The 144,179-nt window shown below is 43.9% G+C and overlaps 3 protein-coding genes across 9 annotated transcripts; all 3 read left to right on the top strand.

The window, feature by feature from the left end:
- The first annotated feature begins 7,454 nt into the window (after positions 1–7,454).
- On the top strand, positions 7,455–87,059 carry LOC115203527 (D-glucuronyl C5-epimerase B). Its single transcript, XM_029768290.1, has 6 exons — positions 7,455–7,648; positions 41,070–41,176; positions 55,119–55,648; positions 72,030–72,281; positions 81,747–82,039; positions 82,606–87,059. Exons 3-6 carry the CDS (start codon positions 55,132–55,134, stop codon positions 83,335–83,337), a joined length of 1,794 nt encoding a protein of 597 aa, XP_029624150.1. The 5' UTR covers positions 7,455–7,648; positions 41,070–41,176; positions 55,119–55,131; the 3' UTR covers positions 83,338–87,059.
- A 16,563-nt stretch (positions 87,060–103,622) lies between these two features.
- On the top strand, positions 103,623–114,532 carry LOC115203528 (membrane progestin receptor gamma-B-like). Of its 3 annotated transcripts, XM_029768291.1 has the most exons (8): positions 103,631–103,806; positions 104,171–104,298; positions 105,981–106,186; positions 107,492–107,618; positions 108,828–108,872; positions 111,473–111,569; positions 112,262–112,406; positions 112,739–114,532. In XM_029768291.1, exons 1-8 carry the CDS (start codon positions 103,753–103,755, stop codon positions 113,017–113,019), a joined length of 1,083 nt encoding a protein of 360 aa, XP_029624151.1. In that variant the 5' UTR covers positions 103,631–103,752; the 3' UTR covers positions 113,020–114,532. The 3 variants fall into 3 exon arrangements, with proteins under 3 accessions (XP_029624154.1, XP_029624151.1, XP_029624152.1); XM_029768294.1 differs by lacking the exon at positions 112,739–114,532 and having other exon boundaries at positions 103,623–103,806; positions 112,262–112,569; XM_029768292.1 differs by lacking the exon at positions 108,828–108,872.
- Positions 114,533–114,786: 254 nt separating this feature from the next.
- LOC115203529 (kinesin-like protein KIF23) lies at positions 114,787–133,296 on the top strand. 5 transcript variants are annotated; one of them, XM_029768295.1, is made up of 24 exons: positions 114,787–115,006; positions 118,535–118,601; positions 118,728–118,856; positions 119,378–119,483; positions 119,593–119,729; positions 120,022–120,140; positions 120,387–120,557; positions 120,780–120,821; positions 121,425–121,537; positions 121,623–121,744; positions 122,265–122,367; positions 123,199–123,278; positions 123,392–123,511; positions 123,729–123,891; positions 124,073–124,234; positions 124,649–124,815; positions 124,982–125,155; positions 125,479–125,694; positions 127,281–127,535; positions 130,501–130,737; positions 131,911–131,999; positions 132,322–132,400; positions 132,541–132,593; positions 132,714–133,296. In XM_029768295.1, exons 1-24 carry the CDS (start codon positions 114,993–114,995, stop codon positions 132,724–132,726), a joined length of 2,931 nt encoding a protein of 976 aa, XP_029624155.1. In that variant the 5' UTR covers positions 114,787–114,992; the 3' UTR covers positions 132,727–133,296. The 5 variants fall into 5 exon arrangements, with proteins under 5 accessions (XP_029624155.1, XP_029624156.1, XP_029624157.1 ...); XM_029768296.1 differs by lacking the exon at positions 120,780–120,821 and having other exon boundaries at positions 114,788–115,006; XM_029768297.1 differs by lacking the exon at positions 127,281–127,535 and having other exon boundaries at positions 114,789–115,006.
- Positions 133,297–144,179: the final 10,883 nt, after the last annotated feature.

Genomic DNA, 144,179 nt, shown 5'->3' on the forward strand with positions numbered 1-144,179 from the left:
CAAAGGTGTGAGTCAACCACATCCCAAAGCACAGGTACCTGTCTCATAGAATGAACATGCATAGGTTACTCCACTCCATTTTCCTATCCTCTTAACAACGCGAGAGCTCTTAAGCACTTGTTGACTGGTTCATTTACCAGTCCCACAATTACAAGTCCCTCTTAGATTACTCCTACTCTCACTTGGCCTTACATCATTTGAACCTGATTGGTGTGTTGAAACTTTTAAATTTTTTTAATTTTTAGTTTCACCTTTATTTAACCAGGTAGGCCAGTTGAGAACAAGTCCTCATTTACAACTGCGACATGGCCAAGATAAAGCAAAGCAGTGCGACAAAAACAACAACACAGAGTTACACATAAACAAAGGTACAGTCAATAACACAAAAGAAAAGAAAAATAGAAAAATATATGTACAGCGTGTGCAAATGTAGAAGAGTAGGGAGGTAGGCAATAAATAGGCCCTAGAGGTGAAAATAATTACAATTTAGCATTAATACTGGAGTGATAGATGTGCAGATGGTGATGTGCAAGTAGAGATACTGGGGTGCAAAAGAGCAAGAGGGTAAGTAATAATATGGGGATGAGGTAATCGGGTGTGTTATTTACAGATTGGCTGTGTACAGGTGCAGTGATCGGTAAACTGCTCAGACAGCTGATACTTAAAGTTAGAGAGGGAGATATAAGACTCCAGCTTCAGAGATTTTTGCAATTCGTTCCAGTCATTGGCAGCAGAGAACTGGAAGGAAAGCTATATATATAACCTATACTCTAACTTTCTGTCAGACAGGAAGACTACATGGTAGGTCCCCAATATGCAGTCAGTGACATATTATCAGTGACATATTATCAGTGACATATTATCAGTGACATATTATGCTGTGCTTACTTCTGGTTCGAATTGCAAATTATAGTGTTATCAGTAAGCCCATCCACACACAGAAAAGGAAAGCCCCTGCTCAGTTTAAGTAACTGAAATATAGTGTTAGCAGTAAGCCCATCCACACACAGAAAAGGAAAGCCCTAGCTCAGTTTAAGTAACTGAAATATAGTGTTAGCAGTAAGCCCATCCACACACAGAAAAGGAAAGCCCCTACTCAGTTTAAGTAACTGAAATATAGTGTTAGCAGTAAGCCCATCCACACACAGAAAAGGAAAGCCCTAGCTCAGTTTAAGTAACTGAAATATAGTGTTAGCAGTAAGCCCATCCACACACAGAAAAGGAAAGCCCCTGCTCAGTTTAAGTAACTGAAATATAGTGTTAGCAGTAAGCCCATCCACACACAGAAAAGGAAAGCCCTAGCTCAGTTTAAGTAACTGAAATATAGTGTTAGCAGTAAGCCCATCCACACACAGAAAAGGAAAGCCCCTACTCAGTTTAAGTAACTGAAATATAGTGTTAGCAGTAAGCCCATCCACACACAGAAAAGGAAAGCCCCTACTCAGTTTAAGTAACTGAAATATAGTGTTAGCAGTAAGCCCATCCACACACAGAAAAGGAAAGCCCCTGCTCAGTTTAAGTAACTGAAATATAGTGTTAGCAGTAAGCCCATCCACACACAGAAAAGGAAAGCCCTAGCTCAGTTTAAGTAACTGAAATATAGTGTTAGCAGTAAGCCCATCCACACACAGAAAAGGAAAGCCCTAGCTCAGTTTAAGTAACTGAAATATAGTGTTAGCAGTAAGCCCATCCACACACAGAAAAGGAAAGCCCTAGCTCAGTTTAAGTAACTGAAATATAGTGTTAGCAGTAAGCCCATCCACACACAGAAAAGGAAAGCCCTAGCTCAGTTTAAGTAACTGAAATATAGTGTTAGCAGTAAGCCCATCCACACACAGAAAAGGAAAGCCCTAGCTCAGTTTAAGTAACTGAAATATAGTGTTAGCAGTAAGCCCATCCACACACAGAAAAGGAAAGCCCCTGCTCAGTTTAAGTAACTGAAATATAGTGTTAGCAGTAAGCCCATCCACACACAGAAAAGGAAAGCCCTAGCTCAGTTTAAGTAACTGAAATATAGTGTTAGCAGTAAGCCCATCCACACACAGAAAAGGAAAGCCCTAGCTCAGTTTCAATAAAGTTCCACAGTTGAAAGAAAGGGTGCGGGGAAGTTGTCAGGTTGAATAAGAAGCCAAATAAAAGTTTATATTTCAGCAGAAGGCACAAAGGATGTGGTATATGGCCAATATACCATGGCGAAGGGCTGTTCTTAGGCAAGACGCAACGCGGAGTGTGTTATGAAGTGTGTTAGAGGTAGGTGAAGGAGTCAAGCACAGGAGAGCAGAGATGTCCATGTAGCGTCTTTAATAGGCAAGTCCACAACACACAAAAGGTCAGGTACAATACCAAAACAAGAAACCGCCCACGACACAAGAGAACACAGTACTCACGGAAGGAGGAAAACAACGCTCCTAAACTTATACACACTCAGTATAAACGTGAATAAACCTGAGGCACAACCTCAACGAGCAACATAACACGTATAATCCCACACAAACCTAAGCAGGCAACAGGGGAAATTATACACACAGAAATTAAACCAAATGAACCCAGGTGTGAAAGAACCAAAGACAAAACAAACGGAAAAGGAAAAATGGATCGGTGATGGCTAGTAGGCCGGCAACGCTGACCGCCGAGCACCGCCCGAACAGGAAGAGGAACCACCTTCGGTGGAAGTCGTGACAGAGTGCCTGGATACAGCCCTTAGCCGTGGTATATTGGCCATATATCACAAATCCCAGAGGTGCTTATTGCTATTATAACAGGTTACCAACATAATTAGAGCAGTAAAAAGAAATGTTTTGTCATACCCGTGGTATACGGTCTGATATACCATGGCTGTCAGCCAATCAGCATTCAGGGCTCAAAACACCCAGTTTATACAAGCCTACATGTCTCCATTCAAAGTGATGGCCTCCCTCGCTCCCCTTTTGCAGTGCTGTCAGTTTTTTGCGCCAAGGTTAATATCAGAGAGAGGGAGAGCAGCGTATGAAAGTGGCGCGTCTCATCCCCTTTTCCCAAAAGTGAAAATGAGAAACTACAGCTGAATATAAATGGCGGGAGATCAAATGAACTGTGGTGTTGAGCGCCTTATCTCGCCCAGTCAGCCTATTCAGGCCCCAGCAACAAAGACCTAGCTTCCCTCATGGTTGTGACACACACACACTCACTCACACACTCCACACTCACACTCACACTCACACACAACTATAGGGAGGTGAAAACACCAGCCCCACCCCAGAGAGAGTTGGTGTTGGACAATTATGCTTTCAATGACTAACACTGGAGCGGGGACACAAATGTTTTCATAATGAGACAGCTTTTACCAATTAGCTCAGTACATTTGTGTAAGCACGGCTGGGTTCAGACAACATGTCCAAGAACCATGTGGCTGGGTTGGAAGTGTGGGCAATATATTTTATTATTGAATCATGTACAAGCTTGTAAATCATATGTTCTCACTGTAAAGGGCTTGACTGCCATGGATTTAGTTCACTGTATGGATCAGTCCAGGTTATCCATTCTCACTGTGTCAACAGAACTTCAAACCTCTTGACTATAGGATTCTCAAGATGATCAAATCAAATTAAACTTTATGCACCGAATACAACAAGTGTAGACCTTACCGTTAAGTGCTCACTTACAAGCCCTTAACCAACAGTGCAGTTCAAAAAGAGTTAAGAAAATATTGTCAAGTAAAAAATAATAAAAAGTAACACAATAAAATAACAATAATGAGGCTATATACAGGGGGTGCAGGTACCGAGTCAATGTGTGGGGGTCCAGGTTAGTCGAGGTAATTTGTACATGTAGGTAGGAGTGAAGTGACTATGCATAGATAATAAACAGCAAGTAGCAGTAGTGTACAAAATAAATGGGCGGGGGGGTGTCAATGTAAATAGTCTGGTGGCCATTTGATTAATTGTTCTGCAGTCTTATGGCTTGGGGGTAGAAGCTGTTAAGGAGCCTTTTGGTCCTAGACTTGGCGCTCTGATACTGCTTGCCGTGTGGAAGCAGAGAAAACAGTCTATGCCTTGGGTGACTGGAGTCTCTGACAATTTTACTGGCTTTTCTCTGACACCACTTATTATATAGGTCCTGGATGGCAGGAAGCTTGGCCCCAGTGATGTACTGGGCTGTACGCACTACCCTCTGAAGTACCTTACGGTCAGATACCGAGCAGTTGCCATACCAGGCGGTGATGCAACCGGTCAGGATGCTCTCGATGGCGCAGCTGTATAACTTTTTGAGGATCTGGGGACCCATGCCAAATCTTTTCAGTCTCATGAGGGGGAAAAGGTTTTGTCGTGCCCTCTTCACGACTGTCTTGGTATGTTTGGACCATGATAGTTTGTTGGTGATGTGGACACAGAGGAACTTGAAACTCTTGACCCGCTCCACTACAGCCCCGTTGATGTTAATATGGGCCTGTTCGGCCCGCCTTTTCCTGTAGTCCACGATCAGCTCCTTTGCCTTGCTCACATTGAGGGAGAGGTTGTTGTCCTGGCACCACACTGCCAGTTTTCTGACCTCCTCCTTATAGGCTGTCTCATCGTTGTTGGTGATCAGGCCTACCACTGTTGTGTCGTCAGCAAACTTATTGATGGTGTTGGAGTTGTGTTTGGCCACGCAGTCGTGGGTGAACAGGGAGTACAGAAGGGGACTAAGTACACACCCCTGAGGGGCCCCAGTGTTGAGGATCCGCATGGCAGACGTGTTGTTGCCTACCCTTACCACCTGGGGGAGGCCCGTCAAGAAGTCCAGGATCCAGTTGCAGAGGGAGGTGTTTAGTCCTAGGGTCCTTAGCTTATTGATGAGCTTCATGGGCACTATGGTGTTGAACGCTGAGCTGAACGGAGTGCTGAATGACCAGTTGAAGAATGTTGTGGTTATGGTGACCCAGAGAACGACTGTGTATGTGCTGCACAGGTTTTGTGTTTTAAAATGGTCACAACCATATTGCACATTGTTTTGGGGACATGTGTCATTCAGTACAAACCGTCAAGAAATTAGCAAATGTTGAACCGAACTGAATGCACCCCTCCCTGGCATCTTGGGTCCAGATTTGCATCATCCCAATTTGAGCTTTTTTGTCAACAAGCTTCCAGGGCGCATTCAAACACACCTCCAAAATTTAGCACATGTACACATGGGAATTTACACACACACACACATCCCGAGAGACTGTTTACTTCTGAGAGACTGTTTACTTCTGAGAAACTGTTTACTTCTGAGAGACTGTTAACTTCTGAGATACTATTTACTCCTGAGAAACTATTTACTTTTGCGTACTGTTTACTTCTGAGAAACTGTTTACTTCTGAGAAACGTTTTACTTCTGAGAGACTGTTTACTTCTGTGAAACTGTTTACTTCTGTGAAACCGTCTACTTCTGAGAGACTGTTTACTTTTGAGAAACCATCTACTTCTGAGAGACTGTCTACTTCTGAGAGACTGTTTACTTCTGAAAGACTGTCTACTTCTGAGAGACTGTCTCTTACTCTATGTTGGAGATGGACAGGCACTCCTGTGGGATAGCACACAAACACACTCTCTCTGTCTCACTCTCTCTCTCACACACACACACACACACACACACACACACACACACACACACACAAAATTACATTACACACACACACACACACACACACACACACACACACACACACTGAAAATAACAAATACACAACACTACTATCTTTGACGCCCACTTGATTATTCGGCTGACCATTAAAAAGCAACTCTTGTAAATGGTGCATACTATTGGCATGTTATTCCTATAACACCCACAGCACCCTGTAGCCTGCAGCCTGTTTCCTTTCCTCACTTAGCAGAGTGGACCAGGACTCCGACCCCAGTGACACATCTAAAAAGCATGACCAGCCATACACATGGCCAAAGCTCATTACCCAGCATGCAAGGCTGAGTATGGAGTGAAGCTCTTCATCGCAGGTCAGGAACCCTTTCACCGGGGGGGGGGGCTGAAAAGACTCCAGCTCACAGGAACATAGTGAATAATGCATGGAGGTGAGTAGGGGAGCCTGATCAAAGGATACCGTATAAGCTGATGAATATGAGAAAGAGCTTGACAAAGGGTTGTTGTTTTTTGAATAAAATGAATAATTTTGGAATTACAAACGGCTGTGTGTTTTTAAGGGTGGTGGGTGGACGATGCAGCCTAACCCTGTCTATGATGTTTACTGTTTATAAACATTTTCCACACATGATTACAATTCTATTGATCGATCTATTAGGCAAAGCACGTAATGATACGCTAACAAAGCATTTGTAACCTGCATTTGCCATGACTGAGCACCACCACAGATCCAGAAATATTGTTGTTTTATAATGCAAGAAGTCATGCTCTTATGAGAACCTGCTTCATTAGCTTAATTATAGCCTGCAGTCTACACACACAGAGACACACACACACACGCACACACACAAAGTCCCCTAATCTGCAGTAAACAAAAATACATTTGTTTTTGATTTGCTTAATGCATATTACATTGTGAATGTTTCATCTGGAGTAAATATGTCTGAAAATACCAGAATTACCTTGCTGTTTCTCAGGTTAATGAGTACAGCTCATATCACAACATCAGAACTCATATCACACAACATGAGAACTCATATCACAACATCAGAACTCATATCACACAACATGAGAACTCATATCACAACATCAGAACTCATATCACACAACATGAGAACTCATTAGGGTGGCAGGTAGCCTAGTGGTTAGAGCGTTGGACTAGTAGCTGAAAGGTTGCAAGATTGAATCCCCGAGCTGACAAGGTAAAAATCTGTTGTTCTGCCCCTGAACAAGGCAGTTAACCCACTGTTCCTAGGCTGTCAATGAAAATAAGAATTTGTTCTTAACTGACTTGCCTAGTTAAATAAAGGTAAACTAAAAAAATAATATCACATCAGAACTCATATTACAATGCCACTTGAGAGGGTTCAACATAAGTTTAGTCTAATTCTGCAGAAATTCAATGTTAGTGACTGAATACAACAGACTAGATCTTGGTCTCTCGATAGCAGGTAGCCATCGCACCTCTGCTAATATTCATACAGAGTTGTAGCATCCATCCACATTCCACAATATACCTTGTAGCCTATAGCTGTAGTCATAATTAATCAAAACCTCCTTACCAGATCATTTTAAACTGAGGGCAATATATGATCACAATTTCTGTTTTCACAACTGTTTTTGCTTTGAAGCATATTGAATGAAACATACTTTTATCCCATTTAGTTAAAATAACAGACAGATCACTTAAAATGACTGTATATGTGCATAACCGCGACCCCTAACGTCAGATATCTGAATCTGCCAATGAAAAAAAACGATCATCTTCGATTTCATTGGCCATTGCCTTTCTCACCGGGGCCTCTCACTGGTTCGTCAAATCTCCACCCTCTCGTACTGTCTCGCGGTGTCAGAGTGCTAGCAGTGAGAAGCAGATGCGCGATTGTGTCCACATTAAATGTTGCGCGAAGGTAAGGCATACTGCCTCTTGTGAAAAGGAACATTCAGAGAGAAGCCAGCTATCTACCTAACCTGCACTGAAGTCATTGATTTCAGCATCCCTGGATATTCAGCACTATATCTGAACAGGACATTTATTGAGCTTTTGTCGGAGGTAAGTCACACGTCTTTCAGCATTCTCTGTTTATTATTGCCCATGTAATGCTAACGTCTGTTTGCAATAATTTTCCATTCTCCACATACACAGCCAGCTGCTAGTTAGGACAACCGTCATATGTAGTGCCTTGTTCAGACAGTATAGCAACGGAAATGGCTCTATTTGCCGTACTAGCTTGTTTGCTAGCTAAGTAGCTAGCTATCATTGTATTTGATAGGGTGCATTGAAGTTACATGTACAAGTTAGCCTGCCAGCTAGCTCGCTAGCTAACGTTACAGTAGTGGATTAGCCAGCAATGTTTTAAGACATCAGCTGGCAGCTACGTTAGCTTCTTCTGGTAGACACACTCGTACAACCACAGCGGGTAACGTTAGCTAGCTAGCTATATGTTTTGCAAGTTGCACAAAAACACTAACTAGGTATGTTGTTCAGTGTAAAGGGATGAAGGAAAGCCACATTTGGGTAACTTAGCAGTGTTCACCCTCTTGACATTCTAGCCAGCTCCTGCTACGTGGCCAGTCTCTCATGCGTTCAACTCTGAACTTCTGAGTTTAGGCGAGTAAACTAGCGAACTATTTCCAACTACCAGACAGTACAACATTAACACTTGAGTTATCCTGTCTGTATAACCACCCAACCACAATCAAAGTAGATTTTACCCTCCTCAGTCCAGTTTTAGAGTTTGGCTATGCCACCATAGTATAAAACTAGTCAAATTCATCTAAGGGTCTTTTCACATAGTCATCTTTTAAAGCGAACTCTGGGATTTAAAAAAAGAGCAAATAACTCAGTTCTTTGTGTTCACACTAACCTTGCATTTTAATGAGGACTCAACTATTTTGCCAGTTCACTTCACCTATTTTGTGATCCGAGTCACATTGCTATGTTTGGAAAGTACCCAAGATCTTTTTCCAATATTCATTCAATGCACTCTGGGTTTTTACAAATGGCAGGAAAGCCATTCAATCAGAATGTGTCATTGGACAGCAAGATATACCTACTTACTTTGTTGGAAGCTAATAGATTGCATTTCGTTAAAAGATGAGACATAATCATTTTAATCAGAAGATGCTATTAACATGTAAATATTATGGTAACAGAATAAATAGCAGAATAACTGCAGATTAAATAATGCTGTCATTAAAAATTGTAAACCCAATGTTGGGTACTGCCCCTTTTGAGAGCTAGAATAAATGTTGTACCCTAGTTTGTGATTCTCACCAAATACAGTATATTATCTCCTCACACTATTCAAACCCCACAATCGAATAAACAGTCTATGAAGCTCTCTTAGCCTATAGATCACATATTGTAAAACAATTATCTGAACTAAACTCCACACATTTTAAGGCATTTCTGTGCGTTCTTGACAATCGCTAATCAATATCCAAAACAGCACATTTTTTTTTCCACAAACCTGCACGCCATCTCTCTTTTGTGTCACTAATGTGAGGGTTTATGTCAGTGAAAATGGTGTTTCAGTAGTCCAGTGTGTGGTGCCGGAATAACGACATGTAATCCTGGGGAGATTTTTGTTCACATTACCCCAAAAAAGTGAAGCAAACCGAGCTCAGACCAGATCTGAAGATTGTTTTGGTTCGCTTCGAGAGCTCTTTTGAGGGGCCTTTGGAATGTCCACACTACAATTTTTTTTGCAAATGGCATTGAGTTCACCAAAATTGTCTGAAAGGGACCAAGTGTGAAAACAATGTTTGGCACCCCTGATCTTTAAAAAAAGACACCACTTTTCAAAAATAAACTGTCACACACCCCAGTCAATTCTATTCTATCCAGCCTCTTCACCAACTAAAGGAGGTTCATCCAGCTTTACTTTGTCCTGTCAAACTGTTTCTGCAGTCTTGGATACAGTGACTTTTTGGGGCTTTTGTGTGCACTGGCTGAGCCCACTTGGCTGTTCTGACTGCATCTCTCTGGTCTGAGAAGCAGTCTTTGCTCTGTGTGCTCTAGCTAGCCTAATGCCTTCACAAAGTCAACACAATTTTACTTTTTCAACTTTTTTTGTTACAGCCTGAATTTTAAATGGATTAAATTGAGATTGTGTCACTGGCCAACACACAATACCCCATAATGTCAAAGTGGAATTATTTTTGTGTGTATATATATATATATATATATATATATATATATATATATATATATATATATATATATATATATATATATATATCTCTATCTATATATCTCTATCTATATATATCTCTATCTATCTCACCAAAATAAAAAGCTGAAATGTCTTGAGTCAATTATTCAACCTCTTTCTTATGGCAAGCTTAAATAAGTTCAGGAGTAAAAATTTGATTAACAAGTCACATACATTTGCATGGACTCACTCTGTGTGTAATAATAGTGTTTAACATTTATTTTATAATGACTGCCTCAGCTCTGTACCCCACACATACAATTATCTGTAAGGTTCCTCTGTCGAGCAGTGAATTTCAAACACAGATTCAACCACAAAGACCAGGGAGGTTTTCCAATGCCACGCAAAGAAGTGCACCTATTGGTAGATGGGTAATGCAAAAAAAAAGCAGACATTGAATATCCTTTTGAGCATGGTGAAGTTAATAATTACGCTTTGGAGGGTGTATCAATACACCCAGTCACTACAAAGATCCAGACGCCCTTCCAAACTCAGTTGCCGGAGAGGAAGGAAACCATTCAGGGATTTCACCATGAGGCCAATTGTGACTTTAAAACGGTTAGAGTTTAATGCTGTGACAGGATAAAACTGAGGATAGATCAACAAGATTGTAGTTACTCCACAATACTAACCTAAATGACAGTGAAAAGAAGGAAGACTGTATAGAATATAAATATTCTAAAACATGCATCCGGGTTCCAATAATGCACTAAAGTAAAACTCTAAAATGTGGCAAAGAAATTAACGTTTTCCTCAATACAAGGCACAATGTTTGTAGCAAACCCAACACATCACTGAGTGCCACTTCATATTTTCAAGCATGGTAGTGGCTGCATCATGTTATGGGTATAATATTAATCGGCAAGGACTAGGGAGTTGTTTTAGGATAAATAGAAGCAGAATAGAGCTAAGCAGAGGCAAAATCCTAGAGTAAAACCGTGTTCAGTCTGCTTTCCAACAGACACTTGGAGACAAAATCACCGTGTGTGTGTGTGTGTGTGTGTGAATACATTTTTTAGACACTGTATATGCCAAACAATGGTTTGCAGAGCTAGCTGTTGCTGAAAGGAACGGTGCATCAGTTGCTATTCAGACTTCCAAAAGAGACTCATCAGTGGAAATGCCTTTTCATTCATAAGCACTTTTTAAAAGACCTGGGGACTACATATTCTCTGGAAATGTGATGAATAATGGGCACATTGGGTTCAGAGTTTAATTTGAGATTTCTGCTGCAGCCAATGTTCCCTCTAAGCTGTGCGCGCACACACAGTAGTCCCAAGACGCGCAGCTCCCTGGGACTGCAGTGCAGAAATATCAGCCCGCAGAGAGTCGCTTGAGATTAAACTTCACTCAACTTTCTAGAGCAGTGGTCACCAACCGGTCGATCGATTGGTCGACCGTCAAACATTTCTGTAAAAACCTAAACATGTATTTGTCTCCTGCTGTTGGCGGTAGGTGCACCCGGGTAGGGAACGGTTGCCATTTTGAACCATTTCATGTGTCTGAAGGTACAAACTCTCCCTTCCCGGCGGGCCCAGAGAGCAAATCAAGTGCATTAAAGACCTACCGCTGTCCAATCGGTTGGCTCAGATGATTGTGTCTGCACTAACGTCGCAGGCATTAAAGAAAGCTAAAGAAAAGTTGGTACTGTGAGATTTCAAAATGTTTAAAACCATGAGAGGCTCAATGAATACAGCAAAGAGCTGCTGTTTTTATGACTGAGTTTAAGTTCTTACTCAGCACTGTCAACACTTTGTATTCAACACTTTTTTATAAGCCATGAAATGTGTGTTCTTCCTATTTCCACTCAATGCTACAACAAGCAGTGCAGTAGTAATGAATGAGTAGGAAAGTGTATCGATAGGCTTGCGTTGTTTGGGTCTTTAATATCAAGGAATATTTCTCTTTTTCTCTGTTCATAGGAGTAACAACATGAATTTGTGCATGAAGCAGAAATAATGCAGTGCGACTCGAGTTTCGCCATCAGCTGGAAGACGGTGTCTCTTTTTGGTCAGTGTATGAAAGGTAAAGTGGAGGGGTGTTGAGAGGCGGACCCTCAGTCTGCTGCTCTCACCCTCCGCTGAGAATGACCATCAGATGCAGGCACCATCAGCAAAGTATTTAAATATATGCTCACTGAGCTGTGCTTCACAAGTAATACAACAACATATCTATTACAGGTGGGATCATATAGCCTACCTCAAATATTGAATTATAAACTGGGTGGTTCGAACCCTGAATGCTGATTGGCTGACAGCCGTGGTATATCAGACCATATACCATGGGTATGACAATTTTTATTTTTACTGCTCTAATTACATTGATAACCAGTTTATAATAGCAATAAGGCACCTCAGGGGTTTGTGGTATATGGCCAATATACCACGGCTAAGGGCTGTCTGCAGGAACTCTGCGTTGCGTCGTGCATAAGGACAGCCCTTAGCCGTGGTATATTGACCAAATACATTTTAAATTCAGTTTTTCACAATTCCTGTCATTTTAATCCTAGTAAAAATTCCCTGTCTTAGGTCAGTTAGGATCACCACTTTATTTTAAGAATGTGAAATGTCAGAATAATAGAGGTGATTTATTTCAGCTTTTATTTATTTCATCACATTCCCAGTGGGTCAGAAGTTTACATACACTCAATTAGTATATGGTAGCATTGCCCTAGTATTTGGTAGCATTGTTTAACTTGGGTCAAACGTTTCGGGTAGCCTTCCACAAGCTTCCCACAATAAGTTGGGTGAATTTTGACCCATTCCTCCTGACAGCTGGTGTAACTGAGTCAGGTTTGTAGGCCTCCTTGCTCGCACACGCTTTTTCAGTTCTGCCCACGCATTTTCTATAGGATTGAGGTCAGGGCTTTGTGATGGCCACTCCAATACCTTGACTTTGTTGTCCTTAAGCCATTTTTGCCACAACTTTGGAAGTATGCTTGGGGTCTTTGTCCATTTGGAAGACCCATTTGCGACTAAGCTTTAACTTCCTGACTAATGTCTTGAGATGTTGCTTTAATATAGCCACATCAATTTCCTTTCTCATGATGCCATCTATTTTGTGAAGTGCACCAGTCCCTCCTGCAGCAAAGCACCCCCACAACATGATGCTGCCACCCCTGTGCTTCACTGTTGGAATGGTGTTCTTCAGCTGGCAAGCCTCCCCCTTTTCCTCCAAACATAACGATGGTCATTATGGCCAAACAGTTCTATTTTTGTTTCATCAGACCAGAGGACATTTCTACAAAAAGTACGATCTTTGTCCCCATGTGCAAACCGTAGTCTAGCTTTTTTATGGCGGTTTTGGAGCAGTGGCTTCTTCCTTGCTGAGCTGTCTCTCAGGTTATGTGGATATAGGACTCGTTTTACCTATGGATATAGATACTTTTGTACCTGTTTCCTCAAGCATCTTCACAAGGTCCTTTGCTGTTGTTCTGGGATTTATTTGCACTTTTCGCAGCAAAGTACGTTCATCTCTAGGAGACAACGCGTCTCCTGAGCGTTATGACGGCTGGTGGTCCCATGGTGTTTATACTTGCGTACTATTGGTTGTACAGATGAACGTGGTACCTTCAGGCGTTTGGAAATTGCTCCCAAGGATGAACCAGACTTGTGGAGGTCTACAAATTATTTTTTCCCTGTGTCTCAGCTGATTTCTTTTGATTTTTCCCATGATGTCAAGCAAAGAGGCACTGAGTTTGAAGTTAGGCCTTCAAATACTTCCACAGGTACACCTCCAATTGACTCAAATTATGTCAATTAGCCTATCAGAAGCTTCTAAAGCCATGACATCATTGTCTGGAATTTTCCAAGCTTTTTTAAAGGCACAGTTAACTTAGTGTATGTAAACTTCTGACCCACTGGAATTGTGATACAGTGAAATAATCTGTCTGTAAAAAATTGTTGGAAAAATGACTTGTGTCATGCACAAAGTAGATGTCCTAACTGTCTTGCCAAAACTATAGTTTGTTAACAAGAAATTTGTGGAGTGGTTGAAAAATGAGTTTTAATGACTCCAACCTAAGTGTATGTAAACTTCCGACTTCAACTGTACCACACCACCTTGTGCCTTATTGCTTGAATATAATAAAAAAAAGTCTCTCACAACAATGCATTGGCAGGAAAGACAGTATGCAGTGATAATTGGCCAAAGTTTACTGCACAAACCTTATTACTACAGTACTGTTTTTAATTGGTTAATGTTGCATAGCTTACGTTTTTTAAGTCATGTTAATAAATCTAAGCGGTAGATCTCAGCTTGCATTTTGACTCTGTGATCTTGACTCAGGAAAGGTTGGCGACCACTGTTCTAGAGTTTTCCCTGTTAACGCTATCAACGTTTCCCTTTACTGTGGCAATTGTGATCGACTCAACGCAATGTTAGCCACTTTCAATGCAACACTACCCAAATCAAAATACATTTACTGTAGGCAGAAAGCATCAGAGTAGGATTCTATTGCATTGACATGCACTACTCAGCCCGTACTCTACACAGACCTATGCTGCAGTAGGCCTATAGGCAAATAGACTGTTGCCATATATGGATGTGTGCCATTTACTTTGAACTAGACTGTGTTTACAGCATGATCGGTCGTGAGTAAATGCTTTTGTTTTGAGATCAAAGCGAGAGCTGAATGTATCCACGTGTGCACATTTTGTTCATATATTTTGCTAGTTAGTGAGTAATAACCAAGTTACAAATAATTTGTAGTCAGCAATAGGGGAGTGATTGCTTCCTACAAGAGCACAAAACGTATGCGTTTCTAGACATCTTTGAAAGCGAGTCAGGTAAAGACCTCTTTTTTTTTTTTTTTTTTTTGTCTTAAAGGGGCAGTGCTGTATTGAGACAGACTTGAAAAAAGCTAAGCCAACAGGCAGAGGGTAACTGTTTGATTCTCTGTAATAATGGTATGGGAATAATGCATTTTATTTTGTAAAGTTGTTTCTTGCATCAAACAACATTTTCAGTCACCTTGGCCACTGTTAAAACTGTAACTTAAAGTGGGTACACCCTCAGTGTTCAGTCAATGGGCTTGAAGTTGCACTGAATTTTCACTATGTTCAAGTTTGCGCTCAGCATACTTTACATTTTCTCAGTGCTGGAAAAAAATTAGAGGGAACATTGGCCTCAGCCCTGTCTAGTTTGCAGTGTTGTCTGATCAAGTCGCTTCACCTCAGCAGTTTACAGGACTTGCTGCAGCTGCTTCCCCTTCAGGTCAGGCATGGCTCTAGAAACAATTTGCCTGAATGAAATGCATAGTCCTTTCCCGTCATTGCTTAATCAGGTCCTGTCTGAAACATGAATATGGAAAGATCTTCCTGTCTTGACAAGAGCAGGATTGTCAACCACAGCTGTTTTCCTTAGCAGGTGTCTGCAAGCTCTGCTGTTTCAGTGGGATGAACTTCTGGACCACATTGGTCTGAGCGGATATTGTTTCAGTGTTCTTACAAGAATTCTTACAACTCTTATGCATGGTGCTGAATTGACTGTTTTGCTAATTCTCTTGAGCCTGGCTCCACCTCTAAGTGAGGTTTTTCAATATTTTAGATGTTGCGAACACACTAAATTGTAATTCCTGCATTTATTTAGAAACGAATGCATTTACAGCTTTTGATTAATGCAGCATCAGTGCTAAGTTGATTCAACAGCAATCTTTAGTTCTGGGGCAAGTGTTCAGTTAATTACAAAGCTTTTTTTCCTCTGTGGCTCTCTGTGCTATGTAGCTGGAGAGGCAGGTGCTGATTGCAGCCAGATGATCCAGCTACTTTACGAACAGTGGACAAATGGCCTCTACTCTACTTCTCCAGTCAGCTGCTGGAGTCATCTCTTTCCTCAAGGGGCTCGACTTTGGGCGCATCAGGGCAAAATGCTGAATTATTTTATAAAGTCATTGGGAATACATGGGCCTTTTGATGTGCTTTAGTGGTGGCAGGTAGCCTAGTGGTTAGAGCGTTGGACTAGTAACCGAAAGGTTGCAAGATCGAATTCCCGAGCTGACAAGGTAAAAGTCTGTCGTTCTGCCCCTGAACAAGGCAGTTAACCCACTGTTCCTAGACCATCATTGAAAATAAGAATTTGTTCTTAACTAACTTTCCTAGTTAAATAAAGGTGTTTAAAAAAAATAAAAAGAAAGTTAACCGAAAAGTAATGTTTGAAACATAGAGGTGAGGCTAGCTAGTCGCTAGGACTACATCAGGCCCAATGTTAAAGGCCTGGCCTGTAGTCTTATTTTAAATGTTGCTGTTATTTCAGTCATGTTATTCAGACTACTTTAGAACTGGAATAGACTACGTAGGTGGTTAATGCCCCCAGTGTCTGAACAGATGTGAAAAGCAACATTAGCCAGAGCACTAGGCTACATGCGTGAGGAACACAGGTTCTGTAGGCTAAATGATGTGGGGGAATGTAGTGTTCAGGGAAGTGTTGGCGTCTCTAATTTGCATGATGAACTAAATTAGTTCTGGGTTTGAACAAGCTTATGTTATCTCAGCTTACCACCCCATTCTATTGGGAGCAGTTATCATCTTGGCTAAATTAATGAATGATAAGTTAGGCTGATTATCAGACTGTCAAAAAGTAAGCTAATTATAGTGTGTGTGTGTGTGTGTGAGGCTTTTGTATCAGCTGCATTGCATTAGCCTAAAGAGAGATGGTACCGTCTAGCTTCCTGCCACAGATACACACATTTCTTCTGTTTTTCCCCTTTTATTGTTTGAAGGAGTCTTGGTAGTTCTACTTCCTGTTCCGTAGCTTTGGAAAGCAACCCTCAACAATGGGCTGCTTTTATGAGCTTTGAAAAGTGCCAGCTGAAGAAATTGTATTGAAGGAATGCTAACATTTCTGTGCCCTGAGGAGATGCCATTGTCTCTGGGGTGTTTGCCTGCCACCCATCAAAGCAGAGTCCTAAAGCAGACTGAGTGGCTTTATGACACTTGTTTGGCTTTGTCCTGCCCTGTGATGGTTTGCTGGAAAGGTTATCAGAGGTGGGGCGTCTGGGGCCAGGCATACAGGCAGATGGCCACTCTGTGCTGCTCATACCCTACTGGAGCACACTAGGAAATCCTCTGTCATGTCCTTTTGGGATGTGGCAGTGAAGTGGCAGTGCTTGAACTTCTCCCTTCCTGTTTTCTGGCTAAATTGCATTTCAAGGACCCACGATCAAGTAAACTCGTGCTCTTAACAAATTGTTCCATCGGCTTGTTTTCAGTAAGGCTTACCTACACGGTGTCGACCCTAAGTGATTGTCATCAGTGACAAGTGTATCTAGCGAACAACCAAACCATTATTTAAACATAATACAACTTAGTATGCTGCAGTGGTTTAAATATCCAATTTTAACAATATAACAGCTTTTTCACTAATGTATTTATGAAATTGAATTAACCCAAATCTCTTGGAAATGTAAAAGTCCCCCTGTCAAGGCTGTCTTTCAGGGAAGTCTTTTGAATACTGCACGAATAATTAGAGAAATAGGCTTGGTCCTAGCAGCAGTGTAGCCTAATAATGATGCAGCATTTTTACTAACATTCCTAAATCTCTTCTTATTGTCTAGGTTGTATGGAAACGTGAGTTGTATCTGTAATCAGTGGCTCATGTGACTTCTGTCTTGGTAGTTACAATAGTTCCACGTTTCAACCCATAGCCTACACACACACTCATCAGCAACCCTGCTTCCAAGAGCGACAGTTTACAACCAATGAAACCAACCCCGTCCATGCATAATTAGCACTTAGCAGTATGTCTTGATAATCGCGAGTCTCACCTGCAGTGCCTTGATAAGATGCAGAACTTTCCCTCCCGTTCTCCTTTAACTTTTGCTAAAGCTTTGGGGAGTCTGCCAAGGCCCACCAAGTGCTTTGATTAAGAGGCATATGATATTTCAGTGGACTAATTATACTGGAAGGTGCAAGGGGAATTTTTAATAGGGAGTTTGGCTGAGAACAGGTCTCAAGCACAAAGGAAGCTGAAGTGAAATGGGAAGAAGTAAATTGGCCTTCACCGATTTTCAGAACGCCTTTTCCGCTGTCTTTTTGTTTTACTGCAGCACCTCTTAATGAGCGTCCGTAGGAGCCGTTCCATGTAATTTCAGCAAGCCATGACACCCACCATCTCAGACCATACTATTTATTTTCATCATGAGCAAAAGCAAATGGTTCTCTACCCAAAGTTGCAAATAAATTGTTGTGATCTGTTCAATAAACATGAGACCAGTGACATTTATAAAAGGGTGTGGCAGTAGCAGGAACAGTGGCATCTAGTGGGCAAAACCTGGTATTTTCACACATTTTTGTTAAATAATGCAAGCGACTTCAATAGACAAATTCTCAGAACAGGGGAAAAACCACCAGGTTAACAGGGAATACATTACATAGTATGACGAAACAATACTCCAAGCCGTAGCTCCATACTACTTGTTAGACATGGGGAACTGATAATGGTTGTTGGGGAGGGATTGGCATGGGGGGGGGGGGTCCATGGGTGGCTTTTGATCATGTTATTGGATTCCTCATGACTTACAATAATTATGGTCCAAATTGGATGGTAGGTACTATATTTATTGAGTTCTATAAATTTGCTTATTTTCTCAGACCAAATTATATTTCAACCAAATAATGTTTAAGGAATGTTAATCTTATTTCTAACTACAGGAACAATTTCAACATGACCCGTAGCCATCTTCAAAGGAGATTTAGAAAAAATAGGAACACGACTCCTGGTAAGACTGTGGGCCTGTGCAGGCCTGGCCAACTAGCTGGGTCTCATTTGGTTGCCTCAGGACCTCTACTCTAAAATGTTGGGTCACAGGCCTGTTCCGTGGCTGCCTTTAAAAAAAAAAAATGTATAGGCTCACTGTCAACCAGACACTAATAGGTAGACTCATAATCTGCCCCAATGCTTCAGTCACTTGAGTCGGTTCATCGAGGGGGTTTAGTCTCTGATACCGTGAGTGGAGCGTTAAGCCAGGTGCCCCATCGAGACTAATAATAGTGTAGTGCTGGAAGGCCCTGCCCTACTTTGGCTCCTAGCTGGACACTTCCTGGAGCCTGCAGCCCTCTGGTACACAAGTCACTCCGGTCATTTGGATGGCTGGGTTACTGGCTAACTAACATTGCTGTCAGCAAGACTGCTAAAATGGATCCTCCAACTGGGCTTCATTCAGCCCTACCATTAAAGTTCAACACAGTTGTGGTAAAACAAACGTGCAAAGTTTTCTGTACTTTGCAAGAACCAAAAGGAGCCATGAATATAAACGCTCAAATGGATTGGAGACATTTTGAGAGATCGATAAAACCTGAAAGCCAGCAAAGGTTTTACGGTGCCCTCGCAATCAATACGCTGCCTGTGTTGCTGGTTTGAAAAGGGCAACACAGACAAACACAGGGTTAACGGTGCAAAGTTTACCCAGTTCTTGAGGAGTGGATACTTCTGAGGGGGTGGAATTTAGCAAGAGGCGAGATCTGTTTGCTGTGGATGGTTTCCATAAGAGTTCCCCGGTCAGTTCATTTGTTGAGTCACAATGGGGGTGTGACGATCCCTATTGATAGTTAATTTGATGCGTCTCCATGACACGGCTCCAGTTTCCAATAGTATCTAGAACAGTAGTTAATAAATACATGACTGATGCAGAAAAGACTAGGGGAAGTATTTTAAACTGCTCATGATGTCTCCAGTGTGTTCTGTTTTGAACTGAAGCATGGAAGCCTGCATTCAAACTGTGGAAGTTACTCCCATGTCCTGATTTCAAGTGTGCATGGATGACTCCCCATCTCGCCACTTCATTGTACAATGGTCTTTCTGTTGAGGCCCTTTTGCTTTAGGACCACTTTGTCACCCCGGAACGACAGCAGAGCTTCTGGGAGCCAAGAGATGTCAGGAAGGGCTAGGCCATTATTGTCTCATCAGAGAGAAAATATGGGCTTGAGAAACTAGACACTTTCACCCACAGACTTCTGTTTTCTGAGTGATTTCTGTGTAGTCAATGGGCATTCATATCACATTTTAATGTTGATTTAATGGGTGATTCATGCTGTTTAACATTTTTGAACAGCGCTTGGTGGTGATTTTTTTTTAATGGAGCTGTTGATGACATGGTGCAACATCCCATAGTCAGCTGATTCAGTGTGATGGTGACCATGCATCATTGAGAGCCTCATTTAATTCAAACAGCTGTCCAATCATTTCTATATATTTTGTACTGAATGGTTCCTTTTTATAACTGCTGTATGTTGTCTTCCTAAATATTACCATGGAGTAGCCTAAATGTGTGACATTGCTCATTTTGCTATCATCATGGGTCTTGGTGAAATACAAAGTATTACACAACTTTGTAAGACAGACTATTTCCTCTTTCGAAAATCACTTGTTTTCCCTAATGCCATTTTTTTCCTGAGTACTGGCTCTTGGAAATGTGGTGTCACTGTTACCACTGCTGTCTGTAGAGGGTGGTCTCCATGCTATCTGTGGGACTGTCAGCCTGACAGTTAACCCCCTCGCTGGGGCCCCTAAGGGCACCGTTGACCATGGCCCAGTTCACAGTCCTAAACCAGACGGCACTAATGCTCCCCGACCCGGGGTGCTCTAATCCTCAGACGCCCCCCTTCCCCTGCAGCCCCAGCAGCCACATCAACAAAGAGCTGGCTTCAGCACCCCGGCACCAAGACCAACAGAGATGGACTTGTGCTCCCATCCTATTATTCACTGTACTCTCATTATGGCCAGTTGTGAATGGAGGGGGCTTTTAGAAAAAATGTGTCTGTGCTGCCTTCGGGGCTAGACTTCCTGGTCGATGCCAGTGTTTGTGCAATAGCCTGAATGTCCAGACAGGCTCACAGGGACTAAGGTGGGGGTGCTCTCTCTGAGGATTGGGAATATCTGGTTGGCTGCTGCTGAGCCAATGGAAAGCTTGCAGATCTCCCTGTTGCCCTGTGGTCTGCTATGACAGACACTGCCATGAGGAGTAGTGGCTATGGACACACGCCCACACAGACACACACTGTGGTGTTAGCCTGTGGAGTCACACTGCTGCCTTGCCAGGATGGTCCTCTCAGGCACTGTCTCAGGTCTGTTTGAGAGTCCATGGAGCCCATTCAGCTGAATGTATAGAGGGGTGTTCCGGAGTGTCAACAGAGGTCCATATGACTCTCATGTCATACTAACTGGCTGAGAGCCTTCACTTTGTTTTCACTCTGTTTTGATCTCAGTTTTCTGTCTTTCAGTTGTTCAAACAATGATAGGAGAATGGATTGGAGCGTAGATCAGTTGTTGGCATTAAAAGTGGAAAACCATGTTTGTCTTGCCTGTTCTTGGCATTGTTGCTGTTTTGACAACAGCCAATGGGAGGAGTACAGTGCATTGGGAAAGTATTCAGACCCCTTGACTTTTTCCACATAGCCCTTTTTCCACATTTTCCACATAGCCCTTTTCTGAAATTGATGTTTAAATTATGTATTTTTCTCAATCTATGCACAATACCCCATAATGATAAAGCGAAAACTAGGTTTTCAGAAATATTTGCTAGTGTATTAAAAATAGAACACCTTCTATAAGTATTCAGACCCTTTGCTCTGAGACTCAATTGAGCTCTGGTGAATCCTGTTTCCATTGATCATCCTTGAGATGTTTCTACAATTTGATTGGAGTCCACCTGTGGTAAATTCAATTGATTGGACATGATTTGGAAAGGCACACACCTGTCTACTTAAGGTCCAACAGTTGACAGTGCATGTCAGAGCAAAAACCAAGCCATGTCGTCGAAGGAATTGTCCATAGAACTCTGATACAGGATTGTGTTGAGGGACAGGAAGAAGTTTGGAACCACCAAGACAATTCCTAGTGTCTGGCCAAACTGAGCAATCGGGGGACAAGGGCCTTGGTCAGGGAGGTGACCACGAACCTGATGGTCACTCTGACAGAGCTCCAGAGTTCCTCTGTGGAGATGCTTGTCCTTCTGGAAGGTTGTCCCATCTCTGCATCACTCCACCAATCAGGCCTTTATGGTAGAGTGGCTAGACGGAAGCCACTCCTCTCTAAAATGCAAATGACAGCCTGTCTTGGGTTTGCCAAAAGGGACCTAAAGGACTCTCATACCAGGAGAAACAAGATTGAACTCTTTGGTCTGAATTGCAAGCATCACATCTAGAGGAAACCTGGCACCATCCATCCATCCGGTGAAGCGTGGTGGCAGCCTCATGCTGTGGGGATGTTTTTCAGCGGCAAGGACTGGGAGATAAGTCAGGATCAAGGGAAAGATTAACTTAGCAAAGTGCAGAGAGATCCTTGATGAAAATCTGTTCCAGAGCACTCAGGACCTCAGACTGGGGCAAAGGTTCACCTTCCAACAGGACAACGACCTTAAGCACATAAACACGTCTCAATGTTCTTCAGTGCCTCAACCATAGCCCGGACTTGAACTCGCTTAAACATCTCTGGAGAGACCTGAAAATAGCTGTGCGGCGACGCTCCCCATCCAACCTGACAGAGCTTGAGAGGATCTGCAGAGTAGAATGGGTGTGCCAAGCAGGTGTGCCAAACTCGAGTCTAATCGCTGCCAAATGTGTTTTAACAAAGTACTGAGTAAAAGGTCTGCATATTTATGTAAATGTGATATTTCAGTGTTTAATACATTAGCAAAAAAATCTAACCATCTTTTGCTTTGGAATTATGGGGTATTGTGTGTGTGTATTGAGGATTTTTTATTTTTTTTTATCCATTTTTGAATAAGGCTGTAACGTAACAAAATGTGAAAAGGTCTAGACGACAGCCAATGAGTGGAGTATGTCTAGACCTACACATGTTCCATCATTCTCTATTCATGCTCAGATTCAAATGATACCTGGACAAGCAAGCACACAAAAGGAAAAGCTTTCATTGTCGTTTTGAAATGGTCTCCATGTCAATGTTCCCTGTTATCTTGTAAAATGGCAACAAGTGGGTACAGTAGGCTATCTGTAAATGGCTGTTAGCCTGTTGAGGGTTGAGGCGGGTGTCTGGGGAGGTCGTGCATTGTAGGGGCGTGAATGTTAAAACGTAAAAAATACCTAACCCAAAACGTTTTTACCGTAGCATAGTCGGTGAACTATTGCTACCATGTACGACTAAGGAGGATCTGTCGCAACCATGTACTGGGGATGTGACGAATGGGGATTTTTTTTCCCCTTCATTTTTTGGGGTGTCGTCCTTTCAGATTGTTAAGCATTACTGTACCTCAATTCCACCTTGCAACGTTTGCTGCATTTCCTTCTCATTTAACTTCTCAGTGTTGCCATACAGGACTTTGCCTGTCGTCGCCTGCCTCTCTGCCATTTTTCCAACTGTTAACGATGACGTGGTGGTGGAGAGTCAACTCCAAAGTAATTAATTCCTCGACTCCTTGCAGGTCGATTCCCATTTCCGAGTGAAAATTAAATTCATCTGGGAATCGACTCCTAAGAGTCAGTGTTTTTGGAATGGAGGAGAAGGATTAGTTGTCGTACTTCTGAGAATACTAACACTTGTTTCAGAGCGAGCTAGTGAGTGTTTCAATTAGATGGCACAGCCACAAAGTCAAAATTGTCTATCATGAAAATTCATAACAAAAAAAAGCACATTATAGTTTTTCATTTAAGGTTAGGCTAGCAGTGTGATTGAGGTTAGGAGTAGGTTTAAAATCACATGTTGGGTTTCCCAAGTGGCACTGCGGTCTAAGGCACTGCTAGAGGCATCACTACAGACCTGTGTTTTTCCATTTGTCACATCCCTAGTGCATGGTAGCGACAGCGACGGATCCTCTCCAGACCTTTAGCTCACTTCCTGCCACCGGGAACTCCTGCCTCGACCTTTAGCACCCTCCAAGCAGCAGGTTGTCAGGAGCGATATATTAAAAACCTCCAGTCATCCAGAAACAAGGTGAAAGAGTGCTTATGCCTAAACCACATGGCGGCCCTCCTCTCCTCAGCAGATATAGCTTAGTGATCCTCCACACACTGTCTATTAGCCTGTACGTGCCTATGTTAAATCCAGAACGGAATGCTAAACATCCTGAGAAGCCATCACTGATTGTAAACATTGCTTAGTGTCTTGTGTTTTAATATCATTGTTTGAACTTTTTGACATGTAGGCCTATGTTTTAATGACATTTTAGCTCATCACTAAACTACTGATACTTTACATATGCAGACCATTGCTCAATATCAAGTGTTAGGATAGTCATTATTAGGTTGTGTTGGCATTATTTGCAGCGACTCCTTGATGTTTCTCCTAAGCGAGGAAAGCGCTTATGCAAATATGACCTGTGTCATGGGAAGGACAGCGGTAGGGCTTCATAAGTATGAATAACGATGCAATTATTTTTCATCCATTTGATAGCACATGGAGCCAGTATAATAAAATGTCCCTCGGCAGCCATTTTCCCTCCACCATCATGAGCGCCACCCACTCCCACCGTAGAGTCTGAAATGATGCCTCGTTAAATAGTTCTAATAGCCGCCTTTACAAGCCAGTGCCTGGATACAAACTGTCTGTCTGACTTCCTCCTCTCCCAGGATAAAATGACTTCCCTCCCTGGATGCCTCAAGTCACGCTCACACATGATTGGGCTTGCAAATGAAGTTTTCCCCTTTTGAAAGATAAGAGCAACCTTGGCCCTGGAGACCCGGTAAGTCTGTTTTCTTTGGCCGTGGACAGGCCAGCTCCTCCATCAGCACTTTCTTTAGCTCTTCCATCGCGTCCTCCACAACGGCCCCTCCCTCAACAGCCTTTGAGGCGAGGGGGGTCCCCAGACTGATGAAGCACTTTGGTCAAGAGAGCCACCGTTTGTCATCCGCTTTGATGCAGAGCACACAGAGGAATGGAACCGAACCAATCAGCTGGCCGCCTTTCCTCATCCTCTTTACGTGGTGTGGGGATCGCACCTCCTGAAACATATTTTTTTGAACGGTATTGTTCCACAGTTGGCTATAGACGGGTTAGTTGACAACGTCAGGAAAACGACGTGCTGGCTTCAATGGGGCAGAAGTCAGTGTGTTGTGATTCTGGATGTGCAGATGGCTAGCAACAATGAAGAGGGAGATAAATAAATCCTGGCATGTGGGGAATCGTAGGTGGCTTGTTTCAGTTTGTTTTATCTTGTGCTTGATCCAATGTCCTTGTTTTGAGGTTTTTATGCTAATGTGGCAAATTTCACTAGCTATCCAACAGATGTAACAATATATTTGAGAAGTGCTCATTGTGAAAATGTATTTGACATCTCAAATATATTTAGAAAACAATCTAAGCCAGGGGTCTGTAACCTTTTTCTAGCATGAGAGCTACTTCATTTATTTATTTTTATAAATGAACATGTCGTGAGTTAGTATTACTTATTTATTTGATAGCTTCTCCTCTACACTGCAACTTGTACACCAAGGACCTGGAGACAAGATGTGTTTTCTGTGAAATATACCTGATCAAATAATGGTTGATTTAAAGTATTTGGCATGACTTGTATTTTCCCATATGCTGTTTTCTATCTGGTTTATGGATTTATTTAATTGACTGTCTTACAATATTTGTAGAGAAACAACTAATTGATATTCTGATAGGGCTGGGGGGTATACCGCATTTGACCGACCAACACTTTTGGTTCCTACCTTGTCAATAATTCCTCCCTGGTTTTTTAATTCATTGTCAAACAGCAATGTATTCAAGGTGCTGCCCACTATATTCCAACTATAGAATTAGAATAATCATTATATTTTCATGATTCCAACAGTTCACCAATTAACTAGGCCTATTTATTTATTTTTTGCCCATATCATGCTGCGTGGCAGTGTGGAAATGATAAGTGCGGAAATGGATGAAAATGCTGAATTTGTTGTTGGATTGAACAGTATAAATGGAGAAAGTCACATTTGTCTTATCACGCTAAGGTTATGAACTACTGAAAAAGCATATTTAGAACTTTTATTATTGAAAAACATATAATACCGTCAAACAAATTTTAATAGACAAAAAATCATATCCCAGCCATATGTTCTGAGTCCATTTCAATGCTTAACACATTTTTAATTTGTCTAATTCCCCTTTAGTTGTCCATCTAGAAAGAGGAATGTGTCAGTCTAGCGATGTTTCTGCTGTTAGGCCTACTGCTGCAGCACGTCATGGCATAGTTTGCAAAACAATGGACTCCTAATTTAATCAAATAATGATTTATGGTTCTGTCAGGTAAGCCTACTCTGCAATTGACATTCATTGAGAAGGTTTTTGGGGAAAGTCTTTGTCTACTCGACCCACAAGACGGGTATCATTAGCACCTCTAACAGGCTAAATTTATTTTTTATTTTTTTTATTTCACCTTTATTTAACCAGGTAGGCAAGTTGAGAACAAGTTCTCATTTACAATTGCGACCTGGCCAAGATAAAGCAAAGCAGTTCGACAACATACAAAAACACAGAGTTACACATGGAGTAAAACAACATACAATCAATGATGCAGTAGAAAAAAATAAGACTATATACAATGTGAGCAAATGATGTGAGATAATGGAGGTAAAGGCAAAAAAATGCCATGGTGGCAAAGTAAATAAAGTATGGCAAGAAAAACACTGGAATGGTAGATTTGTAGTTTGAAGAAAGTTAAAAGTTAAAAAATAAATAATATGGTGCAAATACGGAGGGATGGACAAACACGCACGCCAGATGGGCAATATTGCTGGAAATGAATTGCCAGGTGTTATGTTTGGCTTTTTAAGCCAATGGTGGCTAACCAGTGGTGGGATATTGTCAACATGGCTTTGATTGGATAGTAGCCAGGAGCTTTATGTTTGACAGTACTCCGTCTGGTTTGTCCCCGGACCCCGTCTGTTTCGACCCCCGTCTAGTTTAGCCCCCGTCTGGTTTGGCCCCGGACCCCGTCTGGTTTAACCCCCGTCTGGTTTGGCCCCAGACCCCATCTGGTTTTGTTGCTAAACAACCAACCTGTCTATTAAACCGTGCACATTCAGTACACACACACACACACACACACACACACACACACACACACACACACCTCACACGTTTTGATGTTTTCACACACTTCACACTGCTCAAAATGCTGTGATGTCTTCAGCTCCATTGGCCCCATGTAAGACCTGTCACCACTATCATCAGATCTCATCATGTGATGAGTCGGGCCAATGATCTATAACAGCTCTTTGTTTTCTTCAGAATATGTATCCAACCTAAAGATGGCGCCGACAGAGGGCTTCCTCGCTTCTAGTCCTTAGGAAACTTTGCACTATTTCATTTTTTGTAATCTATTATGCTGCACTGTTGGAACTAGAAGCACATGACTGTTGCGAGTGTAGCAACATTATCTGCTAACCATGTGTATGTGACCGATTTTTGAAATGATTCTGATAAATGACTTCTAAAGGAAGCATGGTTGGTGTTTATTGCAAGGAAAATAATAGAATGGAGTGGGGAAGCATGTTTTGAAGGGCAAACATTATTGGTGTTATTCTGTAAGAAACAGAGAGACGGTAGTTGGTTGGCTTTTTCCCCAAGTAGGTCTTTGTAAACTTGACAGTCCAGAGATAAAAGTATGAAGGGAAGTGATCTCTCCTCCTTTGCAGGTTTTCTTTGAGGGCCTGTTCAGAGTGTACACACCCTGGAAAGTGCTTGCCTGTATTGCATGTTGCCTAGTTATAGGCTGTAACGTTGTGAAGCCATAGGCTGTAACGTTGTGAAGCCATAGGCTGTAACGTTGTGAAGCCATAGGCTGTAACGTTGTGAAGCCATAGGCCGTAACGTTGTGAAGCCATAGGCCGTAACGTTGTGAAGCCATAGGCCAGGGTGGGCTAGCGGTAGCAGAGAAACACCAGGGCTAGCTGATCATTTGTTACCTTGTTGCCACCAAGGAGAAAATATTTGGATGTGCTTTCAATTACAAGGCTGCACATCAAAGAACATCAAGAGAAATCTTTGAACACATGTCTCGCTGGAACCAAGATGTTCATTTCATGTGTTTTATCTTTTAGATCGAAAGCCTTCACTAAGGTTATGACAATAGCCTTCAAAGGTGAAGCAACCATTATCATAGCAAATGACAACCAGCTTTTCAGTGGCAGGTTGTAGCACAGCCATATCTTAACGCTCCTCACCGTCATGACTGAGGACTGATGCACCCAGGTGACGTCACCCCTGAAAGCTGGGCTCTTCATCCTCTACCTCCCTTTCATCTTCTCCACACCAAAGCGAGACTGCAGCACCTTTCATTCTGCCTCAGTGGAATATTCCAACATAGGGACCCCCCCACCACTGCCACAGAGGCGCTCAGGAGCCTCACCAAGAGGATTTCAGATGGAGGCGGTCGGTGCCAGGTAGAGGTCAGGCCAGGTTGAGCTTGAAAAGAGAGCCTCTGCCTCTGAAGAGCAAGTGTGTTGGAAAAGTTCTGAGAATGTTTCTGCAGGCTAGGCGCCGTAGCAGTGTGCTGGTGAAGTTCTGAGAATGCTTCTGCAGGCTAGGCATCGTAGCAGCGTTGGCAACAACAACAAGCTTTGGGGTGATTATTGACTCCCAGCTTTTCTACTTTTGATCTTCTTCCCCATTTAATATTTATAAAGAGGTTTTTAGAAGTCCATATTTAGCTATTCATTTCATGTAATCCTCCGCCCTAAAAGCATTCTGCTGGAGTTTACTGAGCTTTAGCGGCGATATGCCAGAAAATCCAGACCCATGCAATTCTGGCCTGCTTTCCGGTGGAGGTATTTGGGAGTGTTCTACTCGCACCATTTCTGCAATGTATGTGGCGTGTGAGAACTTGCCATATGTCATCTCTAATAACAACGTACCTCCTGCTTTATATAATCCCTGTCTGTGGCGTTCAGAAAACCTGTGCCAGTCATTTTGAGTCATGGTCACGTACTAGAGTAAATGTGTGCATCTCACGTTTTTGGTGATGTCCATCTTCCTCCTTTATGAACGTTGCTGAAGTCTGCATCTGCAGATGGTCTGTGCATCTGCAGATGGTCTGTGCATCTGCAGATGGTCTGTGCATCTGCAGATGGTCTGTGCATCTGCAGATGGTCTGTGCATCTGCAGATGGTCTGTGCATCTGCAGTAGGTCTGTGCATCTGCAGCAAAGAGTAAGTGAACCCGTACTTTCTGTAGTGCTCCTAATGTGAGGAGCAGCTGAGTAAATATTCTCTCACGTCACCAACAAGGTCATTCTCTCATCTCTGCCTCTCCTCTCTGCCTCTCATCTCCTCCTCTCCATTCTGTCTTATTGCCCTCCAAGACTAGCTAGCCTTGGTAACATTGTACCAATGTGCTCCCTTGCCAACCAGCCCGTTCAGACAAAGCCCTGTCAGAGATGACAGATTTGAAGAGTTGTGCTGCTCCGCTGGATGACTCTAATATCCTCAGCTCTCTCCCCCCTCTCCATCTGGAGAAGGTGTGGAAATGACCTGGCACAGCGTCATGTCCAACCCCGTAGGCGCCTGTTTGTAAAAAATACATTTGTCACCAAGTGAAACCACAGCGCTTTTGTCATTTTTCAAACGATAGGGTTTACTTTTTAATAATTTGTTTGTTTCACACCATTACCTGCCACCTCACTCGTTTTGAGATGAGAAAATAAGATTTTCAGCTGAGAGCTTAGAATTCTGGAAAATTCAGCCTGTTGCTTAAGGGTTCGATGTGTGTCAAGGCAGGTGTAAGCTTTTAATGCCACTGTTCTGAGAACAGAGAGCTAAGACTGAGGCTATGTACACAAGGTGAAGTTTGAAAGGGTACATCTCTCAGGTTTTTTCAATTCCCCCCCAAGGCCTTTCTGTTCTCGCTCACTCAATCTACAGACACGGTGAACCATTTTACTAGCAAGGCTCCATGTGAATACTGACATTTTTGTAGAATTCCTAAGCATGGTGACATTACGGGCCTTGCATATTGAACTCTGAATTAGCTTTTCTTATGAGCTCAGGTCTACTTAGTTTATTTGTAACTGTGGATATCTCCCTGAAGTTCCAGGTTAATACAGGATACATGAGAGAAGTACTAAGTCAGACGGGCACATTTTTATTAGTCACATGCGCCGAATACACAGTCATTTATCTAAGGTGCTACTAATTATCCATCACCCAACGGAAACCCTTGGTACCCGTCCAAGTTCTAAAATCTGTTTAAAGGGGCATGCTCTGCTGCTGTCATTTCTGCTGCCTTGACCATTGTTGACCTAATCGTTTCATTAGGCCCCTGACCTTCCAGTTCCCCCAGATTGAAGAGGCATGTCTCTGCCCTCCTCCCTTTCACAGGCCAATATCGCTCCCTCTCTGTCTTCCTCTCTCTGGCCGACGCCTCTCCGTCCTCTCAAGGGTAGAATATAGGGCGGAGTGCTCGGTTAGGAATGCAATAGGACAGCTATTTGTGGTATTTGGCATGCCTTGGTAGAAGTAGCGTGTAGCCTACAGTAGTTGACTCTGATATGGGCCCCAACACACCACGCTGTAGTGGACGCTGATATGGGCCCCAACACACCACGCTGTAGTTGAGCCCTCAGTATTACATTCTGGCCTCATATTGGAGATCAGTGTCAAGCAGTGTGTCTCAGATCTATTGAAAGAGAATGACAAATGTCCTGAAACCCTTCCTGGTGTCCCACTTCCCACTCTCTTCCACTCCCTCTGGCAGTCTGTGCTTCACTCTTTCTCCCACCACTTCTCTCTCTCTGAATCAGAACTTGATATTGAAAAGCCAAGCCTTTGATTGAGGAATTATATCATGTGCCAGGATAAGATGGGCAAAGAATAATCCTCCTCCTCTTTTGGAAGCCCTTTCTTCCCTGCCTTTTTATTTGTTGGCTCTGTCATATCAGCAAGCCTTCGAAGAGATGGAGCGATATCATCAAAGCTTTTTGAAGCCCCTACTCTCTTTTCAACTCCTTTTGATTTCAACAGGCTTAACTGTTTAATATTCCAAACTAGTTGGTGGCCTTTTCAGAAAACCACCAAGGTGCTGAGGATGTGAGCCTTGTCTTTATGCGGAGGCAGCTGGACTCAGCCTCTCAGACACTGGGGTCGCAATGCTTCTAGAAAGCTCTGTCGCTCTCCTCAGACAGCACCGTGGCCTGACGCCCGACAGACGCTCACGTCATTGTCCTCCAGTCTCTTGTCTTTACAAGTGTCCCTAGAAGTGCCCCCCCCTCCCCCTCTTACTGCAGGAGGAGGGGTGTCAGTGCAACAAGTTCCCCCTAGTCTGACAGGGGACACGTTTAGCTAAGACTCTGTCGACCATTGACACTTCATCTGGATTCAGAGCTGTGAGCTTTTGCAAACAGGTGTGTGTGTGTGTGTGTGTGCGGACAGTTTAGGACCTGTGTCCTACTTGTTTATCTTCTATTTCAAGATGGGTTTTCTGAGTTCATCCAGGATATGAACACTCAGTCTTCAGAGCCGACACTCTGGGAGGCTCTGCCCTCTAGGGCTGTTTATGCAGCTCTGTCAAACTGTGTCCAGCTTTTATTTACTCATCTCAGCTGGCCTGTGCTGCAGCCTGCCCATCCTGCCTTTCTCTCCTGCTTGTTTGTTTGTCGCCAGAGAGCCCAGCCTGAGTGGTACTTAGAGAGACGCTGCAGTCTGGGCTCCCCTGTCGCTCAGCGCTCACTCCCGGCCTCCCTAGAGCCTGTTTTGGTTTTATCGCCTCTGCCTGCCACTTCTCACTAATCTGTCTTTTAGCCCCACATTAGCGGGGTTGAACTTTTGTGAGTAAATGGGAAACAGTGAAGGATCCCTACTCTTCTGTCATCGTCATCACAGTAGGGGGGGGGGTTGTCTAAAATAGATCAATGACTTGTGATGCTGCCAGCAGGATATTGTGACAGGGGAAGGATCTACTACTCACAGTAAGACACCAGCTGAGAAAGGGATGGAGGAGTAGAGAAGGACAGAGAAGCTGAGAAAGGGAGAGGAGTAGAGAAGGACAGAGAAGCTGAGAAAGGGATGGAGGAGTAGAGAAGGACAGAGAAGCTGAGAAAGGGAGAGGAGTAGAGAAGGACAGAGAAGCTGAGAAAGGGATGGAGGAGTAGAGAAGGACAGAGAAGCTGAGAAAGGGATGGAGGAGTAGAGAAGGACAGAGAAGCGGTAGAAAATGGCTGCTTCGATCGGGGTGGAATCCACAGAGGAGACGGAGAACCGTGGCAGAGCCTCATTCGTGGGGAGAGAGGACCACCAAATGATATGCAAAGCCTGGGTAAAAACTCAGAGGAATATACTGACTATATTCCTGAGAGCTTGTGACAGCCACGACGCATCTCTCAGCGTGTGACGCAGGGCCCCTGAAACCCTCTTTGTTCACTAAATCCACTGTGAAGATTGCGCTCATGTTTGGAGATTTGAGGATGGGGGGGTTGGAGCAGGATATTAGGGGTGTGTAGTTCTGCAGTAGCCATCTCAGGATTTAGGGCCTAATTATCTCCATCAGACAGGGTTATTGTGTTGGCTTGATACTCCCAATGTGCTTCTAGAGACTGCTGAAAAGAATCCTGTCAGCTGTGATAAAAATAGAAACTGCGTTTCTGTATGCAAACCAAATTGGAGACCTAAGTCTTAATAATGTCTCCGTTTCCCACCCATGTGTAGTTGTCTTGCATATTCTAATCTAAATATTGCTTTGTGATGTTGTATTTGCCGGTCCGCATTAAGATGTTCTTGGTCCATCTGATTTTACGAGCAGCATTTCTGACAGACTGTTATAAATCAGAAATGAGAGAGATTCCATTTCCCTTTCAAGTGTGCATCTATTATTTAACCTGCAATATTTTATGCAGAATGGAAATTAGCCTGGTAAGAGGCACTTTCTTTTCCATCTTCATCGGATGCCAGATTAAATATTGTGTAGTTCAGTGTTCCAGCTCTCTCTGTGCTCATTTAGAATTCAGCTTTGTTGCCTCAGCCTTTGAAGTGTTGTCAGGGAAGCAGCTTGTGATCTTCATATACATTAGTGTTGAGTCTGACATGGTGTACAGACTCATGCCTTCCTAGTATTTGTTTACACAAACATACAGGCAGCCACACTGTATTATTCTAACCAATCAAGGAATTCTAAAGGCGTCCGCATGCTTCCCCCAGCCAAAACAGTTGGGATGAGTTTGAATAGATTGACATTTTGGGATGTCTTTGTTTGTTTTAGACTTCGGTAAGTTTTTTTTTTTGGTTGTTCTGGCGCACATTTTCTTGAGACGACGACGTTGGTAGCTGAAGTCTACGCCCCTTCGTCGGTGATTGGTCAGCAGTAGGGATTCTTCACTAAAGGTTTGTTGTTATTAAATGAGAGATGACTCGTTTTCATGCAACTTCTTTAAATTGAGAAATACCGCACCAAACATCTTAATGTAAAGTTGCGTGACTAAGATTTCCTCGTCAAAAACGTCAATTACCTATTTCTTGTTATCTTAGATTAATTCTGACTATTTTGAGGAAGTGTGTACTCGCGACAGCATCTCAAAATTGCCAAACAGTACGGATTTCAGATTTTTTATTGTTTTTCAGAATGTCTTTTTTAGGGAGTATGCGAGTACACTCATTCGGTGAGCCGCCAGCCGAACTTAAACACGCTGACACCTTAATTGGGTCACAAGGTTTTAGCTGTCTTTTCTTCCCTGATACAGGAAGCAGACCCTGGAATACTTTGCTTTGATTCATTCTGTCAACGTTTCACATTAAATGTCATAGATCTGTCTTCATGCTGTATCTGTAAATTCTCAGCTGTTTTCCTTTTTGTTCGCTTTTCTATGAAAATGACAGCCAAATCACTTGAAATGGGAAGGTGTGCAATGATGGGAGTGTTCATTCCTTCAGAATATGTGACGGACTCCTGTCACTGAGGAGTCTACTGAAGCTTGTTTTATATTGAGTCTCTAAAACTTGTGTTTAGATCTTCAGCTCAACCCACTCAGTGATCTATGTTCTGAATCAGAACTGAGCTGGCTGTGTGACTGGTTGATTCGGTGATCTTGGTTCTGAATCAGATTTGAGCTGGCTGTGTGTGTGTGTGTGTGTGTGTGTGTGTGTGTGTGTGTGTGTGTGTGTGTGTGTGTGTGTGTGTGTGTGTGTGTGTGTGTGTGTGTGTGTGTGTGTGTGTGTGTGTGTGTGTGTGTGTGTGTGTGTGTGTAAGGTCTCAGGAAGCAGATATCTGTCATTTTGGCTCTTTGTTTCACTGACTCAGTTTTCCTGGACACGGCTCTGGGTTTCAGATGGCTAATGATGCCTGCCACTATTAATGTCCATGGCTTGATTAGTTCATGATTAGCCAGCTATCAAGACCATGAGTGTTATGACTGCAGAGCAGATGGACCATCACAGGCCCACACACACCCTGAGTAGAAGTCCTGATGGATGCTCGCTCAGAGCGCCAGGAAAGGACGAGTGTCTGAAATTTACAATGCAGTAACATCATACTTCGGCCTGCAGTGTGAACAAGGCTTGAATGCTCAAATTGGTTTTAGAATACTGACTGTCCAAACCGGAAGTTAGAAGTTACCAAGTAGGATTTGTGTGTTCAGATAGCAGTCATTAGCTGACATGGCAAAGCTAGTTGTCATAGTAACGCCGGGTGTGTGTGCAGTGGTGTAGGCTATGAAGGGGGTTTGAAATGTGGCTTGAAATATCAGATTCCATGTGCTTTTTTTGGCTGTAGGTTCAGACTGGCTGTAGGTTCAGAGATGCAATTTTGGGGGGATTTGAGTCACTTCAAACTGCCAATGTGAACAACACTTAATGTGAGGATCCTTAACGTAATAGACTCCTCTTTACACCATGTACAATGTGAACGGTAGGTTAGAGCCTGGTTGAGTCATTGCATGTGTGCACGGTGTCAACCCCTGCTTTGAAGTGTCAGATGAAAGGACACTTGATGAAGGCTATGATGAGTGTCACGGTAAAGATTAAAGTCCAGAGATGTGCTAAGCTACCTCTCTGCAGGAACTGAGATCCCTGGATCATGTTGAACAACCATTCTGCTTCTTAAATGTTACACATCCCAAGGCTTAGGAATGGTTTGTTACTGAGCTGCTTTCTGCTCAGGGAGTCGGGGCGATGGAAGACTGAGCTGTGTCATGACGTTGGCCTGTGGGTAAGGTTTATGACCCCCCCATAAATACCTTTCTCCCTTCCCCTCTCTCTCTGACCCTACTGAAGGACTTTTGAGTAGCCTTTGTTAAATATAGAGTGTCTGGGAACATCAAACAAGTGGGGGGAAAGGAACCATATTTCGGTAATAGAACCAATAGGAAATATACCAGGTATTTAATGAGTATGGATGTCAGTTCGGTTGTCATCTGAGACATTGACTGATGACAGGACGACAAACTGTACCTGGGAAAGTCTACACATTCTAGTTATCAGATTCACATGGAATTGTTGTGCAATTTAGATGTTTGACATTGAAACTGTTTGTTAGGAGATTAAATGTAATTTAGCTTCCAATTGAGAGAATTGGGTTTTCATAAGGAAAGAGCTCTGACCAATCAGTGGCCTGCCCCTGTGAAGAGGAGGGGTTATAAACGATGAAACACACCCTTCTCCCCTCGCCACTATATAAGCCTTTGACAAAATGTAACCAGCCTGTTCCGGGTACGTGAGGTCTGCAGCCTCTGCGTTAAAAGGACACACATGTCAAGTACAGAACTAAGCTAACCTCAGCGTGAGCTTTGGTTGCGAATGGTATGAACTTTGAACTCTTATTCACTACTGAAGTGATACTTCCTAGCTGTTGAGTTAGCAGCGGCCGCTGTAGACGTGGGCTAGGAAAGGACGGACGACGTATCCAGTCTAACACACAACGAAGATACTACAACGTATCCATTTTACCAAGAGTGACATTCTTCCGAGGACAGGAAGATCTCTGTTGGCCAACACGGCCAGCATCTGCGACCAACCTACCGAAGCGCAGCTCAGAGTAAATATTTATTGCATTTTCCTTTTCCAAATGGGCGGTAATTTAGAATGCATACGATACAGTATTTACGATGGCATAGCTGCTTTCTTTGTTCCTCGGTCTTCCCGCTCTTTCATTCAAGCCCAACCCCCATTTCTTGGTGTAACAAGCCGCCATGCCGGTTTAGCCCACTAGGGCACATTCTCCTATCATTTCCTTGTAACCATATCTGTTTGTTATGCATTTCTGTGAATGATTTAGTTAGCAAATAAATGATTTTAAGACAATTGATGTATGGATGACTCATAGTGAAGACTGGGTTCGTGCAGATAACCAACAATTTACGACGTTTGGAATGAGACTGACGTGAGGTAAACGAATACGTCATTAATCAGAAGACTCAGATCAGATAGTATGATATCTGAAAGTTATATTAGGAAAATTATAACTTTGTAATCTGAATATTTTCCTTGGTGCCCCGACCTCCTAGTTAATTACAGTTACACGTTTAATTGCGTAAAAATAATTAGTTATTTGATAAACATGTCTTCCGTTTTAATGATGCCAAAGACACGACAGCTGCTTTCTGCTCAGGGAGTAGGGGTGATGGAAGACTGAGCTGCTTGCTGTGTAGTTTACTTTACTCATTTTCATTTATCTTCTTGCATGTCTTTTTATTTCTCACCTCTGTATGTGTGTGTGAGGAAGTGGCCGTATGTGGCCTGAGGCTGGGCCTGGCTGTGTCCAGATGTTCATTCCTGTGGGAAAGACGAGGGACACATCTAGAGGGAGAGTGCCACATTTGTGCCTGGAGAGAGGGAGAGTGACGCACAACAAACACCTGCTTTCTGTTCAGGGAGTCGGAAGACTGAGCTGCTTTCTGCTCAGGGAGTCGGAAGACTGAGCTGCTTTCTGCTCAGGGAGTCGGAAGACTGAGCTGCTTTCTGCTCAGGGAGTCGGAAGACTGAGCTGCTTTCTGCTCAGGGAGTCGGAAGACTGAGCTGCTTTCTGCTCAGGGAGTCGGAAGACTGAGCTGCTTTCTGCTCAGGGAGTCGAAGACTGAGCTGCTTTCTGCTCAGGGAGTCGAAGACTGAGCTGCTTTCTGCTCAGGGAGTCGGAAGACTGAGCTGCTTTCTGCTCAGGGAGTCGGAAGACTGAGCTGCTTGCTGTGTAGTTTACTTCACTCATTTTCATTTATCTCCTTGCTTCTTGGCTACGATTACAGCTGTCTAGCCCTGTAGGAGTAGAGATTTCCATATTGCTGTGGAATATTGATTTGACCATCTTGCTTGCCAGCATGTTTTCTGAATTCAAAGGTATTGAATATTTTTTTTATCTAGTCTCCCTATTTATAAAATGGAGTACACATGGTTTTAAGGGAATAGCAATGTTAAATTGCCCTCGTTGAGTGCAGAATAGTTTATTTTTTTTGCTAACGGTGCGTGTAAGTACTATTTGTCTTATCGTAGCCACTTGGAAGACCACTGCTCTGTTATCCTATTTCATTTCAGGTGACTAGTATCTTGAGGCAGTGTTCAGCTGGCCAGTCACACCCTGCCTCTAGTGCCTCCTCTTCAGTCTAACAGGGTTTTGAGGTTCCCTGTTGCAATGTGGGTCAAAAAAGATGCATAGTGGTTTATCATGCCTGTCACCTTCAAGGTGGCCATGGGGGGGGGGGTTGTATTTGATATTAGTAGCATCTCTAAATGGCCTTCACCACCCAGACATGTCAAACCAGGGCCTTCAACACATGACCTGTCAAACCATGGCCTTCAACACATGACCTGTCAAACCAGGTTCTTCAACACATGACCTGTCAAACCAGGGCCTTCACCACCCAGACCTGTCAAACCAGGGCCTTCACCACCCAGACCTGTCAAACCAGGGCCTTCACCACCCAGACCTGTCAAACCAGGGCCTTCACCACCCAGACCTGTCAAACCAGGGCCTTCAACACATGACCTGTCAAACCAGGGCCTTCAACACATGACCGTCCATGATAGTACAGCATTGTGCTGTTTAATTACCAAGACAGATTTAGTTTCTGTATTAAACCAACACTAAATGCATGGAGATATAATTTAGAATTACCAGTCATATGATTTAGAATCACAAGGTATATTTGCCATAGTCAAGACTTCAACAGCCTCTTGGCCCAGACTTGTTGTGTGTGATTTTGTCTTCTATAGCCACCTTGGTGTGTCAGTACTTGCTCTGCTCTGGTCTGATGGCTAGATCAAATGCAATTAAATATTATAATTTGGTGGAATTCTACGAAAAATCCTCCCACACAGCTCGGCCCCAATCAAACATCCACCTTCCTTCTCCACCCCATCTGAGCCTTGACTGAAGATACTCTCTTTGTTCTTCAAGCATCCGCTCCACTATGTAACACTGTGCCCACAACAGGGCTTGTATGTTACCAGCTGTTATAAACTTTCTAATACCTGATTTGAGTGCTTTGACGATTAAACCCGTTTTGATGAAAGATTGATCGTCTCTCTTTGTGCGGTGATTTAACACCGTCTTTTATTTAACAGCCCTTCCGCCTCTGCAGTAGGAACGTTATAGGGGCGCGATTAACTGCAGGGTGAAGTATCCCTGTCACTTTCTACACATTGCTCATGATGGATTGGCAGTACGTTAATGACCTAGTGGTTGAGACGCCTGTAAATTCATCATGGTTGCAATTACAAATATGTGTTTGTTTCCTCAGCATCATTTATAGGTCATTCAGAGCCTTAAGTCATTGGCTATTGATGTAAGACTATCATTTACCCCTGGTCAAAAAGCATTACGGCAATCATTTTGGTTTCCCTCACAAAACGTGTGACCTGAAAAGGCGGTGGAAGAGATCAATCGTAATTTACTTCAAGAAACATTACGTCTGTTAAAGGATTATCTTGAAACCGCGTGATCTGATTATTGCATGATCAATTCTCCTGTAAAAAGGCCAACATTAACGTCATTCACCCTGGTAAATCTTGAAGTGTGGTGTTGAACCTTGTAACAAACCCTGTTGTGAACAATTAGATATCATCGTCTGATTTGACAAATTAGAATTAATATAGGCTAAATGCCTGGGCACAGTTAATAGTACTGATTTCAGTAAGAAGGAAGATGGACGTCAATACTTATTGGATTAGGATAGCCTCAGCATGAGGATCATGTTATAAATATCCTGCTAAATTCTCATGCTCTGGTGAAAGCTGATCTCGCTAAGATTACCCATAGCCTATTATTCCAAAGATTGTGTTGCCTGAACGTCTTAATCGCAACATGTTTATGACCCACAATTTGCATACGATTTGTATTAGTGCCACTGGTTGCTGCAGTGAACCAACATCCTGCCAATTTTGGCTCTAATCTTGTCTACCAAACGGTACAGGCTTAGCCAAAGAGGGTGTTTTTAGTGATTTTACAATGAATCGTTTGTATTTGATGCAGCACAGTTTGGGCACATTTGACCTTTGATGAAGAGGCCTCTGAATAGAGGAGAACATGGAGCTTCAATATTCCAGATTATATTTAACCAGTGAACTCCACCTCCATGGAGTCTGCCTTTTTATGTTGAACTTTCATGGTATGGATACATATGTCTGAGTGACCTTTATGTTCTCTCCAAATAGATATGATTGTCTGATATTTCTAAGCCTTTTTGTCCAATGAACATCAATGAGAGGTCAGGGGATGAGGCTTGGCTGTTTGATTGGCCTAATTTGATTGTGGAGATGTAATCGGTGCATGTTTCTTTTAAGCGCTCATTTCTACGAATCATCACAGCCTTTCATCCCTATCAGCAGGGTACTAGAAGACTCTCTTTTTTTCCCACAGACACGTTTCTCTCTGGCCATGTTTGCCCAGGAGTTGTCTGATCTCCCGATGTAGGCCTGATGATGGCAGACACTGATAGAGCCCTGTCTTGGTCTGGGAACTCTTGATGTTTCCTGTCAGTGGTCCAAGTCCAAAATGGCTGCCGCCCACTCTGCTGGACGGAGTCAAGCTAACACACACAACATTCTCTGCTCTACAGGCCTTGTTGTTGTCTCCCTTGGTTGTTAGGTCATTATGCTTTCACGTTTTTAGGGACAATTTTTGAAACAACCAAAGATGTCTGCCTGGTAACTCATCCAAAATGTTAACCTTATTAGAATGTGATCATATGTAACTTCTTTCCTGGAGAGATTTAGGCCTATATTTAGTAAGTCATCCTCATCGGTAGGTAGTCACTGTTAGGGATGTGACAAATGGAAACATTTTCTTAATGTTGAAAAAACTAAAAACATCTGCTTTCTGTTAAAACTATAAGCTCCCGAGTGGCGCAGCGGTCTAAGGCACTGCATCTCAGTGCATGAAGCGTCACTATAGTACCTGGTTCGAATCCAGGCTGTATCACATCCGGCTGTGATTGGGAGTCCCATAGGGCGGCGCACAATTGGCCCAGCGTTGTCGGGTTTGGCCGGAGTAGGCCGTCATTGTAAATAATAATTTGTTAACTGACTTGCCTAATTAAATAAAATTCACAATGCAGCTGTGCTGTTGCCAGCAATGGTTTGGTTCTCAGGGTGCGGTCCTTTTCAGATGGTTAAGGTTTGGTTCTCAGGGTGCGGTCCTTTTCAGATGGTTAAGGTTTGGTTCTCAGGGTGCGGTCCTTTTCAGATGGTTAAGGTTTGGTTCTCAGGGTGCGGTCCTTTTCAGATGGTTAAGGTTTGGTTCTCAGGGTGCGGTCCTTTTCAGATGGTTAAGCATTGAACCTGTACTACCATACTCTACTTCAATTCCACCTCACATAATTAGCATTTCCTTCTCAACTACACTACCGTTCAAAAGTTTGGTCACTTAAATGTCCTTGTGCTTTTCTTTCAAGAACATTTTTTTTTTTTTTGTCCATTTTAAAATAACATTAAATTGATCAGAAATAGTGTGGACATTAATGTTGTAAATGACTATCGTAGCTGGAAACGGCAGATTTTTAAATGGAATATCTACATAGGCGTACAGAGGCCCATTATCAGCAACCATCAGTCCTGTGTTCCAATGGCACGTTGTGTTAGCTAATCCAAGTGTATCATTTTAAAAGGCTAATTGATCATTAGAAAACCCTTTTGCAATTGTTAGCACATCTGAAAACTGTTGTCCTGATTTAAAGAAGCAATAAAACTGTCCTTCTTTAGACTAGTTGAGAATCTAGAGCATCAGCATTTGAAGAAGTTGAGCCTCGCGCTTCAACGCTCTTAGTTCTTGTGGAAATTGACCCACAGTGCTGTTTACTTTCTGCAATCTGCGTACTGGGATTTGTCGTAATGTTACGGATCCCAATTTCATTTTAAAAGTTTTAACATTTTAAGTGTTCACACTGCTACTCAATGTAATGTGATGTTTTTATTGCAGGTGGTGAGGAGTCGGCCAGTGAGGTAGGTGGCCAGATGAACTAGATCCAGGGGAACCCGTGGACATGACGACTGATCCGTTGGCTGTTTTCTGGTGAATGGATTAGGGTGAGTACCTACAGTGCCTTCAAAAAGTATTCATACCCCTTGACTTATTCCACATGTTGTTACAGCCTGATTTCAAAATGTATTTTTCTCCTCACCCATCTACACACACTACCCCATAATGACAAAGAGCAAACATGATTTTAGCAAATTACAGAAATGGCTCATTTACATAAATATTCACACCCCTGAGTCAATACATGTTAGAATCCCCTTTGGCAGTGATTACAGCTGTGAGTCTTTCTGGGTAAGTCTCTAAGAGCTTTACACATGTGGATTGTGCAACATTTTTGTATTATTTTCGTAATTCTCCAAGTTCTGTCAAGTAAGTTGTTCATTATTACTAGACAATCATTTTTATGTCTTGACATATATTTTCATGCAGATTTAAGTCAAAACTAACTCAGCCAACACCCAGTGTAGATTTGGCCTTGTATTTTAGGTTATTGTCCTGCTGAAATGTTAATTTCCCAGTGTCTGGTGGAAAGCAGACTGAACCAGGTTTTCCTCTAGGATTTTGCCTGTGCTTAGCTTTATTCCATTTTTTTTTTATGAAAAAAACTCCCTAGACCAGCATACCTATGATGCAGGCACCACCTGCTTGAAAATATGAAGAGTGGTACTCAGTAATGTGTAGTGTTGGATTTGCCCCAAACATAACGCTTTATTCAGGAAAGCAAGTTCATTTCTTTGACACATTTTTTTGCAGTTTTACTTTAGTGCCTTGTTGGAAACAGGATGTGTGTTTCGGGATATTTTTATTCTGTACAGGCTTCCTTTTCACTCTGTCAATTAGGTTAGTATTGTGGAGTAACTACAATGTTGATCCATCCTCAGTTTTCTCCTATCACAGCCATTAAACTCTAACTGTTTTAAAGTCACCATTGCCCTCATGGTGAAATCCCTGAGCGGTTTCTTTCCTCTCCGACAACTGAGTTTGGAAGGGCGTCTGGATCTTTGTAGTGACTGGGTGTATTGATACACCATCCAAGTGTAATTAACAACTTCTCCATTCTCAAAGGGATATATTCAATGCCCTACTTGGTCAGGCATTGGAAAACCTCCCTGGTCTTTGTGGTTGAATTTGTGTTAGATATTCACTGCTCGACTGAGACCTTACAGATAATTGTATGTGTGGCACACAGAGATGAGGTAGTCATTCAAAAATCATGTTAGACACTATTACTGCACACAGTGAGTCCATGTGACTTATTTAAGCAAGTGTTTACTCCTGAACTTATTTATGCTTGCCATAACAAAGGGGATGAATACTTATTGACTCAAGACATTTCAGCTTTTCATTTTGTATTAATTTGTAAACATTTCTAAAAACATAATTCCACACTATAGGGTATTGTGTGTTGGCCAGCGACACAATCTAATTTCAATCCTTTTTAAATTCAGGCTCTACCATAAATGTGGAAAAAGTCAACGGCTGTGAAATACTTTCTGAAGGCACTGTACCTGTCATTTTTCAAAAGTAACTTACTTTGGAACCATAGAACTGCATTAATGCTGACCCAATCTGACCTAATCTTAATTGAGTAAGCAGAGCTGTGACCGATTTTCCCTAAACCCAAACCGTATCAAGTTGATAGCAAAAGGAAAGGAGAAGTCTTTGAACGTGCTCTGGATTTATTAGCCTGTATCAGGCTGGTAATTGGAAGTCTGCATGGAGCGAGAGCACGGGACTTGGGTAGATTCACAGACGCCGATCAAAGCTACAGCTCCACGGGTTGCTTTTTTTTATGCCACCTCTTCATGCAAAAGACTCGCCTAGAGGGGATATGTCACATGTTCAAGGTCCCAATATCTGTAACCCTGCTATGTCATGAGGTTTTAACCATGTAAGCCTTACTGTGAAAGGATACCATGCCCTGCTCCGTCCCTAAATCATATTCTGTTATGCTGCTGCAGAGGCTACTTGTTGTTGTGCACTGCTTATAAATGATGTGCAAAGGTCACAGTAATGGCATTGAAGAGTGGTTATTTTTCTATCGTCTCTTCTCCAGTTGATTAGGAGCGTGTTTAATCCCCTCTGTAGGTCTCTAATATTGTACGCTTCTTGGTAATAACCTGCCTAATCCCTGGACTAGCGATGAGTTGGACCGAGGCATTAACTTCAAAGCAATTTCCTCCATTCTCTGCCTGCTCTGAGAGATATAAACAATGTTTCATTGTGCAGCGCTAATGTGAAATTATTACTTTGTTGGCCACATCGAAGTCAATTTGTTAGCTCAGTGTGTTTGTTATGGTGATTCAACAAACGGAATGTAATAGAGAGAAGAAGCCCAGTGGAATGCAGGGCCAATGCCAGGTAAGAACAACCTGGTGCTTAAGTCTTGTGTTATCAGGGCACAGACGGTAAACACCGGCTGGCCAGTACAGACCTTCCTCAGCTAAAATCAGCAGAACACATCTTTACTCAATTATATAGGCCCAGCATTTAGAGGATAAATCCTACATGTAGATATCTCAGCCTTACCTGGCCTTGAAACGGGCATCGTTTTTTCAAATAAACATTTTACTTCCATTTTCTACATTTGTAAACGCCCATACGACTCTTTGGGTCGTTAGAGGCTTGGAGTTGGAGTTCTCACACAGTGAACTCTTTTTAAACCTCTATTAATCCAAATACACATTCTCACAGGGTTAGACTAGAAGAGCCTATATGCTGTTTTGTTTTCCACTGCAAACATCTGCATAGGAGTTTTGATTGGACTATAGTAAGAGTCTTATTCAAATCAATGTGAGGTCTGCACAACTGGGCCCTATTTGAGTGGCGAGGGCATCCACACCCATGAATGATTAACAAGGCTGGAGTCCAGCAGGGTATTGATCTACTGGAAGTCCTGCTACTCCCCTGAGAGGCCTGGTGAGCTGGTAAATGGAGACACACACACTACTCTAGAAACTGTTTGGCCATCTGGTTTTTAGAGCTTCTGCTTTGACTAATCTCCATTTTTATTGTTTTCTAAACTTCTTGAAGTATTTGTTGAAATATGATGACTAACAGGTTAGAGTGGTGAACGTAGCTCGCCGCTGACTCTGTTGGTCAATCCCTTTGCACTCTGATTCATTCATTATTTCTCAAGGTGTAGTTGCAGGATGATCTCCTTCTCTGCAGGATGATCTATATCCAGTCAGTCTCAGAGAGAGACAACCTTTCCACCCAGAGGACTGGCATCCTTTAGTGAAGAACGCACCAGATTTGCTTTCGTGTGCCAACGTCTGATTGGGCGACGGAGCGGGTGTTTTGGGCAGAATGTGTACTCATTGCTAACAGAAGATGTGTTTTAATGTGATGAAGGGCTAGCTCACTCCCCCTGTCCCCCCCTCTCCTTCTCTACTCCTCTCCTCTGAGATACAACTCGCTGTGACTGTGTGTTCTTACGCCCAGGCAGCAGCAGGCATTTGAAGACTTGAAAGGGCATGTGTAGGGGTGTTACCACAATTACAGAACAGACATTTGAATGTTGTGGATGGTACATGCACTGTGGTGCATATTAATACTCTGTCATCAGTGTGACTTATTCAAGCTGAGTCGCGGTCGCTTCCCTTGTATTGAGGCACCACCAAGGGAGAATTTGGCCTCAACCTTGGTAGTGATGCTGTCAACGCCTAAATGTTACTGAGTGAGCCATGCATTAACTGATGAAGAGGAGTGAGACGACCTACAGTGGAGCACATTTATGGGAGGCGTGTTTGTCTTTTCTAATGAGCTGCCTCTCTCTCTCTCTCACACACACGAACACCCTTCTCGTCTCCGACACAATAGGAGTTAACAGGCCCCTGAGCTCCAGCCAGCCAGAGCTTATTATTTACAGCAGTCTGAGCCCCTGCCTGAATTCACCCAGAGACCACTGAAAATGTCATGAGTGTCTAGTTGGGGCTGGAACACCTGGCTGCACAAACACCGGGACTTCTGCTCCGATACCTCCCCAAGGGCAGCTCACCGGCGCTGGGGCGTTATCGCAATGATGGCTGTTAGATTTTGTTTTCCACCAGAAAACAGCAGAGGGATAAAAATGAAAGTCTGCCCATCCCCGGGCTCTGCTGCTACAGTGGTCTGCCCATCCCCGGGCTCTGCTGCTACAGTGGTCTGCCCATCCCCGGGCTCTGCTGCTACAGTGGTCTGCCCATCCCCGGGCTCTGCTGCTACAGTGGTCTGCCCATCCCCGGGCTCTGCTGCTACAGTGGTCTGCCCATCCCCGGGCTCTGCTGCTACAGTGGTCTGCCCATCCCAGGGCTCTGCTGCTACAGTGGTCTGCCCATCCCAGGGCTCTGCTGCTACAGTGGTCTGCCCATCCCCGGGCTCTGCTGCTACAGTGGTCTGCCCATCCCCGGGCTCTGCTGCTACAGTGGTCTGCCCATCCCCGGGCTCTGCTGCTACAGTGGTCTGCCCATCCCCGGGCTCTGCTGCTACAGTGGTCTGCCCATCCCAGGGCTCTGCTGCTACAGTGGTCTGCCCATCCCAGGGCTCTGCTGCTACAGTGGTCTGCCCATCCCAGGGCTCTGCTGCTACAGTGGTCTGCCCATCCCAGGGCTCTGCTGCTACAGTGGTCTGCCCATCCCAGGGCTCTGCTGCTACAGTGGTCTGCCCATCCCCGGGCTCTGCTGCTACAGTGGTCTGCCCATCCCCGGGCTCTGCTGCTCTGGAACCAGCTGGGAGATGAGCAGGTACCTAGAGAAAGTCCAGAACATCCAGAGGACTGCCATTAAAAAGAAAAGGTCTGCTAGCATGAGAATATTTCCCCCCCCCCTCTTGGTATTCATACACACTTGATATTGCCTAAGCATACCAATGCAAACATACTTTTAGGTGCTTGTGAGATGGGATTCCAATGATCTTAGTGCTGAATAATCATCACTAGCACCCTTTGTACTGCAGATGGTGGTTTTGGTATGAAGGCAAAGCTTGTAGGACATGAGTGCTTTTGCCTAAACGACGCTACACCTTTGTATTGAGAGAAAATTACAGGACAATGAACCTAAACACTGCAGGATGTTCCTCATCCCTCCCCATGTTATCAGTAAAACAACACAAACCCTCTGCTCACATTTGAAAAACAATGTTAGGCCCACTTGTTTTGCTCTTTTCGCGGTCTCTTCATTATAAACTGAACTTGTAGTAGGAGATTGGCTTTAGCAGGCGTACTGTAACTAAGTAGCCAATCCAACCACCCCCTTTTCTGTTTTCTTGCTGTTGTGTGAAGGGTTAAAGTATCCCCCCCTTTTTATACATGCACATTAAACTAACTGGCCAGCTGGTATGTTGGCAGTCTGTTGACGTTCCAAGGCAGAATGAGATACTCTTGAGCACGGTGTATCCTGGGTAGTTGTGAAGCAGCTGTTATTGCATCCAGAGATTTCTGACACGTTAACAATGCAGCGCAGCTGCTGCCAGCATTCACCCGATGAGCAAACGCCTGTCATCAGAGCTTGGTTATGAGTGATGTCAGAGATGACCGGAGAAGCTGCGAGCAATTGGAACTCGCAGACCTCCCTCCTCATGGCTTCTGTGTTCAGTGTTTACAGTCCCGTGACCTCGGATCACAAAGGTACTTCTCAACACGTAAGCCCCTTCAACATATCGATTGACCTCTGCTCCAACCAGCCAAGGTTAGACATGGACAGTTGGAGCAGAGGTCAATCGACATGTTGAAGGGGTCCATGTCTAACCTTGGCTGGTTGGAGCAGAGGTCAATCGACATGTTGAAGGGGTCCATGTCTAACCTTGGCTGGTTGGAGCAGAGGTCAATCGATATGTTGAAGGGGTCCAAGGTTATAGATCTGCCTCTGATCTATTCCTGGAACTTAAATGGCCTGAAGAGTTGGACAGTATATCTGATGACCGTTCTGTCAAGCTCGCCGTAGTCGTCTAACCCCACCTGGCTGGGCAGGTTGGGCCCAATATGGCCTGTCGTCCCAACCCCTTGGAAGCCAACAAAACGCCACATGTAGTCCTACATCATCAGCATGCTAGCAGCAGCAGCTGCCCTCTTCATTTTGTCTCAACGTTGATGCCCAGTCAGTGTTTCTAAAAAAACTCTGAGTGGAAGGGTTCTGACAACCATAAGGTGACCGGAGCCAAACCATCCACTCAGAGCAGAGGCCACTAAACCTGAAAGCAGTCCTTTCAGACTCCACAGTCCCTAGTGCCAGGGCCAGCCTTCCTCCTCCCATCCCTGATGGCCATTATCGGGACAGCATCTAAAGACAATGTAGCCCCTATGCTCCCAAGGGCCAGGTTGCCAAGGCTGGGGTGGAGGCCAAGGGCAGTGGATGTTCTCACATTACTGAGACCCCCCCCCTTATCAAGGCTAAAGGCTAGGCTGTTTTAAGCTCAGTGGATAACCACACACACACACACACACACACACACACACATCTTTATTATTAAGGCTGTTTTAAGCTCAGACAGTGGAGAACCCACCCCCCCATACACACATTTATCAAGGCTAAAGGCTAGGCTGTTTTAAGCTCAGCGGTATGCTTAGCAGCATTTCAATAGTCTTTCCTTTCCTCTTGTGTCTCGTCCCTCCCCCTTGGCCCCCTGGGAAGGCCATGCATCACCAGGATGAGGACGGGGAGTGGGCGTGAACTCTGGGCAGAGCGCCGTGGTGACAGATGAACTCTTAAAGCATACTGGGAGGGCATTTGGTCATGTGTGCTGGCTACAGATTGATGCACTCATTTTAAACGCAGGTCCCATGCTGCTGTGTCAAATTTTTAAGTATCTTTCAATTCTCCGAAGCAGGACGTTGGCGCATGTTAAACTGAAAAGCTCCCCCCCCCCCCCCCCCCCCCCCACACACACACACACACACACACACACACAATCTGTCAGGCATGGAGGGTTTTTATCCTCAACAGCCTTGTACTCCGTATCCGGTTTGTTGTCTGTTGTTTTGGAGTACTTTCCCTCTAAGTCTGTAGTTCAAATTGGCGGATATTACCAGAGGGATTACATCTGTGCAACACATCCGTAGTCAAGCTGATTGCCCTTGGATTACACAGAGGCCCATCCATATCTCATGCACTTAAGTGGATTTGGGCCGAAATGACCCATGAAAACACTGCTACTGTCTAGTCCACTAGATATAGCCTAGTGGTGTTGTCTGAGCTGTAGTTTAGTCGTACATAATAAATAGGTTACGTTCACAAGTGAATTGAAAGATGCTACAGGTTTTTATTGAAGTGGCTCCTTTTCCAGAACCTTGAGGAGATCCGTTTTAACAGTCTGATCATATGAATCACAAGATGTGGATTCATGAAAGGTGGTGAGAGAGAACATGAATGAATCACAAGCAATGCGAAATAAGTTCTAGATTTATCCTTGCCCACTTGTCTAGTCACTATGGTGTTGTCCTGGTTTAGGCAAGCTGTGATTGGCTGGACTCAGTGAAGTCTCAGTGAAGCCTAGTGGTATAGCCAGTAGCCATGCCACTGACTGAGCTCTGCCGGCAGCACACCACCTAATAAGATCCAATTATTTATAGTCAGGCCTTGATAAGATGGAGACAGTCTGCTTATCTTTCACTGTGCAGTCCCCAGGCTTCCTCCCAGAGTTCTCATCATTGTCAGAGCTCCTAGCAGCCCAATCATTCATCTCTACACTACGCTGACTTTTCTCCAAATATCAATGATACTTTTATTCATACAGCACTATTTTACATATGCAGACGTCTGCCAAAGCAGATTTTTCACATGACATGACACTTAAAGTTGGTAACTGCAAGTGCAGAGTTGACTTTTACCCTCCAGCAGTTGATTCTTGGAGAGAAGCATGTGTAGACCTATTTCCAAATGGAAGTGCTCTCTCTTATTGGAAAGTGTGTTTCTAACCCACCCCATACAGCTCATGTATTTGTAGCAGCTATTGTTAGAACATGATCACCAACACATGATCTTCAGGGTTCATATTGTGAGCTGGGTTACTAACACCAGGCTGTTTTTAAAATGTATACAGTACCAGTCAAAAGTTTGGACACACCTACTCAAGGGTTATTCTTTATTTTTACTATTTTCTACATTGTAGAAATGATAGTGAAGACATCAAAACTATGAAATAACACATGGAATCATGGATTAACCAAAAGTGTTCAACAAATCAAATCAAAATATATTTGAGATAGCCACTCTTTGCCATGACAAAGGTTTTGCACACTCTTGGCGTTCTCTCAACCAGCTTCACCTGGAATGCTTTTCCAACAGTCTTGAAGGAGTTCCCACACGATGAGCACTTGTTGGCTGCTTTTCCTTCACTCTGCGGGCCAGGTCATCTGGTGCAGCACTCCATCAATCTTCTTGGTCAAATAGCCCTTACACAGCCTGAAGGTGTGTGTTGGGTCACAGGACAGTGTTGAAAAACAAACGATAGTCCCACTAAGCACAAATCAAATGGGATGGCGTATCGCTGCAGAATGCTGTGGTAGCCATGCTGGTTAAGTGTGCCTTGAATTCTAAATAAATTACTGACAGTGTCACCAGAAAAAGAACACCCACACCATCACACCTCCTCCATGCTTCACGGTGGGAACCACACATGTGGAGATCATCTATTTACCTAATCTGCATCTCATGAAGACATGGTGATTGGAAGAAAAAATATTGTTTTCTTGGCCCAAGGAAGTCTCTTCTTATTGGTGTCCTTTTAGTAGTGGTTTCTTTGCAGCATTTCGACCTTGAAGGCCTGATTCACGCAGTCTCCTCTGAACAGTTGATTTTGAGATGTCTGTTACTTGAACTCTGACGCATTTATTTGGGCTGCAATTTCTGAGGCTGGTAACTAATGAATTTATCCTCTGTAGCAGAGGGTCTTTTCTTTCCTGTGGCCAGTTGGTTTTTGCGACTGCACTTGAAGAAACTTTCAAAGTTCTTAATCTTCTGCATTGACTGACCTTCATGTCTTAAAGTAATGATGTACTGTCATTTCCCTTTGCCAAGAACAGCTCAAATAAGCATAGTATGGACTTGGTCTTTTACCAAATAGGGCTATCTTCTGTATACCACCCTTACCTTGTCGCAACACAACTGATTTGGCTCAAATTAATTAATTTGTGGAATTTCTTTCCTTCTTAACTTTTTAACAAGGCACACCTGTTTTAATTGAAATGCATTCCAGGTGACTACCTCATGAAGCTGTTTTGAGAATGCCAAGTGTGCAAAGCTGTCATCAAGGCAAAGGGTGGCTACTTTGAAGAATCTCAAATATAAAATATATTTTGATTTGTTTAACACTTTTTTGGGGGGGGGGATACTACATGTGTTATTTCATAGTTTTGATGTCTTCACTATTATTCTACAATGTAGAAATAATAATAAAATAACCCTGTGTCCAAACTTTTGACTGGTACTGTATGTTTTTATTTCCCCCTAACCCTACCACTCCTCCCCTAATTGGAGTAAACGAATCGACAACAACACTTAGGCTTCTACTTCCAGTGTATACATACTATATACATTTTACGGACACTGTATATTTTACAATAGTTATCTTTTGTTTGTTTTTAGTCCCATCTTTCAGCTCCCCTCCCATCTATCTCTGAACACCATCCAGTTTTGGTTTCTATTTAGTATATAGTTTTCAGCTGTGATGTTTAACAAAAGTTCTGAACCTTTCTATTCTCATAGTGTCTACAGATTGTAAATAAAATAAAGTTGTAAGAGCATTCCTATATTATTGATCATTTGACTGACATTTTTAAATCACCCAGCACTCAAGGCTGTTCTTAAGAGAGTAGCCTATACTGCCTCATATCCTGTATCATATCATGCCTTTAGTCTACACGCCTATTAGAGAGAACTGGAACTTCCTGACGGTCACCCTTGTCTGGCAACATGCTTGTCCTTGGTGTATAACTTTGTTGGAGACCAGAGACCATTATCTTTGTAATTTGACTCGGCGTTGCTAGGGCAGATTGCTCCCATTGTGGAATTAATGCGCATTCATTGTGCTGACCTTTAGCTGTGGCTGGATTAAGCTGAAGCATTGAGATGCTCTTGGAAGTAATGATTTTCTACCCTCTCTCTCGCCTCCTATATTGTGGGAAGGCCGAGTCTTTGTCGTTGCTGCATCTGCAACTCCTAGCGCCGTAAGCTGTAATTAGTGAGGGGGTTTGCCTATTGATTTCTCTCAGGACGATGGAAATGCCAGAAACAACATGGCTGACGACGTGAGCCTCGTACCCGCGCTGATTGGCACTGTTAATTGGGTGAATGAATCGACGCGTCTCGTTCGCCTGGTAGACGTCTACTCCAGCCTTTTATCTAGTTTTGACCCTCACCTCAAAGCGTTTCAAGTTCTTAATACCGTTTTCGTAGACAAGTGTTTAGTCCCTCTTTGGTTGTGGCTGTCTGTGATCCACTATTTGGAAACCACTATTCTAGTTATTTACTCCTTGTTCACACTCCACCCCTGTGCTCATTTAAAATGGCCAATGCAAGCCTCTGAAGTGGTAGTTGAATGAATGTTTTCCATTCCCAACCCTCAAGCGGAAGCATCTGCAAAAGCGTACACAAACAACTAATTGCCAATGCTGCTCGTCATCACATTTACCACAATGCTGGTTCCTTTCCTCAAGTTAATCTGCATTCGGTTCTCATCAACTCATCTGCAGATGTTCCTCAATCACCTTGCATCTTCTTAAGCGGTTTAGTCTACTTTGTGTAATCAATATTCCTTAATTGATCACCTGTGTGCTGTGGAGCCCAGACCTGTCGTCTAGAACCGTGAGCTGGGGAGCCCAGACCTGTCGGTGTAGAGCAGTAGGCTAGTGTTGGAGTGACTATCTGTGCTGTTTTTCTCCACATCCCAACACCTCTCTTGTTTGTATCAATGGAGCTCCCAGATAACACTTTGCATGTGTTTTTGTTGAAGATGTTGAGATCCACACATACGGTGACAGTAGTAGTGGTACAGCAGAAGTACATGGAGTATACAAAATATTAAGAACACCTTCATAATATTGAAAAATGAAGAAGGCAATGTTCTTGATCACCTAACGTATAGCAGAAGTTAACTGCAGGTATTTACAACCAGTTGAGTTGACAGCCGTTTTACACTTTTATTCATATATATGTTTGTGTGTGTGTGTGTGTGTGTGTGTGTGTGTGTTTTTCCCCCTCCCCTGGAAAGCTATGACCTTTCACCTGGAATTGTTTATTTAAGTCTGAGGGGGAAAAAAACACTTTTCAAAAGTATTCATTCTCTTTGACTTATTCCACATGTTAGTCTGAATTTCAAAATGTATATGAAAAGAAATGTTCTTACCCATCTAAACACAATACATGTTTTTGGGCCCAATCTATTACATTTAATACAGAAATATCTAATTTACATAAGTATTCACACCCCTGAGTTAATACTTTGTAGAAGTACCTTTGGCAGAGACTAGTCTTTCTGGGTAAGTGTCCAAGAGCTTTCAACACCTGGATTGTGCAACATTTATTTAAACAAAAAAAAAAAAAAAAAAAATATATATATATATATATTGCTCAAAAAAATAAAGGGAACACTTAAACAACACATCCTAGATCTGAATGAAAGAAATAATCTTATTAAATACTTTTTTCTTTACATAGTTGAATGTGCTGACAAAATCACACAAAAATAATCAATGAAAATCCAATTTATCAACCCATGGAGGTCTGGATTTGGAGTCACACTCAAAATTAAAGTGGAAAAACACACTACAGGCTGATCAAACTTTTGATGTAATGTCCTTAAAACAAGTGAAAATGAGGCTCAGTAGTGTGTGTGTGGCCTCTACGTGCCTGTATGACCTCCCTACAACGCCTGGGCATGCTCTTGATGAGGTGGCGGATGGTCTCCTGAGGGATCTCCTCCCAGACCTGGACTAAAGCATCCGCCAACTCCTGGACAGTCAGTGGTGCAACGTGGCGTTGGTGGATGGAGTGAGACATGATGTCCCAGATGTGCTCAATTGGATTCAGGTCTGGGGAACGGGCGGGCCAGTCCATAGCATCAATGCCTTCCTCTTGCAGGAACTGCTGACACACTCCAGCCACATGAGGTCTAGCATTGTCTTGCATTAGGAGGAACCCAGGGCCAACCGCACCAGCATATGGTCTCACAAGGGGTCTGAGGATCTCATCTCGGCAGTCAGGCTACCTCTGGCGAGCACATGGAGGGCTGTGCGGCCCCCCAAAGAAATGCCACTCCACACCATGACTGACCCACCGCCAAACCGGTCATGCTGGAGGATGTTGCAGGCAGCAGAACGTTCTCCACGGCGTCTCCAGACTCTGTCACGTCTGTCACGTGCTCAGTGTGAACCTGCTTTCATCTGTGAAGAGCACAGGGCGCCAGTGGCGAATTTGCCAATCTTGGTGTTCTCTGGCAAATGCCAGAGAACACAAATCCTGCACGGTGTTGGGCTGTAAGCACAACCCCCACCTGTGGACGTCGGGCCCTCATACCACCCTCATGGAGTCTGTTTCTGACCGTTTGAGCAGACACATGCACATTTGTGGCCTGCTGGAGGTCATTTTGCAGGGCTCTGGCAGTGCTCCTCCTTGCACAAAGGCGGAGGTAGCGGTCCTGCTGCTGGGTTGTTGCCCTCCTACGGCCTCCTCCACGTCTCCTGATGTACTGGCCTGTCTCCTGGTAGCGCCTCCATGCTCTGGACACTACGCTGACAGACACAGCAAACCTTCTTGCCACAGCTCGCATTGATGTGCCATCCTGGATGAGCTGCACTACCTGAGCCACTTGTGTGGGTTGTAGACTCCGTCTCATGCTACCACTAGAGTGAAAGCACCGCCAGCATTCAAAAGTGACCAAAACATCAGCCAGGAAGCATAGGAACTGAGAAGTGGTCTGTGGTCACCAGCTGCAGAACCACTCCTTTATTGGGAGTGTCTTGCTTATTGCCTATAATTTCCACCTGTTGTCTATTCCATTTGCACAACAGCATGTGAAATGTATTGTCAATCAGTGTTGCTTCCTAAGTGGACAGTTTGATTTCACAGACGTGTGATTGACTTGGAGTTACGTGTGTGTGTGTGTGTGTGTGTATATATCTTCAAGCTCTGTCAAATTTGGTTGTTGATCATTGCTAGTCAACCATTTTTCAGGTCTTCCGATGAATTTTCCAAGTAAATTTAAGTCAAAACTGTAACTCTACCACTCAGGAACATTTCACTGTCTTCTTGGTGAGTAACTCCAGTGTAAATTTGGCCTTGTGTTCTAGGTTATTGTCCTGCTGAAATGTTAATTAATTTCCCAGTGTCTGGTGGAAAGCAGATTGAACCTGGTTTTCCTCTAGGATTTTGCCTGTGCTTAGCTCCATTCAGTTTATTTTTTTTATCCTGAAAATCTCCCTTGTCCTTAACAATTACAGGCATACCCATAACATGAGGAAAATACGGAGAGTGGCGCTCAGTAATGGATTGTATTTTCCCCAAATATAGCGCTTTGTATTTGGGACAAAAAGTTAATTGCTTTGCCACATTTTTTTGCAGTATTACTTTAGTGCCTTGTTGCAAACAGGATGCATATTTTGGAGTATTTGTTTTCTGTACCGACTTCCTTCTTTTTGTTAAGCCATCCTCAGTTTTCTATCACAGCCATTAAACTCCTTCCTCTGCGGCAAATTAAGTAGGAAGGCTGCCTGTATCTACAGTGCCTTCGGAAAGTTTTCAGACCCCTCCACAATACTTATGTAAATCTGATATTTCAGTTTTTCTATTTGTAATACATTTGCAAAAATGTATAAAAACCTGTTTTTGCTTTGTCATTATGGGGTATTGTGTGTAGATTGAGGGGGGATGACGATTTAATCAATTTTAGAATAAGGCTGTAACGTAACTGTGGAAAAAGTTCTGGAGTCTGAATACTTTCCGAAGGCACTGTATGTGTTTTGTATACTTAATGTTGTCAAAGGATACTATTAATAATTCTCTGTTATCCCCTGTGCAGGTGTGCTGTGACCATGCGTTGCCTGGCGGCCCGGGTCAACTACAAGACCCTGATCGTCATCTGCGCCCTCTTCACCCTCCTCACCGTGCTTCTGTGGAACCGCTGCTCCAGCGACACCGCCCTGCGCTTCCTCCCACGGGCCCCGCCGCCACCCCCCAGCGCCAAGGGGGGCGACGCCAGTATTAGCAGCCAGCAGCAACCCCCGCAGCCCCCGGAGCCGCCGCCCATTGTAGGCGGAGCTGCCGGCATCAAGTACGAAGAGATCGACTGCCTGATTAACGACGACGTCACGATAAAGGGTCGGCGGGAAGGTGCTGAAGTGTACTTTCCTTTCAGCTGGCTGGAGAAGTACTTTGACGTGTACGGCAAGGTGGTGCAGTACGACGGTTACGAGCGCTTCGAGTTCCAGCACAGCTACTCCAAGGTGTACGCGCAGCGCGAGCCCTACCACCCGGACGGCGTCTTCATGTCCTTCGAGGCATACAACGTGGAGGTGCGCGACCGCGTCAAGTGCATCAGTGGAGTGGAAGGTGAGTCAAATCCCTTGAGGCGCCAACATTGATCCGTGACACTGTCCACGAGGAAAGGCATTTAATTCCAGCCAACCATATTACATCCAATATTTTTGATTCACCTGACGTACAGGAAATCAGAGCTAGTCTATCAATCCTTTAATCGCCTTAATTACTACTTATTGATCAATACCATCACGAATGTATGGCCTTATAAAATCTTATTTGTTTTTCCCAAAATTTAGTTTTCTCCGTTTTGGTTTCTGTAATTCCCAAAACTTTTAAAAATAGAAAAATAACAAAAAGGCTCAGGCATTCCTCGCCGCGCAGGCTCGGGCATTCCTCGCCGCTCAGGCATTCCTCGCTGCCTCATAAAGTTGCAGGGAAATACGAATCACTGATGCATTCTGTTCTAGTCTTGTCTTGGGCAAATTAATGTGCTTTCTACTAAGTTCAATACATTTTGAATATTGTTGAATTCCGTTTTAATATCTGGATTCCGTGATTCCGTCCTCGTTCTCCGCAATGTGGATTTTTTGGGCCCTGTGAATGGTCCCACCCCAAGACCAGGATTGGAAGAATTCTGTGAATAGTCAAATGTAAGAAAGCAAAGTAGCCCAACATTCATTGCCTTTGTCCTCAACTCCATAACCCCTCCCTGCAACTCCATAAACGGGGACCAGGAAAGGAACTACTAAAGCTCTATCACACACTAGTTTATACATGGCACGTCAGGGCCAGCACTTAGTGGTTGTGTGCAAAGCAGTCTGAACGGACCCGTCTTAAAGGACAGTGTCCATACGTGCTTAAGAGCCATTTAGCTGCACAGTCCACAGGAGAATTTTCCAGGAAACCAGGCTTGAGTAATCCACCACTGGCCCCTTGTGAATAATGCACCATCAATTGAGTTGCATTAAGCAAATGAAACTGGGATTTGATCGGGCAGATCACGAGACCTGATTGTGGCAACTTAATGGAGCACCATTTTGTGCTTGTACCGCTACGCAAGGGTCTCCTGTTTCACAACGTGGAGATGGTGGACTATTGGTAGACAATGGAGTGTGAGGGTCTCCATGTGTGGGTATCCGTGGTTTTAATCTCTGATCAGATATCTGTGTGGTGAGGATGTCGCTTATTTTCTGTCTGAGTGTTTGACACCTACACCTACAGCACCTGATGTCACAGGAAGGCTAAAAAGATCCTTGAGATCAACCACCCGAGCCACGGCCTATTCACCCTACTATCATCCAGAAAGTGAGGTCAGTACAGGTGCCTCAAAGCTTGGACCGAGAGACTGGAAAAATCTCAAGCCATCAGACTGTTAAATAGCCATCACTAGCCGGCCTCCACCCAGTACCCTGCCCTGAACTTACTCACTAGCTGGCTACCACCCGGTTACTCAACCCTGCACCTTAGACTGCTGCCCTATGTACATAGACATGGAATCACTGGTCACTTTAATAATGTTTACATACTGGTGTTTTGTTGAGGACTTGTGAGGCGTCTGTTTCTCAAACTAGACGCTAATGTACTTGTCCTCTTGCTCAGTTGTGCACCGGGGCCTCCCACTCCTCTTTTTATATTCTGGTTAGAGCCAGTTTGCGCTGTTCTGTGAAGGGAGTAGTACACAGCGTTGTACGAGATCTTCAGTTTCTTGGCAATTTCTCGCATGGAATAGCCTTCATTTCTCAGAACAAGAATAGACTGATGAGTTTCAGAACAAAGTGCTTTGTTTCTGGCCATTTTGAGCCTGTAATCCAACCCACAAATGCTGATACTCCAGATTCTCAACTAGTCTAAACAAGGCCAGTTTTATTGCTTCTTTAATCAACACAAGTTTTCAGTGGTGCTAACATAATTGCAAAAGAGTTTTCTAATGACAATTAGCCTTTTAAAATGATCAAGTTGGATTAGCTAACACAATGTCTACACTGTATTTCTGATCAATTTGATGGTATTTTAACCTCTAGGGGCTATGTGGGATGCAAGCGTGCCACCCCTGGTACACCCTATCAACAACAGGTGAAATATCAAGAGCTCCAAATTTGAAAACAATTAAATGTCATAATTCAAATTTCTCAAACATACAACTATCTTACACCCTTTGAAAGATAAACATCTCCTTAATCTAACCACATTGTCCGATTTCAAAAAGGCTTTACGGTGAAAGCATAAAGTTAGATTATGTTAGGAGAGTACATTGACAATAGCTGTGTAATGTTTTGTCAATTCAAAGACGGGCGTCACCAAAAGCAGAAAACCAGCTAAAATTATGCTCTAACCTTTGACAATCTCCATCAGATGACACTCCTAGGACATTATGTTAGACAATACATGCATTTTTAGTTCTATCAAGTTCATATTTATATCCAAAAACAGCGTTTTACTATGGCGTTGATGTTCAGGAAATCGTTTCCCTCCAATAACCGCCAGTCAAATCAGCACAACAAATTAAATAATTACTATTCGAAAACATTGGTAAAATATTATATTGTCATTCAAAGAATTATAGATTTACATCTCTTGAACGCAACCGGCTTGCCAGATTTAAAAATAACCTTACTGGGAAATCACACTTTGCAATAATCTGAGCACTGCGCCCAGAAAAATACGCTTTGCGATACAGACTAACCGCCATGTTGGAGAGATCGAAAATACTATGTAAATAATCCATTACCTTTTGATTCTCTTCATCAGATGTCACTTCCAGGAATCCCAGGTCCATTATGAATGTAGTTTTGTTCGAAAAAGCTCATAATTTATGCCCAAAAAGCTCCGTGTTGTTAGCACATGATCTATGCCCGCCGGACTTCACTTCATGAACGAGGGGGAAAAAAATATTTACGTTCGTTCAAACATGTCAAACGTTGTATAGCAAATCATTAGTGCCTTTTTTAACCAGAACATGAATAATATTCAAGGCGGACGAATGCATTCTCTTTTAAAACGTATTGGAACGAGAGTACCCAACATGAACTATCACGCCAGAGTCTAATCGGCCATCACCGTTCCATGGCTCTTGTTCGGTCAGATCTCACAGTAGAAGACTCAAAACACTTTTTGTAAAGGCTGGTGACATCTACATTAATAAGCCCCTGTGTGTTTCAATGGCATAGGCTTAAAGGTAATTCAACACATCAGGTATCCACTTCCTGTCAGAATCTGTCTCAGGGTTTTGACTGCCATATGAGTTCTGTTATACTTACAGACACCATTCAAACAGTTTTAGAAAATTCAGAGTGTTTTCTATCCAAACCTGAACAATAATATGCATATTCTAGCTTCTGAGTTGGTGTAGGAGGCAGTTAACCTGTTGAGGCCAGGGGGCAGGATCTTATCCCGGTATTGGGATTCATTGTCATGTGACCATGGCGGGGAATTCAAAACTGCAAGAGTAATCATTTCAAATAATCAAATAATCAACTATTTTCCTCCATTTGAAAGATATATCTCCTAAATCTAACCACGCTGTCCGATTTTCAGAGGCTTTACGGAGAATGCATAAAGTTAGGTTATGTGAGGAGAGTACATTGACAATAGCTGCGTGTAATGTTTAGCCAATTCAAAGAAGGGCATCAACAGACAGAAAACTAGCTAGAATTATGCACTTACCTTTGACAATCTGCATCAGATGACACTCATAGGACATTATGTTAGACAATACATGCATTTTTAGTTCCATCAAGTTCATATTTATATCCAAAAACAGCATTTACAGTCGCGGTGAAATTCAGAATTTTTTTCGGCTCGAATGCTCCCAGTGAATCTAGCATTACAAATCACGGAATTACTATTCGAAAACATTGGTAAATTATAATATTGTCATTCAAAGAATAATATATTATCATCTCGTAATTGCTACCGAATGGCCAGATCTCAAAATAACTTTACTGGGGAATCACATTTTGCAATAAACTTGGTACTATGCTAACAACAATAAGCTATAAGCTAAGCTAAGCTATACCGTTAGCATTAGCATCATCTAATATCGATAATAACATTCTAAATATCCCCTTACCTTTGATTATCTCCATCAGAAGGCGCTGCCAGAGATCCCAGGTCCAGAACAAATGTGGTTTCTTTTGACAAAGTTCATAATTTATGTCCAAATAGTTAGCGTTCAGTAGGCTCCCACAAAATGAGGTGGGCAGTGTAAAGTCACGCCGAAAAGCTAAAGAAAACCTAGTAAATAATCTATTTACGTTTCTTCAAACATGTCAAACGTTGTTTAGCATTAATCTTTTGGTCCATTTTTAACGTTAAACATCAGTAATATTTTCACACAACCTATCAAGTGTCTAGAATAAACGATTATGACAAAGACACTCTTCTCAGATTTATGCGCAGGCGCAAAAAATGAAGTGATGACGTGTCAACTTGTAAGCATTCTAATTCGGTCTGTATTCATCACAGATGCTTCAAACAACTTTCTAAAGATCGTTGACATCTAGTGGAAGCCTTAGGAGTTGCGAACTGAATCCTTTCTCACTGTGGTATCTATAAAACAATGACACTAAATAGTACAGTCACAAAATTCTCTTTTTTTAAATCTATTTTTCACAGGTTTTTGCCTGCAATATGAGTTTTGTTTTACTTACAGACACCATTCAAACTGTTTTAGAAAATTCAGAGTGTTTTCTATCCAAATAATATGCATATCCTAGCTTCTGAGTTGGTGTAGGAGGCAGTTAAAAATGGGCACATATTTTTTTCAAAATTCTCAATACTGCCCCCGTGGCCCTAAGAAGTTTTAATGGACAAAAAATGTACTTTCAAAAACAAGGACGTTTCTAAGTGACCACAAACTTTTGAACAGTAGTGTATGTGCATATATATATATATATATATAAACTGAGCAAAAAAATAAAAGTCCTCTCACTGTCAACTGCGTTTATTTTCATCAAACTTAACATGTATGAATATAAGATTCAACAACTGAGACATAAACTGAACAAGTTCCACAGACATGTGACTAACAGAAATGTAATAATGTGTCCCTGAACAAAGGGGGGGGGGGTCAAAATCAAAAGTAAGTCAGTATCTGGTGTGGCCACCAGCTGCATTAAGTACTGCAGTGCATCTCCTCCTCGTGGACTGCACCAGATTTGCCAGTTCTTGCTGTGAGATGTTACCCCACTCTTGCAAGTTCATGGACATTTCTGGGGGGAATGGCCCTAGCCCTCACCTGCCGATCCAACAGGTCCCAGATGTGCTCAATGGGATTGACATCTGGGCTCTTCGCTGGCCATGTCAGAACACTGACATTCCTGTCTTGCAGGAAATCACACACAGAACGAGCAGTATGGCTGGTGGCATTGTCATGCTGGAGGGTCATGTCAGGATGAGCCTGCAGGAAGGGTACCACATGAGGGAGGAGGATGTCTTCCCTGTAACACACAGCGTTGACATTGCCTGCAATGACAACAAGCTCAGTCCGATAATGCTGTGACACACCGCCCCAGACCATGACGGACCCTTCACCTACAAATCGATCCCGCTCCAGAGTACAGGCCTCGGGGTAACGCTCATTCCTTCGACGATAAACGCGAATCCAACCATCGCTCCTGGTGAGACAAAACGGCGACTCGTCAGTGAAGAGCACTTTTTGCCAGTCCTGTCTGGTCCAGCGACGGTGGGTTTGTGCCCATAGGCGACGTTGTTGCCGGTGATGTCTGGTGAGGACCTTCTTTACAACAGGCCTACAAGCCCTCAGTCCAGCCTCTCAGAGTATTGCAGTCTGAGCACTGATGGAGGGGTTGTGCGTTCCTGGTGTAACTCGGGCAGTTGTTGCCATCCTGTACCTGTCCTGCAGGTGTTACACGTGGTCTGCCAATGCGAGGACGATCAGCTGTCCGTCCTGTCTCCCTGTAGCGCTGTCTTAGACGTCTCACAGTACGGACATTGCAATTTATTGCCCTGGCCACATCTGCAGTCCTCATGCCTCCTTGCAGCATGCCTAAGGCACGTTCACGCAGATGAGCAGGGACCCTGGGCATCTTTCTTTGTGTTTTTCAGAGTCAGTAGAAAGTATCCTAAGTTTTCATAACTGTGACCTTAATTGCCTACCGTCTGTAAGCTGTTAGTGTCTTAACGACCGTTCCACAGGTGCATGTTCATTAATTGTTTATGGTTCATTGAACAAGCATGGGTAACGGTGTTTAAACCCTTTACAATGAAGATCTGTAAGTTATTTGGATTTTTACAAATTATCTTTGAAAGACAGGGTCCTGAAAATGGGACGTTTCTTTTTTTGCTGAGTTTGTGTGTGTCACACACACACACTCTGACATTCCTCGTCCTAATATTTAAATATTTCTTAATTCCGTTCTTTTACTTTTAGATCTGTGTGTATTGTTAGATATTAACGCACTGCTGTACCTAGGAACACAAGCCTTTCACTACACCCGCAATAACATCTGATAAATATGTGGATGTGACCAATAACATTTAGAATTGTGTGTTCTATTTGTCTATCTTGTGGGTTGTGAAGTATGCTTCGTGTTGGTGTGTGGGTAGGTGTGAATATGTCGGCTATAACACACGACTTGAAAAGAGCACAGTATCTCAGAAGCTCACACACATTGTCTGCCTTTGTCCTCAGTGCTCCACTTACTGAGCCGGAGTGTAACCAAGCGTCTCCCTACCTCTGTGTTCGTCCCTGTCCTTACTGCTCTGCCAGTCCACTTTCATTTATCTTCTCTGTTTAAACAAGAAATTCTCCCCAAGGATGGCCTTGGGTTTTTGTTCTGCCGTGACTACAGCACAATGGAGAGAGCAGGTTTCCCCCCCCCCCCCCCCTTATCTAACAGTACGTTTCCTCAGCATCTCTCTCACTCTCTCATTCTCTCACTCTCTCATTCTCTCGCTCTCTTGTTCTTGTGCTGTCTCTTGTTTTCTCCTTACTGGAAGTCACAGCGATACTGCCAAGTGTGGAAGGAGAGAACATCTCTCCTCATGTTCCTTCCATTTATCTCCTTGTTATTACTCTCCTCTCTGATGCCTCTCTGATGCCTCTCACTGTCCTGTCTCTCTCTCTAGGGGTTCATTTCATCATATGCCACTTTCACTTTCTTGGCTTATTCAAATTCTGACCGCATTGCAGGCGTCATGCTATGCGTCATATTATTCTACATGGTATTTATGGTCATTGCATGGTAGCTGCCATGTGTTGTTGCCTAACAAGTAGTATTTAGTTATCTATGGATGTGGTACCGTTTTAGTACCCTGTAATATGAATTAAATAGAAGGTGGATTTGACTAGAACAAAAAATCATGATCAAGAGCCATTGAGATTAATCAGGTATAAACAGAATTTTTCTGCCCTTCCACATTGTTTTAACTCAATCAGACATGGCTTGATAACCACCTGCTTTTCTTAGGGAAATTACAGATCCTTTTGGATAATCAGCAGAATCCAGTAAAGTTTGTGTGATGGCTAAATTAAAATGCTCACTTGTTCTGTGCTGATGTGATTTCAGGCTTGATTAACAAGACACATCCCATTTACCAAGACGTGCATCACCTGCCCCTCCACCTAAATGCAATTAGACTTTTAAATATATATATATTTTTTTACTTGATTTGTTTGTAAAGCCAATTAAAAAGGCATTGGAACTCTAGCTTGGAGGCCTTGTTAGTGTTGGAATCGACAACGAATGATGCTAGCTTTAAGAGAATGAGAACTGGGCCAGCTAGCCTTTTATAATGAGAACTGGGCCAGCTAGCCTTTTAATAATGAGAACTGGGCCAGCTAGCCTTTTATAATGAGAACTGGGCCAGCTAGCCTTTTTATAATGAGAACTGGGCCAGCTAGCCTTTTTATAATGAGAACTGGGCCAGCTAGCCTTTTTATAATGAGAACTGGGCCAGCTAGCCTTTTTATAATGAGAACTGGGCCAGCTAGCCTTTTTATAATGAGAACTGGGCCAGCTAGCCTTTTTATAATGAGAACTGGGCCAGCTAGCCTTTTTATAATGAGAACTGGGCCAGCTAGCCTTTTTATAATGAGAACTGGGCCAGCTAGCCTTTTTATAATGAGAACTGGGCCAGCTAGCCTTTTTATAATGAGAGTCCGGCCTTAACTAAAGTCATTACTGATAGGCACCTCTTGTTAAAATGAAAGCCCCCATATATCAATAGCCCATTTCAGAAAGCTCTGGCTCTAAACCACATTATTACCATGCTGAACCCTTCCCAATGCTAGTTGGTAAAGTGGCCTGTATACTTGAGGGGGGGGGGGGGGGACTGTGAGGGTAGCAGTTCAGGGAGCTATTATGTCATTAATCTTGAAAGTGAAGTCTCAACTTTTTTGGGCTCTGTACTCCATCAATTTGCATTTGATATTAATTGATGGAGGCAAAAAAAGCTCAGCGCTTTATATTACATATTAATACATGTGCCTGAAGTGATAAACATTTCGTGTGCTCTCACTACCTGCTGACGATTGTGTAATTATGCAAATTACCAACATTAAAATGTGAAACCTTTTAACTTCTTTTGAATGAGAAAAATAAGCCACTGACCGGAAACAATCGTCTCAGGAACAGTCATAGGAATTTACTGACAGCAGTTTGTATATGGAAAAAGTCAATCCCCTGCAGATTTATTCGTTGCTGCGTCACTCTAGATTTGTTGCATGGCTGAACTGCACCCTGTTATTAGGTCCAGCTGGGTAGTAAATGCTGCTACCTTTACACAAGTGTTCTGCACCACATGTATGGAGGGCTGCATTTGGCTAGGGCGGAAAATGGGTCAGTCAGGAGCTGAGCACAATCCATGTGTGGTACTGTATGAATCTGGAGGGAGCATACTTATTCTCTCACCCATTTCCTATAGACGAGGAGAGACTTGCACTATCTCGCACCTCAACTGCAACTTTGCATCTTATAAAGGGGTGAATATATCACTCCATTTAATTAGGTCGTCACAGCCAGAGGGGCTCAGCCGTAAGGTTTTGGGAGCGTTTCTACCCGATGCGCCCTGGTATCCATGGAAAAGTTATTTAGTGAAGGCCCCTTGGAGCATAATGCATTAAACATGGGTCTCCTTTCATCTCTGTCCCTACTTTAACCCTGCCTAATCACTCTGGGACCAACTCAAAGCGTTCACCATCCACTGAGAGACTCCTCCACAACAGACTTGGTCAGAGTGGAGATGTCAAGTGGACTCATTTGTTTACGTTTCTTGTTCAAAAGGCAACTCTTTGATGTATAAATGCAATTCACGGAACAATAAGTGATTTATTTTGACGTGATGTCATGTCCGCTTTATGCCTTGCGTTTCTATATTAGAAGGGAGGCGTAGGTATACATTTTTTGACTTATTAGAATGTATATCAGCAGTGTTTTCTGTAAGTCATGGAGAAAGTAGCCAGCCAGGGAGTTCCCGTCTGGGGGGGCATACCCCCCAGGGATTTTTGTTTTGCAGAACAAGCTCTATTTTGGTGGCCTCTGGTACATTCTGTCTATATTCCATCTGAAAAATACACAGTTAAATTATTGAATACGTTAACGACTTTACCTCCCAGATTGGTAAAATGAGTTGTTGACTTTACGATTAACATTTCTTAAAATGGATGAATTCAGCATGCTAGTTGTTTTGGATTTTGCCATAGGGTGGATTTTGCCGTAGGGCGGCGGCAAATGTTTGCAGTTTTTATATGATAACTGATGATCGATGGGCCCCACCCCGGTCAGTAATTTGACCATGCTTACTACAGGTTTAGTTAGTTAGTCTAGCGGACAGCATTTCGATATTGCCCCTTGTGTATTCTATTATTCAATAAGTTTCTTGTGTGAAATTGGTCCGTGGGCCTAGAAAAGGGTGGTGGCCCGCAGGAATGATTTTAACATTAAACAAGTCTTCTCTTGAGGTTAGTCATATTTACAGTTTTACTGCAACATGAATTGCCACAATAACGTTTGTTCTTCAAATTATTTATTTTATTGGCTCTGCTGCTTTGGACACTTTTAGGGTAAGGAAACCAATGTCATTTTGGGTGAACTATCCTTTTAACACGTATGTCAAACTCGTTCCGTGGAGGGCCGAGTGTCTGCGGGTTTTTGCTCTTCCCTTGAGCTTCATTGATGAATTAAGGTCACTAATTAGTAAGGAACTCCTGGTTGTCTAGGGCTTAATTGAAAGCAAAAATCAAAAACCTGCAGACACTAGGCCCTCCATGGAATGAGTTTGACACCCTGCCCTCCCCTGACAATCCCACCAACAGTGATTGATTGGCCTGTCAATCAATCACTGTGGGTGGGATTGTCAGGGGAGGGGACAGGATATTTGAGTCAGTTCGTAGGGTTTCAGACCTGTCAATCAATCACTGTGGGTAGAACTTTGAGGGAAGGCGGTAGATTAGTAATCTTGTCAGAAAAGATTGTAGTCTACTCTTTCAATTCAGTTTTTTAATGTCATGTAAACATGGATTCCCTGTTGAGAAAAAATATAGAATTGAAGGGAAATGGGTTTAAAATAAAATTTAAAAACATGTTAGGGGGAGGACACCCAGACCCCCCATTGTGCACCCCCACTTTTGTACCAAGTCAGGCGCCCATTAAAAGACATGAAAAGACCTACAGGTGTGATTGAAGAATGAAGCCAGTGTTTAACATGGGCTTTGCTACACAGAAAGCAGCAGTTGACTACTTGTGGACACTTCAATCAAATCAGTAGGCCTAAATCAATATTCTGAATAATACCATACCAAGTACCATAACATTAGCTTTTATAACCTTCAATCTGTTTTATTTATCATATTTTCTCTACTACCTATTGTTCCTGCAGCGAGGATTCAACATCTTAACCGAATGTTTTCATAATTTATCTGCAGATAATTGCCAAAAAAACTGTAGTAGCCTACCAGTATGCAAATTGGAGAGCTAAATGAACGACTCGATTCCTTCACCTAAAAGATACGTTCAAAAAGAGCCGTTCGCGAGCGAGCAACCATCACCAGGTTTCACTGACGAGTCACTTTAGAGGTCACTGGCAAGTCTCGACATTGGCTTGGAATCCTAGGAAAATACAAAGATCTTTTGGTTTACTTGTCCCGATGCGGTACCATGGACTTATAAATAGCAAAGTATGATTTATAAATGGCAAAGGGATCTAGAAGATGGACTTTTCAGTCAGTTCGACACCTTTTATAACTGATAAACACTTGCTGTTTGGTCATCAATCAAAGCACAGTAAATAGTCTATGGGCCGCGACTCTTTGGCTGGCTATAGTAGGCCTATGAAACACGCAAAAGAAAATAAATGAATATGCCTGAAAACAATAATGAAGTGGATTTTAACTCATCGTTACCACTTGCATTAATGTACATTGGAAGTGTAAATTCACTCACAGGAGTCGTTGAAGAGGATCACGCTCCTCCATGAAAAGAAATTTGACTGCAGCCAACCAGAGCGCACAAAGATCACATGGGTACCGAGAGGCGGGACAGACAGCAGACTGACAATCCAGCAGTGTGTCTCTGTCATCTCTGGCTTTGACTGACAGGCGCCTGTCCTATAAATAGATCACTAGAAGATTCATGTCGTTCATTCGAGTGGGAGAAGGCTCTACTGACTTTTCTGACGAATTGAAACTTTTTAAATGAAAAGAAGCCTCGTTAATTAATGAAGTGGAAAGAGTAGCCGGCTGACAAAGCAGTTTATGGGCTATTTCGCCGATGGTCGGAGCTTATGGAAAACTCTTATCAGGTGACTGAGTTGCTGCTGAAGTTGAATCTTTAGGAATGAAGTTCTATCAGGGTGTCTGTCATTACTGGAGAGAGAAGCTTCTCTCCTCAACCCATAGAGATTTTCTTTATCACTTTCTAGTCTGTGTTCTTACGGTCTTTCTCTTCCCCTAGTCTCTCTCACACACACACACACCCACCCTCTAATGATGTATATGACGCTCTTCATCCAGAGGTGTGTGTGTGTGTGTGTGTGTGTGTGTGTGTGTGTGGAGGGGGCTAAGGACTCTCTGAATAGAATCTAGGCCAGACACTGTCGCCAAACCTAAGACTTAATTTAACTCCTGGAGCGTGTAGCAGGAGTAGCAATCCCCTGCCATGGTGCTTACAGCTGCAGTCCTGGTGCCACGCGGCCCTAGTGTAAATCAAGTTTTAAGTGAGAATGGCTTGCATCATCTTTAAAGTCGACATAGCTCAGGAAGATCTAAGCAATAGTCAAACCATTATAAGCTATTTTCACACCAAAATTATTTATTTTCTTTGGAGAGTCTTCATGCGCCAGGTATCCTTTCTACATCAGACATGTCTTTTTTTTACCCAGCAGCCCCTGAGAAATAATGGATGTGCACGCTGAGTGTTTGTGTGAGATGGATGGAGGGCGACCTGGCAACTGCCTGGGTTTTGTAAGGAGAACTGAAGGCAGACTAATGAATACTGAACACTATGCTCCCAAATTCAGAAAACGTCACAACCTCAACTATTCCATTATTAATAATCCTAAACTCTGCTGTCCTTTTGTCTGGTGTTGACGGTTTATACTTGATACTTAACTGTCTTTCTCTCCTCATCTCTTGTCCTTAATCTGCTCTGAACTGAGGATAGCGGAAAGCAATATGGTAGATCCCTCTTTTTTTCCATTGGGTGCAGATGAAGGAAAGGAGATATGAGGAAGCTTCTTTAACCTCTATGGGCTAGCGTCCCACCTACTCAACAGCCAGTGGAATCCCGTGGCGCGTTATTCAAATACCTTAGAAATGCTATTACTTCAATTTCTCAAACATATGACTATTTTACAGCATTTTAAAGACAAGACTCTCGTTAATCTAACCACACTGTCCGATTTCAAAAAGGCTTTACAACGAAAGCAAAACATTAGATTATGTCAGCAGAGTACCCAGCCAGAAATAATCAGACACCCATTTTTCAAGCTAGCATATGTCCCATAAACCCAAACCACAGCTAAATGCAGCACTAACCTTTGATGATCTTCATCAGATGACAATCTTAGGACATTATGTTATACAATACATGCATGTTTTGTTCAATCAAGTTCATATTTATATAAAAAACCAGCTTTTTACATTAGCATGTGACTAGCATTCCCACCGAACACTTCCGGTGAATTTACTAAATTACTCACGATAAACGTTCACAAAAAACATAATTATTTTAAGAATTATAGATACACAACTCCTATATGCACTCGCTATGTCCGATTTTAAAATAGCTTTTCGGTGAAAGCACATTTTGCAATATTCTGAGTAGATAGCCCGGCCATCACAGGCTAGCTATTTTGACACCCACCAAGTGTGGTTCTCACCAAACTCCGATTTACTATTAGAAAAGTTTGATTACCTTTGGTGTTCTTCGTCAGAATGCACTCCCAGGACTTCTACTTCAATAACAAATGTTGGTTTGGTCCCAAATAATCCATAGTTATATCCAAATAGCGGCATTTTGTTCGTGCGTTCAAGACACTATCCGAGGGGTAAATAAGGGTCACGCGCCCGACGCGTTTCGTGACAAAACATTTCTAAATATTCCATTACCGTACTTCGAAGCATGTCAACTGCTGTTTAAAATCAATTTTTATGCAATTTTTCTCGTAAAAAAGCGATAATATTCCGACCGGGAGTGGTGGTTTTCGTTCAAAGAGAGAGAAAGTAAACATGGAGTTGACTCGGGCACGCGCGCCCCGTCCCATTGTCCACAGATCGACCACTATCAAAATGCGGCAATGTTTTTCAGCCATGGGCTGCAAAGCCACGATTCAGCTTTCTGGCGCCTTCTGAGAGCCTATGGGAGCGTTAGAAAATGTCACGTCATGCCAGAGATCCCCTGTTTTTGTTAGAGATGATCAATAAGGCCATGAAATGGTCAGAGAGAGCGCTTCCTGTTTGGAATCTTCTCAGGTTTTGACCTGCCAAATGAGTTCTGTTATACTCAGACACCATTCAAATAGTTTTAGAAACTTTAGGGTGTTTTCTATCCAAATCAAACAATTATATGCATATTCTAGTTACTGGGCAGGAGTAGTAACCAGATTAAATCGGGTATGTTTTTTATCCGGCTGTGAAAATACTGCCCCCTATCCTAAACAGGTTAATGTCAGATGCCGAGCAGTTGCCATACCAGGCGGTGATGCAACCGGTCAGGATGCTCTCGATGGTGCAGCTGTAGAACTTTTTGAGGATCTGGGGACCCATGCCAAATCTTTCCAGTCTCCTGAGGGGGAAATGGTTTTGTCGTGCCCTCTTCACGACTGTCTTGGTATGTTTGGACCATGATAGTTCATTGGTGATATGGACACTGAGGAACTTGAAACTCTCGACTTGCTCCACTACAGCCCTGTCGATGTTAATGGGGGCCTGTCCGGCCCGCCTTTTCCTGTAGTCCACGATCTGCTCCTTTGTCTTGCTCACGTTGAGGGAGAGGTTGTTGTCCTGGCACCACACTGCCAGTTCTCTGACCACCTCCCTATAGACAGTTTCATCGTTGTTGGTGATCAGACCTACCACTGTTGTGTCGTCAGCAAACTTGATGATGTTGGTGTCGTATGGCCACACAGTTGTGGGTGAACAGGGAGTACAGGAGGGGACTAAGTACACACCCCTGAGGGGCCCCAGTGTTGTGGATCAGCGCGGCAGACGTGTTGTTGCCTACCCTTACCACCTGGGGGCGGCCTGTCAGGAAGTCCAGGATCCAGTTGCAGAGGGAGGTGTTTAGTCCCAGGGTCCTTAGCTTAGTGATGAGCTTTGAGGGCACTATGGTGTTGAACACTGAGCTGAAGTCAATGAACAGCATCCTTACATAGGTGTTCCTTTTGTCCAGGTGGGAAAGGGCAGTGTAGAGATGGCTTAATCTGTGGATCTGTTGGGGCGGTATGCGAATTGCAGTGGGTTTAGGGTGTCCGGGAAGATGCTGTTGAAGTGAGCCATGACCAGCCTTTCAAAGCACTTCATGGCTGCCGATGTGAGTGCCACAGGCGGTAATCGTTTAGGCAGGTTACCTTCGCTTCCTTGGGCACAGGGACTATGGTGGTCTGCTTGAAACATGTAGGCTCAGGCAGGGAGAGGTTGAAAATGTCAGTGAAGACACTTGCCAGTTGGTCCGCGCATGCTTTGAGTACACGTCCTGGTAATCCATCTGGCCCTGCGGCTTTGTGACTGTTGACCTGTTTAAAGGTCTTGCTCACATCGGCTACCGAGAGCGTTATCACACAGTCATCCAGAACTGGTGCTCTCGTGCATGCTTCAGTGTTGCTTGCTTCGAAGCGAGCATAAAAGGCATTTAGCTCGTCTGGTAGGCACGCGTCACTGGGCAGCTTGCGTCTGGGTTTCCCTTTGTAGTCCGTAATAGTTTTCAAGCCCTGCCACATTCGACGAGCGTCAGAGCCGGTGTAGTAGGATTCGATCTTAGTCCTGTATTGACTCCTTGCTTGTTTGATGGTTCATCTGAGGGCATAGCGGGATTTCTTATAGCGTCCGGATTAGTGTCCCGCTCCTTGAAAGCGGCAGCTCTAGCCTTTAGCTCGATGCAGATGTTGCCTGTAATCCATGGTTTCTGGTTGGAATATGTACCTACGGTCACTGGGGACGACGTCGTCGATGCACTTATTGATGAAGCCGATGACAGGTGTACTCCTCAATGCCATTGGATGTATCCCGGAACATATTCCAGTCTTTGCTAGGAAAACAGTCCTGTAGCGTAGCATCCACATCATCTGACCACTTGCGTATTGAGTGAGTCACTGGTACTTCCTGCTTAGTTTTTGCTTGTAAGCAGGAATCAGGAGGATAGAATTATGGTCAGATTTTCCAAATGGAGGGCAGGGGAGAGCTTTGTATGCATCTCTGTGTGTGGAGTAAATGTGGTCCAGAGTCGTTTTTCCTATGGTTTCACATGTGACATGCTGGTAAAAATGAGGTTAAACTCATTTGTTTGCCTGGATTAAAGTTCACAGAAGGTAGCCCGATCTGCGTCCTTTTCCTCCGTCTTTTCTTCACCCAAATGACGGGGATCTGGGCCTGTTCCCGGGAGAGCAGTATATCTTTCTTGTCGGACTCGTTAAAAGAAAAAGATTCTTCCAGTTCGTGGTGTGTAATCCCAGTTCTGATGTCCAGAAGTTATTTTTGGTCATAAGAGACGGTAGCAGCAACATTATGTACAAAATAAGTTACAAACAACGCAAAAAAACTAACAAAATAGCACAACGGTAACTAATTGCAACTGATATCGAAACGATATCACAGTGTATCAAGAATGAAGTATCCCTGAAAACAAGACAGTAATTATTCAGTGGCGTCCTGGGTGCTCAGGCATGATCGGTAATCACAGGTGACGTCACTGCTTTGTGATGCTAGTGCCTCAACTGACCATGTTTTCATGTGTAATCACTGTTTCATTATGTAAGCTCTCTCCCTCTCCCCCAGGCGTGCCCCTCTCTACCCAGTGGGGTCCCCAGGGCTACTTCTATGCCATCCAGATCGCCCAGTACGGCCTGAGCCACTACAGCAAGAACCTGACGGAGCGGCCACCCCATGTGGAGCTGTATGACGCGGCCGAGGAGAAGGACAACCGCGCGGGCTCAACCAGCGGGCCCTGGATGGTCCCCAAGGGCTGCAGCCTCACACGGCTCCACGACAAGGGCCGTGCCACCTCCGTGCGCCAGTTCAGTGCCCCAGGTAGGATGGCAGCAGCGCATGTATGTCTATAGTGCAGGGAGGTAGATGGAAATAGAAATGCACAAGAATATCATTCTATCTCTATGGTGGATAGAATGCAGTGGTTGAAAATGAGGCTGGAATGTTCTGCTCTATTCAGTTCTGTCCTCACCTCAATCTGTAGAGCTTTCTTAGACCTTGATCATTAGTACATCAACCTCTCCTTGATTGCTCTCTTTGTCTATTTCTCTTTCTAGCTCTCAACTTTGTCTGGCCATTTTCCCTCTTCTCTCTCGCGCCATCTTTTTTCGAAGGCTATTCCTCTCTCTACTCATCTTTCTTAGTCCCCATAGAATTACTCAGGTTAATGTTTTTTTCCGCATGAATCTTGTTCTTGAGGCAACTCTGCACAGCCACAAAGTCATTATATTTCAACCTTAACCCACTGCTAACCCAATTTTGACTTTTCAGCTGGCCTATCTAAAGGGAAGTTGCTCAGTTCTGTGTCCAGGACAAGACATGACGACAAACGTCAACCTACTAGAATGAACTCCCACAATCCCCCTCTCTCTCCCTCCCCCACAATCCCCCTCTCTCTCCCTCCCCCACAATCCCCCTCTCTCTCCCTCCCCCACAATCCCTCTCTCTCCCACCCCCACAATCCCCCTCTTTCCCTCCCCCACAATCCCTCCCCCACAATCTCTCTCTCTCTCTCACACTCACTCTCACTCTCAATCCCCCCCCCCCCTTGGGTATCTGACAAGCGGATCAATGAGTTTCATTTGATTGGAAGCCTGTGGCCTACTCATCCCATACAGAGCAGGTTGTGGTCACTACTGTATGTCTCAGTCGTCAATGGCAGAGAGGCGCCTGGATTCTGGGCGCTGATGCCCATTCTTTTGTTGATCATCCTGTAATGCAGTTTTCCCCCTGCAGCAGATCAAACCCCATTAACATTAGCAGGGCCATTCTATAAGGAGACAGTGGAGTAATTGTTGTCACTAGCTAAGCCCCATATGGCTAGAGCTGTGGTCTATGAATGTGTGAGTGCTTATGTGTTTCGATAGGCCTAAATAAGTGTGTGTGAGCGCAATTGAGTACCTGGGTTTGTGTGTGTGTTGTCACAAACCGGCTCAAAGTGCGTAACAAAAAAGGAGACAACGTGGAGATAAGGAATAACAAAATATATTTCTTTAACTAAAGTAAACTAAATATAATTAACAATGGTGTGTGAGTGAGTGGTCGCGTGCATAAATGTGATAATGAGGGGTGTTGAAAGGTGCCAAAGCAAACAACCAAAAACAGCCACAACCAAAATCTGTGTCTGCATGGAGAGAGTCTCCCCAATGAATGGGGAGGAGGTGCATTTATCCTGGGACACACCCGATCCCATGTGTCCCATTTTGCTGACGACCCGCCCACCGACATCCTATTAAGGAAAACAAGAGCAAAGAGAGAATTCGGCAGACAGAGTTGGAGGGTCGTCAGTGTGTCACAATACCTGCATTTTAATTTGGATACCAGGTTTAGTATCACAATGCTCAATACCACAGCAAAAACAGAAGGCATATTAGCCAAAGCCACAGAATGGCACTTGATCCAGACAGATGAACTCAGGTTTTGCTCTGTTCAATTGCTGGGCATCTTTTGAGTTCAATATCATTACATTTGAAATGTTTTACGTCAGACTTCTTCAGATACAGCCATGTATGTATTAATGAACCAATTAAACAATCTAACTACATAACAACAACATGGTAATACCTTTTTGAATGGTTTATCTCTATTGATAAACTGGGTAAATCAAGATGTAGCCTAGGTCTATCCACAATACAGGTGAATGCATATTCAGTAGGAGTGTGTGCATGCGTTGAGTTATTCAGCTTGTTTTGGCTGTCATCTGTACCCCATGAAAATCTGTTTCCCTTCCATGTGACACTTATGTTATTGTACCGATCAACAACATTTGCGTAGAAGTAGCTTCTTTTATAAAATTGCCACTGTCTCTTTAACTAGTAATGAAGTCGTTCACGATCCAAGAGGGGTACGGCCTGTCGGAGCCCTCAGTTCTCTGAGGCAATAAATCTTTGACAGAGAGGGAGACGTGAGGGATACCGATAAATTGAATTAATTACGTTTTTGGTGGAAAGTTAGCCTACGAAGCTGGAAGCTACCGGTATCTTCTTGCATTGTAAAGTATTTTAGCCTGTATGGACATTGTTTTTTTGAACAATAATTAAGTTTCAACTTTTCTACATGCCGTGTCACATTATTCAAGTGTGTTGACTTCTGTGCATCCTGAGTGAGGAGCTAACATGATGCAGCCCAGACTCCCAGTGCAGGCTAACAGTGAGTATGTGGAGCTAACATGATGCAGCCCAGACTCCCAGTGCAGGCTAACAGTGAGTATGTGGAGCTAACATGATGCAGCCCAGACTCCCAGTGCAGGCTAACAGTGAGTGTGAGGAGCTAACATGATGCAGCCCAGACTCCCAGTGCAGGCTAACAGTGAGTATGTGGAGCTAACATGATGCAGCCCAGACTCCCAGTGCAGGCTAACAGTGAGTGTGAGGAGCTAACATGATGCAGCCCAGACTCCCAGTGCAGGCTAACAGTGAGTATGTGGAGCTAACATGATGCAGCCCAGACTCCCAGTGCAGGCTAACAGTGAGTATGTGGAGCTAACATGATGCAGCCCAGACTCCCAGTGCAGGCTAACAGTGAGTGTGAGGAGCTAACATGATGCAGCCCAGACTCCCAGTGCAGGCTAACAGTGAGTATGTGGAGCTAACATGATGCAGCCCAGACTCCCAGTGCAGGCTAACAGTGAGTGTGAGGAGCTAACATGATGCAGCCCAGACTCCCAGTGCAGGCTAACAGTGAGTATGTGGAGCTAACATGATGCAGCCCAGACTCCCAGTGCAGGCTAACAGTGAGTATGTGGAGCTAACATGATGCAGCCCAGACTCCCAGTGCAGGCTAACAGTGAGTATGTGGGGGACATTTGCAGCGCTGATAGACTTGATTTGTGAGACACATTTGACAAAAGTATCGAAAGTAACAAATTATAGTACTCAAACCGTTTTGTTCTAGTTTCTAAAAAGTACAGATGTTTTGGTATATTCGTGTGCCTTCAGGAAGTATTCACGGCCCTTGACTTTTTCCACATTTTGTCGTTAACAATGTGGGATTAAAATGGATTTAATTGTAAAAAAGAAATGTTAGTGATCTGCACAAAAGACTTTCATAGTGGAAGAAAATGTGTTTTTAAGTTATTTAAAATTAACAGTAATATATCTTGATTAGATAAGTATTCAAACCCCTGAGTTAATACATGTTACAATCACCTTTGGCAGTGATTCCAGCAGTGAGTCTTTCTGGGATTTTTGGCATAGATTTTCAAGCTGATTTAAATCAAAACTATAACTAGGCCACTCAGGAACGTTGTCTTGGTAAGCAACTCCAGTGTGTATTTGGCCTTGTGTTTTAGGTAATTGTCCTGATGAAAGGTGAATTTGTCTCAGTGTCTGTTGGAAAGCAGACAACCATGTTTTCCTCTAGGATTTAGCCTGTTCTTAGCGCTATTCCATTTTATTTTTTTCCTAAAAACTTCCCTAGTCCTTGCTGATGACAAGCATACCTATAACATGATGCAGCCACCACCATGCTTGAAAATATTAAGAGGTACTCTGTGACGTATTGTTGGATTTGCCACAAACATAACGTTTTGTATTCAAACATAACGTTTTGTATTCAGGACAAAAAGTTAATTTCTTTGCCAATTTTTTTATTTATTTTTTAAGTATTACTTTAGTGCCTTATTGCAAACAGGATGCATGTTTTGGAGAAAAAAAAATCTTCTGTATGGGCTTCTTTTTCCTGCTGTCATTTATGTTAGTATTCTGGAGTAACTACAATGCTATTGATTCATCCTCAGTTATCTCCTTTCACAGCCACTAAAGAAAAAATCTCTCACTGTTAGCTTTATGGTGAAATCCCTGAGCGGTTTCCTTCCTCTTGGGCAACTGTGTTAGGAAGGACGCCTGTATCTTTGTAGTGACTGGGTGTATTGATGCACCATCCAAAGTTGAATTAGTAATTGTAACATGCTGAAAGTGATATTCAATGTCTGCTTTTTTTATTACACATCTACCATTAGGTGCCCTTCTTTGTGTACCATTGGAAAACCTCCCTGGTCTTTGTGGTTGAAATTCACTGCTCAACTGAGGGACCTTACAGATAATTGTGACTCGTTTCAGGAAACTAGGCGTATGTCATGCGTCACTACTTCACAGGAGAGCCATTTGAACGTAAATGTTTTAGCTAGCTAGCGTTAGCAGGCTCGCTTGCTAACGTTACGTGTATGATCTGTGTTGTAATATTATTCGTATCTGAGCCATTTGCATTGCTAGTTATAGCCTAATGTTAGCTAGCTAACATTGAACCTGGTTGGTTAGCTACCTACAAATTAATGCAGAGTAGTAACGTTATAAGTTTGGATTATGGTTCATTGTTTAGCTAGATAGCTACATGTCTAAACAAAAGACTCCACTGTGCAAGTAACCATGTCAATAGAATGTTCATGATGTCACTGCGACAACTGTCGCTAGAGTTAGCCAGAGTGAATTTACCAGCTATCTACTTCGATTTCAGAGCACTCTCGTCTGAGTGTGCCAGAGCGCAGAATAACTGACAAATATACGATAGCTCAACACCCGTTGAATATGGCCGGTATCAGTAAACGTTGGCAAAAAAATCTGAATTAAATTGTTGCCAGCACTACAGTTAGTCACCAACGTTCTGGATAACATAAAAACAGCCTAATCAGCTCTGCCAGGGTAAGTAAAATGGTCGGAGTGATCTGTTCTCTCATTTTTTGGTCTGGCAGTAGCTAGCAAGCTAGCCAACGTTAGCTTGGGTGCTTGACTGCTGTTGTGAGGTCAGAACGCTGGGATGAACCCTACTCCTTGTGCCAGAGCGTCCAGTGTGCGCTCTGAACGCTAAGAGAGCGAAAGGCTCAATTTACCAACAGACAATCTGACAACACTCTGAGTTTACGAAACGCCCAGAGTGCGCTCTCCTGCTCTTCAAATTAAATTACAAACACACCCGTAGTATAAACCAGCCTTTAGTCTTGATGTCTTTGGTTGTTTAGTACATGGCCTTACATGTGAATCCTTAAAGAGATGGGTGGAGCTAAAGCGAGTGTGAACGATGCTGAATGGGTGTAGACAAAGAAGAGCTCTCCAGTAGGTGTACCAAAACATTCAAGGGCCATTTTCTCAAAAGTGAGGTTACAAGTTTATCAATTTTCAAAGCATAATTACTTTCCCATTGTTCTGTAGTGTATGATATACCATTTTGTAGCTCTGAGTCGCTACTTTTATCGAATGTAAAAATATCTGGGTAGAATACTTGACTAATTTCAGCTTTTCATTTTTATTCATTAGAAATATTTACCAAAAACAGATTTCCACTGACATTATGGGGTGCTGTGTGTAGATCTGTGACACACAATCTCAATGTAATCCATTTTAAATCCTGTCTAACTCAACATAATGTGGAAAAAGTCAAGGTGTATAAATGCTTAATGAAGGCAATGTATGTATTAGTGCACCTGTGCCGCAGATAACCTGGCATAGTGTCTCTCTCAACCCCGGTGATGAGCAGCAGACAACCTGGCATAGTGTCTCTCTCAACCCCGGTGATGAGCAGCAGACAACCTGGCATAGTGTCTCTCTCAACCCCGGTGATGAGCAGCAGCAGACAACCTGGCATAGTGTCTCTCTCAACCCCGGTGATGAGCAGCAGCAGACAACCTGGCATAGTGTCTCTCTCAACCCCGGTGATGAGCAGCAGCAGACAACCTGGCATAGTGTCTCTCTCAACCCCGGTGATGAGCAGCAGCAGACAACCTGGCATAGTGTCTCTCTCAACCCCGGTGATGAGCAGCAGCAGACAACCTGGCATAGTGTCTCTCTCAACCCCGGTGATGAGCAGCAGCAGACAACCTGGCATATTGTCTCTCTCAACCCCGGTGATGAGCACCATCAGACAACCTGGCATATTGTCTCTCTCAACCCCGGTGATGAGCACCATCAGACAACCTGGCATATTGTCTCTCTCAACCCCGGTGATGAGCAGCATCAGACAACCTGGCATATTGTCTCTCTCAACCCCGGTGATGAGCAGCATCAGACAACCTGGCATAGTGTCTCTCTCAACCCCGGTGATGAGCAGCAGCAGACAACCTGGCATAGTGTCTCTCTCAACCCCGGTGATGAGCAGCAGCAGACAACCTGGCATAGTGTCTCTCTCAACCCCGGTGATGAGCAGCAGCAGACAACCTGGCATAGTGTCTCTCTCAACCCCGGTGATGAGCATCAGACAACCTGGCATAGTGTCTCTCTCAACCCCGGTGATGATGAGCATCAGACAACCTGGCATAGTGTCTCTCTCAACCCCGGTGATGAGCAGCATCAGACAACCTGGCATAGTGTCTCTCTCAACCCCGGTGATGAGCAGCATCAGACAACCTGGCATAGTGTCTCTCTCAACCCCGGTGATGAGCAGCATCAGACAACCTGGCATAGTGTCTCTCTCAACCCCGGTGATGAGCATCAGACAACCTGGCATATTGTCTCTCTCAACCCCGGTGATGAGCAGCAGCAGACAACCTGGCATAGTGTTTCTCTCAACCCCGGTGATGAGCAGCAGCAGACAACCTGGCATAGTGTCTCTCTCAACCCCGGTGATGAGCAGCAGCAGACAACCTGGCATAGTGTCTCTCTCAACCCCGGTGATGAGCAGCAGCAGACAGCCTGGCATATTGTCTCTCTCAACCCCGGTGACGAGCAGCAGACAACCTGGCATAGTGTGTCTCTCAACCCCGGTGATGAGCAGCAGCAGACAACCTGGCATAGTGTCTCTCTCAACCCCGGTGATGAGCAGCAGCAGACAGCCTGGCATATTGTCTCTCTCAACCCCGGTGATGAGCAGCAGCAGACAGCCTGGCATATTGTCTCTCTCAACCCCGGTGATGAGCAGCAGCAGACAGCCTGGCATATTGTCTCTCTCAACCCCGGTGATGAGCAGCAGCAGACAACCTGGCATATTGTCTCTCTCAACCCCGGTGATGAGCAGCAGCAGACAGCCTGGCATAGTGTCTCTCTCAACCCCGGTGATGAGCAGCAGCAGACAACCTGGCATATTGTCTCTCTCAACCCCGGTGATGAGCAGCAGCAGACAACCTGGCATATTGTCTCTCTCAACCCCGGTGATGAGCAGCAGCAGACAACCTGGCATATTGTCTCTCTCAACCCCGGTGATGAGCAGCAGCAGACAACCTGGCATAGTGTCTCTCTCAACCCCGGTGATGAGCAGCAGCAGACAACCTGGCATACTGTCTCTCTCAACCCCGGTGATGAGCACCATCAGAGAGGAGATGGGATCTCGTCTGTATTCCCGGCCCATCATTTATTGATGGCAGAGTAATCGCAGGGCCACGGTACAAATCCACTTACTCTCTGGGTTGCCTTAAGTAATGAATTTATGAGTGCATTAAAGAGCTGTAGAAACCTGGGGCCCTGCCTGCCAGCGTGACTGTGCCTCTCTGTCTGTGTGCCTCTGTCTGTGTGCTGACAAGGGGCCTCTCTGTCTGTGTGCCTCTCTGTCTTCCTCTTTTTTTCTCGTGTGTGTGCACTCTCTTTCTGAATGTTTAACAGTGCCTCCTCCGCTGAGTGTTTTCAGAGTGCTGTGGGGTGCAGACTTAGTAGGAGGGAGGGAGCAAGGCTTAGCCGCTGACAAGGGGCCTGAACATTTTGGGATAAGTTCAGAAGATGAATTCTGGAAGGAAGTGTGTGTATCTATACATATACAGTACCAGTCAAAAGTTTGGACACCTACTTATTCCACAGTTTTTATTTTTTACTATTTTCTACGTTGCAGTGTAATTGTGAAGACATCAGAACTATGAAATAGCACATGGAGTCATGTAGTAACCAAAAAAGTGTTTAACAAATCAAAATATATTTTATATTTGACATTCTTCAAAGTAGCCACCCTTTGGTGTGATGAGAGCTTTACACACTCTTGTGTGGAAAACCCTTGAATGAGAAGGTGTGTCCAAACTTTTGACTGGTACTGTATGTGTGTGTGTTAAGGATTCAACATTTCCTAGTAGTATTGTCAAACTGTGTTCCATGCTGGGCTGTTGCCTAAGGAAGTGTTGCAGTGCGAGATGTGGACTGAATCCAGACAATAAAACAGAATTCAACAATGTATTGAACTTATCAGTAGGGAATCAACTAAATGTATAAAAGCATGTATTAATTTGCCCAAGTTTATCGTGACATGAACAGAGTGATTCGTATTTCCTGCAACTTTCTGAAGAGGCCAGGAGAATTCCTCCCTGTCTGTATGCTGTATGGGCGGTGTGCGCTGCTATCACTTTGTGTAGCCGTTAGCGATGATGCTAATGATAAATCTCCCAATAGATGGAAAGGCCTTCCCAAAAACATTCTAAATTAAATATTAACTACAGAGTAGCCTCTGTTTACCTGGCAGAATATCATTATTATTTACATCAATCCAGTGGGTATTAGTTCTGTAAACTCTACCCACGTGTGACAATGCAAATGTGTGCTACAAAAACACAGCTAAACAGCCTCTTGCTAGGTGCACACTGGAATTAAAGGGTGACTGCACACTAAACATTTGTAACATTTTCCCAGACCTCAAAAGTGGTCTCTTGATGTGGTTTAAGTATGGTTGTTGACTTAGATTATCCAATTTAGATTTTTTTTTACAGATTTTTATTTTAGGGGCCTAATTAGGATATGGGCCGAGCAGCACCTTGGTCTATTTTCATTCTCTCCCCACTATCTCTCTTCTCGCATATATATATATATATATATATATATATATATATATATATATATATATATATATATACACACATACACACATACATACACACATACATACACACACACACATATATATATACATGTATATATATATATATATATATATATATATATATATATATATATATATATATATATATATATATATATATATATATATATATATATATACACACACTCTCTATCCAGGGGGACTTTCTCTCAGAACCCATGCATCTGTTGGGGGGGGGGGGAGGAGGAGAAGAGAGAGACTTCTCAGTCCTATTACAATGCAAGCCTACAGAAAGCTGTCCTTAGAATGACACGGTAGCGCTTTATGATGCTGCACGTTTAAGACAAACTGTCTTGGGTGTGATGGGCCTTTTTCTAAATACAGCGCTTTGTTACAAAAAAATCCAACTTCAAAATCTCCCTCACCCTGTTCGTAACCATGAGAACAAACCCAAATACACACATTCTCATTAGTTCAGAGAAGGTTGGACCCGAGTGAGTACCAGTGCTGTGAAGAACTGTGAAACTATTAAACCCACCATGTTGTTTCTCCCTCCCGTCACTACAGAGAACTCTGAAGGTGTCTCCCTCCCCCTGGGCAACTCCAAGGACTTTATCATCTCCTTCGACCTTAAGTTCACCTCCAACGGAAGTGTGTCTGTGGTGCTTGAGACCACGGAGAAGGGCGCGCCCTTCATCATCCACTATGTCACCTCCACTCAGCTCATCGCCTTCAGCAGCCGCGACATCACCTATGGCATCGGGCCCCGTGCCGCCTGGTCCACTGTCACCCGGGACCTGCTGACCGACCTGAGGAAGGGCGTGGGCCTGTCCAACACCAAGGCCGTCAAGGCCACCAAGGTCAGCACCAAGGTCTTAATTGTGTTAGAGCAGGGCTCTCCAAACCCCAGTTGATTCAGTTTATCAACCAGCTAATTATTAGAATCGGCTGCGGTAGATTAGGGGTGTAGTGAAAAATCTACAGGAGGGTAGCTCTCCAGGAACAGGGTTGGAGTGTGAACCTACAGGAGGGTAGCTCTCCAGGAACAGGGTTGGAGTGAGAACCTACAGGAGGGTAGCTCTCCGGGAACAGGGTTGGAGTGTGAACCTACAGGAGGGTAGCTCTCCAGGAACAGGGTTGGAGAGCCCTGCTGTAGAGAAACAACAAAATGTATAGAAACAATAATACATTTTAACCAAACAATACATTTAAACATGTTGGTTAAGACCATAAGATACTATTTACTGTGTTAAAATATATTTTTAAATGTTAGTTACCAAATCAGCATATAACCCATAAGGTTATAAAGTACAAGAAACTTAGAAGTAAAAGTTGTGTGAATCTTGGTAGGAAGAGTTAATGTTCCTATCGTGTTAAACATGGCTTCAGTTAAACAAAACAACCTGCCCCCCCCCCCTGTTTCTAGGTGATGCCGCGGCGGGTTGTGCGACTGATAGTCCGCGGGCGCGGCGCCATCGACAACGTCACCATCGCCACCACGGCGCACACGTCTGCTTTCTTCGCCGCCAGTGACTGGCTGCTGCGCAACCAGGACGAGCGTGGTGGATGGCCCATCATGGTCACACGCAAGTTGGGCGAGGGCTTCCGCCCGCTGGAGCCCGGCTGGTACTCCGCCATGGCGCAGGGCCAGGCCATGTCGACTCTGGTCCGTGCCTACCTGCTCACCAAGGACCAGACGTACCTGAACGCTGCGCTGCGGGCCACCGGCCCCTACAAGCTGCCCTCTGAACAGCACGGCGTCAAGGCTGTCTTCATGAACAAGTACGACTGGTACGAGGAGTACCCCACTACACCAGGCTCCTTCGTGCTCAACGGCTTTATCTACTCGCTGCTCGGTCTCCACGATCTGGCCGAGACGGCGGGCGAGAAACTAGGCCGGGAGTCTGGCCTGTTGTTCTCTAGGGGCATGGAGTCCCTCAAGGCCATGCTGCCACTGTACGACACGGGCTCGGGCAGCATCTACGACCTGCGGCACTACATGCTGGGCACAGCCCCCAACCTGGCACGCTGGGACTACCACACCACGCACATCAACCAGCTGCAGCTGCTGGCGTCCATCGATAACGCGCCCATCTTCCGGGACGTGGTGAAGCGCTGGAAGAGCTACCTGAAGGGGGGACGGGCCAAGCACAACTAGGAGCCGGTCCTGGACCATAAACTCTTTGGGGAAGGTGTGGGAGGGAACCGGGTGGTTTTTGTATGTGTGTGGGTGTGCACATCTATCTGTGTGTAAAGCCTACGTAGCTAAGTGTGTGTGATCTGGTAAGGTTACAGAGAAGGTGAAAGGTGCATTCAGTCTAAAAGCGGTAAATGTTTGCGGCGCCCGTTACAGTCCCGGGTCTAATTTTTGCCACTGTAATTGCAGCTGTGGTCTATTCCGAGCTAGCTGTTGTAATTATGTGCAAACGTAGCTTCAGGGAGTGTGTCTGTGTGTATGGGAGAAAAAGGGTGCCCCCCCTCCTATTTGTCTCTTCACTCATCAGGATGCTACAGAAGAAGAATGTCTTGAGTGGGTTTATTGAATAGCTTTGTTCCAACACTTTATTCCTTCACTAGTCTCCCTTCCAATTGTCTTTTTTGTTTACTGTTTCATCTGTGTTTTGGGACGGCTGAAGAACTAGCTGACTGAAACCATACTGTAAATACTAGATGGAGTATGATATGAGTCTTTTATTTGGAGGAGACTAATTTATAAAGACTCTTTTTGGAGGAGAGTCTTCATGAATTTTGGATCAGGTTTTCCCACACCGACCATTTTTCCAACAACATTGATAATAGTTGTTTTGAACATACCAAATGTTATTTGTTGTTCTATGAAAGTAAATAGTCTACTGATTGGTGTTCAGAGTAGAAAGATAAGGAGCTACTATCGTCATTCACTAACAATCGCTCCCCTGGATTATCATGAGTAACCCCAGTTGATGTAGAATCAGTTTATTTTAACCCAATCCCAACCTAAAACATCAGTATCCAATAAATAGATCTGACTTGTGATCAGCTCTTAGGGGTAGCAACATCTCGCACCTTCCAGAAAACATCCCATTCCCATAGGCCTCATAACCACCTCACCACAATCTCATTTTGGGGGGCGAAGATTGAACCCTGCGGAGCCCCGTAGTCCTAATCTGTTCAGGGGCGGTGTCCGTGTAGCTGCTCTCAGGTCAGTTTGATTGCTCTGGGACACGGGTTGTATTTCAGCCCAGCAATGGGAGGCAGCATCCCTGATCCCCGGCCACAACTAGCTCCCATTACAGCTCCCTGGGGTCGGCCCATCATCCTTCACATACTGGAGCCAGAGGCATTCGCTATAGTCGTTACATTACATCCTATCTTTTCCCATTGCCAGGAAATGGCCGCCCTCCCCTCAGTCTGAGGCTGGAGCTCAGTTCATGTCCACTAGAAATCCATCTTCAATTCTTCCTTAGTGTTTTCACTGATTTTAATTTCACCGTGGGTTGATTTTTGTGAACCCTCTCCAGTTGTCTGATCAGCAAATGAAATGTAGATGAATGTAATTTATTTGAATATTGTTATTGTTTCAGTAACACTGACATCATATCCTATTTTACATTCATTGTCAGAAATACTGGCTGCTACACTACATTTTGATTACTCTATCAATCATCTGGAAATGATATCAATCATTTGCTAATCACTACACTACAATTCTGGAAGTGTGTGTGTCTGCGCGTGAGAGAGAGTGGGCAGATTGAGGCGTCATGTTGTTCCAGGAACACTGTCAACATCTTCAGTTTCTCAACAAGAACATCGCCGGCGGCTGAGGTTGTTTTGAACGCTGCCCTAATTCTTGGCACACGGAGACGCTAGCGGAAAGCAAGCTAATGACAGTCAGTCTTTCTCCCATCCGTTAGCATGCGTGGGCTCAGGCCTGTTTAATCTCCCTGCCTGGCCTATTGACAGGTGGATGTGAGTGAAGAGGGTTGCAGAGCCACCTCTAATTCAGACGGTTAATAGGCTTGAGTCTTGAGAGCCTGTCGGTGGTGCAGCAAGGAATGATTCAGCTTTTAACTGACTGGTAAACAATGGCTGGCCAAGCCCAAGAAGACTGTTTCACTCCTGACTGATATGGAGTCAGATCAAAGATGGTTTGTGAAAAGGATGTTCTGTGGTACAGATGGATCGGGTTTCACCGTCTCCAACCGGCTACAGGAATTCTAAAGTGCGTAAGAGGATTGAAATGTTCTTTCTTCAAAGGACCACTCCATTTCTCCCATTTTTCCTAAATCACTTTTTAACTTGATAAAGGACGAAATCTGGCTATTTTAGTGACGTTGGCCCTCGCTCTTTGAGGTGATGCCAATGACGTATAAAATAATGAAAGGAAAACCTACTACTGGTGTGAGTCTGGTACTGCTGTCAGAGAGGAGACCGTAAGAAGAGCTTGGCGTGAGCTACATGTTTTCATTAGAACATGCAGAGGAAATGGTTTAGTCAATGGGGTTTAACCTTGATTTACTCAATCAGTGAAATTCAGTGTCAGTCGAGGTGCAGTAGTTCTCAAACTCAAAGCCCCAACCTTGTGTTTCCTAGCCTGGTCCCAGATCTGTTTTAGCACGACAATGACCATAGGATTTCACAAGACTGCACAAACGCATCTGAGACCAGGTAGTGTGTGTGTCTACCTGCTCCATCTGATCTCCCAGGTTCCATGTCAGTCACAGGGTTCAGATGGTCACCTCTTCACCCTCTGTGACCCTTGCCCTCTTGTGCCCTGCTCTGGTTTCATTCTGGAGGCCAAGTCATTGGTTGCTGAGAAATTGCACTCTGAACCTGTCATAACTTGAGATCCCCTGATTTGGATATTCAATGGATATTGTTTGATTCTCTTAATCATTGGTTGATCATTTCTATTCAATCTCATTTCTTCACATGAATACCACTATGCATATTTCATACTTTGACGGGACTAAGAATGAAGTACATTCTTTAAAAGGATATTGGGACAGTCAGGCGTACCGATAGGGCCTGTTTATTGAGAGCTTCATTTTGTTCATACCAAAGTCTTTAAAAGTCCAGGTTGTTTGAGGTGTTATTCTTCTTTTTTTGGTTTCTACATATTTTCCATGAAGCATTTTTTTGTCAGTCTCAAGTCTGAGATATCACAAGATGACAAACGATAATGCTTAAACGAGAGTTTCTTGCCTTCCCCCCTCAGAGACAACGGGGGGAATCAACTGCCTTTTGAAAAATGTAGTTTTTGAAATGTAGATTCTAATAGAGTAGCGTGGGAAGTTGTAGTTTACAGAAGATATGTAAAACTGGCCTGTCTAATGGGATGTGTGCAACCGTACCTCTAGTGTTAGTGCTCGGTCATATTTCAAAGGGAAAAATAGGCTCAACTGCAGATCCTCCTGGAGGGGGTTGTAGTTTACCAGCTTGTTTTGTTTAGCGTTGCTTTACATGGTGGAAGGATTTGCTTTAGGGTCAGCTGTTTTGTTTATTGTTGTTGAGTAAAGCACAATCACAGGCTCCATTCGTTGGTCTATATTTCTGTTGGATTTTCTTTCTTCTGGACAATGTGCAACGCCTTCCTTTTGAAAGCTGCTATTGTTTTTCACTGTGTAATGGAATCTTTCTAGTCTTTATTTTCTCTCCTTTTCAACTTGATTCTTTCCACTATCCTGTAAATTGACATGTGCGGATCACATGTGACTTATGCAATAAAATGTAGACTGTGTCCCAGCTGCCGAGGGGCGCCCAGAGAGCGGTTGTACAGACAAGCACAATGTGCACATGCTACCATTTTTTTATGCAGAGAAAAAGTGTTTATATATAAGAGTGAATCTTTGTGCTTAAAAGTCGCTTTTTAAAGTTGTAAAATAAATACATTTTTCTTAATGTTGACGTCCAATGATCTCTTTCTTCAAATATGCAACCATGTTCCTGTTTAATACTCTTTAATTGCTTAGAAGATTAATCAATCAAGGTGTATCAAAATGCACAACTCGTTTCGGACGAGACGATTGAGTTACAATCCGATAGTCTACTTCCATTAAGTGATCAGTCCTCTACACCCACAAAACACAAACCTGAGCAAAGACCTAATGGATGGAACCCGGGTGAGTTTAAGCACATTGAATTGGAAACTCATTGAGGACGCTCGACCTGAGCTCAGCAGAGCTCCCCTCTCCTGACATTTATAGACTTCAGCCCTTCTCTCTCTCTCCACAGACCCTAATGATATTACCTTTCCTCCTGACAGCCAGTTTGTCTCCCAGCCCTTTAATTAGGCCTTTCCCAGACTCCAGGCTTTGTCTCTTTATTGGCCCCATTGGCCCTCCCTCCACAGGACCATCCACATCCTTCACCTACTCTAGTGCCATTCAGATGGCTCTGATAGCATTAGAGGAATTCATGGTGCTTTGAGAGTCCGGAGACCCAGGAGAGGAGCACTGCAGCTGGGTTCATTTCACTGTCTGTCTGATCAGATTAGCTCCAGGGTGACCCTACGCTCATTGGGTTTGGGTCCGTGTGAGGCGTGTGTAGATGGGATAGGGAGAGGGGGGGTGGAAGGGTTTGAGGAGAGCAGATTAAAGCAGGGGAGGTAAGAGTTGAGTGAGTGAAAGAGGGAGGTAGAGGGGGAGAAAGGAAGATGAAGGAAGCCTCGAGTCATCACTTCATTGTGTAAGACGGAGCTTATGAAGTTGTAAGTCTTAGAGGTAGCTGGAACTTTCTCATTACATTTGATTTGCTTTTTCTAATCTTAGCTTGGTTGATGATCCCACTCTGACCTATTTTAAACACTGATGCTTATCTAATTCAGAAGCAGAATAAACATTTATCGAATGCAGATAGTTTTAGCAATATCTATTTCAGACGATGGAACAGCAGGGATGATCATTAACCAAAGACCATGTGATCATTCCCTGATTGCTGCCATTGACTTACCAAACCAGCTAATTACAGTGTTTGGCTTGGCGCTTTGTCTCGCGGCTCTCCTCTTATAGGCATTGTACTGACTAATATAGTGCATTATGCCACTAACTGGCAGTTGTGTTAGAGCCAGAGGTGACCTCGGGGGCGAGGCTGGCATAACTGTGCCCCAACCAGAGAGGGAGAGCGACCTCAGCTGCTTACCCACCATTAATTATGAATCCGGCAGGGCAGACTGGGTCAGGGAGTGTCTGTCTGCCAGACACACACCCGACCTCGCCAACAGACTCCAGAACACCACAACCAAGCAGACAACCTAATCCACTCCAACCTACCTACCTTCTACCGACCTCCTGTCACACTGGCAGCACACACACTAGGACGTACTGTATTCTAATGAATGTGCTGCAAGAAGCCCTGTTTCCATTGGCACTTTGAAATTAGGGCCAAATTATGCCCCACTGGGGGCTCTGTTTTACCTGCAGAAGAGGAGGGTGTTTAGCCTCAAGTAGATTTCTCTCAACAGTCAATAGTGGTGGTTACGCACCAAGGGCTTCTTTCCACAGCATGTGGTGGAAACCAAATGGTAGGTTCAGGTTGTGACCTACTGGGTTGTTGCCAGAACCATTGGTCTTTGTTTGGGTTTGTCACAGGGGAATTCTTCATTGTAAAACTATAGGTGGGTCAAGGCCTCTGGTAGATTTGGTCTATTAGGTCCCATCTGTTGCTATTAGAAGTCGTATCAGAAACCGTAGGAAATGTTGTCAATCACTGAGAATTCCCTCTCGCTACAGCGGAGCTACTGTGTCTATGCATTGTTCTTACAGAAGATATGCAGAAAGATTACTGCTTGTCAGAGAACACAATGAACTCAAGAAAGACTGGATCATGGTTCAAGTTAAAGAAGCTAGTAACAACTGATTTTAATTAGGTTGAAAAATACTATCTTCATAGCCAGGCTACTAATGCTATGTTACAACAGGGATATTTATTTTTCTATGGCTTCTGGGGGTGTTCAAGTGATAAACAACGTTGATGGATTTTCTTGGCCATTATAAGCCGTCACTGTAGTTGAATGAACACATTTGACCAAAGCAATCCAGACATACTCAAAACCATGCTAATACCAATATTAGGCATTAGGATTCCCCAACCTGTGTGGTAAGGTAGGCCTCAGCTGTTCACCTTGAGGACTGTTCAGAACTCTACCCTGTAATGTTTCCATATGAAAAGACTGACATCTTGTGGTGAAGTGTGATATTGCAGACATGGCTGTGAGCTTGCGTTTTATTCACCTGTCATATGCATTATAGTAGGGAAGAGCATTGAACTCTCCTGAAAGTCTATCTGGAATTCAACAAACTACCATTCATTTTTCTAAAGTGTTTTATTATTCATTATATGCATCAAGAATATGACAATTCCATTATGAGGTCAAATAATCTCATAACAGTGATGTTTTTTCTAAGACATCCAGAGATCGATGCTCTAAATGTCCAACAAACTGGTTTGGATTTAGCCAACTACTTATTAAGATTGCATAAAATGTATGATAGAAGGAAATAACTTATCAGTTTCCTAAGTCTCTCTGGGGTCCCAGGTGATACTACATCCAGGGCTGCTTTACTGAGCTCTCCATGGCGGAAGTCACATGATGATCCATCGCCACAATCATTAGATGATGGGAATGCACAAGCAACAATTATCAACACTTAACGTATGTTCTTACATTGTAAATGTCTTGGAAACTGGACCGGGGCCAAACGGGACCATGGCAGGAGAGATCCTCAAGTCGGCCAGGGTCACTGGATAATCCAGCCTGGAGGCAGGCGTGTCCTCCTTCCTCCCTGCGCATGTCCAAATTGATCCCGGCACACGTCCTTCCGCCCTGCGCTCTTCCTCCCTGTGCGCGTCCTTCCTCCCTGTGCGCGTCCTTCCTCCCTGTGCGCGTCCTTCCTCCCTGTGCGCGTCCTTCCTCCCTGTGCGCGTCCTTCCTCCATGTGCGCGTCCTTCCTCCCTGTGCGCGTCCTTCCTCCCTGTGCGCGTCCTTCCTCCCTGTGCGCGTACTTCCTCCCTGTGCGCGTCCTTCCGCCCTGCGCTCTTCCTCCCTGTGCGCGTCCTTCCTCCCTGTGCGCGTCCTTCCTCCCTGTGCGCGTCCTTCCTCCCTGTGCGCGTCCTTCCTCCCTGTGCGCGTCCTTCCGCCCTGCGCTCTTCCTCGCTGTGCGCGTCCTTCCTCCCTGTGCGCGTCCTTCCTCCCTGTGCGCGTCCTTCCTCCCTGTGCGCGTCCTTCCTCCCTGTGCGTGTGTATCGTCCTTCCTCCCTGTGCGTGTGTATCGTCCTTCCTCCTTGTGCGTGTGTATCGTCCTTCCTCCCTGTGCGTGTCCTTCCTCCCTGTGCGTGTGTATCGTCCTTCCTCTCTGTGCGTGTGTATCGTCCTTCCTTCCTGTGTCGTCCTTCCTCCCTGTGCGTGTGTATCGTCCTTCCTCCCTGTGCGTGTGTATCGTCCTTCCTCCCTGTGTCGTCCTTCCTCCCTGTGCGTGTGTATCGTCCTTCCTTCCTGTGTCGTCCTTCCTCCCTGTGCGTGTGTATCGTCCTTCCTTCCTGTGTCGTTTTTCCTCCCTGTGCGTGTGTATCGTCCTTCCTTCCTGTGTCGCGTTTCCTCCCTGTGCGTGTGTATCGTCCTTCCTCCCTGTGTCGTCCTTCCTCCCTGTGCGTGTGTATCGTCCTTCCTTCCTGTGTCGTCCTTCCTCCCTGTGCGTGTGTATCGTCCTTCCTCCCTAGGTGTGTGTCCTCCTTCCTTCCTGCATGACTTGAGTGAAGCCAATGCAGCCGCTAAGGGAGCAAGTATCTCACTACACGTCAACACAGGAGGAGTCCACCATGAACCCTGTACTTGTCAACACAGGAAGAGTCCACCATGAACCCCCTGTACACATCAACACAGGAAGAGTCCACCATGAACCCTGTACACATCAACACAGGAAGAGTCCACCATGAACCCTGTACACGTCAACACAGGAGGAGTCCACCATGAACCCTGTGCACGTCAATACAGGAAGAGTCCACCATGAACCCTGTACACGTCAATACAGGAAGAGTCCACCATGAACCCTGTACACGTCAACACAGGAAGAGTCCACCATGAACCCTGTACACGTCAACACAGGAAGAGTCCACCATGAACCCTGTACACGTCAACACAGGAAGAGTCCACCATGAACCCTGTACACGTCAACACAGGAAGAGTCCACCATGAACCCTGTGCACGTCAATACAGGAAGGGTCCACCATGAACCCTGTACACATCAACACAGGAAGAGTCCACCGTGAACCCCCTGTACACGTCAACACAGGAAGAGTCCACCATGAACCCTGTACACGTCAACACAGGAAGAGTCCACCATGAACCCTGTACACGTCAACACAGGAAGAGTCCACCATGAACCCTGTACTCATCAACACAGGAAGAGTCCACCATGAACCCTGTACACATCAACACAGGAAGAGTCCACCATGAACCCTGTACACGTCAACACAGGAAGAGTCCACCATGAACCCTGTACACGTCAACACAGGAAGAGTCCACCATGAACCCTGTACTCATCAACACAGGAAGAGTCCACCATGAACCCTGTACACATCAACACAGGAAGAGTCCACCATGAACCCTGTACACATCAACACAGGAAGAGTCCACCATGAACCCTGTGCACGTCAATACAGGAAGAGTCCACCATGAACCCTGTACACATCAACACAGGAAGAGTCCACCATGAACCCTGTACACGTCAACACAGGAAGAGTCCACCATGAACCCTGTACACGTCAACACAGGAAGAGTCCACCATGAACCCTGTACACGTCAACACAGGAAGAGTCCACCATGAACCCTGTACACATCATCACAGGAGGAGTCCACCATGAACCCTGTACACATCAACACAGGAAGAGTCCACCATGAACCCTGTACTCATCAACACAGGAAGAGTCCACCATGAACCCTGTACTCATCAACACAGGAAGAGTCCACCATGAACCCTGTACTCATCAACACAGGAAGAGTCCACCATGAACCCTGTACACGTCAACACAGGAAGAGTCCACCATGAACCCTGTACACATCAACACAGGAAGAGTCCACCATGAACCCTGTACTCGTCAACACAGGAAGAGTCCACCATGAACCCTGTACACGTCAACACAGGAAGAGTCCACCATGAACCCTGTACACGTCAACACAGGAAGAGTCCACCATGAACCCTGTACACATCATCACAGGAGGAGTCCACCATGAACCCTGTACACGTCAATACAGGAAGAGTCCACCATGAACCCTGTACTCGTCAACACAGGAAGAGTCCACCATGAACCCTGTACACGTCAATACAGGAAGAGTCCACCATGAACCCTGTACACGTCAACACAGGAAGAGTCCACCATGAACCCTGTACACATCAACACAGGAAGAGTCCACCATGAACCCTGTACACGTCAACACAGGAAGAGTCCACCATGAACCCTGTACACGTCAACACAGGAAGAGTCCACCATGAACCCTGTACACGTCAACACAGGAAGAGTCCACCATGAACCCTGTACACGTCAACACAGGAAGAGTCCACCATGAACCCTGTACACGTCAACACAGGAAGAGTCCACCATGAACCCTGTACACGTCAACACAGGAAGAGTCCACCATGAACCCTGTACACGTCAACACAGGAAGAGTCCACCATGAACCCTGTACACGTCAACACAGGAAGAGTCCACCATGAACCCTGTACACGTCAACACAGGAAGAGTCCACCATGAACCCTGTGCACGTCAATACAGGAAGGGTCCACCATGAACCCTGTACACATCAACACAGGAAGAGTCCACCGTGAACCCCCTGTACACGTCAACACAGGAAGAGTCCACCATGAACCCTGTACACGTCAACACAGGAAGAGTCCACCATGAACCCTGTACACATCAACACAGGAAGAGTCCACCATGAACCCTGTACACGTCAACACAGGAAGAGTCCACCATGAACCCTGTACACGTCAACACAGGAAGAGTCCACCATGAACCCTGTACTCATCAACACAGGAAGAGTCCACCATGAACCCTGTACACATCAACACAGGAAGAGTCCACCATGAACCCTGTACACATCAACACAGGAAGAGTCCACCATGAACCCTGTGCACGTCAATACAGGAAGAGTCCACCATGAACCCTGTACACATCAACACAGGAAGAGTCCACCATGAACCCTGTACACGTCAACACAGGAAGAGTCCACCATGAACCCTGTACACGTCAACACAGGAAGAGTCCACCATGAACCCTGTACACGTCAACACAGGAAGAGTCCACCATGAACCCTGTACACATCATCACAGGAGGAGTCCACCATGAACCCTGTACACATCAACACAGGAAGAGTCCACCATGAACCCTGTACTCATCAACACAGGAAGAGTCCACCATGAACCCTGTACTCATCAACACAGGAAGAGTCCACCATGAACCCTGTACTCATCAACACAGGAAGAGTCCACCATGAACCCTGTACACGTCAACACAGGAAGAGTCCACCATGAACCCTGTACACATCAACACAGGAAGAGTCCACCATGAACCCTGTACTCGTCAACACAGGAAGAGTCCACCATGAACCCTGTACACGTCAACACAGGAAGAGTCCACCATGAACCCTGTACACGTCAACACAGGAAGAGTCCACCATGAACCCTGTACACATCATCACAGGAGGAGTCCACCATGAACCCTGTACACGTCAATACAGGAAGAGTCCACCATGAACCCTGTACTCGTCAACACAGGAAGAGTCCACCATGAACCCTGTACACGTCAATACAGGAAGAGTCCACCATGAACCCTGTACACGTCAACACAGGAAGAGTCCACCATGAACCCTGTACACATCAACACAGGAAGAGTCCACCATGAACCCTGTACACGTCAACACAGGAAGAGTCCACCATGAACCCTGTACACGTCAACACAGGAAGAGTCCACCATGAACCCTGTACACGTCAACACAGGAAGAGTCCACCATGAACCCTGTACACGTCAACACAGGAAGAGTCCACCATGAACCCTGTACACGTCAACACAGGAAGAGTCCACCATGAACCCTGTACACGTCAACACAGGAAGAGTCCACCATGAACCCTGTACACGTCAACACAGGAAGAGTCCACCATGAACCCTGTACACGTCAACACAGGAAGAGTCCACCATGAACCCTGTACACGTCAACACAGGAAGAGTCCACCATGAACCCTGTGCACGTCAATACAGGAAGGGTCCACCATGAACCCTGTACACATCAACACAGGAAGAGTCCACCGTGAACCCCCTGTACACGTCAACACAGGAAGAGTCCACCATGAACCCTGTACACGTCAACACAGGAAGAGTCCACCATGAACCCTGTACACGTCAACACAGGAAGAGTCCACCATGAACCCTGTACTCATCAACACAGGAAGAGTCCACCATGAACCCTGTACACATCAACACAGGAAGAGTCCACCATGAACCCTGTACACGTCAACACAGGAAGAGTCCACCATGAACCCTGTACACGTCAACACAGGAAGAGTCCACCATGAACCCTGTACTCATCAACACAGGAAGAGTCCACCATGAACCCTGTACACATCAACACAGGAAGAGTCCACCATGAACCCTGTACACATCAACACAGGAAGAGTCCACCATGAACCCTGTGCACGTCAATACAGGAAGAGTCCACCATGAACCCTGTACACATCAACACAGGAAGAGTCCACCATGAACCCTGTACACGTCAACACAGGAAGAGTCCACCATGAACCCTGTACACGTCAACACAGGAAGAGTCCACCATGAACCCTGTACACATCATCACAGGAGGAGTCCACCATGAACCCTGTACACATCAACACAGGAAGAGTCCACCATGAACCCTGTACTCATCAACACAGGAAGAGTCCACCATGAACCCTGTACTCATCAACACAGGAAGAGTCCACCATGAACCCTGTACTCATCAACACAGGAAGAGTCCACCATGAACCCTGTACACGTCAACACAGGAAGAGTCCACCATGAACCCTGTACACATCAACACAGGAAGAGTCCACCATGAACCCTGTACTCGTCAACACAGGAAGAGTCCACCATGAACCCTGTACACGTCAACACAGGAAGAGTCCACCATGAACCCTGTACACGTCAACACAGGAAGAGTCCACCATGAACCCTGTACACATCATCACAGGAGGAGTCCACCATGAACCCTGTACACGTCAATACAGGAAGAGTCCACCATGAACCCTGTACTCGTCAACACAGGAAGAGTCCACCATGAACCCTGTACACGTCAATACAGGAAGAGTCCACCATGAACCCTGTACACGTCAACACAGGAAGAGTCCACCATGAACCCTGTACACATCAACACAGGAAGAGTCCACCATGAACCCTGTACACGTCAACACAGGAAGAGTCCACCATGAACCCTGTACACGTCAACACAGGAAGAGTCCACCATGAACCCTGTACACGTCAACACAGGAAGAGTCCACCATGAACCCTGTACACGTCAACACAGGAAGAGTCCACCATGAACCCTGTACACGTCAACACAGGAAGAGTCCACCATGAACCCTGTACACGTCAACACAGGAAGAGTCCACCATGAACCCTGTACACGTCAACACAGGAAGAGTCCACCATGAACCCCCTGTACACGTCAACACAGGAAGAGTCCACCATGAACCCTGTACACGTCAACACAGGAAGAGTCCACCATGAACCCTGTACACATCAACACAGGAAGAGTCCACCATGAACCCTGTACTCATCAACACAGGAAGAGTCCACCATGAACCCTGTACACGTCAACACAGGAAGAGTCCACCATGAACCCCCTGTACATGTCAACACAGGAAGAGTCCACCATGAACCCTGTACACGTCAACACAGGAAGAGTCCACCATGAACCCTGTACACATCAACACAGGAAGAGTCCACCATGAACCCCCTGTACATGTCAACACAGGAAGAGTCCACCATGAACCCTGTACACGTCAACACAGGAAGAGTCCACCATGAACCCTGTACACGTCAACACAGGAAGAGTCCACCATGAACCCTGTGCACGTCAATACAGGAAGGGTCCACCATGAACCCTGTACACGTCAACACAGGAAGAGTCCACCGTGAACCCCCTGTACACGTCAACACAGGAAGAGTCCACCATGAACCCTGTGCACGTCAACACAGGAAGAGTCCACCATGAACCCTGTGCACGTCAATACAGGAAGAGTCCACCATGAACCCTGTACTCATCAACACAGGAAGAGTCCACCATGAACCCTGTACACATCAACACAGGAAGAGTCCACCATGAACCCTGTACACGTCAACACAGGAAGAGTCCACCATGAACCCTGTGCACGTCAACACAGGAAGAGTCCACCATGAACCCTGTACACGTCAACACAGGAGGAGTCCACCATGAACCCTGTACACGTCAACACAGGAAGAGTCCACCATGAACCCCCTGTACACGTCAACACAGGAAGAGTCCACCATGAACCCTGTGCACGTCAACACAGGAAGAGTCCACCATGAACCCTGTGCACGTCAACACAGGAAGAGTCCACCATGAACCCTGTACACGTCAACACAGGAAGAGTCCACCATGAACCCCCTGTACACGTCAACACAGGAAGAGTCCACCATGAACCCTGTGCACGTCAACACAGGAAGAGTCCACCATGAACCCCCTGTACACGTCAACACAGGAAGAGTCCACCATGAACCCTGTGCACGTCAACACAGGAAGAGTCCACCATGAACCCTGTACACGTCAACACAGGAAGAGTCCACCATGAACCCCCTGTACACGTCAACACAGGAAGAGTCCACCATGAACCCTGTGCACGTCAACACAGGAAGAGTCCACCATGAACCCTGTGCACGTCAACACAGGAAGAGTCCACCATGAACCCTGTGCACGTCAACACAGGAAGAGTCCACCATGAACCCTGTACACGTCAACACAGGAGGAGTCCACCATGAACCCTGTACACGTCAACACAGGAAGAGTCCACCATGAACCCTGTACTCGTCAACACAGGAAGAGTCCACCATGAACCCTGTACACATCAACACAGGAAGAGTCCACCATGAACCCTGTACACATCAATACAGGAAGAGTCCACCATGAACCCTGTACTCGTCAACACAGGAAGAGTCCACCATGAACCCTGTACTCGTCAACACAGGAAGAGTCCACCATGAACCCTGTACTCGTCAACACAGGAAGAGTCCACCATGAACCCTGTACACATCATCACAGGAAGAGTCCACCATGAACCCTGTACACGTCAACACAGGAAGAGTCCACCATGAACCCTGTACTCGTCAACACAGGAAGAGTCCACCATCAACCTCTTTTAGAGAATTGTGTTGGAAAATACATCATTATGCACATGAAATTGACATCTGGCCTATGAGTGATCTTTTCTTTTGAATGTAGGCTACCAACGTGGTCTCGGAGCATTTTGTATTATTCTGTATGAAATCCCAGACATGGTTGTACTATTTAGTGGATGTCCATCACCTATTTTGTATATGTTACAAATTGCAATTTGTAGGATATGTTACAAATTGCAATTTGTAGGATATGTTATGAATTCCAATTTGTAGGATATGTTATGAATTCCAATTTGTTGTGGCTTACGCTAACCCATGCACCCAGACCAACCACCCTCCTTTCGTTTTTACCTTAAGTAACCTGTCTTATGTAACCATACCAAACCTAACATATCAAACTCATTTGAGTGTCCCAGATTTATATTTACTATCTTATATTTACTGGTCTACTCTGAGACCAGTCTGAGGCTTCTCACATGTGTAAAGTGTAGGCCTGTAACATAAATGTTGAATACACTACATTTTCCCTATTTTAGTTTGTGTGTCAGCTAGGCCAAATTATACAGTGTGCATACTAATTTACCTGTTGTGACAAAGTGTGTCTGACTCTTAATCAGTGAAATTTGGGATACAATTGGCTGAATGGCGGAGCTGTCCTTCAGCATCACAAAGTTTTCCCTAACCACCACTATCTCAATATGCAATATAGTCTACTTGCAGTTCAGCACCACACAAACTCACATTGAGGATGCACACCATGATAATAACATAACTAATTGAGGATGATCATATATAATGTATAGGCCGATGTGAAAGGCACAATTTAAATAGTGACATTTCATACATCTTCTGTTTGTTCTTTCATACAATTTCCTTATCAATTTCCTTATCTAAGGTGTTAAATTGGATTATGGCACTATCAATCCATTGAGATTTTTTATTTTTTTTTGTAAATACAACCACATTGTTTTTTTGTTTTTTTCCCTCAAATCCAAACTTTTACCTTTCCAAACAATTTGAGACTTTCCAAATGAATGTGTACGCCTTCCTAGCATGATTTGATATCACTGTCATTACATTCACTACATAAACTAGACTACATTAAACTAGACTACATTAAACTAGACTACATTAACTAGACTACATTAAATTAGACTACATTAACTAGATTACATTAAACTAGACTACATTAATTAGACTACATTAACTAGACTACATTAATACATTAACTGGACTACATTAAACTAGACTACATTAAACTAGACTACATTAAACTAGACTACATTAACTAGACTACATTAATACATGAACTGGACTACATTAAATTAGACTACATTAACTAGACTACATTAAACTAGACTACATTAACTAGACTACATTAACTAGACTACATTAACACATAAACTGGACTACATTAAATTAGACTACATTAACTAGACTACATTAAATTAGACTACATTAACTAGACTACATTAACTAGACTACATTAATACATTAACTGGACTACATTAACTAGACTACATTAATACATTAACTGGACTACATTAAATTAGACTACATTAACTAGACTACATTTAACTAGACTACATTAAACTAGACTACATTAATACATTAACTAGACTACATTAACTAGACTACTTTAAACTACCTAATGGTTCATGTTTACTTGCCGTCACCTGGTTACAAGTCCCAGTGAAGATGTTTTATGCAGATACTCCACACTACCAGGTAACAAAAACACACTGGTGTCTTGGGAGGAAATACAATGTTTTGATAAAGAATACCTCAGGGGCAAAATCTGTATAGCTCTCACAAGAGACTTTCTTCTGTTTGAACCTCGTTTGTCTTTATGTTCAGGCCTAATGGGCTTCCCATTTTGTTTTAAAAGTAATTCAAAGGAATGAATCACCAAGTCATCACAAATAGCATATTGAATGAATCACCAAGTCATCACAAATAGCATATTGAATGCATTGCATTTATTTGACATTTATTTGACATTTATTTGAAAGATGTACAAATATGTGCGATGTTTCATGTTGTGTTGTAGTCCTCCTGTAGAATACCTTATTGGTCCTTTACTTTGTTCTTTCCCTCTTTGTCTAGGGACATGTCACTTAGGTTAACCTGCCGGGTCTAGGGACATGTCACTTAGGTTAACCTGCCGGGTCTAGGGACATGTCACTTAGGTTAACCTGCCGGGTCTAGGGACATGTCACTTAGGTTAACCTGCCGGGTCTAGGGACATGTCACTTAGGTTAACCTGCCGGGTCTAGGGACATGTCACTTAGGTTAACCTGCCGGGTCTAAGGACATGTCACTTAGGTTAACCTGCCGGGTCTAGGGACATGTCACTTAGGTTAACCTGCCGGGTCTAGGGACATGTCACTTAGGTTAACCTGCCGGGTCTAGGGACATGTCACTTAGGTTAACCTGCCAGGTCTAGGGACATGTCACTTAGGTTAACCTGCCTGGGGGGGGGGAGGTGGCGGGTCTAAGGACATGTCACTTAGGTTAACCTGCCAGGTCTAAGGACATGTCACTTAGGTTAACCTGCCAGGTCTAAGGACATGTCACTTAGGTTAACCTGCCAGGTCTAAGGGACATGTCACTTAGGTTAACCTGCCGGGTCTAGGGACATGTCACTTAAGTGAACCTGCCGGGTCTAGGGACATGTCACTTAGGTTAACCTGCCAGGTCTAAGGACATGTCACTTAGGTTAACCTGCCAGGTCTAAGGACATGTCACTTAGGTTAACCTGCCAGGTCTAAGGACATGTCACTTAGGTTAACCTGCCAGGTCTAAGGACATGTCACTTAGGTTAACCTGCCAGGTCTAAGGACATGTCACTTAGGTTAACCTGCCAGGTCTCAGGACATGTCACTGAGGTTAACCTGCCAGGTCTAAGGACATGTCACTGAGGTTAACCTGCCAGGTCTAAGGACATGTCACTGAGGTTAACCTGCCAGTTCTAAGGACATGTCACTTAGGTTAACCTGCCGGGTCTAGGGACATGTCACTTAGGTTAACCTGCCGGGTCTAGGGACATGTCACTTAGGTTAACCTGCCGGGTCTAAGGACATGTCACTTAGGTTAACCTGCCAGGTCTAAGGACATGTCACTTAGGTTAACCTGCCAGGTCTAAGGACATGTCACTTAGGTTAACCTGCCGGGTCTAGGGACATGTCACTTAGGTTAACCTGCCGGGTCTAGGGACATGTCACTTAGGTTAACCTGCCGGGTCTAGGGACATGTCACTTAGGTTAGTTAACCTGCCGGGTCTGGGGAGATGTCTGGAGAGACCTGAAAATAGCTTTGCAGCAACTCTCCCCATCTAACCTGACAGAGCTTGAGAGAATCTGCAGAGAAGAATGGGATAAACTCCCCAAATACAGCTGTGCCAAGCTTGTAGCATCATACCCAAGAAGGATTGAGGCTGTAATCTATTATTATGAGCCATCCTCCCCTCCGCAGCCTCCACTGCACTGACCCTAAACCTTAACCTTAACGTTACCCTTAACCCCAACCCTCACTTAACCTGACCCTACTCATAACTCTATCAAATTGTTGAGTATCTTCAGATAAAATGTGACATTCATTTGTAATGGTACTGCAGGTTAAAGATCAGGCTCTTCTATGATCTGTAGGACCATCATGTCTGTGCTGATATAGGCCTAGCCATGTAGTTGTTACTCAGTTTACACACTTGGTTAATTTTTACACATTCTAGTTGCTGAGATTTGAGATGAACTGTCCTCAAGTGAACCAAACCTAGAGCTACAGTAGTTAGCAATGTCCAGTCAAAGAAATAAAACATCATTTGTAACTATATTCGAACGAACAAAGCAACAAAATAAAATTTAAAAAACAACATTTATTTACACATGACAGAAAATTACTAAGAAAAGGCCACACTTAATGTTACTACGTCTATAGCAAAAGTGGAATATGTTTTCATTCTTTGTGTTCAGATTTTGAACAACATAACATGGAAGAATGTTGATTTAAGCTTTCAGTCATCTCTGGGTGTGACACTCATTCTGTGGGCAGATGACATGTGTACATGCCTCTTTCTAACATAGTAGGAATGAGTGAAAGAGATGTTTCTTTCTGCCATTTACACCCTTCATTCATTGCCAGCCTTTATCTGGTGTGACTGAAACTCAGTTTGCATATTTGGCAGAGTTCAATATGGCTTGGTCCCAGATTTGTTTGTGCTGTTACGCAATGACCATACAGATGTAGGATCTTAATTTGATCAATCTTTTTGTTGCTGAGAATTTTCCTGCCGAGCAGGAAATGCAAACTTGTAGTGTATTCAAGATTTAAAAAGTATTCTAAAGTTTATAATTTCCACTTTAAAATGTCACTTCATTTGCTCTAACGAAAAATGTATCAACCCTTACAAAAATGTCCATTAATTATAATCCACATAATAATTCACATTTCCTGTTGCTACAGGATTATTTTACTCCTGTAGCGAACTGGCTCAAATTAAGATCCTACATCTGTAGGAGTTGGAAAGACAGCACAAACAGGTCTGGGACCAGGCTAAATTCACTGCTAATCTCCAGACATCTTCACTTAGGTGTCTCTTAATGGAAAATGGCCACCCATTCTAAAGTGATTCTTAAGACAATGAATGTCAGTAACAGCTGGTTCCTTGGAGACTGAGGTAGTGCTTGTTTTTGTCACTGTTACCTTGAAGTTGAACCAAGACTCCTCACTGCGAAACCTTTTTTATAAATGTATTGTCAAGTGCAGGTAAAAAAAGATACAATTTTATTACAATGAATAGCTTAAATAATACCTGTCTTTATTTTGTATTTCTTCCCCATGACTTGCATACACTCATGTACAGCATCAGAACAGGTACAACCATGCATACACTCATGTACAGCATCAGAACAGGTACAACCATGCATACACTCATGTACAGTATCAGAACAGATACAACCATGCATACACTCATGTACAGTATCAGAACAGACACAACCATGCATACACTCATGTACAGCATCAGAACAGGTACAACCATGCATACACTCATGTACAGTATCAGAACAGATACAACCATGCATACACTCATGTACAGCATCAGAACAGGTACAACCATGCATACACTCATGTACAGCATCAGAACAGGTACAACCATGCATACACTCATGTACAGTATCAGAACAGATACAACCATGCATACACTCATGTACAGTATCAGAACAGATACAACCATGCATACACTCATGTACAGCATCAGAACAGGTACAACCATGCATACACTCATGTACAGTATCAGAACAGATACAACCATGCATACACTCATGTACAGTATCAGAACAGATACAACCATGCAATCAGACAAAAACAAAAAAAAGAGTTTATATTCACATTTCTTATTGATTTGCTCTTATTGACATGAATCTAATGTGGGACTGCCAGATATTATGGAAATCATTTGGTCTGCCTTTGATGTTACAGTAGGACCTAAATCTTGTCCTCAAGAATGTAGCTAGATATTTAATTTAGCCACTGTGTTCAAGTAGGAGGATTGTAGATTTCCAGAATAATGTTATGCATTTCTTTGCTGCATGCATAGACAGATCAATATATTTTTTTCTGCTACTTATTCCATGGATCTAGTTCACGAGTACCAAGCAGACACAAGCGAGGCAGGGGTTGAAATCTCTAAACATCACTGTGAAAGCTGCTAAACTTGCTGTACTGCTGTGCTCTTTCCCCTTTGTGATTGTTAGGCTACCGTAATCAGTCATTAACTCATTGTTTTTACTTCAGAGAACAATAGGCCAACTGCTCTCAAAGACAAACTCTGTAACTCATAAACCATTATCTTTCAAAATATGAAAGCTTTTGGTTAGACTTCTGTTGCCTTTTTCAAAAGTTTTCTCCCTTGGCAGCTTTTTCGAAGAATGTGAATATTTTTGTGTGTCTGTGTGAACATGAACTCAGCTGCTCAACACCTTTTTGTCTTAGGGTGAAACTAGATGGGGTGTGCAGAGCCTGACTAGAGGGAGGGAGAGAGAGAGAGAGGAGGAGTGGTGGAACAGGTGTACTGAATGTTCTGGGTGGGTGGGGAGTGGGAGGGAGGAACCGACAGAACAACATAGCAACAACCTTATAAAGGGAAAGATGCTCCCTCTCTCTGGCTTCAGTTCATACAGCAAGTGAAGTCAACACCACTGTCCTCTCAGACAACATGCTCAGCCTTATTAAACTGCCCAGGGTCTTCACCATCAACCAAGTCCCAAAAGTAAGTTACTTTACTTCACTACGTTTTATAATGACATATCCTACAATATTATTTTCAGAGTCGAGGTTATATTTTCTATTTAAGTCCAGTTAATTCAGAAGTTGGACATGTGGACATGGAATTTGAGTGGAACACTATTCTGAATCGTGTGTTTATTCTTGCCACTTAGAATGTCAAGAATGTATCATTGTGACTCCCCTCAAGAATGTATAGTCCTACTTTCACTGGGAAATATGTCAACATCATCACCATTGTCTTTATAGTAAACAGGTTACCCTCCATATGTATCTAGATATAGCCTACTACTGTGTGGTGAATGAGTGTTGGCCAACTGTGCAGTAACCCTGGGTTTTGTTTTGTTTAGGTGTTCCATGAGGACAGCATCATCTCAGGCTACCGACATCCTCGCAGCTCAGCCACTGACTGCATCCTCAGCCTCTTCCAGCTGACCAATGAAACGCTCAATATCTGGACACACTTCCTGCCCACGTGGTATAGCCGAGCGACACCTGTTACACTTACGGGGTTCCTTGTGAATGCCACATGGGGGCACATGTTTTGGTCACACTTTATTTGGATAGTCCCACACAAGATGCTCTGTAGATGCTCATACTATCAACAAACTATCTGTTTAGCAATTGCTTGCTAAATTTGGCTTAGCCAAATTAAGCCAAATTTAGCAAGCAATTGCTAAACAGATAGTTTGTTGATAGTATGAGCATCTACAGAGCATCTTGTGTGGGACTATCCAAATAAAGTGTGACCAAAACATGTGCCCCCATGTGGCATTCACAAGGAACCCCGTAAGTGGATAGTTATTTCAATCAATCAAAAGTATTTATAAAGCCCTTCTTACATCAGTTGATGTCACAATGTGCTGTACAGAAACATTGACATTTGTTTACAGTTATTGAACATCTACTGAACATCTACTTGGGACTATCTAAATAAAGTGTTACCCAGCACTAACACACCTAATTCAGGGTTGAATGGTTATTAGTTCATTAGTGCTGGGTAAGAACTAAAATGTGCACTCCTGTCACAGCAGTGGTATGTGTCCTTCAGACAGAGTTGTAGTAAATTCACAACCTTAACATCCTTCATAGATTAAAACAAACTGAGCTCTTTTCCTTAGATTCTTTATTCCAAAACTTGTCATCCTCAAAAAACAATGATCCGTATAGTTAAATGTGTGTCAGGTAATCCCCCCCCCCACCCCGCCCCCATGGCAGTCCTCTGCTTCTTATTAAGGATGTGTAAAGAGCAGGTGTAGTCATTAAACATGATGGCTAACTAGAACCTCAGGGGACAGTCTCATGTCAATGATACTGGAGGCTTGACTGAGACGAAAGTAAACAGTGAACTTTTCTCTCATGTTTAGTTTTATCTTTATAATTTGGATACGAACAATGAACATAACATGTCTTTTAATGACAGAAAAGAAGCAACTGCATATTGAAACATGCTCTCTCACTCTGGAACAATGTTGCTTTGGATTTGGACTAAACCACAAAACATGATTAACAGGTTTTATTGAATAGCAGCTGAAGCATATTCCACAGGCTTGAGGCCTTCCACAGGAAGTAGTAGTTGATTAGCAGTGTAGCATGGTGTATGTGACTGTGTCTACCTGATGATGACAGTCGTTAAGACACTTGCCTCTGCACTGCAAGGATCAAGGACTCCTCTTTCTATTTCTCTCTCCCTCTCTCTCTGTCTCCCTCTTCTCTCTCCTCTCACAGCTCTCAAATGAGTTGCCACAATTAGTGAACAGCTCAGTGTAGTGATGGGGAAAACCACAAATGAGGTTTATTTGTTAATGAGGTGTGCAGAGACATGGAAACACAGCCCGCTGCCTCTGTAACTACTGTGTACAGGCCAGGGAAAACCTTGTGGTAGATACAGTAACTCACTGTGGCTGACTGAACTGGAGAATACAGTAATCTTACAAAAGACCAGGCTGGTTAAAGGGGACTTCTTTCTTTTTTTAAGCTATCACTGTGATGTTTAAGCGAACAATCCAAAATAACTATTTCATTTTGAAGAATCATAATTAACTTGCATTCTGATTTAATGCTGAAACAAGCACCACAAAATTGGTAAACGATTGGTCCTGAAAGGAATGCGTCCTCCAGTGCCAAACTAACCTCTCTGTCCTCTGTGTGTCCTGACAGGTACTTCTTCTGGAAGCTGCTGACGGTGGTCCTGATGCAGGACGTGTGGCGCGACTCGTTCACATGGCCCCTCCTGGTGTTCCTGATGTCGTGCTGTGTGTACCCGCTGGCCTCGAGCTGTGCCCACACCTTTAGCACCATGTCAACGCGCGCGCGACACATCTGCTTCTTCTTCGACTACGGAGCTCTGAGTCTCTACAGCCTGGGTGGGTAGACATGTCATAGAAATATAATTATTTTCAAAAGAACATTGTTGCCCCTAGCAACATGACTACTATATTATGCAGGTGTATTTCTAGAGGGAAAGGCATTGTATGGATTCTATCTAGTCAATGTATAAGGGGTTGGATTTGTATAGAGTTCTGAACCTGTAGGTCTTTTAACTGAGAGTCGTTGTATGATACCCTGATGGAGTTAGAATGGGTAGGAAGCACAGGAGGTTGGTGGCACCTTTACTGGGGAGGATGGACTTGTGGTAATGGCTGGAGCGGAATCCGTGGAATGGTATCAAATACATCAAACATTGTTTGATGCCATTCCATTTGCTCCATTCCAGCCATTATTATGAGTTGTCCTCCCCTCAGCAGCCTCCACTGGTAGAAAGGGAATGTAGTCCCATTCAAATGGATGTTCTGTGGTGGGTACACTGGCCAGTCATACTTTTGATGTACAATTTGGAGTGTTGGATTGATCACATTAAACATCTATGTCTGTTTCATTTGATCTAATTCTGTGGTTTCCCCCAGTCCCAAATCAACCCCTAGTCGCTTGTTAATTCCTCATTACAGATCTGATGGAAGTACATGTGTCTGAGATAAATGGCACCAACTGCCTGGCCTACCACAGGCTCTATGACCATATTTGGCCCACCCATTCAATCCTTTTGGATTTTGGAGGGGCTTACAAAAGGTGTCTATGGGTGGCAGTCGGGGTGGCAGTAGGGGTTGATGTGGAAAAACGTATGCATAATGGTTTGCATTTATATAGCTCTGCACCCAGTTTTAAAAATCCCTTAATGTGTAGCAGGTCTTGAACAGGACATAATGTACAGTCAGGGTAACTATACCCTCAACTAACTAATGTAAAGCACCAACCTGCCATACAAAGGGTGTTATTAGTTATGGAATGCATGCAGGAATGTGCTTAACCACATGTACCATGCATACTGAGTCCTGGACCAACCAGTCCTCAGATTGGAATCTACACTTCTGCCAGCATCTGCATGCTGAAGGGTGACAGTGTGTGTTTGTGTGTACACACGCATGAATGCCTTAGCCACATGAGTTCCCACATGTAGGATCTTAATTTGAGCCAGTTTGCAACAGCATGAAAGATCTCCTGAAACAGGGTGATCAAATTAAGATCCTCCATCTGTATGTGTGTATATTATACACATCAATATAGTCTATGGTATATACACATAGTTTGCAGTGCCTCTGTATGCACACACATGTTTATGTATTTGTGTCTATTCCTGCATGTTTGGTTATGCATATTTCTTTCCCCTCCAGGCTCTGCCATAACATATTCTGCCTACGTGATTCCTGATAAGTGGGTGAACAGTTTGTTCCACCAGTACTATATCCCCATCGCTGTGGTAAACACTGTCATCTGTACCGCCTTAGCCTGCTACTCCAGGTAAGAGAGCTTTCTTCTGGAAGGCCACTGTTGTTTGCAGGTTAGCGTTTTTCCTTGTTCTGGAGGCAGCTCTGCAGAGTGGTCACTAGCTGGCACAGCCACAAAGTCCTCAAATCTGATTTAAACCTAACCTTAACCCCAACCTTAACCACACTGCTAAACCTAACCTTAACCCCAACCTTAACCACACTGCTAACCATCATGCCTAAACCTAACCTTAACCCTAACCTTAACCACACTGCTAACCATCATGCCTAAACCTAACCTTAACCACACTGCTAAACCTAACCTTAACCCCAACTTTAACCACACTGCTAACCATCATGCCTAAACCTAACCTTCACTCTAACCTTAACCACACTGCTAAATCTAACCTTAACCCCAACTTTAACCACACTGCTAACCATCATGCCTAAACCTAACCTTAACCCTAACCTTAACCACACTGCTAAATCTAACCTTAACCCCAACCTTAACCACACTGCTAACCATCATGCCTAAACCTAACCTTAACTCCAACCTTAACCACACTGCTAAATCTAACCTTAAATGAAAACCAAAAAGCAAATGTTTGTTTTCATGAATGTTTACAATATAGCCAGCTGGCCTATCTAAGGGGAAAACGCTCAGTTCTGCCTCCAGGACAAGACTCATGACAATAAATGTCAACCTGCCTGTTGTTTAGCAACCACTCAATCTCAGGCATCTCATAGTGCTAATGAGGATCTTGTATAATTAGCTCTGGGTTTTAAAGGAATGTGATTGTACAACTTAACCCCTAGCTTTGGATGTTGTGAATTAATAAGATTACAAAATGACAATATTCCTCCAACCAGAAACAATCACATTTAGTCTAAATCCTACTGTGTGGACACATATTTGACATTAAACATTTTAATGTACATTTCATGTAGATTTGATACACACACTGCTGTTAAAAATTAATTTTGGGGAATGAAACTGCTCCTTTCAGCTCCTTTCTGTCAAAATATCTTGCATGATAGGAGGTAAATTGGACCAATCTTTTACCTCAGCTTAGCTTCACTGTGTAGCAGCTATTGTGACTTCGCTTGTCATCGTACACTAAGCCTACACGTTGTTGTTAAAATGCACACTGACTGGTTTGCCTACATTTCTTCATAATTATTACTGAGTATTCTCTGCTTGATGGCAGTCTCACAATGCTTCTCCCTCCTCTTTTCTGCTAAGGCTTGGTTTACCATATATCCAATATAACCATGACATCATAAAAAGGTAAACATCATGTCGTCTCTGTTAGTCATGCGTTTTCTTTTGCTCTCTGTCAACTGCTGTGCTACTGCTAACCTAACTCACTGTGCTACTGCTAACCTAACTCACTGTGCTACTGCTAACCTAACTCACTGTGCTACTGCTAACCTAACTCACTGTGCTACTGCTAACCTAACTCACTGTGCTACTGCTAACCTAACTCACTGTGCTACTGCTAACCTAACTCACTGTGCTACTGCTAACCTAACTCACTGTGCTACTGCTAACCTAACTCACTGTGCTACTGCTAACCTAACTCACTGTGCTACTGCTAACCTAACTCACTGTCTATCACAGGAGGTTGGTGGCACCTTAATTGGGGAGGATGGGCTCATGGTAGTGGCTGGAGCGGAATGGGTGCAATGGTATCAAATACATCAAACACATAGTTTCCATTTTCACATGTAGACACTGGTTTGGTGCTGGAGATAATGAATATGAGGTTGAAAAGTGGCGGAGTTGCCCTTGAAACATTAGTGGCACTATGCACCTCCCTTTTCAATTATGTGGGTGTGAGCTAACAAAAAAACATGTAGGCCTTGTCACTCCATAGATAGACTATCAAGTGTGGTTTTAGTTGGAAGAGGTAGTAAGGAGAGGGAAGACATGTACAGTCGTTAGCAACAGATCGTGTGTTCTTTATGTGAAGAGGGAGTTGGCTTCATTTACACTGGAATGTGTTTCAAAGCTACAAAAACAGAATCTATTTTGCTAATCTGATCTGACAATGACTCAGCAGTTATGGTTGTGTGAAAGGTAAGGAGAGCAAGTGAGTGAATTTAATTGAAGCCGTGCATTCGGAAAGCATTCAGACCCCTTGACTTTTCCCACATTTGTTACATTACAGCCTTAAAAAAAAGTGTTTTTGCTATTAAACTAGAAATTGAGCTCATGTGCATCCTGTTTCCATTGATCCTCCTTGAGATGTTTCTACAACTTGATTGAAGACCACCTGTGGCAAATTCAATTGATTGGATATGATGTGGAAAAGCACATGTCTATATAAGGTCCCACAGTTGACAGTGCAGGTCAGAGCAAAAATCAAGCCATGAGGTCGAAGGAATTGTCCGTAGAGCTCCGAGACAGGATTGTGTCGAGGCACAGATCTGGGGAAGGTTACCAAAACATTTCTGCAGCATTGAAGGTCCCCAAGAACACAGTGGCCTCCATCATTCTTAAACGGCAGACGTTTAGAACCACCAAGAATCTTCCTAGAGCTGGCCGCCTGGCCAAACTAAGCAATCGGGGGCGAAGGAACTTGGTCAGGGAGGTGACCAAGAACCCGATGGTCACTCTGATAGAGGTCCAGAGTTCCTCTGTGGAGATGGGAGAATCTTCCAGCCATTTCTACAGCTCTCCACCAATCCGGCCTTTATGGTAGTGGCCAGACAGAAGCCACTCTTCAGTAAAAGGCACATGACAGCCTGCTTGGAGTTTGCCAAAAGGCACCTAATGGACTCTCAGACCATGATAAACAAGATTCTCTGGTCTGATGAAACCGAGATTGAACTCTTTGGCCTGAATGCCAAGGGTCACGTCTGGAAGGATCCGGCACCATCCCTACAGTGAAGCATGGTGGTGGCAGCATTATGCTGTGGGGATGTTTTTCAGCGGCAGGGAATGGGAGACTTGATGAAAATCTTCTCCATAACCCTCAGGACCTCAGACTGGGGTGAAGGTTCACCTTCCAACAGGACAACGACCCTAAGCACATAGCCAAGACAACACAGGAGTGGCTTTCGGACCAGTCTTTGAGTGGCCCAGCCAGAGCCCGGACTTGAACCCAATCGAATATCTCTGGAGAGCCCTGAAAATAGCTGTACATCAACGCTCCCCATCCAACCTGACAGCGCTTGAGAGGATCTGCAGAGAAGAATGGGAGAAACTCCCCAAATACAGGTGTGCGAAGCTTGTAGCATCATACCCAAGAAGACTCGAGGGTGTAATCGCTGCCAAAGGTGCTTCAGCAAAGTACTTAGTAAAGGGTCTGAATACTTATGTAAATGTGATATTTCTGTTTATTTTTTATTTTAATACATTTACAAAATGTATTTATTGGGTATTGTGTGTAGATTGATGAGGGGAAGGAAAACATTTGAATCCATTTTAGAATAAGGCAATAACGTAACAAAATGTGGAAAAAGTCCAGTGGTCTCAATACTCTCCAAATGCACTGTAAGTGATTTGTGATGGGAATATAAAACCATGAAAATGTCCTGTGTAATATTTAAACAAGATGATTTCATGCTAGATACAAAAATGCACTGAAAAAGTGTCTATTTGGGAGCAAGTTCATAAAGGCTACAGTTTATTCCCAAATTCAATAATGGGAAATGGGTTTCTAATAATTTTAATAACCATGCAACAGTAATGCAATAATTTGTTCCCTAGACGCTGTTAAGAGCATCTTCTATTCATCTATCCTTAATGCACAGAGATGGGGAACAAAGAGATGGCATACGTTGATTAATTAAAATCCGTAATTATTTGCAGTGTATAATGAATGTGCATGGATTTGGCTCATTGTGATGGCTGATAAAACAACCATCACTTTATTTTTTCAGATTCTCAGAGTGTAAGAGCCCAAAGTTTGGCAAATTTCTCCGCATTCTAGCTTTCGCATTACCCTACCTGTTCGACAACATTCCTCTCTTCTACAGGGTGAGTCATTACATTTCTCACCCCTCTGTGTGACAGACGCACCTTCTCCTGTGCCTGAGGAAAAGTTGAAAAGTATTGAACAGTGTTTGTCATGTTGAAGTGTACTGTGTCAATGTTTGATTCATGTGATGTTTTTATCATTTTTTTGCCAGATCGTGGGACTAGGGATGAAAATGAGCTGAAGCTAGTATTGTCTGATTATTGTACGACTATATATTTTGAAACCTAGCAAGCTCTGTACACTTTGTTGTCTGGTTAATGGTATAATTATAGTCAAGTCAGTGGAATGCAGGTGTACATTTAAGTATTTATGAACAGTTCTGAAATTCAGCTATTGGATCTTAATTTGACCAGTTTCTCACAGCAGTAAAATAATCCTGCAGCAACAGAAATGTTGATTATAATTATAGATTATAATTCATTTTTGTATGGGTTGATACGTTTTTAGTTAGGGCAAATCAAGTCTGAAATTTTGAACTGTAAATTACCAATGTTAAAATATTTTTTAAAGCTCAAATACACTACAAGTTGGTGTTTCCTGCTGTATAGGAAATGTCCTGCAACAACCGGGTGATCAAATTAATATTCTACACCTGTACCATTCTATCTTGGTTCAACAGCCATGTGGAGTGTGACTGTGATGAAGCCTGTCACGTGACGCGAGGCTAATACATTCTACTGTGTTTTGACAGCTCTTCCTCTGTGTGGGTGAGGGCTGCACTGACAACGATACCAACGCTCTCCACCACACCCACATCGCCCTGGCCTTCCTGACCGCATTCCTCTTCGCCACACACCTACCAGAGCGCCTGGCCCCCGGCAGCTTCGACTACATAGGTCAAAGTGCATGGTCTATCTGGAAAGGCTGCTTGTTTGATTCATTCAGAATGATTTGTCACTGTACTGTGCAAGACTTGTTGCAATACAGTGGATACTGATCAACACTGGCTTGACATTAGTGGTATGACATATGTAGCATTAAAACAACATAGTAGTCTTTATATCACTGCCTCTGGGACTCACCGTGCCTTCCTGTTTCCCCCTTATGCTGTGGAGGCCAGTTCTTCTGTTGCTGGCCAGTTACAGTTCTCCTTGAGTTCTGCTTCGTACCTTTCCTGTACCACTACTACTGTAGGTATTTAACCACAGTCCTTTTGCACCCTCTACAGGTCACAGCCACCAACTGTTCCACGTGTTCGGCATAATCGGCACTCATTTCCAGATGGAGGCCATTGAGCAGGACATGGTGACGCGACGCCCGTGGCTCCTCACGTACTCTCTGCCCATCACCTTCACCAACACACTGGGGGCGGCACTGCTGAGTGTAACCCTCAGCCTTGGCATCATCTTCCTCTTTAGTCTGCCTCTGCTCTGGTCAGCCACCCGGGGAGAACACACTGAGAAGAAGACCCAGTCACATCCAATAGCCAAGGGCTGCCAGTACCACTAGCACTAGCCATTAGCCACATGCTAATGACAATGTATACGGGATGTAGGAACTGGATGGTTCAGTTGGTGGAGCATGGTGCCTGTAATGCCAGGATTGTGGATTCGATTCACAGGGCCACCCACACGTAAAATGTATACAAGCATGAATGTAAGTCACTTTGGATAAGAGTGTCTGCTAAATGGCATATATTTGTATTATATTACTATTATTAAACAGGACACTGTGGTGGGGGTGGGCCTGGGAGAAGAGGTGAACAAGTGAAGTGACCCACTATGACTTCTTGGTGTTGGATAGAGGTGAAGTCATGACAAGATACAATGCTGAAGGGGCAATGAAATGTTCTTCACATTATGTCAGCATGGATGAATAAACTGGTAGCTGAGCAAGAGCTCCAGATATACTACAATGAGGGACAGACAGTGGTACCTCTGGTAGTATTACATTGACTATAGAACTAGTACACAGTACTAAACACATAGGCCTTGCTTTTGTTCTCTGATTTACCAACGCTACTGAGGAGCAGGAAGAGACTGGAGCAGTGGGAAGTCAAACTGTTTATGAAGAATCAATCCACTGAGGAGCAGGAAGAGACTGGAGCAGTGGGAAGTCAAACTGTTTATGACGAATCAATCCACTGAGGAGCAGGAAGAGACTGGAGCAGTGGGAAGTCAAACTGTTTATGAAGAATCAATCCACTGAGGAGCAGGAAGAGACTGGAGCAGTGGGAAGTCAAACTGTTTATGAAGAATCAATCCACTGAGGAGCAGGAAGAGACTGGAGCAGTGGGAAGTCAAACTGTATATGAAGAATCAATCCACTGAGGGGCAGGAAGAGACTGGAGCAGTGGGAAGTCACAAACGGTTTATGAGGAATCAATCCACTGAGGAGCAGGAAGAGACTGGAGCAGTGGGAAGTCAAACTGTATATGAAGAATCAATCCACTGAGGAGCAGGAAGAGACTGGAGCAGTGGGAAGTCAAACTGTTTATGACGAATCAATCCACTGAATGTTACATGAAGAGGAATTTTCAATATTCCTTCAATTTCATTTTTCTTTCTTTTTAAACACATTATTTTTATACTAAATATATTGATCACTTGATCATTTTTATACACAAACAATGGATATGTACCACAAACATATATCAACAATATTAGGGCCACAGTCTGTAGTCTAAGGGCTGTTCAGTAGAGGGTTTTGGTGGTCTACTGTAAACTAAAATCAGCACTGAAGGATACAATAACTTATTAATGAAGTGTACGGTATGTATGATGTTCAGCTACTAAAGTGATTGTTTCTTTTAGAGAGAAAAAGGATACATGTCACATCGCTTTCCTGTACACTGTTAAGTACAGTATTATTTAAAGCGTCACCAAGAGATTATAGTTCTCCGTTAGACATTAAACATTTTCTTTGGCTCCTGTAAATCTTGTCTTATTTTAGATCATATATTTTGTAATGTTATTTATTGTGAATTCCCATAAATAAAAGGTGTATGTGTATTGCCTTGAAATGAACTAGAGAACAAAAACATCCTGTGAATGCAACACAAGAACTAGGCCTACAGCAAACTCCAAACACGGTTTTCTCATTGTAGTACATTTGAAGAAGAGCCTTTAGCTCACTTTCTCTTATTTCATTAACCACATGTAGGCTAGAGGATCACTTTGGATTTTATCATAAGCACAATATTCTTAAAATAGACATTGTACACAATATTTTTTTATTGAATGATTATTGAAGACATGGTTAGTTTTATTCCCAACAAATGATTATGCAGATGTAGATAAGAAGGTTATTTGGGGCAACACAAATGTGGGGGCGGGGCTTCCTTCACATACGGATGAAGCTGTCTGCGTTTTTACTGGCTCAAAACCACCAACACCTACGTGACGTCACACGAGAGGGAATTTTCAAAAACTGAAGAAGCTCACCGAACTTAAGGGGAAAGATAAACAAAGGCAACATAAAAAATGCAAAGACCTGCGTAAGTACAATACTGTACTATTATGTAAAGTTTTCATTAGTTAAAAATGGTGGTTATATTCGTAAGCAGTTTAATAACGATAGCGAACAAGGTAGCTAGCATTCTAGCTAACTAAACTAGCTAGACCGGCAGATAACCTTGATTGATAGATATCACGCGAACTGTGGCTAGCTAGCTAAGTATCATGTCGAATGTAATGTTTGCCAGCTTAGCAAGTTACTCCAACATAATGCATAGACGTTAGCCAACACAATAAATTGAGACGCCAGTTTGCGCTGTTGACTTGAACATGTACACTTTTCTGAAGGGTGGGCTGATTTTGTAGCCAGCAGATCCGACCCGCTTGCTTACAGCTGCACCAGGGTCTGACAGGCTAACTGTGTAGCTTAAGGCAGAAGGAACCACTGCAAGATATATCGGAAAGGTACCTCAATGCAGGAATGAAGAAATACCTTGTACTCCGAATTGTCCCATTATCCCAATAGTTACACCAATAAGATTGAACAACTGTTAGTTTATAAGTAAACTGCCATCTGTCCTAATGCTAGCTAGTAGTAGCCACATCGGCCATTATGGAATGGCATGTCAAGTTGAACAAGAAAAGGAGTTGATTGGCTGACACTGCCAGTCCAAAATGACTGCTATGACTTCTGCTACCTAACATGAGGACGAAATGGACAGTTTTCCGAGAAACATATGGCGCTGGCTCCATGGTCAATCAAATGTATTTATAAAGCCCTTCTTACATCAGCTGATGTCACAATGTGCTGTACAGAAACCCAGCCTAAAACCCCAAACAGCAAGCAATGCAGGTGTAGAAGCATGGTGGCTAGGAAAAACTCCCTAGAAAGACCGGAACCTAGAGAGGAACCGGGCTATGAGGGGTGGCCAGTCCTCTTCTGGCTGTGCCGGGTGTATATTTTAACAGAACATGGCCAAGATGTTCATAGATGACCATCAGGGTCAAATAATAATAATCACAGTGGCTGTAGAGGGTGCAACAGGTCAGCACCTCAGGAGTAAATGTCAGTTGGCTTTTCATAGCCAATCATTCAGAGTATCTGCACATCTATCACTCCAGTGTTTAATTGCTAAATTGTAATTACTTTGTCACTATGGCCTATTTATTGCCTTACCTCCCTAATCTTATCTCATTTGCACACACTGTATATAGACTTTTTCTATTGTGTTATTGACTGTACATTTGTTTGTTCCATGTGTAAGTCTGTTTTTTGTCACACTGCTTTGGTCGCAGTTGTTCTCAACCGGCCTACCTGGTTAAATAAAGGTGAAAAAAAATAATCTCTACTGCTCCTGCTGTCTCTAGAGAGTTGATATCAGCAGGTCTGGGACAGGTAGCGCGTCTGGTGAACAGGTCAGGGTTCCATAGCCGCAGGCAGAACAGTTGAAACTGGAGCAGCAGCATGACCAGGTGGACTGGGGACAAATCAAATCAAAGTTTATTTGTCACATGCACCGAATACAACAGGTGTAGACCTTACAGTGAAATGCTTACTTAAAGGCTCTAACCAATAGTGCAAAAAAGGTATTAGGTGAACAATAGGTAAGTAAAGAAATAAAACAAAAAAAGACAGGCTACATACAGACACCGGTTAGTCAGGCTGATTGAGGTAGTATGTACATTATTATGTAGATATGGTTAAAGTGACTATGCATATATGATGAACAGAGAGTAGCAGTAAAGAGGGGCTGGTGGATGGCGGACACAATGCAGATAGCCCGGTTAGCCAATGTGCGGGAGCACTGATTGGTCGGCCCGATTGAGGTAATATGTACATGAATGTATAGTTAAAGTGACTATGCATATATGATAAACAGAGAGTAGCAGCAGCGTAAAAAAGAGGGGTTGGGGGCACACAATGCAAATAGTCCGGGTAGCCATTTGATTACCTTTTCAGGAGTCTTATGGCTTGGGGGGTAAAAACTGTTGAAGCCTTTTTGTCCTAGACTTGGCACTCCGGTACCGCTTGCCATGCGGTAGTAGAGAGAACAGTCATTGACTGGGGTGGCTGGGGTCTTTGACAATTTTTAGGGCCTTCCTCAGACACCGCCTGGTGTAGAGGTCCTGGATGGCAGGCAGCTTAGCCCCAGTGATGTACTGGGCCGTACGCACTACCCTCTGTAGTGCCTTGCGGTCAGAGGCCGAGCAAGTGCCGTACCAGGAGGTGATGCAACCACTCAGGATGCTCTCGATGTTGCACCTGTAGAACCTTTTGAGGATCTCAGGACCCATGCCAAATCTTTTTAGTTTCCTAAGAGGGAATAGGCTTTGTCGTGCCCTCTTCACGACTGTCTTTGTGTGTTTGGACCATTCTAGTTTGTTGATGTGGATGCCAAGGAACTTGAAGCTCTCAACCTGCTCCACTACAGCCCCATCGATGAGAAATGGGGGTGTGCTCGGTCCTCCTTTTCCTGTAGTCCACAATCATCTCCTTAGTCTTGGTTACGTTGAGGGATAGGTTGTTATTCTGGCACCACCCGGCCAGGCCTCTGACAGCAAGGAGTCATCAGGCCAGGTAGTCCTGAGGCATGGTCCTAGGGCTCAGGTCCTCCGAGAGAGGATTAGAGAGAGCACACTTAAATTCAGACAGGAGAAATACTCCAGATATAATAGACTGACCCTAGCCCCCCGACACATAAACTATTGCAGGATAAATACGGGAGGCTGAGACCGGAGGGGTCGGGAGACACTGTGGCCCCGTCCGACGATACCCCCGGGCTGGGCCAAACAGGCAGGATATAACCCCACCCACTTTGCCAAAGCACAGCCCCCACACCACTAGGGTTTGAGGCAGAGAATCCCAGTGGAGAGAGGGGAACCGGCCAGACAGAGACAGCGTTTGTTGCACCAGTGCTTTTCTGTTCACCTTCACTCCTGGGCTAGACTACACTCAATCATAGGACCTACTGAAGAGATGAGTCTTCAATAACGACTTAATAAAGGTTGAGACCGAGTCTGCGTCTCTCACATGGATAGGCAGACCATTCCATCAAAATGGAGCTCTATAGGAGGAAGCCCTGCCTCCAGCTGTTTGTTTTGATATTCTAGGGACAGTAAGGAGGCCTGCGTCTTGTGACCGTAGCGTACGCGTAGGTGTGTATGGCAGGACCAAATCGGAAAGGTAGGTAGGAGCAAGCCCATGTAATGCTTTGTAGGTTAGCAGTAAAACCTTTAAATCAGCCCTTGCCTTGACAGGTAGCCAGTCTAGAGAGGCTAGCACTGGAGTAATATGATCACGTTTTCTGGTTCTAGTCAAGATTCTAGCAGCTGTGTTTAGCACTAACTGAAGTCTTAATCTACACAGGAAGCCTGTCTGACCCAAGTGCAGCTGTAAGCAAGCGGGTCGGATCTGCTGTCTTCTGTATTTGTAGCTAACTATGTGTTAGTTATGCTAGCAATGTCTTGCTGCAGTGTTTTATTTTTTTTCAGCCACTTTCTCCAAGTCCATTACTGTGTAAATGTACTGTAGCTACTCAACCTCTAAATGCCCCTCATTCATTTCACAGAAAGGGCAAAACTCCACGGAGGCCAGCCCTGAAGAAAACATCCCACACACAAAAAGACCCAGTTGGTGTAAGTTGGTCACTGTCAGCTGTCACCTCAATTAATAGTTACTAAAAGCAAGTTGATAATGACAAAATAATCTGTAAGTAGCTAGTGAATAACACGCCTTACAGTATGGTGATTTGCTGTGTGCAGGTGTACTGCCGTATCCGCCCTTTAGGAGCTACAGATGAGGAGTGTTGTATTGAAATGATCAGCAGCACCACCATTCAGCTGCATGCTCCTGATGGCATCAAAGCCAACCGCAATGGGGAATACAAAGAGGTACAGGTGTAACACAGCTAACTACATTACATGTCTCTCTCTCGCTCCATGATGCATCTTCCTGTGTCATCTCATAATGAACGTGTTCTTTCACAGACCGTCTCTCTCTGATGTCATCTCATAATGAACGTGTTCTTTCACAGACCGTCTCTCTCTGATGTCATCTCATAATGAACGTGTTCTTTCACAGACCGTCTCTCTCTGATGTCATCTCATAATGAACGTGTTCTTTCACAGACCGTCTCTCTCTGATGTCATCTCATAATGAACGTGTTCTTTCACAGACCGTCTCTCTCTGATGTCATCTCATAATGAACGTGTTCTTTCACAGACCGTCTCTCTATGATGTCATCTCATAATGAACGTGTTCTTTCACAGACCGTCTCTCTGATGTCATCTCATAATGAACGTGTTCTTTCACAGACCGTCTCTCTCTATGATGTCATCTCATAATGAACGTGTTCTTTCACAGACCGTCTCTCTCTATGATGTCATCTCATAATGAACGTGTTCTTTCACAGACTCAGTACTCCTTCAAAAAAGTGTTTGGGATCCAAACCTCCCAAATAGAGTTGTTTGAGGATGTTGCCAAACCACTTGTGGATGACCTCATTCACTGCAAGAATGGTAAGTGACCGAAACTGCTCGTTTATTTTTAATAACGCATACGTTTTTACAATATTCGGTTTCGACAGGGTGTTGAGCGGCGATTTTTGTTTTTCTTTGCTGTCCATAGGATTGCTTTTCACTTATGGCGTCACAGGCAGTGGAAAGACGTTTACCATGACAGGCTCTCCTGGAGAAGGTGGTCTCCTCCCCCGCTCTCTGGACATGCTATTCAACAGCATCGGTCCATTACAGGCCAAGAGATTTGTAAGACTTATTTTACGTCATATCTCTGGGTGTAAACTCTGTTCCTACAGGGCATCATTGTATGCTTTTGTCCTTGTCTTTTCATCAGAGATTTATACATTGAACTGGATGTGTTGGTACACTAGCCAATCAAGTGCTTGTGAGAGACTTAACTTTGAGTTGGCCATTTTATTCAACAGCTAATATGTGCAAAAAAGCCAATATTATTTTACTATTTGAATTTCAGGTTCTCCAAATGTTACATTTAGTGCTAAACCCTATACGTCTAGCTTTCAAATGTTCAATCTTGTAGGTGTTTAGGACCGACGACAAGAATGGCATGGAGATCCAAGGTCAGGTGGACGCTCTCCTGGAGAGACAGAAGAGAGAATCAAATCAACAGTCCACAGTGCCCAAAACACCGTCCTCAAAGTATGCCTGGGTTTTAGAAGCCAAACATGTTTCGTGCACATATTTGTGATCATCCTCAGATGTAAATAGATGCTAGGTTATTGACATCTTTCATGCATTGATTTGAGTGTTTCAGAGACTATTTGGATGACATAAAGACAACCTGTTGAAATGATATTGGAAATGGCAAAAAAAAAAGACCATTTCACTTTCTTGATTGTTGAAGCTGGTTTGAGACTGAGGTTTTGTGTTGGTTCTGTCCTTCAGGCAAAAACCTGACCCAGAGTTCGCAGACATGATCAGTCCAGAGGAGGCTTGCAAATGTGAGGGAGTTGACGAGGACAGCTGTTACAGTGTGTTTGTGTCCTACATAGAAATATACAATAACTACATCTACGATCTGCTGGAAGAAGCTCCAATAGACCCCATACGACACAAGTAAGTCCAGGCTTTGTTGTGCTACCAGTAGTTATGTATTTTTGTGTAATTTAATTAGAAAGATATGTTAAGGGAGACCAGTAAATCATTCTGCAAGACTGGTCCTACCGCATGTCTTTCCTGTCATTTGTATCTTCTACAGTTAATTTTAGTGTGAAGAATGCACCAGTCAATGTAAGATGTATTGTAGGTTAGAGATGTGAAATGTTTTGTCTTTGTTAGGCGACCCGGTGGAGACACACCTCTGCGGATCCCTGAGTTGATGTACGTGGTTAGTTTATAACTAGCCTGGGACCACACTGATCAACTAGCTGTTTCATAGAAGCAGTTTCATATATCTGGTCCCAGGATAAGTGTATACAGTTTAAAAGTATAAAACATGGCAGAATTATCTAGCCATCATCCCTCCACTACATCCCCTTCCAATCTAGAACCCTGCATATAATACATATGGTACCATCATCCGTCCACTACATCCCCTCCCAATCTAGAACCCTGCATATAATATGAGTGGTATGTAGTGTTATTATATAGTGTATATACATTTAAACATGTAGTATTACCTTTTGGAGTAACTATTTGCTTTTATTCCTCTGTCTCTGGTTGCCTTTGTAGAGGCAGTGCTTTTAACCTCTGCTGATTATCATGAGATTGGTGTAAACACATCCTTGAATGGCTGTGGTGAAACTGATCTGTGCTGCGGCTGGGAAGCTTGACATAATGCATGTCTTTTACCCGTTGACTGTTTTGAACAGTCATAACTGTTGTTTTAACATATTCATGTTGACTTTTTGCTAGTGGTTAGTCTAGTTTATTTGTTGTAGGCTGTGTGGTGGTTAACCGTATTGTTGCTCTCCACGGTTGCAGACCGCCTCAATCAAAGATTTTACGTGAGGACCAGAACCACAACATGTATGTGTCAGGATGCACAGAGGTCGAGGTGAAGTCCACAGAGGAAGCCTTCCAAGTGTTTTGGCGGGGTGAGTGGGATTTTAGTCATTCTTTTGAAGGAAAAATCTTTTTTCCCTCTGATTGTATTAGTCTACAGTATTTGCTTTTGTCCAGGTCAAAAGAAAAGGAGGATTGCCGATACTCAGCTGAATCGCGAGTCCAGTCGCTCTCACAGTGTGTTTATTGTCAAACTTGCACAAGCTCCGCTCGATGCAGATGGAGACCACATTCTACAGGTGACTTTGAACTTTGCATCTTTATATCTTGTCGATACAGTTCTTCATATAGAAGTGAAGCCAAAATCCACTACCTTGTCCCAGGGATGGAACAAGGATTTTGGGCACTGGCCAGCCAGGCTAGTACACCACCCTTTTTTAGTAGCCAGGGTCTAATATATGTGCCATGCGATATCTGAAAATACAAAATGTCACTAGCCAGGAGGCTAGTTGGGAAAATGTTCTACCAGCCCAGTGTGACCCGTACTAGCCTGGGCCCGGTGGGCTGGCATACTCTCTATCCCTGCCTTGACCTAATCTTAAGATAACAAACTCAAACATCCTTTAATTACTATGTGAACTAGCACAATGCATATCTGCTGCTCCTTCACTAGTAGAAGCTGTGTTAGCTCATGTATGTTTCACTAGAAGACCCAATACAGAGCAGGCATGCTAACAGCTATCACTGGACCACGTGGACTTCAACCAGTGCTAGCTCTGATAGCCTAGTCTCTGATAGCCTAGCCTGGCTGTGTTACAGGACAAGAACCAGGTGACTGTTAGCCAGCTGTGTCTGGTGGACCTGGCAGGGAGTGAACGCACCAGCAGGACTAAAGCAGAGGGCAGCCGCCTCCGGGAAGCAGGTGAGCTGACAACCTGGGACCCATAGAAAATATTTTACTTTTCTGTTTGTCTAACAGCACCACTGACCTAGCCTGGGGACCAGTCTGTTTAGCTAACATTCTGTTTGTCTAACAGTACCACTGACCTAGCCTGGGGACCAGTCTGTTTAGCTAACATTCTGTTTGTCTAACAGCACCACTGACCTAGCCTGGGGACCAGTCTGTTTAGCTAACATTCTGTTTGTCTAACAGCACCACTGACCTAGCCTGGGGACCAGTCTTTTTAGCTAACATTCTATTTGTCTAACAGCACCACTGACCTAGCCTGGGGACCAGTCTGTTTAGCTAACATTCTATTTGTCTAACAGCACCACTGACCTAGCCTGGGGACCAGTCTGTTTAGCTAACATTCTGTTTGTCTAACAGCACCACTGACCTAGCCTGGGGACCAGTCTGTTTAGCTAACATTCTATTTGTCTAACAGCACCACTGACCTAGCCTGGGGACCAGTCTGTTTAGCTAACATTCTATTTGTCTAACAGCACCACTGACCTAGCCTGGGGACCAGTCTGTTTAGCTAACATTCTGTTTGTCTAACAGGACCACTGACCTAGCCTGGGGACCAGTCTGTTTAGCTAACATTCTGTTTGTCTAACAGCACCACTGACCTAGCCTGGGGACCAGTCTGTTTAGCTAACATTTCACTCCTTGTGCTCGATGTCATATACCACATGTTAAGCATGACAGGAGTGGAATCATGGCTAAACAGACTGGTACCCAGACTAGTACTGACCTACTGACAGCTTCACAACATGCACCCATCTTTACCTGGCATCTCCACTCTTTCCCCAGGCAACATCAACCAGTCCCTGATGACGTTACGCACCTGTATAGAAGTCCTCAGAGAGAACCAGATGTGTGGAACAAACCGGGTTGGTCACTTTGAATGAATCTCTGTGTACTTGATAAAACTGTAGACCAGATGAGTCAAGCTCTGATATTATGTCATAAAGTAACACAATGATACTGTGTGTTTTTGTTTCAGATGGTTCCTTACAGAGACTCTAAAGTCACTCATCTGTTCAAGAACTATTTTGACGGTGAAGGGAAAGTCCGCATGGTTGTGTGTGTCAACCCTAAAGCCGACGACTATGAAGAAACCATGGTAAAGGATCTGAGTTAGATCCCAATAACAGCCCTAAGAAACCATGGTAACTGATCTGAGTTAGATCCCAATAACAGCCCTAAGAAACCATGGTAACTGATCTGAGTTAGATCCCAATAACAGCCCTAAGAAACCATGGTAACTGATCTGAGTTAGATCCCAATAACAGCCCTAAGAAACATCAACAAGATGTAACCGTGTGTGTGTGTTCCTTCAGTTGGTCATGCGCTTTGCGGAGTTGACCCAGGAGGTTGAGGTGGCGCGGCCGGTGGACAGGCCCATTTGCAGCCTGGCGGCGGGGCGGAGACACCGGAACCAGGCCTTCAGAGATGAGTTGTCACGACGCCAGGAGGAGCGCCCTGGGGGACCAAACAACGCTGGTATGTACACACATAATGAGAGTTTATTTTTTTATAGTTAGCTACAAAGCAGGAGGGCTTTCACATCTCATTTTAAATCATCTGATTGTACATGGGTGATGTTAGAACCGTCCAATGTGACCACCACCTCAGGCAGCACTAATGTTAAGTCAAGTTAATCTGTTCTCCACTGATCTTTCAGAGGATGGCTCGGTGCTGAACCAGCTCCTGGACAGCCTGCCGGCCCTGCCTGCCTGTGAGTTGGTGGATCCCACCGATGAGCAGATCCTGCCCCGCCTCATAGAGGTGCTGGAGAGAAGGCACCGCATCCGCCAGATGATCACTGAGCAGTACACCAGAACTGGTACGGACCAGGCCACTATAGACCTAATGAAGGGTATTTTGTCAGTACAGGACCCATTTTATTTATTTTAAATGTATGTACTGTAGTTCTGTTGTTGTCTGTTAATGTTCTGTCTTATGTCATGTTCTGTGTTGACTCCAGGAAGAGTAGCTGCTGCTTTAGCAACATCTTAAGGGGATCCTAATAAAATACTACAGGCTTTAGAGCTGTACATTTAGTCTAGCTTTTGAAATGTCAGACTTCCTCTATTTAAATTCATCATTGTCTTTTGATTATCTGGCTTTTCTTAGGGCATGTTTTGCTATACGTAAATGTTTAGTTAGTATAAACATATTGTCTACCTTTAGTGGACAAGAGTAAAGTTAAATTTGTACCAATGGATTCATTTCCATTCCTTTTCCCCCTTTCCAACAGCCAACACGCTGAAATCGATGCTCCAGGAGTTTGATGGCCACCTGATGGCCAAGGAGAACTTCATCCATGAACAGCGGGGTAAACTAGGGGAGAAGGACAAGATCATGTTCAACCAGAAGAATGAGATGGATCGGCTGGAGAAGAAATCCAAAATGCTGGAATACAAGGTGAAGTCTAAGTCCTCCATCTCTCTCCCCCTCCCCCGCCTTGTTCTCCCCTCCCTTTGCCTCGTTCTCCATCTCCTGTCCTCAGCTGCATTTTTATATCACTGAAACCCATGCATTCGTACACCCCTGAACTTTTTACATGCCTTTTATGCCCCCCCCCCCTCAGATTGACATTCTTCAGAAGACCACCAATATCTATGAGGGGGACAAGCGGTCGCTGCAGCAGGAGCTGGAGAGCCGTGAGCAGAGGCTGCAGCGGGAGCTGTCGGAGAGGAAGCGCATGGAGGCACGCATGCAGGGCATGGTGTCTGACACCAAACACCAGTGGGAGAAGGAGTGTGTAAGTGAAGTGTTACCCTCCTCCCCTCAGCCCGCCCTCCCTCCCTCCCCTCAGCCCACCCTCCCTCCCCTCAGCCCGCCCTCCCTCCCTCCCCTCAGCCCACCCTCCCTCCCCTCAGCCCGCCCTCCCCCATTGTGAGGGGGGGTCACTCAGCTGCTAACTAACCCCAGACTGTGAGGGGGGGGTCACTCAGCTGCTAACTAACCCCAGACTGTGGGTCATAAACATAGTTGACGGTAGGTGTGGTGGTTATTGTAGTTCAGTGCTACTTACATTTTGTTGAAGTTGTGTAGTTAACATTGGTCTTCCTCTTGCTACCTCAGGAGCGTCGTGTGAACGCCAAGCAGCTGGAGATGCAGAACAAGCTGTGGGTGAAGGATGAGAAGCTGAAGCAGCTGAAGGCCATCGTATCAGAGAGCAACAGCAGCGCCACCTCAGAGCAGCAGCGTCCCCCACCACCCCCAGACAAGCCCCAGAGGGCCTCCCGGGAGAAGGACCAGCCTCGCGCCCCTGAGAAGAGATCTCGCTCGCCACTGCCCGTGAGTTGTTACACCCTGTCACTGCCTCTCTTTCTCCATCTCTCCCTCGCTCTCTTTCTTGATCCATCTATCGCTCCATCTATAAATGATTGTGATTTGACGTTATTGTAATAGATATTGACTGTGGAACTAGTCTAATGTTGATGGACCGTTGTGTTGCATGGTGGGTTAAAGGTGTATGAGTCTGTCTACTAAGCAGGTGCTGTGTCATTAGACCACATGTACTATTACTCTGCTGTCTCACCGTTACTGGCCCCCTGCATGTAGTGTCTCTGTTTCACTCTGCTGTCTGACCGTTACTGGCCCCCTGCATGTAGTGTCTCTGTTTCACTCTGCTGTCTGACTGTTACTGGCCCCCTGCATGTAGTGTCTCTGTTTCACTCTGCTGTCTCACCGTTACTGGCCCCCTGCATGTAGTGTCTCTGTTTCACTCTGCTGTCTCACCGTTACTGGCCCCCTGCATGTAGTGTCTCTGTTTCACTCTGCTGTCTCACCGTTACTGGCCCCCTGCATGTAGTGTCTCTGTTTCACTCTGCTGTCTCACCGTTACTGGCCCCCTGCATGTAGTGTCTCTGTTTCACTCTGCTGTCTGACTGTTACTGGCCCCCTGCATGTAGTGTCTCTGTTTCACTCTGCTGTCTGACTGTTACTGGCCCCCTGCATGTAGTGTCTCTGTTTCACTCTGCTGTCTGACTGTTACTGGCCCCCTGCATGTAGTGTCTCTGTTTCACTCTGCTGTCTGACCGTTACTGGCCCCCTGCATGTAGTGTCTCTGTTTCACTCTGCTGTCTGACCGTTACTGGCCCCCTGTATGTAGTGTCTCTGTTTCACTCTGCTGTCTGACCGTTACTGGCCACCTGCATGTAGTGTCTCTGTTTCACTCTGCTGTCTGACCGTTACTGGCCCCCTGCATGTAGTGTCTGTTTCACTCTGCTGTCTCGCCGTTACTGGCCCCCTGCATGTAGTGTCTCTGTTTCACTCTGCTGTCTGACCGTTACTGGCCCCCTGCATGTAGTGTCTCTGTTTCACTCTGCTGTCTGACCGTTACTGGCCCCCTGCATGTAGTGTCTCTGTTTCACTCTGCTGTCTGACCGTTACTGGCCCCCTGCATGTAGTGTCTCTGTTTCACTCTGCTGTCTGACCGTTACTGGCCCCCTGCATGTAGTGTCTCTGTTTCACTCTGCTGTCTCACCGTTACTGGCCCCCTGCATGTAGTGTCTCTGTTTCACTCTGCTGTCTGACCGTTACTGGCCACCTGCATGTAGTGTCTCTGTTTCACTCTGCTGTCTGACCGTTACTGGCCCCCTGCATGTAGTGTCTCTGTTTCACTCTGCTGTCTCACCGTTACTGGCCCCCTGCATGTAGTGTCTCTGTTTCACTCTGCGGACATTTGTGACATTACAGTGTTCAGATAGAAACTTGTATGCTGTAGAATAGATATGATTGTCTGTCATGTACCCGAATAGGGCATCGTGTTGGTTCTATTTGTTACAATGTTACCTACAACATTGTGAATACACTGTTGTAGATGCCATGCTACAGACTTCATATAATACTCCCAGACTCCCTCCTGCTACCACCACCAGGTCAGCACAGCTCAGTGCCACCCCCTTCCACCCTCCTCCTCCGCTGGTAGTCTTTCAGTAGCCTCCGTCATCTCTGAGTGGGAGCAGAGGTTCCCCATAGGTAGGGACCCCCCCGGGACACCCGGATCGTACGGAAGAACGACCCCATACGGAAGCAGCAGTGTGGGCCGCAGGAGAGGCCAGCGATGGGCCCCTGAGACAGAGGCCCCGGGCCCCAGCCACACATATGGGCTAGACCTAGATTCAAGTTCAAGGGTTAGTGTGTGTTAGAATTTCACCCTAAGGGACTGGTTTCCCAGACAAAGATTAGCATAGTCCTGCTTTTGGCTTCATCTGTGTCTTGGAAATCAGGAGGTGAACTTTAAGTAGCTGGATCTGCCATGCTTGTAGACCCGGATAGAACTGCACCCTAGACCCGGATAGAACTGTAGCTGCTTGGTTTGTATACTTACCTACTGTACATGTGCTAGCTATTAGGACCAGGCTGATACCAGTATCGATACTCGTTAGTGTCATGGCAAGAAAACAAAACACAAAGTGGATTTAACTTGTGGAAAACAGCCCTTTTGTTGAAACAAACATCACTATGTTGTCTTCCAGAGTCATGTTCCAAGCTAAAACACAGTATTTACCATATAACAGGTTTTAAAGGGCCCAAGAGTTTGCTCTGTTTCGTGTTTTCATTTTTGCCATGGAAACAAAAAATTGTGACGCTGGTATCACAGTAGTTTGATCTGCTATGCTTGTAGTCCTGTAGGCTTTAATCTGTGTGTTCATATGTGTGTAGATGTACCGTAGCTAGTTCTGCTATGCTTGTAGTCCTGTAGGCTTTAATCTGTGTGTTCGTATGTGTGTAGATGTACCGTAGCTAGTTCTGCTATGCTTGTAGACCCTTAAACAATCATCCTGCAGAATTGCATCAATAGCTGCTTGATATGTGTTTGGTTGTCTGTAATGGCCACCACAGGACTGATAACCAGGGTGTCCTCATCACATTTATCATCACCATTATCCTCCCATTTTATGTTACATTGTCCGCTAGTGTAGGCTGTATTACGTACAGTAAGTAACATTTTTCAGCACTTTCACATATACAATATTCACATCTCCTCAGACTTTTTGTGTACCCCAGGAAGAGTAGCTGCTTCAGCAACCGCTAGTGGGGATCCTAATAAACTACCAAGTACTAATAATACTCTTATGAAACAATCCATTCATCAATTCATAATGCTATAGATTGCTGCTGTAAAACTCATATCTAACCTGGTTTCAATCATAATGTTGGCAGCTGATGTGTGTATATACAGTGGCAAGAGAAAGTGTGTGAAATACCTGGATTTCTGCCTAAATTGGTCTTACGAATGTATCTGATCTTCATCTCGGTTACAACAATATACACAGTCTGCTTAAACTTATAACACAAACAATTATACTTTTCATTGATCACACTGTAAACATTCACAGTGCAGGGTGGGAAAAGTATGTGATCCCTTGGATTTAATAACAGGTTGACACTCATTTGGCAGCAATAACCTCAATCAAACGTTTTCTGTAGTCGGATCAGACCTGCACAACGGTCTGGAGGAATTTTGAAACATTCCTCTTTTACAAAACTGTTTCAGTTCAGAAATATTCCTGGGATGTTGGGTATGAACTGCTCTCTTGAGGTCATGCCACAGCATCTCAATCAGGTTGAGGTCAGGACTCTGACTGGGCCACTCCAGAAGGCGTATTTTCTTCTGAAGTCCTTCTGCTGTTGATTTACTTCTGTGTTTTGGGTTGTTGTCCTGTTGCATCACCCAACTTCTGTTGAGCTTCAATTGGCAGACAGCCTAACATTCTCCTGCAAAATGTCTTGATAACTTGGGAATTCATTTTTCCGTCTGATAGCAAGCTGTCCAGGCCCTGAGGCAGCAAAGCAGCCCCAAACCATGATGCTCCCTCCACCATACTTTACAGTTGGGTTGAGGGTTTCATGTTGGTGTGCTGTGCATTTTTTTTTTTTCTACACACGTAGTGTTGTGTGTTCCTTCCAAGCAACTTTAGTTTCATCTGTCCACAGAGTATTTTGCCAGTAGCGCTGTGGAACATCCAGGTACTCTTTTGCGAACGTCAGACATTCAGCAATGCTTTTTGGATAGCAGTGGCTTCTTCCATGGTGTCCTCCCATGAACACCATTCTTGTTTTAGTGTTTTACGTATCCTAGACTCGTCGGCTGTTAGCATGTTCCAGAGATTTCTGTTAGTCTTTAGCTGACACTCTAGGATTCTTATTAACCTCATTGAGTATTCTGAGCTGTGCTCTTGCAGTCATCTTTGCAGGACTGCCACTCCTAAGGAGAGTATTCACACTGCTGAACTTTCTCCATTTATAGACAATTTGTTTTACTGTGGACTGATGAACATCAAGGCTTTTAGATACTTTTGTAACCCTTTCCAGCTTTATGCAAGTCAACAATTCTTAATCTTAGGTCTTCTGAGCTCTCTTTTGTTCGAGGCATGGTTCACATCAGGCAATGCCTCTTCTGAATAGCAAACTCACGTTTTGTGAGTTTCTTTTTTTTTTATATGGCAAGGCAGCTCTAACCAATGTCATTGATTGGACTCCAGGTTAGCTGCCTCCAATTAGCTTTTGGAGAAGTCATTAGCCTAGGGGTTCACATACTTTTTCCAACCTACACTGAATGTTTAAATGATGTATTCAATATAGACAAGGAAAAATACAGTAATTTGTTATTAGTTTAAGCACACTGTCTATTGTTGTGACTTAGATGAAGATCAGATCAAATTTGACAACCAATTAATGCAGAAATCCAGGTAATTCCAAGGGGTTCACCTACTTTTTCTTGCCACTGTATATTGACTTACAGTATACGTGTCATTGGTCTTCCATTAGCCTAGCTTACAGGAAGGGTTTTTAGAAAATGATCTTCATCATATCCGATTCATTTGAACCTCCAGAGCATAGAGGATTGTCCAATTATACCTGTTAACCATAACACCTCAAACTATACTGTGTATAAACCATGGGCTTTGTTTTGCCAGCCCACTTTACCCACAGTAAGGCCTGTGTTTTGCCAGCCCACTCTACCCACACTAATGCCTGCCGCCGGTCCGCAGTAGACGCTGCTACTACTAACCCAATGGCCCTTAACACCACAACTGTCAATAATTCCCTGATTTTTGTCTTTTCCTCACTGTTTTAAATGGGACCCACCAGACCACAGGGACACCGATTCGCCTGCACCACAGACGCTCACACTCAGCGGGTGGGGAGCGATGGGTAGATCACAAACCACTCTCTAATTTGGATTTAGACACGGTCATGCAGCCAATCATACCCAATGCAATCAAGGTGTCAGCGGCCAACGAGAAAGCTCTGTCTAAATGCCACAAGTATGTTCTCACGCATCAGGAGCTTGCCTCCGATGGGGAGATTCAGACCAAACTGATCAAGGTAAAAAAGAAAGAGGGGGAAGAAATTCCTCAATTGGTGTCTTTCTTGTTTCTGTCTTATATTTTAGACTTTTTCACCTTTTTGGGTTTGAATCTTTCCGACTACTATAGAATATTGCTACCTGAGCAATGAGTAGTAGTAGTAGCAGTAATAATAGAGATTTGTACTGCTACAACCATGGAAAGTGTTCAGAACCCTTGACTTTTTCCACATTTTGTTACGTTACAACCTTATTCAAACACAGATTATATAGTTTTTTTCTCTCATCAATCTAGACACAATACCCCATAATGGATACATTTACATAAGTATTCAGACCCTTTACTCAGTACTTTGTACCTTTTTGGAAGCGATTTACACCCTCGTCTTCTTGGGTATGACACTACAAACATCCCCACAGCATGATGCTGCCGCCACCATGCTTCACCGTAGGGATGGTGCCAGGTTTCCTCCAGACCTGACGCTTGGAATTCAGGCCAAAGAGTTCAATCTTGGTTTCATAAGAGCAGAGAATCTTGTTTCTCATGGTCTGAGAGTCCTTTAGGTGCCTTTTGGCAAACTCCAAGCGGGCTGTCTTATGCCTTCTCCTGAGGAGTGGCTTCCGTCTGGCCACTCTACCATAAAGGTCTGATTGGTGGAGTGCTGCAGAGATGGTTGTTCTTCTGGAAGGTTCTCCCATCTCCTCAGAGGAACTCTGGAGCTCTGTCAGTGACCATCAGGTTCTTGGTCACCTCCTTGACAAAGGCTCTTCACCCCCGATTGCTCAGTTGGAATCTTAGTGGTTCCAAACTTCACGTGTGTGTGTGTGTGTGTGTGTGTGTGTGTGCCTTTCCAAATCATGTCCAATCAATTGAATTTACAACAGGTGGACCCCAATCAAGTTGTAGAAACATCTCAAGGATGATCAATGGAAACAGGATGCACCTGAGCTCAATTTCGAGTCTCGTGGCAAAGGGTCTGAATACTTATTTAAAATTTAATAAAAACTTCTTTGTCGTTATGGGGTATTATGTATAGATTTAGTTAAAAAAGGCTGTGGAAAAAGTCGTGAGGTCTGAATACTTTCCGAATGCACTGCACCTGATTTACCTGTGAAGAGGAATGCATTTGTATCCCTCACTTTGAGTCTTTCTGCGTGGTACATCTCTTAATCTGATAGTTGTCTATCTTCAGGGAGACGTGTTCAGAACGAGAGGTGGAGGACAAGCCGTGCAGTTCACAGACATCGAAACGCTTAGACAGGAATGCCCAACTGCTTCAAGGTATGCCCATTGGCCAACCTATCAGTTATTATGCAGACACTTTGCCAGATAGTGCGTTGTGTTTAGCGTTGCAAAATTCGGATAACTTTCCCAACATTTCTAGGTTTCCAGAAATCCTGTTTGCAGGATTACATATTTTATGCTTATTTCCAGGAATATTCCAAGTGGTGTTTCTGGAAACCTTTTGCAACCCTATCAGAAATCATCTTCTGTTGAGATGAGGACATTAACTCACTGTCTCATCTTCTTGAAATAAATGTTGGCTATGTTTTTAGTGTAAGTCATTCAGAGACCTGATGTGAATATTTTCTGTTCCATGAAGTCGTAAGAGGAGGTCATCGGAAGACGGGCCAGGACAACATGATGGGAACAAGATGGACTGGAACGACAGAGAGAACAGGGTAAGCTGTCCATCACTCATTCACCTAGGCTGAAGTAAAACGGCCATTAGAGTTTTGTAAAGATACCTGCTCATAAAGGTATATAAATCAGCTAGACATTTGGTGTGAGCCAGGGTATAAAATATGTTTTCTCCCAACAGGCACCAGTGGCAAGCACAAGCTCGGGTCTTGGTCTCCAGATTGGCTATCAGAAGTGAGCATTTATATCACATTCCAGTAGGGATTTTGACTGACAACATTGCATGTTTTCATAGTATTGACTAATCAACTGCTGTTGACAAATTCCACTTCTTTTCTCCATCCCTTCTTTCAGACGCAGAAAGTAGGAACTGGACAGATCATCTTTGTCTATGCTGGATGTGTCTTGTGCATTGGACTAGTGAACTTACCTTCACTTTAAACTATGCATCTTTTTTTTAAAGTCAAACTTTTTATAGAACTGTTTTTCTAGACAAGTGATGATCAAGACCTGAGTTGTATTTAATCATGACCGTAGCTTAAAAGGGAAATTTTTCAATTCGATTTGTATTTGATGATTTAGATAACTTGTAGTTCTCTTATCACATTGTATAGCGTGTCATTGTATAGTTTACCACCTTCACCTGACACTTCCCTTCACTGTGTTTTCACACCCAAAGATTATTTAGATGACAAAATGTAACTTTCTTTTTTTTCTCTCTCTCTCTGTTTCAAGGTACTTGTTTTGTTGTTGTATAGACCTATATTCAGACACATAATCTGCAGAAAATCAATGGCAGAAAGCTGCTAGTTCAACGACCCCAATTATATACTTTACTAAAGCCTGCCGGTCAGTCTCTGACTGCAAATACATGTATTTTTGAAGGAATGTACTATTTAAAAACTGTAAAAAAATAAATCAAGAAATTAGAATCTTATCATCTTTAACCACCTTTTTTATATTACTGTATAACCATGTGAATGGCAGGTCTTGCTTTGGAGGTAGGTGTAGCGCTGCAGGCCCCAAACATAATCAATTGAAACCAGTTGGCATCCAACAAGATTTGGTGTGGCGACATGAGTACCAATCTATCAAATGAATTGTATTACTTTTTTAAGTCAGCAGTAATGTTAGGGGAAACAGTGCTACACTCTACCTAATGTCCTAACCCAACCTTCCCCATCTTAGCAGCACCACTGCCAGACTCCTGTCTGAATAACTGGTGTCCTTATAGTTCACATCCCCTTATATTTGCCCCAGCCAGGCAGCCACAGGCACCAGCCTTTTTTAAATGGGAGTGCTTTAAGACTTTGCTAAGCACACAGTGTGCTGTGCTAAGAAACTGCCATTTTTATGTGGCTGGTGCTGTTTGCTCGACATTCTTTGGTCTGTTGACAGTTGATGAGAAATGTCAAACAGAAGCGCTCACTAGCAAATCTGTATATTTTGTGGGGCCCCTGCTAAAGTCTTGTGCACTGCAGACTCTCTGCTAGTCTCCTGGTCAGGTTACATTCCACCAGCATGATGCGAATGGTCCTGGGCATATTTATTGTATAGGGCTGCTTTTAGGCTGTCAATGGTTTGAAACATCTTTCTTGTGGGAAGAATATACGCAATGAAAGGCAGACAGTTTTTAGATTTTCTTGTTGCCTGATTCCACTTGTCTGTATGCTGAGTCATTTCACTAAGCCTCAGAAGTATTTGTAAACCTGGCCCATCAGATGTTCCATGTGGGCTAGCTGATATGTGTGTATAATTGGAGCCTATCTACATGTTCAAATTCCATCACACAACTAGAACACGTTTAATGTTCATTAATATTTGAAGATACATTTTATACATGTATCTTTCATCTATAATGTTGCATGACTTACTTTAGCCGTATAATGTAATGACTCAAACACACTACTGTTTGCAGCACACCGAGGAGAGCTTTACAGGGAATTCCTGTAATAATCATTACTAACAGCAGGTGGCAGCAGATACCGTACATTTTAAAACAGGGGCCTTTAATATTGGCACTTATTTTGTGACTGGCCATATGGCACTACAGGTTATTCTGACTTGGAGAATTATCTGATGGTAACCATGGTCTGGACAGTGTAGATTGGTTGGTGTTAATGCAAAGGTTTTATCCAGTAGTTCCTCAGACTGCATCCTTACCAGACACATTTGACATGACGCGTATACATGTGTTTCCATGCCAACAAACGGTCACGTGAATATGTAATAATTACCACATGCTTTAACTGGGCATACTAGCTCTCCATTTCCACCTTGTTATATTTTAACTGTGCATACAAGCTCTCCATTTCCACCTTCTTGTTATATTTTAACTGGGCATACTAGCTCTCCATTTCCACCTTCCACTTATATTTTAACTGGGCATACTAGCTCTCCATTTCCACCTTCTTGTTATATTTTAACTGGGCATACTAGCTCTCCATTTCCACCTTGTTATATTTTAACTGGGCATACTAGCTCTCCATTTCCGCCTTCTTGTTATATTTTAACTGGGCATACTAGCTCTCCATTTCCGCCTTCTTGTTATATTTTAACTGGGCATACTAGCTCTCCATTTCCGCCTTCTTGTTATATTTTAACTGGGCATACTAGCTCTCCATTTCCACCTTCTTGTTATATTTTAACTGGGCATACTAGCTCTCCATTTCCACCTTCTTGTTATATTTTAACTGGGCATACTAGCTCTCCATTTCCACCTTCTTGTTATATTTTAACTGGGCATACTAGCTCTCCATTTCCACCTTCTTGTTATATTTTAACTGGGCATACTAGCTCTCCATTTCCACCTTCTTGTTATATTTTAACTGGGCATACTAGCTCTCCATTTCCGCCTTCTTGTTATATTTTAACTGGGCATACTAGCTCTCCATTTCTGCCTTCTTGTTATATTTTAACTGGGCATACTAGCTCTCCATTTCTGCCTTCTTGTTATATTTTAACTGGGCATACTAGTGTTCCGTTTCCTCTCTTGTTATATTTTAACTGAGCATACTAATGTTCCGTTTCCTCTCTTGTTATATTTTAACTGAGCATACTAATGTTCCGTTTCCTCTCTTGTTATATTTTAACTGAGCATACTAGTGTTCCGTTTCCTCTCTTGTTATATTTTAACTGTGCATACTACTGTTCCGTTTCCTCTCTTGTTATATTTTAACTGAGCATACTAGTATTCCGTTTCCTCTCTCTTGTTATATTTAGGGGCCTTTCAGATCTCATTGCCTGTGAGTGACTCATTGTGCTGCAGAGAATATGGATGACAGTCTTGACACATTTGACAAGTTGGACTGTGAGTCCATGCCGTCAGCCACGGCCGTTGACTTTGGACAGCTCCAGATATCCTAGGCTCCTCTGCTTCACTGGGCTCGTTTCATAGTGAACGCTTGGTCGGCGGCGAGGTCCGTGCACACTGCACTGCTGAATTGCTCTTCTGCTTGGATGAGGCCCGTCGTCTTTCGCCTAAACCGCTGCGTTATCACTTCATCGTAAACGAAGCGCGAGGAAATGTAAGTTAATAGGCAATGTGCACTTAGCAAATCGACTCCAGAGTATGATTTCTTGCTGGAGTGGAGAGGGACTGAGTTTATCAAGTTCACTCTCCCCAGCCACTTACCTTATTCAGAGTAAAACAAAGATATATATATATATATATATAGATATAGATATATAGATATAGATAGATAGATAGATATCTATATATAGATAGATAGATAGATAGATATCTCTTACCTTTATTTTTAAGCAGGGAGTCACCATTGAGACCAGGGTCTCTTTTTCACAAGGGTATCCTGCATATACAATTTCATAAGACAAATCAAACACTATATATAAAACAAGTAAAATACAACACATTTAAGAAAAACGATTACATTCCTAAGTAAGAAGGTCCCCAATCAATATTTTTTTTATTACCAGAGCATTCAATTGTAATGTGTTTTGTAGTTGGTTCCAGCAATGAGGCGCTTTTAAGCTAAAAGCCATTTAACCTGGTTCGACAGGAAAGTTCACTGTACAATCTGATTCCTGCTATTTAGGGAGAGGCAAGATGCATTTTTAAAAAGAAGCCACAATCTTAGCTTTTTAACTAGCTCATCCATATGTTTTTTTTTTTGTTTTTAACATTTGTCAATCGAAATGCCAAGATATTTAAAGGCGAAAACCCGATTGGCAAGAACCATCCAATGTGGTCCATCTGAAACATTTTTTTGAGCATTAGAGAACATATATTTAGTCTTGCCTGCAAGGGTAGGCAGCATAAACGTAACGTGGATTTGTATTAGTATACACATCAAAAGTCCCAATGCAAAGTTACATGATGATTTAGCCAGTTGCTGTCATCACCCAGCTTAGCTACATTAAAATAAACCAACGTTTTGGAAATGCATAACGCCATCTAACCAGTTATCAAAGAATGTTAGCTATCTGCAGTTAGCACGCTAGCCAGCCAGCTAAAGTTAGCTATTTAGCCAACTAGCTGTTAGGTTCGTAAATCTAGAACCCAACTACTGGATACCAGCTAGAACACAACTAAAACATAACCGCAGATCAACAGCAAAGAGAGAACAGAGACTTAGATTGATGGCTGAGGCCCATCCGATGGTGTAACTTTTTAAGAGTGCAGGCTGAGTTAGCTACCAAAGTGAGGGAGAGGCTGGTGCTTCACCGGGCCGAGGGAGAGTCTGGGAAATCCAATAACTAAACTCAGCAAAAAAATAAACGTCCCTTTTTCAGGACCCTGTCTTTCAAAGATAATTTGTAAAAATCCAAATAACTTACAGATCTTCATTGTAAAGGGTTTAAACACTGTTTCCCATGCTTGTTCAATGAACCATGAACAATTAATGAACATGCACCTGTGGAACGGTCGTTAAGACACTAACAGCTTACAGACGGTAGGCAATTAAGGTCACAGTTATGAAAACTTAGGATACTTTCTACTGACTCTGAAAAACACAAAGAAAGATGCCCAGGGTCCCTGCTCATCTGCGTGAACGTGCCTTAGGCATGCTGCAAGGAGGCATGAGGACTGCAGATGTGGCCAGGGCAATAAATTGCAATGTCTGTACTGTGAGACGCCTAAGACAGCGCTACAGGGAGACAGGATGGACAGATGATCATCCTCGCAGTGGCAGATCACGTGCACCTGCACAGGATTGGTACATCCGAACATCACACCTGCGGGACAGGTACAGGTTGGCAACAAAAACTGCCCAAGTTACACCAGGAACGCACAATCCCTCCATCAGTGCTCAGACTGTCCGTAATAGGCTGAGAGAAGCTGGACTGAGGGCTTGTAGGCCTGTAGTAAGGCAGGTCCTCACCAGACATCACTGGCAACAACGTTGCCCATGGGCACAAACCCACTGTCGCCTGCCAGACAGGACTGGCAAAAAGTGCTCTACACTGATGAGTCACGGTTTTGTCTCACCAGGGGTGATGGTTGTATTCGCGTTTATCGTCGACGGAATGAGCGTTACACCGAGGCCTGTACTCTGGAGCGGGATCGAGGTGGAAGGTCCATCATGGTCTGGGGCGGTGTGTCGCAGCATCATCGGACTGAGCTTGTTGTCATTGCAGGCAATCTCAATGCTGTGCTTTACAGAGAAGACATCCTCCTCCCTCATGTGGTACCCTTCCTGCAGGCTCATCCTGACATGACCCTCCAGCATGACAATGCCACCAGCCATACTGCTCGTTCTGTGTATCATTTCCTGCAAGACAGGAATGTCAGTGTTCTTCCATGGCCAGCGAAGAGCCCAGATCTCAATCCCATTGAGCACGTCTGGGACCTGTTGGATCGGAGGGTGAGGGCTACGGCCATTTCCCCCCCAGAAATGTCTGGGAACTTGCTGGTGCCTTGGTGGAAGAGTGGGGTAACATCTCACAGCAAGAACTGGCAAATCTGGTGCAGTCCATGAGGAGGAGATGCACTGCAGTACTTAGTATCTGGTGTGGACACAAGCTGCATTGACTGTTACTTTTGATTTTGACCCCCCCTTTGTTCAGGGACACATTATTCAATTTCTGTTAGTCACATGTCTGTGGAACTTGTTCAGTTTATGTCTCAGTTGTTGAATCTTATTTTCATACAAATATTTACATGTTAAGTTTGCTGAAAATAAACGCAGTTGACAGTGAGAGGACGTTTCTTTTTTTGCTGAGTTTATATAGCGAGAACAATCCAAACTTGATAGGTCAGCTAGCGTGCTAGCACTAAACCAAGGTGGAAAAGTTACAAAACTCATGTAGCTTACTTCACAGAGAACATGCCGAAAAGTTGACAAAACAAAATGGAGAACAGACGAGCTATTACACAATTAGAGCAAGCAGGTATGATTTTCTCTCTTGTTTTGAGCCCGTGGCAAGAAGGCACAAGAGCCTGCCATGCTAATGGGATCCCACTAAATAACATTGCCACAAAGTCTGAAGAGTGTGAGGTGTGACATTAGCCAGCTTGAGCTAGCATACGAACTTGGTAGCACATAGAACTTTGCAGAAGTTCGCTGCATTCCCACCATTCTCAGCTATACAGCTCAAGAAGTTTGACTTTGCTTTTCTTACCAGAGAGGAATCCATTTCTCAAATGTCTGATGGACTGCCAGTCAGCTGTAGTATCAGTCAATCTAGCCTTCTAGATCTTTCCTGTCATTTTTAAGAAAATTCATGCATGAACCAAGTGTTTGACCTATCCTTTACTCTTAGTTTTTTTTATACAGAGAATGCTTATCTGCGACAGTGTTAAACAGAAAAGTTAAACATTTTTAGGGCCTAATCTGAATCAGAGATGCATGACACAATCCCCCAGTCACACAACCTCAGACATGAAATGTTGATCATTAAAATTCCTAAAATGTGGGCTGGATTTAGGTATTTTAGTAGGCAGTGGGACCAATGGTCACTGAGCTTATTAGCTAAGATTTAATTGGCAGTGTACTTATGAGGGGCATTTGTTAGAATATCAAAAACAAATTAGATTTTTCAGGGTTTTTAAAGTTGGGAAGTTGGTTTAGTTATCAGCTGTGTTAGAATTAGCTCAGTACAAATATCTTTAAAACCATCTGAAACAGGCATCAACCAATCCAGATTAAAATCACCCAATATGAATTATTCAAATTTAGAATGGTCAGACAGTAATTCAGACAATTTGCTTAGAGCACAAGGTAGAGCTGAGGGAGGGGGATAAATTCCCACTAGTGTCATTTGGGCTTTATTACCAGGGCCCACATTTGGGATTAGACATTCAAATTGTTTAGGGACAGAGGTGGAAAGGGGCACAAACATTTAAGTTGCTCTTTAAGAATATGGCGACACCGCCACCGCTGCCAACACTCTTAGATCTATATATTATAACCAGTCAGAGACACCAGAATTCAGCATGGACTTCTTTAACCAAGATTCTGTAATAAACAGAATGTCTGCGTTTAATTTGAGAAGCCAGAGTAACAATGACATCTATTTTCAAAATCAAATTTCTGGCATTTATGTGATACAGTCTAAGGGCGGCAGGCAGTCTAGTAGTTAGAGCGTTGGGCCAGTAACTGAAAGGTTGCTGGATCAAATCCCCAAGCTGCCTTGGTAAGACAGAGAAACAGGACAAGCACCACGTAACACGCAGACAGAGAAACATAGGGCAAGCACCACGTAGCACGCAGACAGAGCAATATAGGGCAAGCACCACGTAGCACGCAGACAGAGCAATATAGGACAAGCACCACGTGGCACGCAGACATAGAAACATAGGACAAGCACCACGTAGCACGCAGACAGAGAAACATAGGACAAGCACCACGTAGCACGCAGACAGAGAAACATAGGACAAGCACCACGTAGCACGCAGACAGAGAAACATAGGGCAAGCACCACGTAGCACGCAGACAGAGAACATAGGACAAGCACCACATAGCACGCAGACAGAGAAACATAGGACAAGCACCACGTAGCACGCAGACAGAGAAACAGGACAAGCACCACGTAGCACGCAGACAGAGAAACATAGGACAAGCACCACGTAGCACGCAGACAGAGAAACATAGGACAAGCACCACGTAGCACGCAGACAGAGAAACATAGGACAAGCACCACGTAGCACGCAGACAGAGAAACATAGGACAAGCACCACGTAGCACGCAGACAGAGAAACATAGGACAAGCACCACGTAGCACGCAGACAGAGCAATAGCACAAAAAGCAACACAACTAAATCCATAAAAGCAGCAGTGTTTCCACACCTCACAAGCTACAGATGACATGGAAAGCTACAATACATAGCTAGGGATTATGTTCACAAGTCTGATTTGTACTTTAGCCATGTCTTCATGTTTTTTGTGAAAGTATGATAGGTGGTGATATGTGTGTCTGATGGCAGTGTGTTCCAGACATGGGAAGCTCTCACAGAGAAAGCAGATTGACCAAAGGTGATTTTCCTCAAGGGAACTATAGTCACGTCTCATGGCAGACCTTGTGGATCTGCTGCCGTGGGTTTAGGTTTTCTGTTTGACAAAACTACTAAGTGGAGGGGGAGGAGCCAGGCCATTTAGGATCTTTGAATACAAGACATGCTTGGAGATTTTCCCAACTCAGGAGCTTATGCTTTCTGAGGATGTAGCAGTGGTGATGGCTATTGAGCTTTCTATCAAGCACTTTGAGAGCCTGTGTGTGGACAGACTGAATGGGTTTTAATGTTGTATAGCAAGCTTGGGCCCAACTAGTCAAGCAGTATGTTAAGTGGGGGAGTATCCTATCATTGAAGTACAGTTTTGCCACCTATAGTCAAACAATTTTGTATGAATCAGAAATTAGCTAGCTTGAATTTGGTTATTCAAGTTACCTTTTTCACCTGCTTTATAAAAGAGATGTCGGAATCAAGTATAATGCCAAGGTACTTATACATGACTTTCTATAGTGCCCTGTGGTTTTTATACATGACTTTCTATAGTGCCCTGTGGTTTTTATACATGACTTTCTATAGTGCCCTGTGGTTTTTATACAGGACTTTCTATAGTGCCCTGTGGTTTTTATACAGGACTTCCTATAGTGCCCGGTGGTTTTTATACAGGACTTTCTATAGCGCCCTGTGGTTTTTATACAGGACTTTCTATAGTGCCCTGTGGTTTTTATACATGACTTTCTATAGTGCCCGGTGGTTTTTATACATGACTTTCTATAGTGCCCTGTGGTTTTTATACAGGACTTCCTATAGTGCCCGGTGGTTTTTATACATGACTTTCTATAGTGCCCTGTGGTTTTTATACAGGACTTCCTATAGTGCCCTGTGGTTTTTATACATGACTTTCTATAGTGCCCTGTGGTTTTTATACAGGACTTCCTATAGTGCCCTGTGGTTTTTATACATGACTTTCTATAGTGCCCGGTGGTTTTTATACAGGACTTCCTATAGTGCCCTGTGGTTTTTATACAGGACTTTCTATAGTGCCCTGTGGTTTTTATACAGGACTTCCTATAGTGCCCTGTGGTTTTTATACATGACTTTCTATAGTGCCCGGTGGTTTTTATACAGGACTTCCTATAGTGCCCTGTGGTTTTTATACAGGACTTTCTATAGTGCCCTGTGGTTTTTATACATGACTTTCTATAGTGCCCTGTGGTTTTTATACATGACTTCCTATAGCGCCCTGTGGTTTTTATACAGGACTTTCTATAGTGCCCTGTGGTTTTTATATAGGACTTTCTATAGTGCCCTGTGGTTTTTATACAGGACTTCCTATAGTGTCCTGTGGTTTTTATACAGGACTTCCTATAGTGCCCTGTGGTTTTTATACAGGACTTCCTATAGCGCCCTGTGGTTTTTATACAGGACTTTCTATAGTGCCCTGTGGTTTTTATACATGACTTTCTATAGTGCCCTGTGGTTTTTATACAGGACTTTCTATAGTGCCCTGTGGTTTTTATACAGGACTTCCTATAGTGCCCTGTGGTTTTTATACAGGACTTTCTATAGTGCCCTGTGGTTTTTATACAGGACTTTCTATAGTGCCCTGTGGTTAGAGTTGGACTAGTAACCAAAAGGTTGCAAGATCAAGTCACTGTGCTGTCATGGTAAAAATCTATTGTTCTGCCTCTGAACAAGGCACTTAACCCACCGTTCCTAGGCCATCATTGAAAATAAGAATTTGTTCTTAATAACTGACTTGCCTAGTTAAATAAAGATGGTTTTTATACATGACTTTCTATAGTGCCCGGTGGTTTTTGGGTCCGCCCCCCCCACCCCTTTATTTGAGAGGGCCATGCTGACATGTCTGGTCTGACTGTTGTCCAGTCCAACGGCCTCTCCTGCCCAGTTTGAACAGCGAGTGGCAGCCCGGTCCGGAAACAGCTGTCAGTTGTCTCTCACTTCTAGCGGTCCTGTGTCTCCAGGCCTGCCTGTGAAAATATTGACCTTCCCCCCGCTGCCTGTTTAACCAAGCAGCCTTTAAGCACTGTTAGAGCAAATATCACATGGCCCTGCCGCTTTTCTAAATGACTCCTTTTACTCAAACATTCACTAATGGATGCTTAAATACCCCCTCTTATCCGCTGTGTACGTTGTGTTTGCCTTGGAACATTGTATTGAATTGGTCACCTTTTCACGTCCTGAGGCTCTGGAGTAGAAAGCCTGAGAGATTAGCTACCTATTTGTGCTGTTTGTTCCCTTTTATGCCGGGACTTTCCTTTATGTGGCCGTGTAGCTCAAATATAGATACAGAACAAATATGAGATGTACAAGGTACACACACCAGGCAGGTCACACGGCTGGCTACCTGCTAGCTACTTCTGCTAATCTGACTGGTCTCGTTCTCATGACCCTGCTAGCTACTACTGCCAATCTGTCTGGTGTTGTTGGTTGTCATGACCCCGCTAGGTACTACTGCTAATCTGACTGGTCTCGTTCTCATGACCCTGCTAGCTACTACTGCTAATGTGACTGGTCTTGTTGGTTGTCATGACCCTGCTAGCTACTACTGCTAATGTGACTGGTCTTGTTGGTTGTCATGACCCCGCTAGCTACAACTGCTAATGTGACTGGTCGTGTTGGTTGTCATGACCCCGCTAGCTACTACTGCTAATGTGACTGGTCTTGTTGGTTGTCATGACCCCGCTAGCTACAACTGCTAATGTGACTGGTCTTGTTGGTTGTCATGACCCTGCTAGCTACTACTGCTAATGTGACTGGTCTTGTTGGTTGTCATGACCCCGCTAGCTACTACTGCTAATGTGACTGGTCGTGTTGGTTGTCATGACCCCGCTAGCTACTTCTGCTAATCTGACTGGTCTCGTTCTCATGACCCTGCTAGCTACTACTGCTAATGTGACTGGTCGTGTTGGTTGTCATGACCCCGCTAGCTACTTCTGCTAATCTGACTGGTCTCGTTCTCATGACCCTGCTAGCTACTACTGCTAATCTGACTGGTCTCGTTCTCATGACCCTGCTAGCTACTACTGCTAATGTGACTGGTCTTGTTGGTTGTCATGACCCCGCTCGCTACAACTGCTAATGTGACTGGTCTTGTTGGTTGTCATGACCCTGCTAGCTACTACTGCTAATGTGACTGGTCTCGTTCTCATGACCCAGCTAGCTATTACTGCTAATCTGACTGGTCTTGTTGGTTCTCATGACCCTGCTAGCTACTACTGCTAATGTGACTGGTCTCGTTCTCATGACCCTGCTAGCTACTACTGCTAATGTGACTGGTCGTGTTGGTTCTCATGACCCCGCTAGCTACTACTGCTAATGTGACTGGTCTCGTTCTCATGACCCTGCTAGCTACTACTTCTAATGTGACTGGTCTCGTTCTCATGACC

This window comes from Salmo trutta, chromosome 12 (genome assembly GCF_901001165.1).
Source record: "Salmo trutta chromosome 12, fSalTru1.1, whole genome shotgun sequence".
NCBI lineage: Eukaryota > Metazoa > Chordata > Actinopteri > Salmoniformes > Salmonidae > Salmo > Salmo trutta.

What these genes read in the sequence shown, in the direction of transcription:
- LOC115203528 (XM_029768291.1), top strand. Translation starts at nt 103,753, where the DNA reads ATGCTCAGCCTTATTAAACTGCCCAGGGTCTTCACCATCAACCAAGTC. An exon ending in ACACACTTCCTGCCCACGTG is followed by an intron (nt 104,299 to 105,980) that starts GTATAGCCGAGC and finishes GTGTCCTGACAG; the next exon opens with GTACTTCTTCTGGAAGCTGC. An exon ending in TCTGAGTCTCTACAGCCTGG is followed by an intron (nt 106,187 to 107,491) that starts GTGGGTAGACAT and finishes TTTCCCCTCCAG; the next exon opens with GCTCTGCCATAACATATTCT.
- LOC115203529 (XM_029768295.1), top strand. An exon ending in TGAGCAGTACACCAGAACTG is followed by an intron (nt 124,235 to 124,648) that starts GTACGGACCAGG and finishes CCTTTCCAACAG; the next exon opens with CCAACACGCTGAAATCGATG. An exon ending in GATCTCGCTCGCCACTGCCC is followed by an intron (nt 125,695 to 127,280) that starts GTGAGTTGTTAC and finishes TACCACCACCAG; the next exon opens with GTCAGCACAGCTCAGTGCCA.
- LOC115203527 (XM_029768290.1), top strand. Translation starts at nt 55,132, where the DNA reads ATGCGTTGCCTGGCGGCCCGGGTCAACTACAAGACCCTGATCGTCATC. An exon ending in GTGCATCAGTGGAGTGGAAG is followed by an intron (nt 55,649 to 72,029) that starts GTGAGTCAAATC and finishes CCTCTCCCCCAG; the next exon opens with GCGTGCCCCTCTCTACCCAG. An exon ending in AGGCCGTCAAGGCCACCAAG is followed by an intron (nt 82,040 to 82,605) that starts GTCAGCACCAAG and finishes CCCTGTTTCTAG; the next exon opens with GTGATGCCGCGGCGGGTTGT.